Source organism: Gadus macrocephalus, chromosome 8, assembly GCF_031168955.1.
Source record: "Gadus macrocephalus chromosome 8, ASM3116895v1".
Classification (NCBI taxonomy): Eukaryota; Metazoa; Chordata; class Actinopteri; order Gadiformes; family Gadidae; genus Gadus; species Gadus macrocephalus.
This window is the reverse complement of record NC_082389.1, coordinates 21,265,141-21,409,319: the sequence shown is the minus strand read 5'-3', so window position 1 is coordinate 21,409,319 and position 144,179 is coordinate 21,265,141. Positions and strand designations below refer to the sequence as shown.

Below are 144,179 nucleotides of genomic sequence, written 5' to 3'. Positions count from 1 at the left end.
ACAGAGAGCATTTGCCTATCGAGCCCCCTTTTTATGGAATAGGCTGCCATCAGCGATCAGGGAAGCTGACTCTGTGGAGCTATTCAAAGGGAAGCTCAAAACGCACCTCTACAATCTTGCATTTGGAGTGTGAAAACAACAGATGCGTAGTGAAGACTACTCTGTTTGCTTGTGCTTTTCTTATTACATTATACATTCCCACTATGTACTTTTCCGTTCTAATTCAATATTCTGTCAGTTGTAGCGTGCTGCGGGTGCTGGACTGGATGCCTGGACTCTCCTCATGGATAACCGGCCAGAACCCCATCACCATTTTAATATGATGTACATGTATTTACCTGTATGCCATTTGTGGCACCCATTGCACTCCTGACCATCCCTGGAAGAAGGGATCCCCTACACTGCGTTTCTTCTCAAGATTTCTTCCTTGCTGATTCAAGGGAGTTTTTTCTTGCCCGTGTGGGGGCATGGGTAAAGGGGGGTGTCACAAATATTTGGCCTGTTAAGCCCTTTGAGACTGTAATGGTGATTAAGGGCTATACAAATAAAATTGAATTGAATTGAATTGAATTGAAATTGAATTGAATTGAATTGAATTAAAATTGAATTCAACCGAACTATCTCAACTGATAAGCAACATGTATTCAACTAACTGTAAGGTAACTATAAGTTGCACTATTAGTAGATGGTTAGTTGATATTTGACAGAGCTTGTTCAACAGATAAGAAACATGGATTCAACTAACTGTCTGTTAACTATAAGTTGCGCTATTAGTAGATGTTGTTTTGTACACGTAGCATGCATTCAACTAACTGTCAGTTAACTATTAGTTGCATTATTAGTAGATGGTTAGTTGATAATCAACAAAGCTTTCAACAGATAAGAAACAAGCATTCAACTAAGTTAACTACACGTTGCACTGGTGTTTAGTTGATATTCAACAGTGAGTTAGTTGATACTCTACAGAGCTTGTCAACAAATATGTAACATGCATTCAACTAAGTGTTAGTTAACTATAGTATATTTTTATTTCGTTCATTTATTTTTACAAAAACAGTCTGCAACAGACATTGTGCTTTTTACTACATGTTCTTTACAAATATTCAACTATCAGAGTGTCAACTTCTAGTAAGTTGACTATCAACTGCTGTTATTAACCAATTCTCAACTTACGTTTCATATGGATCAACTTTCCTCCACTCACAAGGAACACATCTAATGAATGAACATTCAACCCTCTGTTGATCATATATGTTCATTGTAAAATATAGATGAGAATATTTTATCAATCAATAGGCACCCTGTGTAGGTGACAACCTGTTCATTGTCATATGACTGTCGACAAACTATCAGTCAATATTCAACTAAGCATTAGTAGAGAGGTCTTAGGACTGTCAAATTAAAGTGAAAACAGTTTAGTGTCTACACACTATTAACAGAGCAAAACAGAAAATAGTTGACTATCAGTTGATTCTCAACAAACTATCAGTCGATATTCAATTAAGCATAAGTAGACAGGTCTCAGGACTGTCAAATTAAAGTGAAAACAGTTTAGTGTGTGCAAACTATTAACAGAGCAAAACAGAGAAAATAGTTGATTCTCAACTAACTATCAGTCGATATTCAATTAAGCATTAGTAGACAGGTCTTAGGACTGTCAAATTAAAGTGAAAACAGTTTAGTGTCTACACACTATTAACAGAGCAAAACAGAGAAAATAGTTGACTATCAGTTGATTCTCAACAAACTATCAGTCGATATTCAATTAAGCATTAGTAGACAGGTCTTAGGACTGTCAAATGAAAGTGAAAACTGTTTAGTGTGTGCAAACTATTAACAGATCAAAACAGAGAAAATAGTTGATTCTCAACAAACTATCAGTCGATATTCAACCAAGTATTAGTAGAGAGGTCTTAGGACTGTCAAATTAAAGTGAAAACAGTTGAGAACAGTAGTCTACAGACTAGTAACAGTACAAAATAGAAAAAAAGTTTTACAAAACTAATCAGTAACACTGGATGACCACAAAGTGAAATAAACTAAACATAAGCAGGATATCAGACACGGAAAACAACTTTATTATTTGAAAATAAATAACTAAACGTAATCAGAAATTGTGGTACAAAGGCGAAGAGTTCAAAGGGCAATGTACATTTATAGTAAGTCAAAGAACTTCAACCAGGCTTACTTTGAACTTTTTGAAATGAAAGGATAAATCCGGTGTAAAATGGATCTGGGATATGTTTAACATGATAACGAAATGGGATGTTCATTTGGGAGCAAAAAAGTGAATGTAGACGCATTCTTAAGTTGGCTGTTTTTAGCCGATTCTACCAAAACGCTATAAACTTGGAACGATGGGGGCATGTCTCGTGGTAAAAACGAAATTGCTATTTTAAACCACTTAAAAGGATAGAAGTAGCCCGACACTTCTTTGGTAGTATAATAAGGGTCTTAAAATATAAAACGAGGCATTGATAACTTTGTAAGTGTACAGAATGTTTATTAAAAATGATATTTTATGCACACAATACCATCAGAAGTTCACCCATCGACACCATCTTGTATTTAAGACTTGATAAGTAGAATGGCGAACACAGAGCTTAGCTTGCGTGTTCTTCCCGGAGGTCACAATCTCTGTATTTGTCAATGTACTTATATCGAGTCTTAAATACAAAATGGCGTCGACAGGTGAACAACTGATGGCATTGTGTGTATAAAATGTAATTTGTAATAAACAATCTGTACACTTACAAAGTTATCAATGCCTCGTTTTATATTTTAAGACCCTTACAATACTACCAAAGAAGTGTCGGGCTACTTCTAGCCTTTTAAACTGCTTAAAATAGCGATTTTGTTTTTACCACGAGACATCGTTCCAAGCATATAGCGTTTTGGTAGAATCGGCTAAAAACAGCCAACTTAAGAATGCGTCTGCATGTGCTTTTTTGCTCTCTCCTTTCACCCCTGTCCCTTTAACCCTTTTTGGAGAATGGTATGAGTTTTTTTTTCCTCTTCAGCTCTTCAATTTTAAGGGCAAGTTCTACAACAATTTTGGACTGGCAGAGCTTTGCTAAATGAAGGAGCCTCTGTTCGCCTTTGATTCCATCCAGGACACTCCTCTCTGCAATGTAGAGCTCCGCGATTGCTGCGGTGTCTTTAACTGCGTTTCTAGAAACACGTGCCTTCAGGAATGCCCTCGACATCTTGCGTCCTTTTTGAATTAGTTTAAGGACCCGGCGGTACCTTTTAACAACATCCGATATTGTTGTCACTGAAAATGGAAAATAAATTAACAACAATAAAACACTAATATAAATACAGTTTACTTCTCCCCAAAGATTGTTGTGATTAGTCTTAGTTGCAGGGTAAGGGTTAGTATGTACTTTTAGAAAAATGAAATTTTCATAGGGGTGCTAATAATTCTGCCCTAAGCTGTATCCACTATATGTAATGTCCAAACCTAAAGAAATACAGCACAACTCTATAGTTTACTTTACCTCGAAGTCCTTTGTTCTTTGAAGCCTTTTTGCTCTTCTTTTTGTTTTTCTTTTTGTGCTTCCTCTTTTTCTTGCGGCCATCAGAGGAGGAAGAGCTTGTATCACTGCTCCTGGAATCGGTGGAGTCAGTGCTGGAGTTGGAACTCGAGTCAGTGTCTGACTCTGGGTCGGTGGCAGTGTTGTCCATTTTCTCACCTGAGAAATGACAAAAAGCAGAAAAATACAACTTAAAACAACCTTAAAGTACAACTTTACCCCCTGTCTCAGCATAACTTCTCCCACTGCACAATTTCGAAAAATACGTTCTGATCAAGGTTCTGACGGCTGATAGTCGGGAAGGGGGTGGCTGTAAAGGAGGTGGGGTTAAGCTAGCTTCCACTCAGGAAGATCTGAATGACATGATTTCCTTGAAAAACGGAGTGAGACAAAGTCTAAAGGTACTGTCGCTACACGATGTGAGCTCATATGCTCATATGTCTATCAGACGTTGTGACATAGAGTGACCCTCATACGATGGGTGAACCCCAATATTGTTGTGGTATATTGTTGTAAAATTCTAGTGAAGCCACATTCATTCTTGAAAGTCCTTAAGTAAAACTTTACTCCAGCTTTACTAACCTTGATTTGCTGAAGGCCTTTGCTCAAGCTGCTGCTTGAGCAAAGCATTCTCCTCCTCCAGCTCATTGATTCGGGACTGCAGCTCTTCCGACCTTTTCTTCCATTGCACTTTATGTGGTTGAATATTTTCGATATTACTAACTGCAAAATAGGATAAAAAATAGAATAAACAAGTCAAACCTTGTAGGAAAATTTAACATGTTAACTTTTGTACAATGGTATGAACTATACATGTATTACCCAGTTTTGGCATACTACTATCCTTTGTCATAGGTGAATTATCAGGACACACAACGGAAAATGATGGTTACTGACAGAAGTTGATGCATCAAAATTAATGCACCAGATGGCTATATTAATGTTATTGGTGTCCAAAATCACACAAGAAAATGTTGGTTATAAACAATACATTTAGCATTGTTAAACAGCAAATGAAGTGCATGTTATAAATAAAGACATTTAGAGACAGGACAAAAGGGCATTATCACTGTGGAATCACTTTCACACATTTTTAAAGGCTTTCACACATTAAAGGCCTTAGCCTATAGTACAAGCTTTTATACATTCATATTTTGATTATTTATATGTGTATGTTTTAAAGTGAGATATACAGGTTTTAAAACTATCAATTCTCACATTTTCCTTGAAAACCAAGCCAGTACAATCATAATTCCTTTTTATATATAGCACGGTAAATCGCAATATTGGTCACCATAATCACATCGCACAAATTCTCCAAATCTTCGCCACACTAATAGGGTGCACCGCTGGCGCAACAGGCACCTCTGGAGGGACGACTCTTACCAGTCAGACGTTACGTTACATATTAGTGGTATTAGATCAGTGTCATTGGGAGGGTTTATACAAAGATTCTTGAGTGACCTTTTTTAATACCTTCACAATATTTTTTAATACCAGCACGACTTCAAGCTGCAACTGTAGCAGCGTGAAGTAAAGTGATGAACAGTAACAGTAAGGCTACAACACTTTGCCCTTCACAAGCCATGTGACTGTGGGTCAATGTTAGTCACAATGGTGGTACAGTACTTGAAGAGCCAAATATTTTCTGAGGGAGTACTCATTGTTAAAAAGTTTGAAAACCACTGGCTACCTCACTTTCTCTGTCACTCATACACTTGAATGAATAAACATTTGTCAACATTGAAACTACACCCAGGGGTAGGCAACCTTTATATTTTTGTCCAGAGCCACAAAACGCCTTATAAGTTAGGGGTGTAACGATTCATGCGATAAATCGATGAATCGATTGTCAGTCCTACCGATTCAACTAAATCGATCTGCTAAAATAAATAAATAGAATGAATCGCTTTGGCTTCACCAATAATCGATATAAATGCTTTAAAACGTATGAATCGATCATGATTAATGTTTTAAGACTTAGTTTACACGTTTATTTTGTGAAGTGCAGCTCGGTAATCCGTAACTCTGTCATCAGCTAGTCAGCTTGCAAGGAAGTCCCACAAGTTTTTTTTCTCCCTCACCCTCTAATGGTGCATTTCAAACATGGCAGAGAGCGGCAGCGAGATTGTTAATGCACCAGCAAACTTGAAATCCAAAAGTGTGGAAGCATTTTGGCTTCGCAAAGAATAGTGGTAAAATTGACAAGGGGTGTCACATTATTGCATGTTTATTTCACAGATATAGAATTTTGGTTAAAAGTTACTGAATCGAATCGTGGTTTACAGAATCGAATCGAATCGTTCCAAAATATAATAATTGTCCTTGAATCGAATCGCCTACTGAATCGTTAATCAAATCGAATCGTCTGAAGCCAAAGATTCACACCCCTATTATAAGTGGAGAAGCCTGTACAAATTTTGAAAAGTATGCTGTTGTGTTTCTGTTGGAGAACCTAAAAATTCATTCAGGCTCACACACACACACACACACACACACACACACACACACACACCTTCCCGTGAGGATGGACACTGGGGTTTCAACAGCCTTCAGTGTGCATATTGTATACATTTCTCTGCAAACCTATGTCGGCATCATGCCTTCAGTGTCTTGAACAACCACAAAGGTTGCACATATTATATTCATATTTTATCGTATTTGTCTAAACGCATACTAGACTGTAGATAGATTTGAGTGAAGTTACCAACACAATAGATTGCTGAGTTTTAGTAACCCATGTATTGATTTAACATAAATAACATGAATACCTTGTGCATGTGTATATTTATTGCACCTATCTGTTCTGTTTAATGATAATTTCATATGAAAACACATGGTAATAATTGCATGAATAAATCTCTGTACAGGGTGGGGATTTCAACATGCAGCCTTTCTTGATGTATATTTGTAAAGGGAAATCTTGTGCCTATTTTAGAACATTATTCTATTTTTCTTAGAACCTAACAATTATTCGTAAGTATGTAATGTCATACCTACATCTCTGACGTTTATAATAAACCAAGCCGTTTGAAAATCTGTTGAAAGTTGAGCAAGTTATGGTTATTTAAAAAGTACATGTACCACTACCAACACAATGTTACGGGTGAGCAGCTTATTGTGGTAAGTGGTGACGTTCAACTCCATTGGCCAGCAGCGCGGACGAGACATCTAGAAACAGTTTGAGTATTACAATAACTTTACAAATGTGTCAACCCAACTTACCAGCAGTAGGCATATTGGAGCTTTCTCCTTCATTCCCCCGCTGTCCTTTTGCCCGGGTAGAGCGCTCAGGCCTTTCCATCATATTTCCAGGCGACGCCGAACTTAACTGATGGAAAATCATATGCTGGTACTGAAACAAGAGATAGGCCTAACATAAGTGGTTCACACATACAAGTAATGGCGCCTGCTTTCGAAATAAAACAATAACTGTTGAGAGAGGGTTGATACTTACCATAGCGACAAGATCCAATTTATTTTGCGCGGACTAATAGCTTCTTTCAACGGCACAGAGTTGGCGGTGCGGCTTAGCCAATCGGACGGTAGAAGCGCTTGATTATTATGATTGAGTCAGGCATCAACCAGGGAATCAGCCCAACCTTTGCGGTGGGAGGTGTTTAGATGTAAAAATCAAGCGTACCTCCACATATTGAACTAATAACAGAAAAGTGCGCCAGATTTTCAAATCAGTGCCAGTAACATCAGTTATTTCCTCTGCCCACCGGTGCTATGGCTTCGCTTGTGGGAACACTTTTGAGAAAAGTGAATGTCAAGGAGTAAAAAAAACCATCATTCAAGTTGATAACATGGTTGCAAAAGAAAAGGTTGCTGCAAAGAAAAGTGAAATGCAAAAAGTGCAGACACAAAATGAAGATGGTCTACTACAGACAGTCCACAGACCTCCACATCTGGTAAGTGTGCTAATGTTATTAATTATTGTTAACTCATGGGCCCATCAGTTGTTTGGCAATCGGCACAACAATTTAGGTTGGAATATGATATTATTGCGAGTTTCCGCGCCTCCACCGCGCAGCAGCTCGTCGCCTCCCTTCATTTCAAAGAGGGAACGTGGCAGAGGGGAGGCGGTTGCCCTACCGCTCAGCTTTCCCAAACTGTTCTCTCGACTTTATTATTGGTAAAAGCTCATACAGAGACTATTACACCGGTATACATGTTTTAAAAGAGAAATACATGTGATGAATTTCTGGTCAAGCTATCCCAACGAGGATGATTTTTTAAAAAGTCACTTTTCGTTTTTCGTGTTTTGATTTCCAAACGGATATGGATTGAACGGAAGATACACAGATTTTGGGGCCATAGCATTTGGTGCTGTCACGTTAAAAATTGTAACGGGGGCGAAAATTGTACCGGCCTACGTCATCCATAGTAATCCATTCCAAACCTGCCTGGCAACAGACGATCGCAACGGGGGATCCCGTCGAATGACGTGGAAGCAGGGACGTGCACAGGGGGGTTGCTCAGGTTGCTTGGGCAACTGCCCATATGCCCTCCTCGACTCAGGTTGCCCTTCCTTTTTTTTTTTATTATCATTTAATGGATGCAGAATTTCATGTAGGCCTAGATAAAAAATATCGCCACTCGAAACATTTCATAAAGTAAGCGTAGCCTCATTCAATTCCGTTCGGGCACTGAGAGTGAAAGTCAGTAGGGGGAGGGCAAACTCTGCCGCGCGGCAACAGCCGCTTTTGCCGCCTCCCCTCTGCCGCTCTTCCCTCATTGAAATGAATGGAGGCGGCGAGTCGCGGCGTGTGAAAGCTGCTTTACGTAGCTGCAGCGCTGCACGCGACCGGAACACCGGCACCTGTGAGACGACTGCCTTGATGTTGTCGGAAAAGTTGAATTTGAGATGCATAACAAACAAACAATCATCATCACGTTTTATGAAATTAATTACAATCTTCATAAATCCAGGCTCAGTTTGCCACGTAACGTTTAGCCTAAATAATCAGACAGCTAGCTAGCTTGCAGACAAGCAGCCCGTCTACACATTTTTTGGTAGGCAAACTCAGCTACATGTCTGCTTATAGTTAGTTTCTAACATTTCGTTTTAACAAGAAGAATAAAAGATGGAAGTAATGCATCACATGAATTCTTTCATTCAAAATGGTTCATGCCTAAATCTTATCACTATTTTGGGTATTGTTTGTTATTGTTAAGTGAAGCCGAAATGCCCAGTGAAAAGAGGAGGATTCAGGAGAGAGAGAGACAACTAAAGGAGGCAGCAAAGAGGAGCACATCACTACAGGGTAGTGATGTGCTCCGAAATCAGTGTGGTCAAGAGCTGCTGTCTGACCTCCTCCTGCTGTCCATAGAGAAGGACATACCAATCGACAAAGAAGAGGTTCTGAAGGCTTCTCTTTTGAAGCTTTGCATTTTTAATATGTCAATTTGGAGAAACTTATCAGTGACTTGATAGGATGTTGTTTAATTATGTTTGTGTTCATGTTATGTTCTTCTTCAAGTCATGTTTTTCTGCATTATCGTTAGTAGTAGTTATTTCAGTGTTTTACTTATTTGTATTAATATATTAATAAAGACCCTTTTATTCTCAGTCCTTCATATAGTCAGTTTTTATTTTTTTTTGGGGGGGGGTGTGCCCTTTTTTCAGGTCAGAGCAACTGCCCCTCAAAATTCCTGTGCACGTCCCTGCGTGGAAGGTTCTTGAACATTCGCGAACTCGTTCATTGAGCGCGACAAGACAGATAACACTTATTTTACAAATTACATTTATTAGTGTTCCTAACTTTATATTTGTATTGTATTGCATTGTATTTATCTATTTCCCTACACAGTAAAAGCTAAATGTTATGGGGATAACGTGAATAATAATAATAAAAAACAGTTAGTAAATGCCTGCTCACCTATCTACCTATCTATCTATCTATTATCTATCTATTACCTATAATCTATTCTCTAAATTAAATTAAGGAAATTAAATTAACACAAGCTAGCTAGACTATGAACACATTAAACACTCAGTTTACTAGCTAAATTCGATTAAACAATTAAATGCAATACAAATATAAAGTAAAAACAAGTGTTATCTAGCGCGATCCGTTATCTGTATTATATTATTTCGTCTTCGGCACCATGAGCGCAATTGAAACCTGCCTGGCAACTGACAACCCCTTACGTAATCTGTTGTGATGACGTTGGCCGGTACAATTTTCGCCCCCGGTACAATTTTAACGTGACACCGCCCCAAAAAAACAAATGCTAATATTGAAATATTTGTATGGTAGCCCTTATTAACAATTCCCATTTGAATGTAATATATGTAAGTAATGAATCAAATGCTAATGAATGGTTTGATTGATTCAATGTTATTATTTCAGACATATAAAAAAAAAATGAAAAGCATGAAAATACAATAGACAAAAATTATGTTCAAATCAATTCACAAAAATAAAAAAAAATAAAAAATTAGATATATTTAATTGATATGCCTGAAACAAGTAGGAAGAACTATACACTTAATCCTACCCCTTTGTAATGCATGATTGAAATGATGAATAAGCTTGTACACAGCGAATAGCCGGAAGCATGTAGCTTGATATGTAGTATCAAGCTAGTTTAAGTTTTAAGATATCTATTTGATCAAGTTATAATTTATGACATGATCATCAATAAGGGTTATTTACATTGCCACAATGTTTTAGGCTGAGCAGTTGGTAGACAATGTATGTATGTATATGTCAAACTTATAGACATCATTTAAATTTCATTGCCGTCGTAAAAGATGTGGACGTTTGAGGAGAAGTGTAAGGACCAAGTCTCTTTTCTCAAACTCACACTGTAGTCTCTTCACATGGATGAAGTACATTCACAGGTAATTATTTTAGGTTTTCTCCAACTCCAGTATTTCACAGATTACAGCTCTAGGTTCAGAGTGTGAAATGTTTGTACAATTTAAGCTGAAACTATAGTTGCAAGTTGCAACAGTAGTTTTTCAGTAGAAAAAGCTTTGTGACAAAAGTAGACTTACGGATTGATCAAACAAGCACATATTTTCTTTGTTTATGTAAACAGTTCTGATTAAATCTTTGTTTTCTTTGTAGATTTGCACAGGGTTTGCAGCTACGGCAGGTAGACATGTTTCAGGATGGCATCACTAAAAGCACTGCAACACTCTCAATGATGTCTAAAAAACTGCGAAGTTTTAAAAAGTCGTTTGACTGTAGGGTATTATTTATTTTATAACATTTATATTGTGTTTTGGCAGTACGGAAGAGGGCGCTTCGGGAACAGCTGGAGGAGAAAAAGGACATGGGTCTTTGGAATGCTCCAAATCAAACGGTCTGACAGGCGTCCTATTCTTCGCCTCGTGCAGAGACGAAATAAGGAGACCCTTGTTCCTATCATCAAAAAGCATGTGAAGCGTCACAGTCTCGTCGTAAGTGATGAGTGGAGAGCGTATGCCGGTCTCGTTACAGAGGGCTACAGGCATGTCAGGGTGAACCACAGCCAACATTATGTTGACCCTCAGACAGGACTCCATACTCAGAACCTCGAGAGAGCGTGGCAGACCTATAAAAAAGAAATTTGGAGAATGCGGGGGAATCGGTCGGAGAAGGCCTTGAAAGAGCAGCTCTGCTTTATTGAGTGGACCTACTGGTTAGCGAGGAAAAATTCAGAAGGTGTCCTTGGCAGGCTTGTCAAGGACATAAGGCACTCCTATCAGACATAGGAAGCAGAGCTTGGCATTGATCAAAATAAGCTGAAATGGACAGAGGAGAAAGGGGAGTGTTTTAATTTATTTTTAAAAGAAAAGTTTTTGTTGTATATGTTCAAACGGTTTATAGTATTCTTGGTTCTTTTGACTCTTCAAACTCTTCCTTTGTAAAAAGAGTTCTGTTAAAGTTTAGGTTTTTTTTTTAATAATAAAGTTGTTTATTTCACTTTGCGGTCATCCAGTGTTACTGATCAGTTGAGCAAAACTTGTCTCTATTTTGTACAGTTACTAGTTTGTAGTTTGTCTACTGTTCTCATCTGTTTTCACTTTAATTTGACAGTCCTAAGACCTCTCTACTAATACTTGGTTGAATATCGACTGATAGTTTGTTGAGAATCAACTATTTTCTCTGTTTTGCTCTGTTAATAGTTTGCACACACTAAACTGTTTTCACTTTAATTTGACAGTCCTAAGACCTGTCTACTAATGCTTAATTGAATATCGACTGATAGTTTGTTGAGAATCAACTGATAGTCAACTATTTTCTCTGTTTTGCTCTGTTAATAGTGCGTAGACACTAAACTGTTTTCACTTTAATTTGACAGTCCTAAGACCTCTCTACTAATACTTAGTTGAATATTGACTGATAGTTTGTCGACAGTCATATGACAATGAACAGATTGTCACCTACACAGGGTGCCTATTGATTGATAAAATATTCTCATCTTTATTTTACAATGAACATATATGATCAACAGAGGGTTGAATGTTCATTCATTAGATGAGTTCCTTGTGAGTGGAGGAAAGTTGATCCATATGAAACGTAAGTTGAGAATTGGTTAATAACAGCAGTTGATAGTCAACTTACTAGAAGTTGACACTCAACTGATAGTTGAATATTTGTAAAGAACATGTAGTAAAAAGCACAATGTCTGTTGCAGACTGTTTTTGTAAAAATAAATGAACGAAATAAAAATATACTATAGTTAACTAACACTTAGTTGAATGCATGTTACATATTTGTTGATAAGCTCTGTAGAGTATCAACTAACTCACTGTTGAATATCAACTAAACATCAGCTAATAGTGCAACGTGTAGTTAACTTAGTTAGTTGAATGCTTGTTTCTTATCTGTTGAAAGCTTTGTTGATTATCAACTAACCATCTACTAATAATGCAACTAATAGTTAACTGACAGTTAGTTGAATGCATGCTACGTGTACAAAACAACATCTACTAATAGCGCAACTTATAGTTAACAGACAGTTAGTTGAATCCATGTTTCTTATCTGTTGAACAAGCTCTGTCAAATATCAACTAACCATCTACTAATAGTGCAACTTATAGTTACCTTACAGTTAGTTGAATACATGTTGCTTATCAGTTGAGATAGTTCGGTTGAATGTCAACTCATTCACAGTTGACATGCAACTGAATATCTACTGATGGCTTGTTGAGTGTCAACAGTGGACTATCAAACTAAAGTGTTACCGGGATAAATTCTGGTATTTTACCTAGATACAAAGTAGTAAAAGAGTAGTCTCATTTAATTCCCATCATCTTACATATTTCATTAGTTACTTCCCTCCAATATGGTTGAATTCTTTGACAAGCCCAAAAGACATGAAAATGGTTGGCCATGATGGCTCCACATTGTCTCCAACAAAGCCCCGGACTCTGAGAGCCTGATTGCAAAGCCGTTATTTTAGGAGTGATAAAAAACCTCACAACATTCTTCCAACCAAACTCTCTTAATGATCTTGAGTTTGCAGTGGTTGCTTGTGTCTCACATATCTCCATCCAAGACTCATCTGATATTTCTGTACCAGACTCCTTTTCCCATTTTTGTTTGATGTATAACGTAGAGTGATTTTTGGAGGTTTGTATACTTTCATATATTCGTGAGATCAGTTTTTTAATGTTGTTTTTTTCATATGCTTCATGGAATATAGAGATCAGGTTATATTCTTTCCCCGTTTTGATTTGTGATATTTTATTAAAGTAGTCTCTAGCTTGTAGGTATCTAAAAAAAATTGCATTTTTCCAATCCAAATGAGTCAGAAATTGCCTTATAACTCTGAAATTTACCGTTAGAAGTGAGTGAACAAAAGGATGTGATGCCTCTCCTAATCCACTGTTTAAAGCTCCCGTCCAGTCTCGCAGGTTCAAATTCTGGACCCTGGCCTGTTTCTCTAGCTGCAATTTCCTCAACACCTTAAACCACAGTTTAACCGTGAATAGGGTCCATTGATTCAAGCTGTCATAATTCTTTTCTGCTTGGCTTTTGTTTCCTAATATTGATTGTATTGGAATATCTGTCTGTGTAATTTCCAAAGACTTCCATTTAGATTCATAATTTGGTGTACACCAGTATACTAAGTGTTTCAATTGTGCAGCATGATAATAGGCCTGTAAGCATGGTAGAGCTCTCCCTCCCCTCTCCTTCTTCAACTGCAGTGTCTTGAACTGTACCCTCGGTCTTTTACCGTTCCAAATAAACCTTGAAATCCACCCGTCCCATTCATGAAATTGTTTGGGTGGTATCTCCAGGGGTAAGGACTGGAAGAGATAAAGAAATCGTGGCAACACATTCATTTTGATTATTTCTATTCTATTGCTCATATCCAGCGGGAGCATCGTCCATCTAGAGATGTCTGATTTTACCGCTTTGTTGATGGGGCCATAATTAATTTCAGAAAGCTTCGACATATCTTTTGGTAGATTTATTCCTAGATATTTTATTGTGGAAGAGTCCCATTTAAAGTTGTACTTCTTTTTTATATCTGGACGGGGAGTATAATTAAATGTAAGGGTTTGAGTTTTTTGAATATTTAGCTTGTATCCAGAGTATGAGCTGTAAGTCTTTATTAGTCACATCAATCTGGGGATGCTCGAGTCAGGGGTTGTGATAAAGAGCAGGACATCATCCGCAAACATACAAATTTTATGTTCCTCTCCTCTAATAGTTATCCCCTTTATCTCAGGGTCCTCTCTAATTGCTTGGGCCAAATGTTCAATAAATAAGGCAAACAAGGTCGGACTCAGGGGACATCCCTGGCGTGTCCCTCTTTCTAGGCGAATAGTTTGTGACAGGTGTCCATTTATCCTAATCCTGGCTGTTGGAGAGGAGTATAACGATTTAATACATGTAATGAAGCAGTCCTTAAAGCCAAATCTTGCAAGTACCCTATACAAATATTCCCAACCTACTGAGTCGAAAGCCTTTTCGGCATCTAGACTAACCAACATTGCACCAATTTTGGTCGAAGTAACATGACTCATCACTTGTAATGTTCTCCTTAAATTATCCTGTGTCTGTCTATTTAGTACAAAGCCTGTTTGGTCCAAATCTATTAGCTCCGGGATAATAGCTTCCAGCCTTTTAGATAGGACTGAGGCAAATAGTTTATAGTCTACATTGAGTACTGATATTGGTCTATATGAGCTGCATTCCTTTTTATCTTTACCTTCTTTTGGGATGACAGAAATGACTGCTTCCTTCCATGACTGCGGGGCTTCTCCTGTTCTCAAGGTGTGGTTAAAGCAGTTAAGCAGCATAGGTGTTATTTGTGTTCTAAATGTTTTGTACCATTCAGACGAATATCCATCTGCACCAGGAGCTTTATTAGCTTTCAATCTTGAGATGGCTTTATTCAGTTCTTCTAGCTTTATCTCAGCCATAATTTCTTTATTCTGTTTGTCTCCTATGGATGGTAGGTCCAGCGAACTTAGAAACGTCTCTATTATTGTGGTATCGGCTCTGGTTGGTTGAGTATACAAGTCCTTATAATATAGTTCAAAAGAGCGTTGGATGTCTTCTAGATTACCGCTCATATTTTTTGTCATAGGGTTCCTAATTTTATATATTGTATTCTTTTCCTGTTGTTTTCGTATCCTCCAAGAAAGGAGTTTCATAGCCCTCGATCCTGTCTCATAGTACTTTTGTTTGGTAAATTTAAGTTGTTTTTCAATTTCCTCATCATATATACCATTTATATCTTGTTTGATTTTATTTATTTTAATTAATATTTGAGGATCTTTTTGTTCTGTATGTCTAATCTCTAGTGACTTAAGTTCCTCTTGTAATTCGTTAAGTCTTTTCTGTTTTTCTTTTTTCCGTGAGGCCGTAAGGGCAATTATTTTACCTCGAATTACAGCCTTTGCTGCATCCCACAAAGTATTAGGAGACACTTCTCCATTATCATTATACTGTAGGTATGTTTCAAATTCCTGCTGGATCTGTTTCTGTACTGCTTTGTCATTTAAAATGCTTGTGTTAAGCCTCCAAAGTGTATTTTTCCGTTGGCTGTTTAAATATAAGGTTAAATATACGCCTGAATGATCAGATACGTCTCTAATCCCTATCTCACAATCTCTGACCCTATGCCAGTCTGATTTATACATAAATAAGTAATCAATCCGCGAGTAAACAGAGTGACAAGGGGAGTAATATGTAAATTGTTTTTCTATGGGATGGGACTCTCTCCACACATCAATCAGGCCCAGTTGTGTAAGCATTCGCTGAACCAAGATGGCATTTGGGCTTTTCTTTTGGCGTTGGTTAGATGTATCTAATTTTGGTTGAAGTTGGATGTTAAAGTCACCACCAAGAATCAGGGTTCCCTGTGTTTCCTTTACCATCAATTCGAATATTTTCTTAAAAAAAGATTTGTTACTCCCTGGGGGAGCATACACATTAAATAAAGTTACTGCTTCATTATCTAATTTGCCTTTTACTAAGACAAATCTCCCTTCATTGTCTTTCACCTGAGAAATAAACTCAAAATTTACTGTATTGGGGATCAGTATGGCCACACCTCTCCTCCGGCCTGATTTATGAAATGAATAATAGGTATTTTGAAACCCTAGCTTTTTTAATTTTTCATGTTCAGAAGAAGAGAGATGTGTCTCCTGCCAATATATTATCTGCTGCTTTTCTCGCTTCATTTTTGCAATAATTTTACTCCTTTTTATCGGATTATGCAGCCCATTGACGTTGAGTGTGACTACTTTATACTCCTGACGATGCATATCTTTTTCCAAACTGTGTAAACTTGTGTGACATTACCCATGATAACAAGAACAACGGACAGTGAACAATGAACAAGAAAAACAGAAACCAAAGACTTCCAAGTCCGAAGTTCAAATAAAGCTTCAAAGTGAGAGGAAATCCTCGCGTCCATCGAGGGCCTCTCTGTGTCAGAGATGGTACTCTGCACCGGTAACATTTAAAACAGCTCCCAAAAACCGGTAAAAAGTTCAAACCTGTCCAGCTCTGTGAGAAACGATAGTCAGTGTCTTAGTAGCTCACCCACAGACGCTTCACTCTGCAGCGTCAGATGTTCCCGGAGAGGCGCGCTGAAGCTCCGTAGTTTCTCCCTGACCCGTCCGCGATCCACCGCCCGTCCGGATCGATTTGCACCCGCTTTCTCCCACGTTGATAATCTCCGTTGTTTCTCCACGGTCGGGTCTGGCTCTGTCACATTTTCCAGAGTGATTCCTCTCTTCTTCAGGTCCTTTGCAGCCTCCGCCGCGCTCTCGTAGATCCGGGTGCCGCTGTCAAAAAACACCTTCAATTTAGCTGGATGTGGCGTCTGGAAGCGGATACCCTTGGCTTTGAGCTCTCTCAGCATTCCCGCATATGCCTTTCTCTTTTTCAAGATCTCGGGAGGGTAATCTTGGTCGAAATAGATCCTTTTCCCCTCATATCGAACGACTTTTTTCTTCCATGCTGTGTGCAGCACCTGCTCTTTCACTCTGAACTCGAGGAAGCAAATCACCAGTGATCTTGGCGGAGCGCCTTGGGGAGGTTTTGGAGCCAGTGCCCGGTGGCAGCGCTGTATGCCGAGGTCCATGTCCGCTACCGGCATGCCGACTTCTGATTTTATTAGCTTGGTCACAAACGCCGACAGATCAGGCCCCTCAGACTCTTCCGGTATTCCGTGTATACGGAGGTTGTTTCGGTGTGAGCGTGCTTCTAATTCGGTTAATTTAGCCTGCAAAGTGTCTTGGGTCTCTAATGCCTGGATGAGAGCCTCCCTCGCAGCTTCATCCCTGTCTTCGATATCAGATATACGTTGTTCTGCCTCCGCAACTCTAACTACAGTAGCATTTAGCTCGCTAGTAGCTTCTTCAAGTTTCTGGTTGATTTCTCCTTTAAACTCGTTCAGTTCCTTCTTCATGTCGTTGCGAAAAGAGCGTCGGAATTCACTCATTTCACTTTTTAGGTCTGACCTGAGTGCCCGAATCTCGTTGTAGATAGCCTGCATGTTCGGGTTAGCTACTTCTTTATCAGCGCCGCCATTGTCCTCATTGCCGTCTTCGTCTTCATATGTTTCGTCGGATGTCGCTGTTTTATCACGTTTTGAGCTTGGTTTAAGTTTAGTCTTTTTTTGCTTCTCCCTTTCCATGGTTAATATCAGTACGTTGTTTTTATCAGTAAGGTTTTTCTAAGGGGATTATATCACACCGGGTGGGAGCGAGATTTTCAAGCAGCCATTAGGTTCAGCGCCACCGGAAGTCCCTACAGGTTTTTTTTTAACAGTGTAGCTCAGCCATTATGCCAACCACATCACCTCCTGCTGTGTAATGAGCTGCATTGAAACCAAGAAGATCTATTGAGAACACCAAATCCATATTTCCTGTTATTTTGGTGAAAGTAATGTAAAAGTAGTGTAATGCCTTACAATTCAAAGAAAGTGATGTTGTAATGTCACTAATTACTTTGAAATGACAGTAACAAGTAATAAATAATGCATTACGCTTTTGAAGTAACTTGCCCAACACTGATGGTATATAGGCTATGCTACTACGACAACTTGATAAAACACGTGTGAAAAAATTTATGAATGTCTAGCCATAGTGTCATGTGTCAGTGCCACCCCCCGGTAGATATAGGGACCTGCCTCTGTAGTCAGACTATAGCTCTAAATCTCTGTTCTATTTCATCCTTACTGACCGGTGCTTTAAGCACTGGATTTATCCGTCTTGCGCATGCGGAGTTCGAGTACCTAATATCAACAAAGTCACCTGTGACCCCTGATGAGCTCCGGACAGCCTATATCTTCCGGTGACATCAGAGGATCTGTTCCTTTTCATCTTCTCGCTTCGCAGGTATCGTATCACCTTGCTAGCTAAAAGCTAATTGGATATTATTATCATTGATCGTTCGTTGCTGGTGGCCTTGCGACATATTGTCGGAGCCGTGAGCTGCTCACCCTCCAAAGGCCGCAACGGACCCGCCGAGAGGTTCGGATTGCGTGGAACGCATCTCCCTCGGCTGGATAAGTTTACTTTGTTATAATTTCGTGTTTCGGTGAAGGCAGTGTACCCGCTCCCTCTCCCGGCGTTTGTACTGCGCTTATCATTTAATTTCTCCCGGCGTTTGTATTGCGCTTATCACTTAATTTTCAAGTTGTGTATCGTTGCTATTGGTGACGGCAGTGTGTGCGCTCCCACTCCCGGCTTAGGTACATTTTACCTCGGTGCCAACTCGGTTGTGCCCGCTTTGTGTTAACTGGTGAAGGCAGTGTTTTCGCTCCCGCTCCCAGCATTTATAGTTATACTATAAACTCAATGGGAGCCATCATTCGTATGGCCCTGGCCAGTCTGCAGCTAGACGTGCCACAAGCGCAGCCGGCTCCGGCCAGTGCTTTCTTCAGGCGTGGCCCAGCCCCCGCCAGCTTTACCGTGCCTCCATCGGAGGAGTATCTGAGGGAATTGCATGCATGCTGGAGGGATCCTAGAGCCCACTCTCATGCAACATCCGACGGTCGGTCACTGGCAGCCATGCAGGATGCACCCAAGTTTGGCTTGGACCGCATGCCAGCAGTTGAGCCAACCATAGCCGCTCTAATTGTCTCACCTGATGAGGCTCTAAGACCGGATGCGGGGTGTCCTCGTCCCCAGTGTCGGGTTACGGATGACTTGCTCTCCAAAGCCTATGACGCAGCGGCACGCATGGGACGCATAGGCAATTCTATGTCCCACCTGATGCTCGCTCTGTCAGCATCCCTGCAGGAGGTTGCAGTGGGTGCTCCGGCCCACGATTTCAGTGACGCTTCTTTGCAGGCGTTCGCACTGATGTCCAGAGAGTTGGGGCGGGTGATGTCCACTCTTGTCCAGGCTCGCCGCCAGGTTTGGTTGGCACAGTCTCCTCTTTCTGAGGCGTGCAGGAGAACCCTCCGCAGTGTTCCAGTTGAACCTGGGGAGCTGTTTGGCTCTGCAGCTCTAGAGGCGCTTGAGCGAAGAGTCCAGGCCAGGAAGACTCGCGAGCATCTATCTGTGCTTCAAAGGAGTGTGCCTCCTCCTAGCAGGCCTAGAGGTTCTTCAGCTGCCCCACAGCGCAGCTATCACCCACAGGCTCACCCCAGTGGCTACCTTAGGTCTCAGCGCCCACGTCCACAGCCTGCTCAGCAGCAGGCACAGGCCTTTCGGGCCCCTGAGCGGCTGCCCTCGGGGCAGCCTCAGGTCCCATATGCTGCCCGTCGTTCCCCCAGGACCTTTAGAGGTCGGGGGACCCGGCGCTGAGGGTCAGGGGCCAGTCGTCGTGTTTTTCCCAGCAGCAACTCAGCTATTGGGCTGCTTCCACCAGGGACCCGTGGGTGCTTTCCACCTTGACCCATGGGTACAAACTTCAGTTCCGACGCCGGCCCCCAGCCTATGGCCGGGTCAAGATGACCATCATACACGACCCGGCCAAAGCCCAAGCCCTCACCCAGGAGCTTTCCGCCCTCCTGGACAAGGGTGCCATCGAGCCAGTAGATCCCCTGTTGCAACCCGGGGGGTTCTACTCGACTTATTTTCTGGTAGCAAAGAAAGACGGCGGACTCCGTCCTATCCTCGACTTGAGGGGCCTAAACAGGTTCCTGAAGATCCTGAGGTTCCACATGCTAAGCACCGCAGAGGTTCTGCGTACTGTTGCCAGGGGGGAGTGGTTTACATTAGTAGACCTGAAGGATGCCTACTTTCACGTTCCCATAGCACCGCACCACAGACAGTTTCTGCGGTTTGCTTTCCAGGGGCGTCGTTTTCAGTTCAGGGTGCTCCCGTTTGGCCTCTCCCTTTCCCCACGGGTGTTCACCAGGTGTGTGGCAGCAGCCCTCTCACCCCTACAGTCACGGGGCATGAAGATCCTGGACGACTGGCTCATCTGTGCACCATCCCAGTCTCAGGTGGCCCTGGACACGACACTTCTTCTCTCCCATGTGGCCCGCCTGGGTCTCCGGGTGAATCTCACGAAGAGTTGCCTGGTGCCATCGCAGAGCATAGTCTTTCTCGGTGTGTCTCTCGACGCAGTCGCCATGAAGGCCTGTCCGTCGCCACAGCGGGTGGACGGCATCCTCCGCCTCCTTCTCCTGTTTCGGGAAGGCAGGCTGTTGCGCTATGTGGAGTTTTTGCGCCTCCTAGGGAAACTGACGGCTGCCGCTACAGTGGTTCCTCTAGGACTGCTGTCGCTACGCCCCCTCCAGAGGTGGCTGCACAGCTTTCATCTGGATGTCAGGTGGCATCGGCACAGGGGACTCAAGGTGTCACGCTGCTGCCTACTTGCTCTGGCTCCGTGGAGGGACAGATCGTTTCTTCTCCAGGGCATGCCCATGGGTTCCATTGCATCCCGTCGGGAAACCGTCACAACAGATGCCTCCCTCTCGGGGTGGGGTGCTGTGTGGCAGAACCGGACAGCAGGAGCTGTGGCCTGTTCAGGTCCGCTCAGAGCATATCAATGTTCTGGAGCTGCGGGCTGTGCACAGGGCACTGCAGTCATTTCTTCCCTTCCTGGGCGGCCGGCATGTGCTCGTGCGGTCGGACAATGTCTCGGCCGTCTCTCACATAAACCACCAGGGAGGCACCAGGTCTGCACGGCTGTTGCAGGCATCCCGGGACCTCCTGTTGTGGGCAGCACCACGCCTGGCCAGCAGGCGTGTATTTGAGAGCAATGTATTTGCCTGGGGTACAGAATCAGGCTGCAGACTCACTCTCCCGTTGCAAGCCGCCGCCGGGGGAGTGGCGGCTTCATCCGGAGGTCATCCTCAACATCTGGGACGTCTTTGGCAGGGCAGAGGTGGATCTCTTTGCCACAAAGGAGTCGACCCATTGCCCCCTGTGGTTCTCCTGGACAGAGGAGAGCAGCCCTCTGGGTCAGGATGCTCTCGCCCACGATTGGCCAGAGGGTCCCCTCTATGCCTTTCCACCAATCCCTCTGATTTTTCCGACGCTACAGAGGGTCCTCCAGCAGGGTCACAGACTGCTGTTGGTAGCCCCCTTCTGGCCAGGGAGAACATGGTTTCCACTGCTGCGCAGGCTCTGCAGCAGTTCACCACAGCGCCTTCCCGACAGGAAGGACCTCCTGTCACAGTTACAGGGCAAGATCTGGCATCCCGACCCTCGTTGCCTACAGCTATGGGTCTGGCCGCTGCAGGGCCCAACCCGCTGCTGACGGAGTGCTCAGACGATGTCTACAATACCATACTGAACGGCAGGGCGCCTTCTACCCGGGCGCAGTATGAGAATAGGTGGCAGCTATTTACGGCATGGTGTTCAGACAGGGCTGAGGACCCTGTGCATTGTTCAGTTCCAATGATTTTGGAGTTCCTCCAGTCACTCCTGGATGGCGGCCGAGCCCCAGCTACTCTGAGGGTATACGTGGCAGCCATCTCCTCGAGACATGCTCGGGTAGACAATGACACAGTGGGGGGCCACAGATTGGTGTCCCTTTTTTTATTTATTTTTTTGAAGGGGGCGTTGCGGTTACGACCCCCACGAGCACAGCGTGCCCCAGCATGGGATCTGCACCTGGTGCTCGATGCTTTATGCTTGCCTCCTTTTGAACCCCTGGCTCAGGTGGAGCTGAAGTGGGTCTCCACTAAAACTGCCTTTCTCCTCGCCATCGCGTCAGCGAAGCGCGTCGGGGAGCTTCATGCTCTGTCCGTGAGTGACTCATGTCTGAGGTGGAACTCGGATGGCTCAGGGGTTATCCTGTGGCCGAATCCAGCTTTCCTCCCGAAGGTTCTGTCATCGTCGAACCTCAACCGACCTGTCCGCCTGGCACAATTTGTCGCCTCGGAAGGGGAGGACAGGTTCAAACTGCTGTGTCCTGTGCGAGCTCTGAGAGCGTACGTAGCTGCGACCGCAGGCATTAGATGCTCGGACCAGCTCTTCCTCTGCTATGGTGGTCCTAGGAGGGGCTGTGCTCTCTCCAAGCAGCGATTGTCTCATTGGGTTGTGGACGTCATCACCCATGCCTATAAAGGAGGTGGTCACCCCCTGCCATCCGGGGTCAGGTGCCACTCTACCAGGGCTGTCTCAACGTCATGGGCTGCCCTGCGGGGCGTGCCCCTGGAAGACATCTGTGATGCAGCATCATGGACATCACCATGTACCTTTTCCAGGTTCTACCGGGTGAACGTTGCCACTCCCCATCCGTTGGCCGTGGTCCTGTTGCCCGACTCTGCTGTTCCCTCTCAATGAGGTAGGTGTTGGAGTTCCTCGTGACCTTGTTGGTATGAGCCATCCAGTGCTTAAAGCACCGCCTCTGGCGGTCAGTAAGGATGAAATAGAACGATAGTTACGTATGTAACTACGGTTCTATGAATCCTGGATGACCGCCAGAGCGCTCTGTCACTCAGAATCCTTGTGTACTCGCGAGAAGATTCTGCAGGAACAGATCCTCTGTCACCGGAAGATATAGGCTGTCCGGAGCTCATCAGGGGTCACAGGTGACTTTGTTGATATTAGGTACTCGAACTGCGCATGCGCGAGACGGATAAATCCAGTGCTTAAAGCACCGCCTCTGGCGGTCATCCAGGATTCATAGAACCGTAGTTACATACGTAACCATCGTTATCGATTAGTCAGACCTGTTTAGGTGGCTTGGCTAACAACCGTCACCGGAGCAAGTCCGGTTGTTTTCCAAAGCATCTGTCATTTCAGAAGCGACAACAAACAGGTCGCACATATCCTAACAACAGAACAGACAAGAGAAACGTATAAATCCCTTTATTTACGGCGTGATGTTGTGATAAAGACCAAATATATATAGCTTGTCGCGTTTTTTGAAGAAAGTAGTCCAATCCTTGGTCGCTTTTAACTCAATTTATTTGTTCAAGTATTTCGGTATGGTGACTATGAAGCAAAAGGGAGGGAATTGTATCTAACACACGTGGAGAGCTATATCGAAGAGCTACTTCAAGCCCCGGGCTTACGCCTCATGCCCACTGCACCGTAAGTCAAAGGACGTGGGAAGGCGTGGCTGACGGATGGGGGAGTAGTCTTTGCAGAGGCATCCGTCAGCCAATCAAATCGCTTCCCGCTAACAACAACAAAGCCAGGTTCTTCCCGCTTCTTCCTGCTTGTTGTGTTGTCACTGCAAGATGGATCCCGTTGTAGCAAGGAGGGTGTTTGTTCAAGTTGCTGGTGCTTTGGTCCACAGACGTGGAAAGCAAGTGCATCGGCGTTGGTGGGTTCACCCCATTCTCCGGACACGCAACCAGAGAGGGGAGTATCACGCACTTGTGCAGGATTTGCGTCTGGATGCTCTCCCATTCCATCAGTATTTTCGGATGCCTCCGGACCACTTCGACGAGTTGCTTGGCAAGGTGGGTCCTCTCATTACCATGGCAGACACAAGGTTTTCGTTCTGCAATTGGCCCTGCCGAGCGAATCGCCATTTGCCTACGGTAAGGATACTTTTCTTTTTAATGATCACACAACTAGCGTTTCCATACAGCTCATTGGTGTGCACATACTGCTAGGCTATAGAAAAGGTGCCCATTTCCATCCACAGCGTTTGCATAAAATTACCTAATTACCATCACTAGCACCGTGCAGGCATACACCCATCTGGCACAACCCGGACTTCCGTCTGCACAATACACCGATCTATCTCCCCAAATGGCAGCAAAAGGGCATTACCCACTTCCATCACGTTTTTGAAAATCACGAATTTATGTCATTCAAAGCAATAATCCAAAAATGTGGGATTGGGACGGACCAATTTCTCCACTACCAACAGTTTAAAGCCCTACAACCTTCCAAAACCAGCGAACAGTTACTGGACATTAGGGATGGGCAAAATGATTCTTTTCCGGGAACTAGTTCTTTCAGTTCAGTTTACTATAACGATTCGTTTATTTGATTCGGTCGTTTTGATTCGTTCGTTACGTCAGATTACATCTTAAAAAAAAATTATATATATATATATTTTTTTATAATTTTTTAATTGGTCATGGGTCCGGATAGGACCGTCAAGACCGCAGTCCGCCGTTTGGAGATACCTGCTATTTAGTATATCGAACGTCCCACCAATATTTATACCACTTGCTTACTCTTCTATATTTCATTCATGGTTTTACATTTATAATTTTATTTTACTTTACATTTAATTCTTCATTGTTCAGGCATTACAGAACTTGCATGGTCATAAATAAAAAATACGAACTGCAGTTTAATTTCTTTGTTTGTTCTTAAATTGATGTAGAATGGAGCAAAGACTCCTGGGATTGGGAAATGCGTTTATCCAATAAACAGATGGAGGGTTAGGCAGACAGAGAAAGCGCGCATATTCGACGGTACCGCCTTGTCATTGGTTTACCCAGGTGCCATTCCAACACCATTGCTACCTCTCATTGGCTGAATCTTTGAGCACGTTGTAGACTCAATCAATATAAGTCGCGGGGAGACGGAGCTCTGTTCGTTTGTATATTTTATTTTCGTGACCATATGTTTGGTTTATGTTAAAAAAAAAGAATCAAAGAACCAGTTCTTCTTGTTTTGGGGAACCAGTTCTTGTCGTTCACGTTCGGGATTCGTTCGTTGTAACGAATCAGTCGCGACCGACACATCCCTACTGGACATACTCAACAACCCCAAAAAACGTATATCAAAACTCTACAGAATCATCGCCTCATCTAACCCCACAATAACGCTTCCGAAAAACAAATGGGAGGGCGACTTAACTCTGTTTCTGGACCCAAATCTGCAGAAACGTCTTCACTATGACCACCAACACTAACTTACAACTCATACAATATAAAACTATCCACAGAACACACATCACTCAGAGTAAAATGTTTAAAATGGGATTATCTGACACAGACACTTGCTCACTGTGCACTTCGGGGAGCATTGACACCTATTTCCATGCAACTTGGCTCTGTCAACCTGTTCACTCTCTCTGGACCACAGTAACAAACACACTATCTTCGGTCCTGGACTGCAGAGTCCCACTGTCTCCAGCACTCTGTCTTCTAGGAGACACCTCAGATTCCCCCTTCCCCTCAAAATACAAAACCCCAGTCCTTGTCTCTCTAGCTATCACCAAGAAAATAGTCTTTCAAAACTGGAAATCTAAATCATCTTGCCACTTCAACCATTGGACCAACTTAATCACAGAATTCATCCTGACAGAAGAAACTGCTGCATATAAAAAGAACAATATCTCCGCCTTTAAAGAAATCTGGAATCCCCTCATAACATTTCTACAAATTCAACAGTTAAGGTAAGCCATGTACATTCGAAGCCCCCCCCCCTCACCCCCCCTCTTCCCCTCCTAACTCTCTCTAGTTCCCCCCCCACACACACACGTTCCCTTTCCCCAAACAACACCTTATAGCTACACACTTGCATATACCTACCCTACACACATAGCACCATACTCCTCCTTTCAGACCACATCTACCACTCCACATTTCTCCACCATTTGTCTCTGTCTGCCTGTCTGACTGTGCGTCCCTGTGTCTGTCTGTCAGTATGTATGTTAAAGCTTGTTTCTGAGTTTTTCTTTCTTTGTGTCTGTTATTTTACTTTTTTTGTGTGTGTGTGTCTTGCGCACTTGGGTATATGGGTTCGGAGCCACTTCAATCTCCTTTTTATTTTCTTTTTCATTATTATCATTATTATTATTCTCTCCTATTTCTTACTTTTGTAAATCAAATTTTGTTGAATAAAAATAAAGTTGTCCTCCGAAGAGGGGGACAACTAGAATGGAGTTGTCCCCCATTCTAGTTGTGGGGGACAACTAGAATGGGGGTGGTGGATAAAAAATAAATAAAAAATAAGTACATTCTTTACTGCTTTCTTTGTTAGGTATCTGGCCACTGGTGATTCCTTTCATACGATTGGCTTCAGCTATCGTGTGGGCACTTCGTCAGTGTGTAGGATAGTGCGGGAGGTAGCCAGTGCCATCTGGACTGCTTTGGTGGAGGAGGAGATGTCTGTTCCCACGAGGGCGGACTGGAGCACCATGGCCGAGCAGTTTGAGTGGCGCTGGAACTTCCCCAACTGCATCGGAGCAATTGATGGGAAGCATGTAGTGATACAAGCTCCAGGTAACTCTGGCACCTTGTATCACAACTACAAGGGTACCTTCTCCCTGGTCCTCCTCGCTCGTAGTGGACGCCGACTACCTGTTCCGGGTTGTGGATGTTGGAGGCTACGGCAGGACGAGTGACAGCGGCTCCCTCCGTAACTCTGCGTTTGGGGAAGCTCTTCGTGATGGCACCCTTGACCTCCCTCCCGCCCGTGTCATCTCCGGAGCAGAGCAGCGGGGGCCACTTCCTCACGTGTTTGTGGGGGATGAGGCGGTCCCACTCATGACCCACCTGCTGCGGCCATTCCCTGGACAACATCACACTCTGGAGAAGCGTGTTTAACTACCGCCTCAGCCGGGCTCGTCTGGTAGTGGAATGTGCCTTCGGGATCTTGGCATCTAGGTGGCGCATGTACCGGCGCGTGATTGGTACCAGTCCTGAGGTAGCTGAGGTGTGTGTGAGGGCCACCTGTGTGCTGCCCAACTTTCTCGAGAGGAAGAAGCTGCAGGGGGGAAGACGCGGGGTGGAACCGAACATCGAGCCATAAACTGATCCTGAAGCCCTGTGTGATGCACCCAGGATGGGCTCCAACAACGCCACCAGACTGACCATCCAGATGCGGGAGGCCTACTGTGCGTTCTTCAATGAGGAGGGTGCAGTGCCAAGAGCCTAGCAACACAAAGGCTCTTCAACCAAACAGCTTTTTAAGAGCTACCCATATCTTCAGAAAATAAGCATATTCCAACTACACCTGCACCTTCCTATAGCTGCGTATATATTGTACATTTGCTGAAGGTTAAGTTTTAAAAGTAAATGTAATAATGATTGATAATGATTTGGTTTTGTTTTTTCACAGATGACCCGAGCCAGCTTTCAAGAAACCCTATTGTCTTTCTTCTGCAAGTGTACTGAATAATTAATATTAATATAACATAATTCTAGTTCCAAATTATAATGTATTATAAATTAATTATAAAAGGAACACAGCACAAAGTATTATTTTTTTTATTAAGAACACACAGAACAACAAAACGACAGAATCACCATAACAAATATAACCTCACGCAGTCAGTCAGTCACTCACTCACTCACTGTCATTCTCCCGAACCTCCCTAACCTGTAGCGCCGCCATATCCGCCCTGGAAACAATTTGGTATACCTCGTACCGCACCATGGCTCTACTGGGACTGGAGAGCCTTCTCATAGCGGGGAGGAGTGACCTAAAAAAAATCTCGTCCTCGGAGGGGGGCTGTGGCTGCGGCTGCGGCTGCGAGGCAAGTGTAGCCAGTGGCTTCATTAACGCAAGCATGCCCTGCTCAAAAGAGGACATCTCAGGCCTACGTCTCTTTCTACCCCTGCCCTCTTCTGGGGGCTGCACACGCCACTGGCTCCTACCCACAGGTCCACTGTCCGCTGCTGGGGCCGTGGCTGGGGCCGTGGCTGGGGCTGTGGCTGCCTCATCTGCCATTGCTGCTGCTAGTGCTGGGGGTGACAGCGGACCTGCCTCTTCATGTGAACCACCTCCATGCTCCTCTGTCACCGCCACCACCGACACCGGGGATGGGTTCCGATGCTGGAGGTGGTCCCTCTATCTTGGAGGAATGGCGCTAGGAAGCCCATCACCGCCATGTACCTCCATACAGGCTGCTTCTCACTGGCCCCTGCCCCACTCCTATGGGCTTCCTTCTCCTTCATCCTCTCCCTCCGATATCTGTCCCTGAGGGATCTCCACCTCTTCACACATTCAGGCACTATAAATAAATATATATGAAATAAAATTATTGATCACATTACAATCTACTTCATTCTTTTCATTATTATTTTCTGTAAAGACTTGAACATTTATGTCTCTGTACTCTTTATAATCTATGTAGCAGTAGCTATGCTGTAGCTGCTATGTTACGTTTTTGGATTCTGCATGCACGGTCCAAATCGAATGAATAAATACAGGGATATTGTTTCCAAAACGCATATGTATACAGAAAGTGCATGCTTAAACATGTGTCAGCAATTGCAACTATACATTCTAGGTAGCAGTTAATTAGATATTTTGGACGATGCTAATGCTGGACCATGCATGCTGTATTGCTAGCAGTCATTCAACACTGATTCAATTTGAGAAGTACATACATACATCGAAAATAATCAGAAAAAAAATACATATGACCTGTTTCCCCCACCTCCAATGACACATGCCCGATCTTTGAGTGTGGTGTCCCTGTAGGTGTACATGGACTGGTCGTATAAAATGGGGCGAGAACAAACGGCGATTATTAGTTTGTCCTCCATCTTTTAATTAACTTCCCCGCCGCTTTCCCGCTTTCCAGTATCGTCAGAGCCCGAGTCGCGTCACAGTGCTTAAATTTGCATACGCGATCTGATTGGATGAAGGATCCGTCGCTGCCGAAAAAGTTGAAATTATTTCAACTTTTTGACGGAGCCGTAGGCTCCAACGGAACGAACGGATCCACAATGCATTGTGCGTCCGTCCCCATTCAAAGTCAATGGGGATCAGTCAACGGACGGAGGTAGTGGACACGAGGCGTTAGGCCCGGGTCTCTGTGCGGGTCCGTCTATCTCTCTGGACTCCAATCTCACTGCCGCGCTGGTTAGGGTCAAGTGGGTGTGGCCGGTGTGACGTATTGGCTCCGCCCTCCTCACCTATCTAAAGGTGCTGCCATCTGTGGCTAGAGTAGTTAATGCAGCTTATGTGTTCGATCCTGCTTCCTAGTGGCTATGTGGGGTCAGCTTATGTGCTTAAAATACGTAACAAGCTTTACATATGCGGCAATACTTATATTATAGTGAGGAGGCCGGCAGTGGCGCCTCCAGAAAATTATTCCAGGGGTGGCCAGTGGGGGCCACAGCAAATCTTAGGGTGGCATACAAAAAAAAAAAAAAAACATAACCCAATTTAATAATCTACTATTTATTCTAATAAATCTATGTAATATGGTGTATACAGACATATTTTGATCTCTTGACTGTTAATGGCAACTCTCAAACAAGCAATCTTGTTTTACATGTGTACATGTGAACATTTTCACACCGAGTAATACACTCGTCTCAACACCGGTATTACCGAGTATAAACGGTATAAACTTTGAAACTAGGTCAACCGCCACACAAGCATCGGTTTTTAGACCCTTCTCGTCCTTCAGTTGCCGCCAACGTTCGAAAGCAGTGCCTAGGATTATTCTTGATTTCAGTTTTTCTCTTTCAGCGTTTTTATTATCAATTACTCTCGTCTTGTCTGCCATGGAAATTGTCTTCTACTGCTAGGTCCAAATGTGGATTAACTAGTTCCAGTAGCTACCGCAGGATAACAACAAACAGGAGCTTGCTCTGGGTCACAAGAGTTTTTCGAGCCCTGCCCGTTCCACAGATGATTGACTTGTTTAATTTTCATGTCAGTACTTCTAACTCAGTGGCTGTAAGCGGGTTATGATAAGGATTTCAAGTAATTTTGCAAAAATGGCCAAAAAAGCGAATTCCATACCCAACCTTTAATCTTACCAAAAACTTGTGTCATTGTCAGAAGGAGGGCAATGAACTGAAGATCTATTTGTGCCAACAGACCTCTTGCTTCAGTAGCCCTGTCACCATTTCTCTCTTCAGAGAGTCTTTTCAGTAGGCACATGATAGCCGGCAGTTTATCCTTAACCGTTTTGCATGCATTGTACCGACATGCCCACCGTGTCTCTATCAGTCTTTGTAATTCTCTTGGTGCCCCCTGATACATTTCTCTCTGTACCTCTAGCCACTTTTGATGTACATGGGACCCTAACACAAAAACATAGAGCCTCTGCAAAAGAGAAAAAAAACAATCTGCTTCATTGAGGCATTTCACACTGTCAACTAATACCAAATTTAAGCAGTGTGCATTGCAGTGCACATAGAAGGCTAATGGGGCCTCTGCCTTAATCCGTGCCTGGACACCTGTGTTTTTCCCACTCATGACAGAGGCCCCATCATAACCCTGTCCTACTAAGTGATTTCTGTAATCAAGTCCATACTTTTGCATTAATTGTATAATTTTCGAGAGGGGTCTGGCTGCAGACATCCACCCACACGCTCCAAACATCCACCCACAGGCACTTCCGCTGCAGACAGAAACATCCACCCACACGCCGGAAATTGCGTGCTGGTGGATGTCTGGAGCGCGATTTGCACATTATTCAACAGCGCCCCCTCGGGTCACACTTTTCGGTGGGTCGCAGAATTCGGTGTAACAACGGGACTCACTGCTCGTTTGGATGGAGGCCTACACCACAAACAATGACCCCAGGGTTATTCCCGACTACTTCGTGTCATCCGCTGAACGCTTGGGAGGATGCCCGGAGCGTCTGCGTGCTGACAGAGGAACGGAAAATGGACACGTCGAGATTAAAGTCGATATGATGTTTCAACTTGATTCTCGACGTTTTGAGTTTAATGTCGACATGTGGACATTAAAGTCGACGTGTCGATTTTAATCTCGTCACGGCAAAAATATTTTTTTTCTTCACGTGTGGCCCTAATACTCGTCGTAACAGAGTTAAGTTGTAATAAAATAATTACCACGAATTGAATTGACGCCGCTCGTTTCGCTTTAACTAGAGTTGCACCTATCAGCTGTTCATCTCCGCAGCGGTGGATGAGAAGTGTGATATCATTCTATAGACAAAATTGATTGTTAAATATTCGATCTGCCTGTTTAGTTCATACAATCGGTTTATAACTAAGAGATCATAGCACTTAGTTCAGTTAAAAGGGGTAAAAGAGATAAAAAATTTAATAAAACGGATAAAAGTTAATGAATTACTGTTATGTAATAGCCTACTATCCTGTCTCAGATTCTAAATGTTCAATGTCCCCCAGTCAATAGGGTGCTGGGGCTCAGACAGTTCATAAAACATATAATGAGAGAGAAACAGATGTAAAGTTCAGTATGAGGTAGAAATATATCTCATCATTAATTATATGCCAATAATAGTTAAAGTTGATGCTCTGATGGGACTAATTTGTCTAGACTACAACCACTACTGAATTACCGCCCTTTAAATAGTTTGCTGTGCTGTGAGAATTTATCGTCTTTGATCATAATTTTTTCTACAATTAAAACATAAATTGTAACATTTTTTTTCTGTCTTTTGTAGATGCATCACTCGATTTTTACGGATGATTCAAAGCCAGAAGCCAAACGCTGCACAACTTGCTGCACACTTTTCCACTGCCCCCTATGCCCAACTTTCAAACCAACCATCAACACGAAGCTTCAGTGCCACCTGGAATCCCACATAAAACATTCCATTACATTTAAAGGTGATATATGTATGTGTGTAGAAAGAATATAAGAATATATGTGTATATGTCTGTAGACAATATTTATGAATGTGTGTCTGCTTACTTTTATAAGTCACTGACTCATTTTCCTCTATCTTTTGCCTGCTTTGATCTTAGACAAAAAGATATGCAGGTGCAACCTCAGCTGCAGGGATGGGGGACATTATCATTGCCCCCTTTGTGGCAAAACGATCATCAGGAAGTCGGTTATGAATCTACACCTGAAGTCCTGCACAAACACGCAAGACAGTCCCTCCACCTCCGCTGCCGTCCATACATCCAACCAAAACCCCATCACAGTCAAGACAGGCACCACCTCTCCAGCCCCGACTGCTCCTTCTCCCCAAGCTTCAACTGTTGTCTCTTCCTCTGCCGTCTCTGCTGCCCAGAGTAAAAGTACAACCGGTTTGAAAAAAGGAAAATGCCCGCACTGTAAATTAACTTTCTATAAGAAAAACATAGAAAAACATATCCAGAGGACACACAACAAAAAACGAAAGGACATAACAGTTCATGACCATTTAAAGGGCGTCTGTGTGGATGCTACAAATGGCATATCTGCTGTCCAAAGAGCAAGGCATGGCTTCTCTGTGCCAGTACATGTCCAAAATAAAACCTGGGGTCATCTCCATAAAGTACAGTGCGAGTTGGAGGAATGTAGGCAATATCATTTAATGGCAGTAAGAAGTGGGCTTACATTTAGGCACTGTGAACACATCCGCTCACTGCAGTACTGCACAGATACAGCTGAAGAAGAACATCTCCAAGAAGAAATCCTATCCCAAATGGTGCAACTGCAATTTTTTGGTGATGCAAAAAAGGCAACTTGTCTGAAAAGGCAAAGAAATGCTCAGGCGTGTCACGTGCCTCTGTGTGTTGATGTCACACTTGAAGAACCCCAGATGCAGTTGTGTTTCTCTGTCCATGAGCCGACGGTAAACTACTATAGTCGCCTTGGCAGGATCATGGTGACATACAACTCCAAAGAAAACACGTGGCATTGTCCTTGTGCCAAACCCAGGATCTCTTGTGTTCACAAAAACATAAGTAAATGGCATTTATTTCAAATGAACCGTGACATCTTTAAAACCGAGACAGAGACAGCCTGTTTAAGTACACTTCATCAGCACCAGGGCACTGTCTACCCACCATTGGATGGAGAGTTGAAGAGGCTTGTGCAATACATATATACATTTAAAAAGCTACCAGCAGACCTACCTGGTGACCTGGTGAAGCCAAAGGTCTTGACTGATTATGTGACTGAGTTGCATCCAACAGAGACGATCTGTACCTTCTGTCCAGGGTCAGTACATCTTGACAAGTCAGCAAGAATCTCCAGCAATGCCAAGATAATCACCATGAATGGTGTAATTAAGAGTAAGTTATTGTTTACTTATTTTTATGATAGTTTGCAATTTTTGAACATGACACCTAAATAGTTACTCACTTTCTTTTTACCAGATGTTTCCACCTATTTCCGGCGATGTCCACAGTGCCAAATGTCCTATAGATACCAAGAGTGGACAGACGGACTCCATAACTTTGACGACCACATTGTATTGAGCCTTGAATTATGTATTTTTTTAAGACACAACTTGCAGGTAGGTACAATGGAATATTTAGGCTGATGAAAAATGCTCAAATATATTGTGTGTGTGTGTTGTTAATAACTTATTTGTTCATCTAGAATATGCAATGTTTTAAAACAAATGTTTTACTGTTATATCTCTTTCAGAACAACGTCTCTGTGTCCAAGGTGATACACTCACTGGAAAGCCTTAGGAATGAAACATTTCCTGCTAGAGACACAATCCTCCATGCCTACTACCACTTTGAGGCATTGATGAACCACGATTATTCCTTTTCCTGTGTTTGCTGTGGCTACTACCCGCCAATAGTTGTGATGGATCTGCACAAAAAAGGCGTCTTCAACTTACCTGGTTAGCTACAATGTCTAGTGTGGTTTTAGAGTGTTTAAATGTGTGTGTGCGCACACATACATTCATGCGTACTTATGTGTGTTAACGAAAACATTTTATTTCCTACTAGTGACTGACATGAAAGAAGCCTCTGACGACTTCACTGGTGGCGTGAACATCGAAGAGTTCTGGGATTCTGTTCAACTGGAGATGATTGCACAGGGATTTTTCAAAAGTATTAACATGCTTTCAAATGTCTCCTAATTTGTAACAACATTCATTCAATCACTTAACAAACACATCATTAATGTATTGTTTGGTTTGTTATCTCCTAGGTCAAGCAAAAAACACCTTTGCTGTTCATCCTAATTTTGAGCACTGGGCCCCTTGGATTGGGAAGAATACACGTAAATCCCAGACAGTGTTAAACACAGAGTTTGAAAAACGTTCATCTTCAAAGTCCTCCACTGAAGCAGAAGTCAGTATGGTGTCGGAGGACCGGCTTGTTGATGAACTCATGAAGCAGAAGGTAAAGTTGTATGTATGTATTTATGTACTCATGTTTGATTTGCCTTATGCAGCTTTTTTTTTAAATTGCTCTCAATGAGAAGAGAGCTTATGCCATACCCAGGGGCAAGCTACTGCACCCAGCATCTTTCCATATCTTTTACAGGAGTGCCAGGCTTTTTTTTTAGAGGGACGGTGCTTTTCTGCCAAATAAACACTATATGTAGACAGAGCCTTCGTAATTCTTTCATTCTCTGTATTTTTAAAAGGTTTCAACAGTGCGCAAGCTCTGTAAGGCCTGCAATTTGGATTCGAAGGGATCGCGGATGGATCTTGTTGTCAGACTGAGGGAGGAAATGAAGACACGTCATTCATATGATAAAATATTCCAGAAAATCTGGGGAGCATCTGGTAATGGACATCGCACATAGAGCATCAGAACTATGAGAGTAATTATTTGAATATTTTATAATAACTGTTTTTCAACCTTTTGTTATAGGTGGGTGGTCAGTGATCCTGTGCCCTCATGGTGTGGTGTACAGTTTGAAGTTCAACCTAAGGGCCGAGTCTCCAAGAGATTATGCCGATCTTCTATTGTCTTGGATGCACATGCCAAATGTGTCTGCTTACGATTTTGCTCGGGGCTTGGCAACTCATGCCAACCTCCGATCCCCAACCTCCCTGCCTTTCCAGCCACATGAAGGGAGACTGGCTGCATCTACCCAAGAGAACATCACAGCAGCACAGCAGAAAAAACTCAGTGTCCCTCTACCATGGCTTACTGAAAAGTTACAAAGACCCGATGAAGATGGACATCCTGTCACTGGTTCCTCAGACCACTATGTTTTATATGACAGATTCCACGAGGCCAACACAAACGATCCAAAGGAAGTCTTAAGAAGGCTCAATCTGGTCCCTGAACTGCAGGGTTCTTTTAATAGCCAGGTGGCTGAGCAGCTGTTTTCTAGCATGCAGAAAAACAACTACTTTCTGAACAACTTGGCACCATCGACACACATTTTTTTGATGAGAAACCTTGTTCATCATAAAAACAGCAACACAAATGCAAAACTTTTGGAGCAGCAGCTACAGAGAGGACATGAAACACATCAGGTGCAGGACATCTTCCTAAACAGCGTTGGACAAGCAGTTCTTGGTAAATATGAGGTCAAAGAAAAGTATTTTTTTTCCAATTGTAATTTGTGAAACTGCTTTTATTGAATAATTATGATTTACCCCTCTGCAGCCAAAAAGGCTTCTCACTGACCCAAACTTGAACAATGGTGGTTAGTAGGTTTTCAAAATAACTATTATGTTAATTTGTTTGTTAGTATTTTGTTAACTTCAGTTCTCCTTGATGATAGACATGGTCCCATGTGGAGCACACTGTGAGTCCATCACAAAATGTGACCAAGTCGGACCATGCCGAGCGTCATGGACACTGCAAAGTCATCCTGTCCAGGAGCAACTGGTATGTATTAGGTCGCTGTGAAATTTGAAAGGAGCCGTTTGTCCTCTTGACCGAGCCACCCATGAAATTCCTTTGGAAAATATTACAATTTTAGGAAGATATTTTTTATGTGTAATAATTTCTAATGACACACACACAAATCTATCTCATCAGCTTGCGTACATCTTGGATATTGAGAGGCCAGGGACGGAGTTGATTGTCAAAACCCAGAGGGGTTGCTGCCTGACACGTGCTGACTTTCAGACCCTTGGCCTGAATAACGAAATGGAATCAACCGTAAGTTAACAGCTGATGGATCTCTTTATGTTTAGAGGAAATTAAGTATGCAGTCAAGTTAAACTTTTTTCTGTTTTCTGCAGATAGGAAATGCATGTTTTGAGCTCATCCAACAAATTGCTCAGTCAAAGGTAGAATATTTACAAATCTTTTTCTGAACATACTTTTTTGTTTCTGATGTCTCTGCTCATGATTTCAATTTATTACACAGGGGAAGAGCATATTTGTGGCTGATCTCTATGCTGTTCCGACTTGGCGATATCCAACAGCATGTGACCCACTTTCAAGTTTACCTGTAAGTCTATTATGCCCTACTGGTTTCAATTTAAATTATAAACTCAGGGAACTTAAAACCATACCCATTTACAATAAATGCATAAATCAGAACAATCGGGAAGAGAAGTTGCAGGACAATAAGTTGTTATTCTAAAAATTCTGTCTATATATTCTTCCTGTATTTTCACAGTTTATTTTCAACTTTTCTCATTATTATTAGGATGATGTTTACTTCAGAGACGCTGTTGTAATTCCTGTTTGGAAACCTGGACATTTCTTGTTATCTGTAAGTAGCGATACTAACTATGACATGTGACTTTCATTACGCAAATTATGAAATTACGAAAATAGACCAAACTACCACTTGCACACCGAGTGTACTCCAAATTGTACTTATTTAATGCACCTTGTGGTATCGTTTTTTCTAAACTTTCATTTAATGTTCTGAGAAATAATCAGTATTCCATATTAGACTGTTCAGTGATTGAGTTGGTATTGTGTTGTGTTGTCTTGTCATCTCACGCAATGTTATGTAATTGTCATTAACTGCAATCATAGGTTTTGAACACAGGCCAGAGAGAGATATTCTTTCTGGATTCCAAATGTGAACATGCACAGTTTGGATTTGGCGATCTAGAAATGAGAGAACTGTTGAGGTCACTAACACAAACTTGCATGATGGTTCTTATTGATGTTCCTGATTGATGCAGTTTCAATGCCATTCTGTTTGTTCCAAAATGTTTGTTCTCCAGATCATGTTCTGATCTGTATAGCAGCCATTTTATGGTGCTGTTTATATATAACATGAATATTGGATATCAACTTAACCTTAGAATTTAACTAGAAATGTCCACATACTGTGAACTCCTAAACTTACAATAAATTGAAACCACTAAGTGAGTTTATATAATGGTACCATAAAAGGCCTGCTGAAATGGTGTGTGTGACTGCATGAAGATCTTGTTCCTGACTAAATAGATTGCGTCATGGGTGCGGTACATGAAAAAGGGCCATATTTTGCATGATTGATATGCTCTAAATGCTGCTGTCTGTTCCATTTTAGAAACCTTTGTCAGTCTCTCAGCCCTGGGCCATGGAAAGAGACGACTGGTTTGGACATCGAGGTAAATATATTGTTGTTTAATGATACTGTGCAACTAGAAGTACAAATACTAACTCATTTCTGACATGATAGGGCTTTCCACAGCAAAAGTATGGCATCGACTGTGGCATCTTCATGTTGATTGTAGGTGTGACTATTGGTCGGATTTATTTACTCTTTGTGCTTAAAAAATATTGACATAAAATTATTGTTTTATTTACAGTATGCCCTTTACAAAGTCATGGATGCACCCTTTGACTTCACTGTTGTAAGTTCCCTTGCTTATTCAAAGCTATCAAAAAAGTTATTTTATATTATGGCTGATATATATTTTTTCTATTTTATTAGACTGATATGCCATCGTTGAGAAAATGGTGGTGTATCATGCTGATTGAAAATCTTGACCTTGGAAGGTAAGGCCAAATTATGTTCACCTTTGTTTGACTAAGAAATGATTACACATGAGTGTCTCTATTGTATTTGTAGTGTATTCATTTCTCTTTCTTCCTTTAATTCTTAATATTTGAGCCATGGCAAACCCTTTGCCCACTGGACTGACACATCTAAGGCTCTTCTGCGGGGTGAGGTGCCACCAGTTTTTAAACTGAAGAAGAGAAGGCGAGATGAAATTCATGAGGTACGTTTTTATTTATATAGTTTTAATGCTGTTAATGTTAAGTTGCATTTGTTAGTTATTTTTTTGTTCATTTACTCCTACAACAATCTTTAATTTCCCTGAATCTTCCACCATTCAGTCATGACAATAATCTTTTGTAAAGAATGTGCCATCCTCCTAGGTGTGATGGTCTTTCATTATTTGAAGTATTTAAAGAGGACAAAATTATTCTGGTGTTCAACTCACTCAGTGTTCAACAGTTTCAGGTCCTCGTCTCTGTAGACAGACTTACCCCCTCCAGTTATGTTTCCCACCACAGTGCCGTTGTTGTCTAATTTGATGTGTTATTATCTGGATGGGCTTGTCTGCAGTCCGGGGTGTAGAACCTTACAGTTCCAAGTCTTAGTTTAAGTAACTAACTGGTTGCAAAAATAATATAATTGAATATAAAATTATTCCAACTTGGTGGCATTTAATTTTCTATTAAACAGGGGCCACTTTACAACATTGTGGCTGGAGTTGCCTGGCTGCGTAAGAATGCAGGTTTGCTCAAGGGGAAGGTGGTCGAGCCTGCATTTCCGAACATGGACGCAAAAGAACAGCAGGAGCTCCTGGAAAGGATACGTTCTTCAAGTGATGAAGAAGAAAAGTACCCCCTGCCCTTCACATTCGACTTTCAGGAAGACATGGAGGTCTTCCTAAACATGGCAGCTGAGGAGGATCTTCGGGTCAACGCCATGTTTCTGGGTCGCTGGGTGGACAGCCAGTGACATTGCTGTGTGTGTGTGTGTGTGTGTGTGTGTGTGTGTGTGTGTGTGTGTGTGTGTCTGTGTCTGTGTCTGTGTCTGTGTGTGTGTTGAGGTTCTGAGTTCAGTTATCTGTTGAGTGTTCTTAATAAAGTGTTATAACGTTTACAATGTATTGATTTTTTGTATGACTTTACTTATTAAATTTGGTTACACACAGAGCTAAGTTAAAACACAGACTTGAGTTTGTCGGATTTAAATATGGGCAAATAAGGTGGTCCAGCAGCACAAGGTAAGACAATATTATAGACAATTAGAGCCAGATATTAAATGAATGATGGTTCAGAGTAAGAATTTAGGAATGCAAAAGTGCTAATAACATATGATAAATTATGTTGGAATGCAGTCGAACCTTATGATATTAAGACAACAGAATGTAACATAGCTAGACCTAATATAAATATGTCAGAAAAGGTGAAGCTAAAGGGGAATTGTTCTAACTATTCCTGTCCACTCATACATAGTATTTAAAATAATTATTAGCCTCAATCTCTGATGCCCTTCAGCTTTACAATACGAGTATCAGTTTGTGTCCGATCAAATATTAAATTGAGATGATTGCAGTATAACACAGAGGGAATCTGAATAAGGTGTGTGTATTTACAGAAAGAGAAGAGCCATAAACTCCAGCTTAAAGTAAACAGCGAGTGTCAGGTCTTCTGTCCAAAACCGGAAGTGTTTATCCGATTTTATAACTTAATTTATTTCGTTCATTTATGTAAACACATTACTTAACGCCCTTTTATTTATGTAAACACATCGTAACGCCCGATTTTTATTTTATTTTCCGATTTTTATTTTTTATTATCCGATTTCCGGCGTGTGGGTGGATGTTTCTGTCTGCAGCGGAAGTGCCTGTGGGTGGATGTCCGGAGCGTGTGGGTGGATGTCTGCAGCTAGACTCTCTTGAGCGAAGCTGTGCATCGTGGTGCATGGTGGGAGTTGTTGTCTTCAATCCACAAGCGCCAAAAAGTCACTTTCTGCCTTTTCTCGGTCAAGACGGCACCAAATTAGAATTTTATTTTATTATTCGACTACACATAGGACCCAATTTCAATACATATTCATGCCTCCACCGGTGAAATGCTCCTTTAAAGACATGCTTGTGCGGGTGCACTGCGCGCGTTCATGAATGCGCGTTCAAGTTTGCCTCCCTGGTGAGCTTGGCCAGGAACCGCTACTGGAGGAGACACCAGTCGGGTGTCCGTACCTCAGACAGCGCAGGATCCCGTGAACCTGAGCCGCCACACGGTGGAGCCCAGCCCACCCAAACTCTGATTTCTTCCATTGATGGCTTTCCAAACACATCAACACAGAACAGGAAAAAGTCCTCCTGTTCCTCACTTTAAAACACAGCTTTACATCGTTGTTTTATTTTGATCCCACCACCGCTATAGAGTGAACTATTTATCTCCTCAGTCTCGCAGGTACTTATTGTCTACTTATAAGGCTTATCTTCTTAAAGTTATCGGCCACATTACATCGTAAAGACTCTGCGCGAGCGGCAGCCTGCTACCTCCACGCTCCCGCGCGCTGACTGAGCGGGAAAAGCACAGGCTCGTGATGATCGCGTCCAACGCGAGCCTGAGCGGCTGCGCGGGGAGCGACGGTGCGGGCGGCGCGCTGTGCGCTCAGTTGGAGAACACGAGGGCGTACCGGACCAGCCTCACTCCGACCGGGCACCGGGTGGTGGCGGTGTGCCTGGGCGTCACTGGCACGCTTGGGCTGCTCACCAACCTCCTGGTGCTCGTGCTGTTCTGCCGCCACAAGCTGCTGCGCTCTCCCATCAACATGCTGCTGGTTAACATCGCACTCAGCGACCTGCTGGTGTGCCTGCTCGGGACGCCCTTCAGCTTCGCCGCAAGCACGCAGGGCCGCTGGCTGATCGGCGGGGCAGGCTGCGTGTGGTACGGCTTCGCCAACTCCCTGTTCGGTAGGTCGCAAAAGTTTGGTTTGGGGTGTGAGGGTGTATTTATACTGGGATGCACTGGGTTCTTGTGAGGTGGTTTGTATACTGGGATGCACTGGGTTGTTGTGAGGTGTTTGGTCTACTGTGTTGCACTGGGTTGTTGTGGGGTGGTTTGTATAATGGGATGCACTGGGTTGTTGTGGGTTGGTTTGCGAAGGATGAGAGATGGTCGTTGCGGTGGGTGCAGACTGGGTCTTGGTTTCCCAGGTTGTGCCTGTGGATGGATATTATTGTTCGTTTTCTCTATTTAAAGTTTAAACGTTCAAGGGTAGAACAGCACATTGGAAGTTGTGTTGATTGTTTGTCATTAATATATAATATATTCCTCATGTTGCATATGCCTCAACATTTTCAACAGATTTTAACTTATGGATGCTTATTTTGCCTTATATGGGCATGTGCATAGTGTGAGGTCGGGGACAATATCTTAGTGCCCCGTGAGTGTGGAGATCCCCGTGGTCCCACAGAATCACTGCTTTACTGCTCCTCACTGGTAGCATTATCACCGCATGATCACATCGACCGATACGAGCACGATGAATTTCGTTTGTATCCACAAACACCAGAAGCAGTATTTATAGGCATACGGGGTTGCGGAGAAGAGCAAGCTCTTTTGTAGCATACTTTTTTAATAATAATAATAATTTTTATTTATAATGCACTTTATATTCAAGAATCTCAAAGTGCTTCAGAGAAAAAAAAAATAAAAAAAAAATATTAAAAGGGGAACCTCAAAGAAAGTTTAGCTAAATGCTCTTTTAAAGAGATGGGTTTTGACTCAGGTTCCGTTTAAAAAGAGCTGTAGTCTGTGGAGCCCTCAGGTGGTCAGGGAGGGCGTTCCATAGTCTAGGGGCAGCAGCGTGGATCCTGAACGGAGTGGATCCTGAACGGAGTGTACGTGAGTTTGTCGGGGGGGTGAGGAGTTCCTGAAGGTAGAGGGGGGCAAGTCCGTGAAGGCACTGGTGGGTGAGGAGGGAGACCTTGTACTCAATTCTTTTAACTGCAAGACGGTAAGACATGTTTTTATTATGGAGCGGCCGGCTCTGTTGATCTATTCATCTTTTATGCATATGGGATGTGCATTGATATGTCCATGTTTTGGTGCAGTTGTTTAACACATTTAAAGTTTAAGTTCACCTCACTGTAGCTATCAAAAGTGCGTTTTTTTCCCCCCTGCGTGAAAAGTTGTATCTGCAAGTTGCGCGCGCTGGTGGGTGCAAATGCCAGGTCCGTCACTGCCTAAAGGCTCCTCAGGGGGGTTACCTTCATCAAAGGCGTAGCGCCCCTCGCTCGGACCCTCTCTGTTGATGCAAAGCTTCGATGAGACCCCTCAATGTTCGAGGCTTTACGCTGATATGCAGCAGGCTCATCTACTTAGGATTAAATACTCAGAGTTATAATAAGAGTATTTAGTCCTGATAACGTCCGGAGTCGTCTCTCCACTGCTGTGGAGTTCATGTCATAACCGCCCCAATGATTATTTTTATTTTTTTTACCTCAACCAAAAAAATATTTTCATGTTTCTTAAGTCATTAATCACTCACCTTGCTTTGGCTGCTCTATCAATCAATCTACCGATGTATCGATGTATCTATCTACTTACCTGACCCAAATTATTTTATGAGCTTTATATAAAAAAAAAATAATAATAATAATAATAATTTTTTGATGCAAACTATAATTACGTTTTGGTACAGCACCTTCTGTACAAGGATGAGCGAATTTTCTCGTTTTTAAATGAAAACAACCTACCTATCATTCGCTGCCGCTGGAAAAAATAAAATAAAAAAATAAAATAAATTCCCTACCTACCCATGACCTCAACTGACAACCAACAGGAACCAATTATTTATTTTTTTTGGCCCCAGGATACGGTCAAAAGACTATGAGCCAAGTTTGGTTTGGATGCATGAAGGCCTTGCAGAGAAATTAGCTCACTTCGTGTTTGACGTCCCCCTAAGGTCAAAGGTCAACAAATTGTTTGGATGTCCCCAGAATGATGTCATGAGTCTATGTACCAAGTTTGGCTATGATATGTTAAAGAGATGCTGAGAACAGGCATACTTCCTGTTTGGCGTCTTTGCCGTCAAGTTTGATTGGCTGTCACGGCCAAACGGTTTTGAATCTGAAAAAGCTGTGTAGCACATTTGTTCAGCTTGGTCTGAATATCATATATGGCAAGTTTCATGATGATTGGACATCATTTGTGTCCTGTGGATATGTACTATTGATTTTGACAACTTTCAACATGGCGGCCAAATTCTGATGTTGGAAATATTTTAATAGCTACATGGGGTGGTCTGATAGTATCACCAGACATTGGAAATTTGATTGAAATATACTCATGTGAAGAGAGAAGAGTTAACACACATCTTTGTTAATTACAGCGCCCCCTAGAGGTTCACGGCCGCTAAGTTTGGTTATGATATGTCAAAGGGCTGCTGAGATATTGGCTTACTTCCTGTTTGGCGGCTTCGCGGATGAATTTGATTGGCTATAGTTGCACTCGGCTTGGATCAAGGAATTCAATGATACCTTGTTTGTGAATATCGGATGAATGGGTTGAAAGTTATAAACATGAATGCATGTCCAACTAGAGCTGATGAGCTAGCGACCTCAAATTTGCTTCATGGGCTGATGGGACTGTCCTGAACCAGTGTACTAAATTTCACAACTTATCACCAAGGCGTTCTATGGGCTGCCATAGACTCCCATGGAGGTAAAATAATAATAAAAGGAATTCATACGAAACAATAGGTTGTCTCGCAGCTTCGCTGCTTGATCCCCAGTAATTCGATGCTCTAATGTCGCCCAGCTGGTGGGGAGGCGATGACGTCATCATTTGTGTTTCAGGCGACCACACTAATCCTAACATGAAGACATGAACCACGAAAACACATGGGTCAGTTTTAACTTCTCCACCCTGGGACCTGGCACCCTCGTGCGCAGAAAAACGTCCGAGAATTTATCGATTCATGCGTTTTTTCATTGAATGTAAAAAATACACCAATAAACGAAAATTTCTAGTTTTGATTAAATAATTTGCAATTTTCTGCCAAAAAAACATTGTCAGCACTTTAGAAGAACCTTGCATCAGGGACCTCTGGCCGGGCCTCGTCCCTCAAGCCAATATTAGCTGGTCACTCTTCTAGAGCCAGAAGGTAGTCTGGTTAAAGGACCTGATCACTCTTCTAACAGAAGATAATCTGGTTGAAGGACCTGTTCACTCTTCTAACAGAAGACAGTCTGGTTAAAGGACCTGTTCACTCTTCTAACAGAAGGTAGACTGGTTAAAGGACCTGTTCACTCTTCTAACAGAAGGTAGTCTGGTTAACGGACCTGTTCACTCTTCTAGCAGAAGGTAGTCTGGTTACATGTCCCAGTTGCCTAAATGTCATTTGCTTGTTTTCCTTTCTGACCGATCGAAGCCAAGACCGCATATCAACAGACAATATATACATATATTGTAGCTCCCTGCATACTTTATGCAGGGAGTATGCAATAATACAAATTACTCTAAAGAGGTCTAGGCTCCGTGCGCAGCCCCGCCTTTTCCAGTGGACCAAGAAAGCCCGCGCCGTGACGACCGGGGGTTCGTCACGGCGCGGGCAAACTTGAGATAAGAAGGTGAAATCGCCGGGCGTGCCAAGCTGCAACCGAACCGGCTTGGAAGCGTAAAAAGGCCTAGGCCTAATCAATTGCGTTTTAATGTCTTTAGCATTCAAATTATTGCAGTCTTTCTTTTCGTAGGCTACTCTGCTGTTGGCCTTGATGGGGAGATATTTGAATGCTTTTTAACCCCATTTTCCTGCTCCATTCCTGCGTCTCCCTCAGTACGGAGCCCATTTCAGCACCATGTCAGTAGACAGTTACAATCCTACGAACGTCGTGAGTGCAGTGAACGCGCGTTCATGTTAAGAGGAGTTCCGGGAAACGCTCCAAAGAAATTCACGATGGTTCGCAAGATCCATCATGAGAATGATCGTACGAGCTAAGATCCATCGTTATCGGGAAACGAGGCCCTGGTCATACCAAACAGGATATTTTTTAAATGAATTCAGAATAACTGCGTGTGTAGCGCCACGTTTTCTCACCCTTTCAGATGGCTTGGTAACCCAATGGAGGAGCATCGGAAAAATAGGTAGGCTTAGCACGTTTATTTCGGTACACTACACTACAATAAAAGTGAACAGGGCCGCACTGTACCTCAACGAACAGTAGCGCACCGCCCGTTGGAAGCAAAGCAAACGACTGAGCGGTGTCGTTGGTTCTCGTAGCCTGTTCTGGTTCTCGTTGATTAATAGTGCTGCCAGGGTTCCTACTTATTGGTTCATAGCGCAGCCAGGATTCCTTTTTATTGGTTTAGTGTAGCCAGAGCTCCAGCCTATTCGTGAATAGTAGTTGGCGCGATTCAGATCCCTTAGCTAGTCACACCCTATCAGAGGCCTGTCTCCCATTGAACCCCCTGTTATTCACCTGCAGCCAGCACTGCCGTGAATGGGAGTCAATGGAGGCTGAGGGATGAACGTCCTCCAGCAGGAATTTTCAATAGGCGATAGGGGGTGCTAATGTCCCTTTACCCAGGGAAACAAACATTACATATACAAAGGTATAAAAGTAGTCATATTTAAGGGCATTCATTCATTACAGTAGTCTGGGCATCCTACATTCTTTTCTTTTAACAATGTTAAGGAGGATCTTCTTCCCTCTCCTCACTGGAGTAGCCTCCACTGGTAGCAACAGACACAAAGTGTGAGGCCCTGGTCTAGAGGTACACAGAGGCCTGCTCCCTGGAGACAACTGGTGGTACCGCACACAGAGAGACATGCTGACTTCCACACAGTGGAGCAGTGCTCATGGTGGTTTACCATCACCAGGGCCCACGCAAGGGTGAGCGTACACAAACAGAAAGACAGACAGACAGACAGACAGACAGACAGACAGACAGACAGACAGACAGACAGACAGACACTGCCTCTCTCTAATCTCTAATCTCCTTCTATCTCTTGTCGTTTTTACACTGCCAAATATGCCCGTCTCATACCTGCTTTTTTCCCGTCATGGTATCGCGTTTCCACTGACCAAGGTAATTACCAACTTGATTTCGCACCCCAATTTACCCTCTCGTTCCTTACACATATTGGGGGTTTCATTTTCATGTAAATGCGATTAGACGGATCCAGGGGCGGGACTTGGGAAGAGGTGTTGCTGGGTTGTCTCTACAACAGCGACATTAACATGAGTATTTCTATTCTAACTGAAGAGACTGTGAAAATCCGTGAGCTAGTGACCATCATAGGAGAGAAGACGATAAAGTCGCATTTAACGAGGACTTTGAAAGATGGTGCGATCTATGAGAAAGCAGCAGAGGGTCTTTCCTTACGAGGCTTTCGTCGGGATAAAAAAGTCAGCTAATTAACGAATATGTTGCAATTTTTGTACTGATAGTTATAATGTAGCCTACACTGATATTTAGTCTACTCATTCTTGAATTCGAGTGGCTTGATTAAAAAAATAATAAAACATTCTGAGTATGCAAATTATTCTAAAGAGGTCTATTCTCTGTGCGTGGTCCCTCCTGCTCCAATGAGCCAAGAAAGCCAGCTCCTTGACGAAGGGGGAATATACCCCTGCGGTTTTACACAGGGAAGAAAGTGAAACTGCAGGGTGTGCCAAGCCGTGACCGTACCAGCTTGGCAGTGTAAAAATGGCATCTGATTCTCCCACGCTGTAGGCGGACATCGATGGTGTGTCGGTAGGTGCCTCTTGTCTTGAGACAAAAACAAGTTGGCTGTTTACAACCAGATGACAACCCCTTGTTTTTAATATGAAGCCAGGTTTGATTTGGATATGCAGCAGTTGGACGTAGTAGGCTGTGGGATAGGGTTAGGGCAGGCGAGTGTTGTGGTTAACATACCCCTCCTACTTATTTGATGTTGTTCGTCGTGGCACTTAATGTACACACTTATTCTCTGTCGCACTTAGTTATAGTACCTGGGTAGCAGCTAAACCTAGCTATCTTTGTTGTGTACGGGGAATGGGTTATCAAGGGTGGTTAGTCCTTTGCACTTGGTTCTATTAACATCCTTACTGTACCGACAGCGATATATTGTTTCACCTTCTTATGACAAATTGTTGTCAAGTGTTAATGTAAATACCTGCTCCTTAATGGCTAGGATGACAGAATGAGAGACATGGAAACATAGGCAAATAGATGAAGGGGGAAATGGAAAGAGAGTGATCATGAAATGACAAAGAGAGCGGGAGAGACCCTTGAAGAGAGAGAGAGAGAATAAGGGTGGATTTTAGGGAGTGGTGAGCAAGAAGTGAACAAAAGGGAAAAATAAATAATAAATGTGGTTGAGGAGAGGAAAAACAGACAAACCTCTTTGAAACTCCTCAGAAGCTTTCGCCTTTTCATTTCATATTGCATTTCAGAGGCGCCTGTCATCCACGTTGAGTGGATCTGTAACTCATAACGCCGTTCTGCGAGGCTCTTTACAAACCACCTACCAGATCACTTATTTTGATTTCCTTTTTCCCCTCTGCAGTTATTGAGAAAATAAGATGTGGAAGCTATAAACCACAAAACTCAAGCCGGCTGTACGTGGGATAGAGAGAGAGAGAGAGAGAGAGAGAGATTAACACAATGTAATTTCAATGACAACCACATAAGAAATGTGCTCCTCAGGCATCGCGTCTTTGACCTTACCTCCCTCTGCTCCCTCTTCTCCGGCATCGTGTCTATGACCTCACCTCTCCACCCTCTGCTCCTTCTCTCTCCTCAGGCATGTAATTTCAATGACAACCACATAAGAAATGTGCCCCTCAGGCGTCGCGTCTTTGACCTTACCTCCCTCTGCTCCCTCTTCTCCGGCATCGTGTCTGTGACCTCACCTCTCCACCCTCTGCTCCTTCTCTCTCCTCAGGCATTGTGTCTCTGATCTCTCTGGCCGTGCTCTCCTACGAGCGCTACAGCACCATGATGGGCCCCACTGAGGCCGACGCATCCAACTACCGCAAGGTGTCCCTGGGCATCGGCCTGTCCTGGGCCTACTCCCTGCTCTGGACCCTCCCCCCGCTCTTCGGTTGGAGCCGGTACGGCCCCGAGGGGCCCGGGACCACCTGCTCGGTGGACTGGACGGCCAAGACCACCAACAACATCTCCTACATCGTGTGCCTTTTTGTGGCCTGCCTGGTGCTTCCCTTCATGGTCATAGTGTACTGCTACGGCCAGCTGTTCCGTGCCATCAAGCAGGTACGTGAGGAGAGTGATCACGTGACATGGATTGAGGAGATTTTAAGGGACGCTGAAAAAAGCAGAACAACAAACGGCCTCAAGTGGTATTTTTGCGGGGGTTCCTCTGTATGCTTCAGTGCCATTGTGTTCCTCTATTCATAGCTTTTATCTTTGGGATGGAGGTACCTGGCTTTTGAAAGCAGTTATTTGAGTTCTATATACATTTCACTGTGCATCAAGTTGAAAACTGGCAACCGTAAAAGTGTCAAAGGTTAAAAACAGCGCTGATGGTTGCCATACTGTGATGTGGGGCTCGGCGTGAAGTGGAGGAGGTAGGAGTTTACTTTTACAACGAGCACCAAAATAATGATATTGACGGGAACATCAGAGTGTTGTGTCGGGCCCCTTTTTCAGATGACTCGGTGAAAGCCTAGAAATGTAATGTATTGCAGCAGGGATGGATGTATCGTACAACATTATTTTCATACATTTTACAAATTCCTTTCATCACTGAAGAATAACAGGAATGTGCCGTTCTGCTATGTTTTGCACATTTAATAAATGCCTAAAATATAAATCAAGCTAATTTTAAAATCACTTAATACTCAGGACAACATTCACAATTTTTACAGTTTATTTGTTATTATTTGCCAGTTGAGCTTATTTTCTTGGAGTATAAACACGTTGTGTGTGTATGTAGGCGTATGTCGCTGAAAGTGGAAGCAGCTGAACCAGAGGGTGAAATGTAAGCTATACATTTTAAGTGAAAGATTTACAGCATTTCATTTGAAGTAGTGAGTGCACTTTGCAATAGACTTTAAGAAACGCCATGCAAAATCAGAAAGTTTCTGCATGCCTCCTAGTTTTTCCCTGGCGTCGACCATGGCAAACACTGTCTGAACTTTACCTTCCCCTGAATTGTAAGGGGCCGTCCTGGGACTGAATCAAAATCAAACCCTATAACCAAACATAAGCCTACCTAAAACCAAACCCTATAACTTAAACTAAACTCTAGAACCAAACCCTATAACTTAAACTAAACTCTAAAACCAAACAATTTAACCATCCTCTACCTCACCCTTAAACCAAACCCTAAAACCAATCAAACTCTTGAACCAAATCCTAAACCTCAAACCACGTTGATTGTTGTACTGAAATGCTACCGTGGTGAAGTCTGAAATCAGAGGATTACACCGGTTTAACCCCCGGCAGTCCAAACAGCGACCGGTGTCCAACATACAGTGTTGGGAAGGATATTTTAAAATTTATCCAGTTGCAGAATACAGAATACATGCCCAAAAATGTAATTTGTAACGTGTTACGTTACATTACTCAATCTGAGTATTGTATTCTGAATACTTGGATTGCTTCCAAGTAAGTGTAGGAATGCGGCATCAAATCCTTCTTACTAAACAGACCTATTCTGGTGTGTTCTTCTGTTCCAACTGGCTGAATGTGTTAGGCCAAAGCCTCTCTGAAAGTGCACTATATTATATTATTTTCTGTTGAGGAACAAAGACTATAAGGGTATGTTTATGCAATAGATATGACCAACAGAAAAATTATAATTTTCTTTATTTACTCAATAATTAAAAGTAAAATAGAAAAACATGTAATAATCTGTTTCTGTACAGAGTTTGCTACTACGTCTATCTATATATATATTAGTCCTGTCAAGCGATTAAAATATTTAATCACGATTAATCGCATTAATGTCATAGTTAACTCACGAGTAATCGCGATTAATCACAATTCTTTTTTCTATGCTATATCCCTTGATTTCTTTGTCTCATTTGAATGCTCTTATCAACATGGAGAAGTGCATCGGCTTGCCTTGTGCAAATGTTTTTTTATTGATAACAACATAGGCATATACTGATCAAAACAGGACGATACAAAAAAAAAGCCTATCGTGTAATTAAACGATGAACATACAAACATACTGCCTTGAACATAGCAGTCAGGCTACTGCTTCTTTTTTTTGAGCCAAAGATTTTATTTATTAATAAACAAATTGCGTTAATCGCGCGATAAAAATATTAGCGCCTTTAAAATTGGTTTGTGTCAACGCCGTTAATAACGCGTTTAACTGACAGCAGAGAGAGAGAGAGAGAGAGAGAGAGAGAGAGAGAGAGAGAGAGAGAGAGAGAGAGAGACCCTATAAGGGCGTATTAACACCAGGATAGTCCTTTAATTCGCTCTCTTTGGTCAAGACTAAAGCACAATGTTTATTCTTTGGTTTGGTGCGGTTCCTTTTTACATTGCAATTTTCTTTGTCAACAACGCAAATGTGTGCAAAGATCGTTAAATCATTGGATAAAAATTTCGGGGGCGGGGTACAGCAGTGAAGAAAAAGGGGGGGAAAAGCGCCAGTGAAAGCAAATAATCATGGATATCCAGCGGGCTGCACTCGTGCTGATATTGATTTGTTTCATACAGATGCGGACCGGTAGAACTACTTCTCCCTCATCCTGGTGCTGATTGTGTTAAATGCATCAGCGTTTTTATGTTTGTTTACCAGCATAAGTTTTATGGGTGTCTGTCCAAATATCCAATGTACATTCCGTCTCCTGTCGCTCCTGCTGCTCCATGTCGAGCCACGACTCATTTTCACCCAACGTACCGACAATGTGATGCTAATCTCGGATAATCAAACAATAATTAGATAGTTACTTATGTAACTACGGTTCTATGAATCCTGGATGACGGTGCTTCAAGCACTGAACGATCCAACTCGCGCATGCTCAGGTCGAGTGTTAATACCAACAAAGTCACCTGGGACCCCTGATGAGCTCCCGACAGCCTATATCTTCCGGTGACATCAGAGGATCGGTTCCTGCAGAATCTTCTCGCGAGTACACAAGGATTCTGAGTGACGGAGCACTCTGGCGGTCATCCAGGATTCATAGAACCGTAGTTACATACGTAACTATCGTATTTCATTCTTACTAACCGGTGCTTCAAGCACTGGATGACTCATACCAACAAGGTCACGAGGAACTCCAACACATACCTCATTGAGAGGAAACAGCAGAGTCGGGCAACAGGACCACGGCCAACGGATGGGGAGTGGCAATGGCCTACCGGTGAAACCTGGAAAAGGTACATGGTGATGTCCATGATTCTGCATCACAGATGTCTTCCATGGGCATGCCCCGCAGGGCAGCCCATGATGTTGAGACAGCCCTGGTAGAGTGGCACCTGACCCCTTATGGCAGGGTGTGACCACCTCCTTTATATGCATGGGTGATGACGTCCACAACCCAATGAGACAATCGCTGCTTGGAGAGAGCACAGCCCCTCCTAGGACCACCAGAGCAGAGGAAGAGCTGGTCCGACCTTCTAATGCCTGCGGTCGCAGCTACATACGCTCTCAGAGCCCGCACTGGACACAGCAGTTTTTACCTCCGGGGAGATACATTGTGCCAGGCGGACAGGTTGGTTGAGGTTTGACGATGACAGTACCTTCGGGAGAATTCGGCCACAGGGCCACAGGGTAAACCCTGTCTGAGTTCCACCTCAGACATGAGTCACTCACGGACAGAGCCTGAAGCTCCCGACGCGCTTCGCTGACGTGATGGCGAGGAGAAAGGAAGTTTTAGTAGAGACCCACTTCAGCTCCGCCTGAGCCAGGGGTTCAAAAGGAGGCAAGGACAAAGCATTCAGAACAAGGGACACCAATCTGTGGCCCCCACTGTGTCATTATCCACCCGAGCATGTCTTGAGGAGATGGCTGCCACGTTTACCCTCGGAGTAGCTGGGGGCCGGCCACCATTCAGGAGTGCCTGGAGGAACTCCAAAATCGTTGGAACTGAGCAATGCACAGGGTCCTCAGCCCTGTCTGAGCACCATGCCGTAAACAGCTGCCACCTATTGTCATACTGCGCCCGGGTAGAAGGCGCCCTGGCGTTCAGTATGGTGTTGCAGACATTGTCTGAACACTCTGTCAGCATCGGATTGGGCCCTGCAGCGGCCAGAACCATAGCTGCTGGCAACAAGGGTTGGGATGCCAGATCTGGCCCTGCAACTGAGACAGGAGATCCTGCTTGTCGGGAAGGCGCTGTGGTAAACTGCTGAAGAGCCTGTGCAGCAGTGGAAACCATGTTCTCCCTGGCCAGAAAGGGGCTACCAACAGCAGTCTGTGGGGAACACTCTGTAGTGTCGGAAAAATCTGAGACTGTGACTGGGATTGCGAACAGATATGGCAGGATCTTCATGCCCCGCGACTGCCGGGGTGAGAAGGCTGCCGCCACACACCTGGTGAACACCCGTGTGGAAAGGGAGAGGCCGAATGGGAGCACCTCAACTGAAAACGACGCCCTTGGAAAGCAAACCGCAGAAACTGTCAGCACCTGGTCCCCCAGCCTCTAAAAGCTCTGGGGGAACGACGGGCAGCATATGAGACCTGAGGTTGCCCCGAGGGCTGTCGCTCAGGGGCCCGAAAGGCCTGTGCCTGCTGCTGAGCAGGCTGTGGATGTGGGCGCTGAGACCTGAGGTAGCCATAAGGCGTGAGAGCTGTGCTGTGGGGCAGCTGAAGAACCTCTCGGCCTGCTAGGTGGAGGCACACTCCTTTGAAGCACGGATAGCTGCTGGCGAGTCTTTCTGGCTTGGACTGTTCGCTCAAGCGCCTCTATAGCTGCAGATCCAAACAGCTTTTCCAAGTTCCACTGGAACACTGCGGAGGGTTCTCCTGCACGCCTCAGTGGGAGGACACTGTGCCAACCAAACCTGGTGGCGAGCCTGGACGAGAGTGGACATCTACCGCCCCAACTCTCTGGACATCAGCGCGAATGCCTGCAGAGAAGCGTCACTGAAATCATGGGCCGGAGAATCCACTGCAACCTCCTTCAGGGATGCTGACAGAGCGAGCTTCTGGTGGGACATAGAATTGCTTATGCGTCCCATGCGTGCCGCTGCGTCATAGGCTTTGGAGAGCAGGTCTTCCGTAACCCGACACTGGGGACGAGGACACTTCACATCCGGTCTTAGAGCCTCATCAGTCTGCTCAACTGCTGGCATGCAGTCCAAGCCAAACTTGTGTGCATCCTGCATGGCTGCCAGGGTCGGACCGTAGGATATTGCATGATTATTAGAATAACTCCAGCATGCATGCAACTCCCTCAGATACTCCTCCGATGGAGGCACGGCTGGTGGGGGCTGGGCCACGCCTGAAGAAAGCGCTGGCCGGAGCTGGCTGCGCTTGTGGCACGTCTAGCTGCAGACGGGCCATGGCCATACGAATGATGGCTCCCATTGAGTTGTCCTCAGAAGCACCAGTAGAGTTGCGTGTCGAAGGAAGGGAGCACGCATGTGAGTCTACATCCGTTGGGACCTCATCCGGGTCATACTCAGCAAACTCGGCTGCTGACGTTGCCATAGAAAGCACATCTTCCTCCGGCTCCAAGGCGGCTGCAGGAGGAGCAAGAGCACCTGGCTCCCCTGCACCAGTCCCAGCCTGACAGGCCAGGAAGAGGAACTTCATGTTTTGGTCCACCTTGGCGGCAAGCCCGGACTCCCCAACTCTCCGCAGCCCGACATTTAGAGCGACCATCCTGAGCTGGATTACGTCGCTGGGCTGGGGGCAACCGTTTGGGTAACGAAACAAGTCCCAACCGATGTCCCACCTCAGCCAGTCTAGCAACTCCCACTGCCTGAGGCATAAAGCTGCAGTTCATGCAGGGATCATCCGAAAGACCCTCCTTCAGATGCCCGAGGCCAAGGCATGAGGGACACAAATCATGGCCATCCTCACGCTGCAGGGAAGTCATACAGGCCGAGCATGAGTGGTCGCCAACCAAGTTGACAACAAAATCACGCAAAAAAACACAACCTTCGCCAACGAATGTCTGAAAATAACACCAGATAAGTTAGCCTCAGCGGGAACACTGCTACCAACTACAAGTCACACCTCTGCTGGGAGCAGGAGCGAGAGCACTGCCTTCACCAGTTGAGGGTAAGCGGTAGGGTTGAGCACCGAAACTCGGTTCCAGTAGGGAACCGGTTCCGACGTAAACGGTTGTAACGAGATCGAATAAGAACGCACATTTCGGTTCCTCATAACGGTGCCTGGCGTTTTTTAACGCCCCCTGCCCCGCCCCCATGGTGTTGCGGCGTCAACTTGCGTTAGTGCTGGGCGCTATACCGGTTCAGACTGAATAACGGTGTGTATTTTCGTTAGGATATGATTTTTTTATATACCGCCATACCGGTGTATTTGATTACACAACGTTCGGAACGCAGCGCTGCGCGACACTGTTTCAGACGGGACCCTTTTCAATGTTGCGCTAAACACGCATGGTACGACTACGACTTTCTTTATAGGTCCATGACTGCGAGGCGTGGTATTTCAGGCCAACTGGTAAAAGAGTGTGTCACGGCTTTCAAACATATAAACCATAAAGCCTATGGGCTCCTCGAGACTCGGGACGGACTTGTCAACGCGCTGCGGCATCGCAGCGCGTTGACGATCGGCAGGTTGTAGTGATCGGCAGGTTGTAGTGGGTGAACGTGAATGAACGTGTGTGTGTGTGTGTGTGTGTTGTGAGCGAATGTAATTTTAAATTAACAAACAAACAAACAAACAAACTCAAAGCCGATGCATGCATCCAAAACTTTCTGTTCAAAACCAAATAAACAGAAAGTTTCAATCAAAAACAGTCGTTATTCGCTTCAAATACTTTTACTCTTTAAAAGTTGGGAATTAATACAGCACGGTACCGAGCGGTTGAAAACAATGTTGGCGTCTCCTGTGGCTGCCTTGCGCACCTGATGTTACTTAATATGACTTTGGCAATAATGTTGCGCCATGATGCGTGCCTGCCTGCTTTCAGCAAGTAATTAATATTATTATTATTATTATTACTCATAACAAGTCGTGCATGTATGCAAGTGTGTGCAGTTTCATTTTTTTAAGTACCGGTTCGAGAACCGTTTTAGCACCGGAACCGTTTGAAAAGTACCGAGTAGGCACCGGTATCGGATAAAACCCAAACGATACCCATCCCTAGTAAGCGGTCAGAACGAAATGAGATAATAAGTGCAGTATAAATGCCGGGAGAGGGAGCGAAAGCACAGCCTTCGCTGACAAATGTTGCAGGAATAACAGCCTAGACAGTTAGCCTCAGCGGGAACAATGCTACCAACTACAAAGCTAACTATAACTATAAATGCTGAGAGTGGGAGCGAAAACACTGCCTTCACCAGTTAAGGGTAGTTGCTAGTACGCAAAGTGGGCACAACCGAGTTGGCACCAAAGTAAAACGTACCTAAGGCGGGAGAGGGAGCGCAGACACTGCCGTCACCAATAACAACGAAAAAAGGGTACACCGAAATTAAATGATAAGCTTAGTACAAACGCCGGGAAAGGGAGCGGGTACACTGCCTTCACCGAAACACGAAAATATAACCCACAAAGTAAACTTATCCAGTCGAGGATGATGCGTTCGACGGCAATTCAAAGCTCTCGGCGGGTCCGTTAAGGCCTTTGGAGGGCGAGCAGCTCACAGCTCCGACAAGATGTCGCAAGGCCACCAGCAACGAACAATCAAAATAATAATAGCCACTTAGCTTTAGCTAGCGCGGTGATACATAGATACCTGCGAAGCGAGAAGATGAAAAGGAACAGATCCTCTGATATCACCGGAAGATATAGGCTGTCCGGAGCTCATCAGGGGATACAGGTGACTTTGTTGGTATTAACACTCATCCTGCGCATGCGCGAGATGGATCATTCAGTGCTTGAAGCACCACCTCTGGCGGTCAGTAAGGATGAAATAGAACCCATAATGCACGCAGCTGAGCGGGTGCCTGTTACGTCCATGGAGGCGTATACTTTTCAGAACTGGATCTGACCGAGGTGCGTTCGCTTTGACATCTCAAGCGAACCGCACCAGGGTTCATTTGTAAGCGAACCGAGACTACCTCAGGGAGGTCTCGGCCGGCTGATTTGATGCGCATCAAAGTGGGGTGGTTGCATTGACACCAACAAATGTACCGAACCAATGGACACAACTTGTTTAGTGCGTACTAAATGCTATTTGTGTGAAAGCACCCCTGATTAAACGTGAAACAATCGTGAAACAGAGAAGCATCGTCATGTAATCCATTGATAAATGGAATTATAATTTGTATTCTGAATGCGTAACGCTGGTACATGTATTTCGTTACCCCCCAACACTGCCCACATAGAGGTCTCCAGGGGGAAAGGGATTAATGGTTGGACCATTCACAAGTAAACTTTCACAATATTCCCAATAAACAATATCTTGTTTTCAAAATAATGTCGCAGGTAAGTAAAGGGCTGAAAGAAGTAAGCATCCCATCAGAAACAGAAAAACTGATGGCCTGGAAGAGCCTTATCATTTCTCTTTCTTGTCTTTAACAATAGCCTTCCCTTAAAAGATTAACTTCAGTGTTAATTATATTACAGCTATATAAACCTATAAATCCTAAGCCATATTTCCATAACAATGACCATTGGAGCAATTACTGTGTGCACAGCCCTTTACCATGTCCCTCTTCCCTCGCTCAAGTGGGATTATCTCCCCCAACCTCACTTATTACACTGTCATCTTACCCGCTTGTTTGGAAACAATGTTGATTGCTTTTATTTATTTTTGCGGCATTTAAAGTTGCTTGATGATCGGTTGTTGTGTGGTCCGTTGGAGCCCTGCTGTGATTCGATGAGGGATGTTGGCCGGAAGGGGTGGCGAGGAGAGGGGTGCTTAGGAGGGGGTAATGTTGGGGAGGATAGGGCCTTTTTCTTGTACTTTATTGCGCGTGAAGTGGGCTGTGGGGTAACTGATGTGCAGCTTTTCACACTCACTTCCAAGATGACCGGCGGCCGGACGGAAATAGTTCTGAGGAGACTTAAGGAAAGGTTAAACTGTCTCTTCAGGGGAACACACACACACACACACACACACACACACACACACACACACACACACACACACACACACACACACACACACACACACACACACGGAGACAAAAAGCTCATGTTGACCTACACAGAGACGCACAGACACAAATAAATACAGACACATACAACACACATACTCCCACACACACACACAAACACGCACACATACACAGAGACTCACACAAATACAGACACACACACACATGCACACATATTCACACACAAACACATGCAGACACACGCACAGACACACAGACACGCACAAACACGCTGACCCATGAACACACATACATACACACACGCACACAAACAATGTCAAATAAATCAAATGTAAACACACACACGCACGCACAAGTACTTGCACACGCACACACATAAAATGACAAACAAAATAAACACAGTTTGCAAGAACAAATCCCAAAGCGATTCTTCCAGGAATACAGATCACTCAAAGCCTGAAAGCCCCCGGCCAGCTCAGATAAACAACGATCTCTTTGAGCCCACATGCCTCTGTCTATTTGTGTTCTTTCATTCAGTTTATTAGAAATAAACACCTCTGTTCCAGAAAAATCACACTAACTAAAATCTCTTTTTTTTATATACATATTTATTATTTTTTTACAAAGGACATTCCTCACCACTTCTCTGTATTGTGCATTCCCTGTTTCCACTGTGCTTTTCTCATGTGTCAGTGCTCTTTTCAATTTCCCCCAGTCCCCATTCCACAACTGCTCCTGATCCGAGATTTTCTCGTCCTTTTTATCTGGATGTAACTCCATCTTTACGTTTTTGTCTCCTATCACTCCCCCCCTCCCGATCTCGCTTTTGAGGGAGACACTTTGGGTGGCCGTTAGATGAAAACGTTGAAGACTCTTAAAAATCTCTTCTCTCTCCATTCAAATCCTCTGCTTGTTTAGTCTCTAGGATGTTTTCTTTAGTACCAGCTGTCTCTCTCTCCATTTGTCTCTCATCCCTCTGGTAATCCTTGTCTTTCTCTCCCTCCAATTTGCTCATTGTTAAATGTTCCTCTGATTCAAACCTCTAGCTCTGTTACTCTCATTCTTGATCTCTTCGACATATTCTCTATCATCACTTTCCATTTCTGAGTGTCTGTTCCTCTCATCACTTTCTCTATCGTTACCCTCTATCTTAACCTTCATCCCTCCGTCCCCTTTCCTTATCCTCTCTCTCTTGTTCTTTCTTGTTCTCTCTATCTCTCTCCTTCCCTAACCTTCTTGTCTCTCTCTCTCTCTCCTTCCCTAACCTTCTTGTCTCTCTCTCTCTCTCTCTCTCTCTCTCTCTCTCTCTCTCTCTCTCTCTCTCTCTCTCTCTCCTTCCCTAACCCTCTTGTCCTCTCTTGTCTCTCTCTCTCTCTCTGTACACAAGAGCTCTTCTGCTCACTCATGGACATTTGCCTGCTAACTTATCTTTGCTACTGATGCCAGCAGCCAGACCTGCCCCCCCCCCCCACCCACCCACTCGATGCAGGTGTAAAGCACCTGCTCTGTATTTAATGGTGTAGGGAGGGTGTGTGTGTGAGATTGTGTTGGGAGGGGGGGGGGGGGTAATTGACTCCTGGTGACACATTCATAGAACACACCGTTTCAATAAAGGCAGTGCATAGCTGCCAGCTGAATTCCCTGAGCTAATAAGATGGCTTTTCGAAACCAACGGGCCTCGTGGGATTGAGCCAATCAATTCCTCATTTATCTCCTGCGGTGTGCAAGGCCTGTACCGATTGATGGGAGGCATCCACTTTGCTCACAGCGCGTCGGTGGATGTCAGATCATTTAGAGACAGACGGGGGGACAACCTGACCGAAAGAAAACATGACGAGGCGACCAAAATGTTTCAGTAAAGTAGGCGTAACACAGAAGGACTCTAGGCCAATTAAAGGTTTAAGACACATAGACACACAGGCACTTCAACACACACACACACACACACACACACACACACACACACACACACACACACACACACACACACACACACACACACACACACACACACAGACAGACTAAGCAGACAGATAAACAGACTAAGCAGACAGATAAACAGACAGACAGACAGACAACCATACAACAGCGGCAGGAAGAATTCCGACAGGAAGTTCCACGCATGATGACTCCTCATGTGACAGCTGCAATCAGGGTTCGTACGGTCATGAAAAACCTGGAAAAGTCATGGAATTTTAAAATGGTTATTTCCAGGCCTGGAAAAGTGCTTGAAAAAAAATAAAGTCCCAAAAGTTTTGGAAAAGTCATGGAAATTTTTTTTATTCATATTTTCTTGTCGTTCATTTACGCTGAGTTTTAAATCATGAATATGCCTTTAAATGAAATACGCTCAAAGTATAAACAGGCACGCGCTGAAACTAAAACATACGCAACTGAAACATTTGTTGGCCATAGCAACAGTATCTGAGGGAAGCCAAAATTATTCAAAATGCCAGGGAAGTGTAGGTGCAGCAATGCTTGGTTGCGAAATGAGAAATATATGTCATGGGTTTCATCCGACAAAGACCCGGGCCGAGCTAAATGTAGGTTATGTGGTGACAAAACGTTTGACATATCTAACATGGGAGAGGCGGCATTAACGAGCCATGCGAAAGGCACTAAACACCAGAGCGCTGCTGCTAGCGGAGCTAAGTCAAACCCCATCACCGGCTTTCTCACCACCACAGCCAGGGCAACTGCTACGGCAAACAGCACGTCTCTCTCTTTGGCCAAGCAGTCGTCAATAACCGATGCTGTCACAAAAAAGGAAATCTTAACTGCGGAGGTAATGTGGGCACTGAAGGTGGCTAATTCGCATTATTCGTTTAAGTCATCTGAAGATGCTAGCCTGCTCTTTCAAAGAATGAAAGACGGAGATCGGAGTGTATTTGAGTGTGAGAGAGAGTGAGTGTGTGTGTTAGTGTGTATGTGAGTGTGAGAGAGAGTGAGTGTGTGTGTGTGTGTGTGTGTTTATATATGTGTGTATGCGTGTGACCCCCCTTATCTGTGATGTTGTTTTATAAAGCTGTTTAAATGTGAAATTGTTTTGGTTGATTAATGGTCAAAGAGTTAGTTGCCAACTGTTCTGTTACATTTTGCACTAGAAAAGGGAAATCAATGTTTGCACTAGCTGGATGCTTCTGCATACTAAAGCTCTTATTGATGTCAGTGCTGTGAATGCAACCAGAGTATATTTATAAATGTTCATTCTTTAAATCAAACTATTGTCTCTCAATCATTTGTGTCATTTAATGTATACAGTATGCCTCCGAATTCCCATTGTTAGTTTTAATACTACATTTTATCACTTTTGCACGTTAACACTGAGATTTCACAAAATGTTTGGTCATGGAAATTTGGTTTAAAGTCATGGAAAAGTCATGGAAAAGTCATGGAAATCCATTGGTCCAAAAGTGTATGAACCCTGTGCAATGCTGTCGCCGTCTCTCCGTGTTCGCTGTGATTTTTCTTTTTAGTTTAATGGAATACCAGGGGCTGTCTGGGCCCTGGTGCTTCTCTGAAGCTAGCTGCAGGCATTAACATGTCCTTAACATGACATTTTCTTTCCATATTTTTTGCCTATTTCGTAATCGTATTCACCTATTCAACAACCTACTCAATTGTGATTTTGCTTCCAAATATAATGCACCTAAAAGTTGACTTTTGACAGTAACTTGCGGAGAGGAGCTTAGCTTTTGACCGATAATCTCCCCAAATATATATCCCATCCTATCATATCTGATCTGCAAGCGTACCGATTGAATGCAAGCCAATCCACTCCAGAGGGACCAGGCTCTGCTTAAAAGGACAAGGTCTGAGTCATCACTAGTTTCTCTCGTTTCATGCTACTCGTGTTTCTCTCTCTGGCCACCTTCCGATGTCAAAACTTGACAGAGTCTGTCTTGTCAAACTACTGTCTACGTTATTTTGGTCTGTATTATTGTTATACGTTCCTCTACACTCCAACCTGCACCGATGTCTACTTTCCAAGATGTTGCTGACCACAGGTATCCCTTAAAGGGTACATATTCTGAAAACAACAATTTTTCTGCGATTTAGGGTGTTCTTTTGGTTCTCTGGTCCGCCAAAACGCATACAAACTTTGAAATAAGTCTGTACATGATTTCCCCCATCCCCATCCCCCTCCCATCAGAGCATAAATAAGATTTTGTGGACCAGCGGACGAGCGCTTGGTGGAGATGTTCGTGCATTTCAGAAGCAGGGAAATTCCATAAAAAAATAGTTGTCTAATTTTGCCTTGTCAGTTTGCCGTGCGACTGCCTTGCAGGGAGTCTGGCGGCAGGCCGGCAGCTCAGCTCCGGGAGTACAATCTCTTTCTCCTCCATGTCGCAGTTCAATCTGAACTCCAGAGAGTCAAAGCCTTTCCCCCAATTCTTCTCAACCATGGCCGAGATAACCCCCACTACGAGTCTTTACTTGTTGTGGAAGTACCAGAGACTTCAGACGCAGTCTTTGTGATTCATAATATCATCCGGAGGCGCACATTTTGGCCGTGATATTAGATATTATATAATATATCATAGTAAATATTATAATTATTAGTATTATATAATAATATTATATATTATATAGATATAGAGCTCCGAGAGCCGCAAATGGCAACAATCACTCCTCCATGCTGTGGTTCACTCTGACAACTCATTTGTATGCAATGGGCAGCAGCTAATTTACATTAAAGCTACAGACACCAGAAACAGCGCATTCTGAAGGGACTGAAACAGAGTGGAATAGGCAAGATTTTCTTTCCAGCTTCAAAAACATGTTTCCTGGAACGCATACTATGTTTACTTGTTGGAAAAACATCATAATATGTCACCTTTAACAAAGATTTATTTCATAAAAAACTCATCCAGCAAAGGTGTCACTGTTAATCTGTCCTTCCGCAAGAATTCTTTACAAAAGGTCCAATCTCCCGAGTGGACTAAATGATGATCAAAGCGAGGACAACCCAGACACCTTGACCCGATGTCTGATACCCGCTGTAGGGACCGTCTGCCAGACATGGATGATATGGAAAATACCAATTAGTGAGCTGCAGTGAGCAGGCTGTGGAGGAATGCTCTGTGTCTGGGAGACCAGTGGTGGGCTCTGTTCCCATTCTGTCACTGAGGGGCTGTCCATGAGCTCCTCACCTACTTCTGATGGTTTCTTTCTGTGTGTGTTTGATTTGCTAAATCGCCAACCTCCCCACCCTCCCTTCCTCCCTCCCTCCCTCCCTCCCTCCCTCACTCCCTGTTTGGATGAAGACCTCTTTTGCTTTGTTTTACCTGTTTGGAAGTTGAAGATGGTGTGTGTGTGTGTGTGTGTGTGTGTGTGTGTGTGTGTGTGTGTGTGTGTGTGTGTGTGTGTGTGTGTGTGCCTCTCTCTGTGTGTGTTTTTGTTGTGTGTCTCTCTATCTGTCTCTGTCTGTCACTTAGGGCTCTAAGTAAATTCTGGGCAGTTGGTCGATTGGTTGGTCGATATGCAAATTCTCATTTGTCGGATAATCACTGGTGTTACTCATGAGAAAAAAGCACATATTTTTCATTATGTTCAGGGGCTGGAGGGTAATTTATAGACCGATGTATTCGATGTTTGAATAATAGTCTATATTGTGTTAGAAATAACATTCATTATGGATATGTATATAAACATTGCCAAAGCACAAAAATAAAAAAATATTAATAATAATAAACGTATTATTAAAACAGAATTCAATGAAGTCAATAAAATCGTTTCGATACAATAAAATAGGTGATTTTAATGTGTTCATACAGTGAACAAGTAAGGCTATATTACAGTTTTTCTCTTTTCTATGCACAAAAAATTTAACTATGCACACAATTCTGAAAACTTGAAGCTCATTGAAGAACTACAAGACTCCATTTTTTGCACTCATAGAGAAATTCTAAATCAAATTTTTGCAAAACTCTAAGCACAAATCTAATCATTTAGCACACCTTATTCACCTGGAAAACACTGGACTTCAAAACGCCACACCCAATTACTAATTGGTCTTACTCACTTTTCAGCTGTTCAAACTCAACTGGCAAAGCACTTCAATCGTGTGAGAGCATAAAAGAGGCCTTATGTGAGCTCTACTGTTTTGTAGATGAGCTCCTTTGGCCTCATCAGGATCGGCGGTGGGATACAGACTGATTTATATGTAGCTTAAATGTAGCTCTGTTTCACCGCATTTATATATATATGCGTATGTATGTTATTTTTTTTGGCCTACGAAAAGCTTTCTTGCAGACCGTTTGGCTGAAAATGTTACTGTATTACAGTAACAAAAAAACATCAGCTTTGTTACCTTTTTGTACTTGTTACCAGTTTTTCCCGTTGCTTGAACACGTTTTGAAAAAATTGTCTCATTGTTTCAAAACTCGACACACAAGCAAATAAGACACAACACTGAGAAATATACCATTCACATCTATGTCAAATTTAAACTCTGCTATCCAAACCTAACAATCCAAAATGTCACTCTGATGACAACATTTTACACACTTTATATCATATGAATACACTTTCAGATCAGCAGCAATATAAAATACTTTATATAAAATTTCTTTATATAAAAATCTTTTTATACTTTAAAATAACTGCAGTCTTTTATATTCACTGTTTTTAGTCTAAGCATGTGTCGATAGTGTTCAAGCAATTGGCAAAAACTGTACTGTACTGGGAGTTTTGCCAAAATAGGTAACATTGGTGTATTCTCAGAACTCCAACAATGTTGCAGTATCAAGGTGCATATAGGTGTACAATACAATATCATCCCACTGCAGACACAAATGGGCGTTCTCGTGTGGTGGGAGTTCTCGTTTACGCAGACTGGAACGCTCCCTTCTTCTTCTTCTTCGCCTTTCTTGCTGAACTGTATTAAAATGTCAAAGTATACTACTCCGACTCCTTGATCCAAATCCGTAACTACGGAGACCCCCGTACTCTCGTACTCCGACTCTCATAGTCTCATAGTCTCATAGTCTCATACTCGTAGTGAGGGTTATCTCAGCCATGGTTGAGAAGGAATTTGGGGAAAGGAACTTTGGCTTTGAAGTACATTAACAGCGACATGGAGGAGAAAGGGATTGTCTCCCACTGGAGCCCCGCTGCCCCGCTGCCCACTGGCCACTGCCCGCTGGCCACTGCCCGCTGCCTGCTACCCGCTGCCTGCTGCCGAGGCAGTGGTGCCTCGGCAGCGGGCAGCGGGTAGCGGGGCTCTGGTGGGGGAGACAATCGCGGTCAACAATCTGAAGCAGCCATCCCTTTCTCCTCCATTGCGCGGTTCAGTCTACTTCAGATTGATGTGGAAGTGGAAGGTTATCGCTGCCATGGTTGAGAAGGCATTGAGGAAAAGGAACTTTGACTCCCTGAAGTACATGAATGGCGACATGGAGGAGAAAGGGATTATTGCCCGCCATTGCCTCCCACTGGAGCCTCGCTGCCAAGGCACCCCTGCCGCAAGGCACCCCCGCCGCAAGGCACCCCTGCCGCAAGGCACCACCGCCGCGGGTTGGTGGTGTCTCGGCAGCTGGCAGACAATCGCGGTCAACATCTGTCGGAATGTCGGATACGCAATGCAATTTGCAGACCGGTCGATCTTATATGTTGACTACAAACCATGTAAATAGTGTTGGAAATAAACTTCCAAAGCTTTTGAAATCTTATCTTAATGTTCAAAGTAAACAATGTACAAAGTAAATAAGGTGCAAAGTCAAACCGGAGAAGTGATTCTGGAAATTATTTTGTAAGAGATATATAGATAGATAATAGATAGTTAAAAAATATTGGATGCGCAGGTAAGCTACGGAGAGGGTCTCCGACAGGCTCTCCGGCTACGGAGAGCAAAGTATGCCTTGCGACTATGCTTCGCAGTATGCTTTGCGAAACCCAGTATGCCTTTTGAAACACTTTGTGATTGGTTGATGAAACTCAACCAGGAACGTCTAATGGGCGTTCTTGTGTGATGACGGAAACGCCCAAGCCTGCAGCTGGACCCTTCTCGTGCAATATGACTCTGGGATGCTGGGATTGTGAGTTTAGCCCATTGGAGCTCATTGGGTAGACAAATATGCAAGGTGGACGGATGAATGGATGGACAATTGACTGACAGATGAGTTTGGTATTATGTATTGTTTGCCCAGTGTGTTGCAATGGTGGAATCGCTCAGCACTGTGCAGTAACCCTTGACCTCTGTAAGTGCCAGTTTACAGGATGGATGGAGAGAGTGAAAGACAGCAGTCCATGCAGCCTGGGCCTCAGGCCCAGGTTGCTCACAGACGACTGGGCAGCCATCGGCCCCAAGTAAGAACCGGGGTGGCGGGTTGTTGAAGGAGCTCATTCCGGGGTCCGAGGGCCGATTGGAGGGGTGAGGGGGGCAGAGTTCACCTTTGGCTGAGCGGCCAACGACTTTAGCCTGTGAAGTTGACCTTAAGGGGGACATTTGATTAGCTATTTTATGCGCAACGTTCTCTATGGGCCCATGTGGCCGCATTTCACACCAGCCTTGAGTGGAAAAGTATAGACAGAAAATAAAGAAGTCGACTTGAATTGGGGTGACTTGTAACATTTTATTGAGTTACTGTTCATTTCTATAAAATCGGATGCTTCTCCAAACGAGGATATTGAGAAGCTCAGTAATGCGATTGCATCTGAAGGGATGGAGAGAGGGAGAGAGGAGAGAGAGAGAGAGAGAGAGAGAGAGAGAGAGAGCACGCAACCAAGGCAAAGATGACATCTCCACTCTGTGTGAAGCAATGATTTACATAAACATACACACACACAAGGACACTGTGCAATAATTGTAAAGCACTGTACATCTAATCTATTTATTATTATACTTTGCACTACTGCCTTTTACTCTTACTTACTATTTTTATGTTGTGTGTATACTTGGATGGTGCTACAATTTCGTTGCACACTGTACAATGGCAATACAAGGATATTAAATTATTATATTATATTCAAGGAATGCACACTCTCACATGCCCACACAAATTAAAAAATATGCTTACACACACACACACACACACACACACACACACACACACACACACACACACACACACACACACACACACACACACACACACACACACACACACACGTCACACACACACACACACACACACAGAAATACACACACACAGTGAACCCAAAATTCCCTCCTCATTGACTCCGTGGGTTCCCAGTTTCCGCCCATTTTCTCCACACTATCTGGCTCTCTCGGCCCCGTTACCTCAGGCTCTGTCTGTTCCATTTTTCCTTTATTTCTGCCAGTATTAAACTTCTTGTGATTGCCTGAAAAGCTGTAATTGGAGTCAGCTGACTTGAAGATGGAGGGCTGGAGGCCAGCAATCTGTCCCCTGGGGTCACAAAGCTTTCTTGGCTTCGAAAATATGAGTGTTACAAAATATGTCCCCATGTAGGTGGAGTGGTTGAGTGTGTGTGTGTGTGTGTTTGTGTGTCGCCGGGTCCCAGAGCACCCGATATAAGACGAGAGTTGGAACTTCATGGATGCCCATGTTTCTCTAACAACTGCAGTGGCTAGTTGTGTCCAAGCTTCAGCTCATCCCAGTGGCCATACATGAGAGGGCTGTGTTTTCGTGATTGGCCATCTCTTAGTTAGGAAAATAGGTCCCTTTGGTCCATTTGCAACATGGTCTCACGGGAATCTGTGAAATGACTACGGTCGGACGCTTAACTCGAAATCCGTGGCCACATCACGGAAACAGGCCGATATCCGTGTGTGAGCCACGGAATAACAGTGTCATTTACTTGCATTGGAGCAAATTCCGTGGCCACATCACGGACAATTGAAGTGATTCCGTCAGACCACCACGGATTTTGAGTTAAGCCCCCGCTGTGGTCAAATGTGGCACACACACAGATTGAAACGGGAGCACACACACAGATTGAAACGGGAATCTGTGTGTGTGCCACGGATTATCATTGTCATTTACTTGCATTGGAGCAACTTCCGTGGACACAACAAGGACAATTTAAGTGTTTCAGTGAGACCACCCCGGGTTTTGAGTTAAGCCCCCGTGGTCGACTCGCTCGTTGAAACGGGGATCCGTGTGTGAGCCACGGAACATCAGCGTCATTAACTTGCATTGGAGCGAATTCCGTGGCCACATCACGGAAATCTGCGTGTTTCCGTGTTGTGTCCACGGATTTCGAGTTATTCGTCCGTAGTCATTTCACGGATTCCTGTGAGACCAGGTTGTCCATTTGACGTTTAGAAGCTATCAAAGATTGTCATCATTTTTTCTCTCTCCCACTCTCTCCCACTCTCTCTCTCTCTTTCTCTCTCTCTCTTTCTTTACTCTCTCCCACTCTCTCCCACTCTCTCTCTCTCTCCCTCTCCCTCTCCCTCTCCCTCTCTCTCTCTCACCTCGCTTTACCAGAGCATGAATATTTCTGATATTTGTCCTCAATACCATTTGTCCTGATAAATTGAATAGTACACTTCTGGTTCTCTGCGGTCTGTTATGTGTCAATCTACCGTCCCCTTGCTCATATTTTATAATGACATGCTTCATTTGCTAAATCCCCAAATCTCTCAGACTCATTTTCAGTTATGAAGTTTGACGATTCAAGCGGCCGAGAGAGCTCCGTCTCCATTCACCGTAGGAGGGACTTGTGTAATTGAATGATGGACTGTTTAATATCATCCGATGTTAAGCGGACTTCCTCTGACAGACATGTTTATCTCATTATATCTCTGTCTTTCATTTCATTCCATTATAAGCCAACAGAATCAATTGGATAATATATGTAATCATCTTTCTTTTGTTGTAAATTAGCATTACAGAAGCCCTGATAATCAACATAAAAAAACACATGCATTTATGTAGAAAAAATAAATGCAGATTAATATAAATCCTATGGTCTGGATCCTTCTGTATCTTGTAGTGTCATCAGAGAGGCTCATAGACCGACCTGGCGGCATATCGTATCTATATTCAGACATGCAAACGGCACGCTTTTTGGCGCGAGTCGCTTTTTTATCATACATTTTGGGGACCTGTGTGGTTCGTGCAGATCCGAAGAGTTTTTTTTTGGGGGGGGGGGGGGGTCGATCGGTGTGCGCGTACAGGTGTCAATATTCCGTAATCTGACTGACTGAGACCCCCCGTGCCTTCGAAGTAAAGAAAAGTGATTCCGGAAATGATTTTGTTATGGGACCAATCACAGCCCTTGCCGTCGCGTTGAAATATTGGATGCGCATGCGCACGGTAGAGCTTAGATCGGGCTCAGAAAATCAAGCCCGACCCCGACCCTCTGCACGTTCTGTCCTGACACATTAACTGTAATTATGAGCCCTAGCCCGATTTCAACCCGACATTTATTTTAACACATTTTAACACAACTTTGTACACATTTGTTACTAGGCCTACACAGCTAAATACATATGTAAGGGATAATGTATAGAACGCCGGTCATTATCGGGAAAATAAGCCCCGACAGGGCGAACAGTACACCGACGCGCAGCGAAGGCGTCTTGCTTCGCCCTGAAGGGGCTTATTTTTCGAAAATGACCGGCGACGTTCTATACATGATCCCGCTTATTACACGGCTACTTGCCAAAACTAAAAAAATAACTTTACATGGTGCGACTTTTTACAATTTATTCGTTACCAGCATTCATTCATCATTTTTTCACAATGTCTTGTTTTTAAAAGATTTATGATGACTTTATGCTCTGTAAGGTGACCTTGGGTGGCTTGAAAGGCGCCTCTAAATTAAATGTATTATTATTATTATTATTCGTAGTGTTGATCAGCAGAGCAATAATAAATTGTCCGCAAAGACGGTGACGTCGCTTAGCAACAGAAGACACTGGGGTTAACAAGTCACCGGACTAGCTACCAAAGTGAACGGAGTGTTCCACGGCATTGAGAAGACCTGTGTAATAAAGGCCTATTATATTTCTGTTTATGGCATAGATTTCTCCTCAGATTAGGCCAATAAACCAATGATAAAAATAAAAATAAAAATGCTAGATCAGAGGCCCGGCCCGACCCGGCCCGACCCGGCCCGAGGATAGTGGTGGGAAATATCGGAGAAGGATGCACTTATTGTGCAGCAGGACGCAGGGTGCAAGTGCAGTTGGAAGTGGTCATGTCTAAAATTAGAAGCCACGACTGAGGTGAATACAGTGAAGCATAACTTTCCACTGTCTGACTTTTTCAAATAAATTGAGAAAAGAGGATGTGCTAAATGCACACACTGCATTAAAGAAATGCCCTGTATGCACACTGTAAGGCAGACATTCATCGGAGGAAAGTGACAACAACAATAACTACACAAAGTGTTGCACAGCTTCTCCGAAACCCTCTTCCAGAAACCCCCTAAGCAGCAGATAAGATCAGGGACAGTGCCAGGCCTATACTGCCAGTACCTGTACCTGTGATCGCATATCCAATGCAGAGGTGTGTGTTTGTGTGTGTGTGAAAATAAATTAACTTAGTTTAAAAAGGCACTTTAACCGAGTAACTAATATATTTTTTATCTTTCTAGGCATATAGCATATAGCATAGGCCTTCTCATGATAATAGGATATCATGCCGTCATATTTTTTCAGACTTCGGGTAGCTCTCTCTTTTTTTTTGTCATACATGTGTTTGCATCCCTGTATATTATGTGTGGTATTTGTGGTTGTGTTTCTCCTTTCACCGAACAGAGGCTACTATGTTCTGCAGTATATATATAAAGGTTAAATATATAAATAAGGTTAAATATATGAAGGTTGTTCTTCATAGATCCTTCGTTGATAACAGTCTGTAGAAGCCGATATCCCATTTTGTTTCCCAGTACATGTGTCGCCCCCTAAAGATTTGGAGGCCTGGCCATGAGAGCCAGCTGCACCTGATTGGAGCAAAGAGAGAAGGCCAAGTAAACGGCCAGGAGAGGTAAACGGCTGGTAAAAGGCGTCTGAAATGTAACATGTGAAACAAACCACGCCAAGGAGTTATCCACAAACAGAACAAGGATAATATGCCCAGCCCATGGACAGAGCAGTTCAGCAGATGGAGCTACATGCAGATAACCTGTCATCTTCCCAAACTTGCACTGTGCGCGTTCCATTGTTCCTGTCCAAATAAAAAGCAGCAAGAGTGACAAGATCATGAAGACTAACGCCTTTCTCGAGTGATTAATGACAACCTTGAACATCAAAGGCAGAAGGACGAACATTATGTCACGTACTTTGAACCAAGAGAAGCATGTAGCATTTCACCTCGTCCCAGGTCTTCAAGTCTCTGGATTGGATAGCTCTGATTTCATTGCTTTACCTGAACTTTACACATGGAAGGAAATGCGAGTTACCAAAGATAACTTTATTTACAAATAGCCGAGATTCTGATTGGAACAAATGCGCAAAAAGTCATGGAACCAAGGGAGGTAATTATCAGCCATTGAGAACACTGCTGGGATGGTTGTCAATGGACCCCTTGGACGCCATGATGGAACTGACATAACAAGCCATCAAATCGTCCAATGCCATAGAATCTCAATTGCCATGTTAGAGCAGCTCTTGTTCGGTCAATACAACCAAGACTTCATTGAGATAGCATCTGACAACAAGCTGGAGAGGACCTTTGAAGACATGAAGGCATGTATAAATGGTATTGTAACACTAAAAGACAGACATTATAATCTGGATTTGCCTTTCAGGAGAGATGACTGATCATGCAGAATAAGATAAGATAAAGATATACTTTATTAATCTCAGCAGAGCAATGTAGGTGTTCCAGCAGCCAGCATTCATACACAAAACACAACACATGCATACATACATATCCCACCTATATAAAAACCATGAGCACACAATACCTAGCCTAGAAAAAAAATAAGTGGAATGGATGGCCCATGTGCATAAGTATAAGTAGCTGTGACTCAGTCACAGCTACAGTACAAAATGTGTGCAAATATACAGGTATGCAAATATAACGGTGTGCAATAAACAGGTGCAATAATACAGTTTGATATATATAAGCAGCTCAAGCTAAAGTTTAAATGACTATTCTTCTGTCCTTACTAAAAAGGGGAGGTATTATAAAGTGCAATTGCAGTAGGTAAAAAAGCATTCTTATATCAGTCCTTTCTGCAGCTTAGCTGTCGTAGCCTCCCACTCTTTTGTTTACTCACTAGATTGTGCAAGGGATGCGTGAAATTGTCCATAGTACTCAACAATTTCTGTACCATCCTTCTCTCCATCACCATCTCCAGGGACTCAACAGCAGTCCCCTGCACAGAGCCAGCCCTCCTAATCAGCTTGTTAAGCTTTTTAGAGTCACAAGCCCTGATGCCACTGCCTCAACTGATGGCTCCAAAGAAAATGGCACTTGCCACAACAGACTGTAAAACATACTGTGCATAACATTTTGCTACACACAGTCCCCTGCGGCACTCCTGTGCCACTGATAAAAAATCAGACCTCCCCAGCCTCACAAACTGGGGTCTGTCATTCAGGTGGGTCCAGATAGCTGGTCACCTGTGGTGTCAGGCGGGCCAAGACCCGCCTCTCAAGTACCTTTGTGATGTGCGATGTTAGGGCAACTGGTCTGTAGTCATTGAGGACAGAGGGAGAGGGTTTCTTGGGGACTGGAACAAGGCATGATGTTTTCCACATCACTGGCACCCTGCCTTGGCTGAGGCTGAGGTTGAAAAGATACTGTAAAATGCCACATAGTTGACGTGCCGGGTTTATTGTTTGCAAAGCACCTCACTTTCCTAGCAGGTACCACATCATAGACACAGAAGGAGATGTCTTGTGATACATTCCGTCATCGAGTCAATGTTATTACCATGTGGTTCGCAGAGCACATCCAAGTCTGTAACCTCAAAACACCCTTGCAGGAGCTCATTGGTTTCCTGAGACCACCTCCTGACTGACCGTTTGCTGCTGAATAATGGGTGTGTAGGTTGGACTAAGCAGAACCAGGTTATGGTCTGACCTGCCATGGGGAAGAAGGGCTGTGGATCTCTATGCATCCTGTGTGTTTGCATACAGTAAATCCAGTGTTTCATTGTCTCTGGTACGGCACATGACGAATTGGTGAAAAGTGGGGAGTGATGTAGAGAGAGAGGCATGATTAAAATCCCAAGAGATTGCAACGAATGCATTTCGATGTTGTGTGAGTATTTTAGCAGTGACTGAGTTGATGACGTCACATGCTGTTCCGCCATCGGCTGACGGCGGTATGAAACAACAATGTCAACAGCACAGGTAAATTCCCTCGGGAGATAGTATGGACGCAGACTAACTATGAAGGTATTATTGTAGTAAAAGTCTTTAGCACTTGTAACTGCAGATTTTGTATGCGTACACTGAAGTCACAAATGTGTAACAGTAAATTTGAAGTCATAAATATTTATTTTGCATGTGTACTCTAAAGTCACAAATGTTTAACAGTACATTTGATGTCGTAAACATTTTTACGACATTGTACCATTGTAAAGACTAAATAAGGTCTATGAGTTCACAAGTCAGTGTTACTGGTGCACAAATCCTATCCTGTGCATCACAACTTCAAAGAGTTATGCACTTGACACTTTTGCTACAATCATTGCAGCGCAGTTGGTGCAAAACACATTCACACACCCGTGTTTCATAATCTGAGAACATGCCCAAAATTTGTGCATTCGTGAACCCAAATGTGAAATTTGGGTTCACGAAATGTAAAATATTTCCTCACAAATGAAATTATATAGATCGTTATGTTCAATGAGCATTTTAATAAGCGAGCAGAAGTCCATCGGTTATACAACTGCTCGAATCTGCTGGTACGAGTCTCAGCTGTTTTTCTTGCAGATACTTTTGCAACACGTCTATGTGGTACAAGTGTAGCAAAAGGGATTTGTATCCGTATTAAGCAGATCGTCCGTGGGCGGGACAAAATTGCAGCATTAACCAATGAAAGTCGCCGGCAGGGGGTGCATTTTTCAAACTACACTGTGACCATCCAAGCAAACTCTTACTTTCTGGAGAGGGCTTTTTCAAGAGGGCATCCTACACGACATAGTTGGGTATCTTACACTATGGCAAATTAAATACTGAGTTCAACTGAATTCCCCCCAAATTATTGCATTAACTTGCCGCAATTGTCCTTCAATATATTTGAATGGTCTGCTTGGATGGTCCAAGTGTAGTTTGAAAAATGCACCCCCTGCCCGCGACTTTCATTGGTTACTGCCGCAATTTTGTCCCGCCCACGGACGCTCTGCCTCATACGGATACAAATCACTTTTGCCTCACATGTACCACCTAGATGTGACTTAGCGTTCTATATATTTTTATTTGTGAGGACATTTTTCACGGGTGCAACTTCTGATGCAATAGTTCACATTTTGGTGAACCAAAATCTGCAGTTACAGGTGGTAAAGACTTTTGCTGAATAATACCTTCATAACTAACGGCTAACAGTTCGATGTTAGGGGTGCAGATGCACTCCTTTACCGTAATGTGAGAAGGATGACACCATCGGTTATTCACAAGCAGAGCAAGCCCCCCTCCTCTCTTCTTACCGCTCAGCCTGTGATCCCGGTCAGCTCGCACAGTCATAAATCCATTCATAGTTGTGTTTGCATCGAGAATATATAAATATTATATATATATAATATTCTCCTGCATCCATGTCTCGGTGAACACATTAGACTGCATTCTCGATATTCACGCTGTGATCTTATGAGTGCTCAGAGTTCGTCCACCTTGTTCACCAACAACCTCACATTCCCCATGACAATCGAGGGGATGCAGGGCCTTCTCCTCCTTGCTTTCCTCATTACACCGGCTCTACATCTTCTGTTTCTTCTCCTTAGCTTTTCTGGGATTTGGTATCTCCTTCCCGTAAAAGTAAAAGGTGGTGGTTTGGAGAGCGCTAACAGCTCGTCGCACGTGTAAACAATACCGCCAGCGTTTGCATACTGTCCTGAAACGAGAAACATTATAAAACGGTATAAACTAAAAAACGAATAAAAACTCAACTAATCCACTTAGTGTCCATCTCGATTAACTCGTACGCTAAATCAAGTGACTTGACACGATACAAAACACTTAAAAACTTTAAAACACTTAAAACGCAACTGGTGCTGCTGCAACAGGCTGCCACTAGTGTGGCGCCATAGCAACCAAGGAATAGCCTCTCAGTTGCAGAGCAACTGCATCTTGCCAAAAATCACTCAACTCTGAGCTGCTAAAATGGCCTGATTTGACAAACGGCTCAGTCTGAGTGCTTCCAAGATTCAACAGGAGCCAGTGGCTGTGATGGCTGATATTCCATCGATGTTCCAACAAGGCTGTCAGCAAAATACATAGACTTGAAGATTCCTCTTGTGGCCCAATGTTGATGTCAACAAAAGTCCAGTTGAACATCGAAATGTAAATGTAAACATTGCATGCATGTTCACCTAGTCAGAGCAGCATCTTCTCCCAGCATTTTTGCAAAACTGCATTCAAAATAACAGCAATGACAACAAAGACCGCTTTCACTCAGAGGTAGACACCATCAACAACAGCTTCTATGTGGATGATTGTCACGGGATGCTCTACGACGGGTCAAGGACCTGTCACTTGGGAGGATTTCACTTCACAAAGCCAAAGACAAAGCCAAATTAATGTTGGATCTGGACAAGGATGAACTGCCCATGGAAAGGGCACTGGGACTACATTGGAGTGTTTAGGGTCATTCATTCATGTTTAAGATCACAGTGAAGGCAAGACCACTCACTCCAAGAGGAATACGAGGAATATGTGGTAAACTCAGTGTATAATCCACTTTAGTCCCACTCACTCTCCCTGTGAAGACTATGATCTCATTGCCGTGCAAACAGAAGTTTATAAATAATACAGTATAATATGCAGAAGGGGAGAGATTACACAGCTTCCATACTTGAGTAAAAATACAGATACCCCTTGCTAAATTTTACTCAAGTGCAAGTAAAAGTACTACAGTCAGATGTCTACTTAAGTAGAAGTACTGAAGTACTTGTTTTTAAAAGAACTTGAGTATCAAGAGTACAAGAGTACATTTTCTAAATATTACATTACTACTGCCACAGTGCTTACATTTATGTATAGAAACGTCCTACATGGAGTGATGAAAAATTGTAATACCTTGGAGAATGTAAGTAAAATCAAGTCATTTTCATCTTCATTCTTTTTACCATGTTTCTTTATTTAACATTTCTCACTTGCCCACAAGGCAATCGCACAATAGTTTACAGTATAACAGTATTCTCAAGAACATAAAAACAATTGCTCAGCTTACATAAATATGTAATATCAGAAAAGATTGTATGTATGTGTGAGTTTCTGTTTTTTCATCAATCAAATCAACAATCGTCTCTCATCTAAATCTGACCATGGAGTTGACTTTGGCGGAAAGCGAAGGTGATTGCTGATAGGCTGAAGGCTGTCCTAATCAGTGGACCCTGCATAATCCAATCACGTTTGAGAGGGAAACAACAAATTGAGGGTTTCCGAGATTTTTCTTTTCTCCTTTAATTTTTCAGAAGAATCAACGGGTACTCACGGTCATGGATAGAAATGTAGCGGAGTAACGAGTACAATATTTGCCTCCCAAATTTACTTGAGTAAAGGCATGAGTACTCCCCAAAAATGATACTCGAGTAAAGTACAGATCCCTCAAAATTGTACTTAAGTACTGTACTCAAGTAAATGTACTCTGTTACTGTCCGGCTCTGATAATATGAGATAATAGTAACTAAACTGTGACAGTATCAATGCACTACGAGTTGCACAGCTCCTGATACTCTACATCAGGGGTCGGCAACTGGCGGCCATAACTGGCCCGCCAGATATAATATCTGGCCCGCCAGATTATTCTGAAGTTATGTTTTTTTTTATTTTTTATATCGATTAATGAATATATCTATTAGCTTAACTGTAAAGGGCCGGATACAGTGAACTTTTTTTTCTTTCACAATCGTTTTTTAATTGAATTGTATCAAATCCTGCTACTACTCCCGGAAGGTTAGAGACAAACTTGTCATGGTCACGTGTAAGCTTCGAGGGGCTGAGCGGGAGTTATTGGAAACTATGCAATATTAAATGAGACAAACCCCCCGTCTATAGGCCTATATACAACAATCTTAGCAACCCAACATTACGTATTTTTGTGTGATGTTGCACGTAGAGAAAGGCAGGAGCTGTTGACTAAAATCCACAAAAGATTTAAAACGCCAAGCTCTGAGACTTTGCTGTTGAACGCAAGTAGAGTCTCTGATGAGGTTACTTCGCCTTCAGCTCTTTTTTTGATTTTGATTTTTATCTGTGTGTTCATAATTGTATTTAGGCTAGGAACAGAGGTTTGTGTTTGTGCGCAGTCAGTCAGCACCCGCCATGGTGTGTGTATATGTGCGTGTGCGTGTTTGTACGCACACGCACACGCACATATACACGCACACATATTTAAGAGTGGTAGGCTGCTTTTTTATGTGCGCACTACTGCCCTCTCTCCAGCATAAGACCTTTCTACACTGCCAAGCCGGTTCGGTTGAGGCTTGGCACGCCTGGCGATTTCACCGTCTTATCTCAAGTTTCTTTGACCACTTTTGGGCTAGGGACGGGTTAGGGTTTTTTATCCAGACAAAAGCCTTGTAAGGGCAGTTCCTTTGCGTCTCTCTCGTACCATCTTTCAACGTCTTTGTTTAATATGACTGCATCACCTTTTCTCACATGATCAGCAGCTAGTGGATGTCACTTTCTCTCCAGTTAGAACTGCTCATGATGATATCGCTGCGTTGTCTCTGTGGAGACAGTGCAGCAACACCTCTACCCAACGTGATCAGGCATGACATTTTCGTGATTAGGGCATACACTTGTTTATATGTAAGTCTTTTAAGAGTAATCTAGTGCTTGGTAGGCATATGACTAAGCCAGCTGACGGGCCTGCGTCACAGTTCCAGATGCACTTTCATTAATCAATTCCTTGAACTAGCCTTTGATAATGTTCTGGCCTGGAAAAGAAATTGACCCGAGGCCAAACTTAGTTGCCGACCCCTGCTCTACACTGTAGTGCCTCTCCCCTGCTGTGTGTGGCCCTTGTCAGTGCGGACTGACGTCTACATGGATATTTGTGATTCTTCGGGGCATGGATAATAATAAGATGGCTGACATAATATATATATATATATATATTTATATATATATATATATATATATATATATATATATTGTGTGTGTGCGTGTGCGTGTGTGTGTGTGGGGGGGTTGTTGGGTGAAAATCTTTGTTAAAGTACTTTGGATGACATTTGTATTTGATTCATAATGTAGGCCCCTGGGAACACACCAGTGAATGTATCAATCAATCATGCTACACTATGTTATGACATTGCATGTGATTACTGCCTACACACAGCTCATTACAAAGTTGTTTTAAACTGAACATGACAGCATAAGGAAAAATGGTGCTCAATTCAATAACTTTATTTGGAATGTTGAGCTTCAAATGCCAGCTTCTAGAAAATTTCCAGAAGAACATTTAAAAGCAAAAACGTATTTGGAAAGTCAATTTATGAATATGAACGGTAAAAAAAATAGATAAAGAAAGCAACAAACTTTTGTCGATAAATAAAGAAATTTATGGGTTTGACTGTCTTGTTCTTTCATTTTAGAATTGTATTTTCGTTGAAAGTAAGTTGGGTTTATTATTTCTCGCAATTTGAATATTAGAAGTTTAATAAAAGATTTCCATTGGCTGGTAGTAGGATTTACTAACAAATTTCAGGAGTTGTGTATGCCCTTACGTCACACCACAGAACGGTACTATGTCAGACAATATTTCCGCAGACCAGGGTTACACCGTATTCTGTTATTCTATTCTGGGGTTGTGCTCGGCTCAGGAACGCATCAGCAGATGTCACAGATGATGGACACAAAGTCACAAGTCTCTACTGAATTAAGCATTTACTGATCTCAGAGAAGTTCTCAATTGGTTGATTTTGCATACAGTTGGATTTAGTTTGTAATATTTTTTTTATCTTGATGAAAAAAATGAACGAGGTTCGGACCTTTGTGACCTCATATCTGGCTACGGGGGTGCACAGCATATCACACTATTTGATGATCAAAGAGAAAGTGCGGTGTTACCAAAATGTAAGATCGAATTATGTCATATGTATAGTATAGCCTTGTCACATGAAGCTGAAGCGTATAAAAACAACGAGCAGGAATGTATTTATCCAAAGCGACTTACAATAAGTACATATGTTATAAGAAAGTGAAACAATATATCGCTGCCGTTACAGTAAATATGTTCTTAGAACCAATTGCCAAGCACTAACAATCACTAGGTTATCACATTCCCCATATACAGCAATTATAGCTATCTGATGCAGATGCTACACAATTAAGAACTATGAATAAATACAACATACAGTAGGTGCGTACATTCATTGCCTACATTAAAGGGTAATTCCGGTGTAAAATGGATTTGGGATATCATTGTATGATTACAGTTGAAACGTTCATTTTGGAGCACAAAAAACGCATATAGACGCTTTCTTCTGTTGGCTGTTTTTTTGTAGATTGGCGAACACAGAGCTTGCGTGTTGCTGACGGATGTCACAATCTCTGTGTTCGTCAATCTACCTATCGAGTCTTAAACAAAATGGCGTCGACGGGTGATCTACTGATGGTATTGTGTGTATAAAATGTACTTTTTAATAAACAATCTGTACACTTCCAAAGTTCTCAATGCCTCGTTTTATATGTTAAGACCCTAATTATACTACCAAAGAAGTGTCGGGCTACTTTTAGCCTTTTAAGTGGTTTAAATAGCGATTAAGTTTTTACCATAACCACTGCCCCCATTGTTCCAAGTTTATAGCGTTTTGATAGAATCTGCTAAAAACAGCCAACTGAAGAAAGCGTCTATATGCGTTTTTTGTGCTCCAAAACGAACGTTTCAACTCGTTATCATACAAAACATATCCCAAATCCAATGTGTTTATAGAGTGGCGAAGTCACGCACCTTCCGGTAGTGCCCATGGGACCTATGAGAGGGTTTTGTCCAGCACGGGCGAGCGCGTTCACGTGGATTTGCAGCGCGACACTTGCACTTGAGTTGAGATATTTAAACTTTGCCGCGACATTCGCATGATGACAGCCAAACGGCGTTCAACAGCGTGGCCACTGAGTGACGTTCGTAACGTAACAGCCAATCAGCGTTCAACCGGCCAACCGTTCCCTGCAGTGCAGCCGGGGTGAACCGCAGCATGGAGGAGAAAGTGATTTTGGCCGTTTGCGACTCCCGTAGCTCTATATAGTATAATAGTATATAATATAATATAATTGTATATATATAACGGCCAACAGCTCTGTGTGCCTCCGGATGGCCGTAGCACGGGGAGCTCTCGTAGGGATTGGGCTTCGCTGGGTTTGTTTACCGGCGTTGCTATGGTTACTGGTCTTGTGTGTTCCAACGGTTTATTAGGTATCTAATAAATCGCTGTCTAATCAATACTTCATTCACAGCCTCTTCCGTGGTCACTACAAGATTATGAATAGACTGCGTCGGGTTCTCCGACGTCTCTCCCTCTTCCACAACAGGTAAAGCAGTCCATCCAGAAAAATACAGCGTTTTTTTGTGATTTATGCGGCCAAAAATCCTTGATTATGCGGCACGTTTTCTTAAAAAATGCGATGAAATATGCGGCATATTTATGCAATTTTATGCGATGAAATTGCGGGAACTTGCGAAATAATGCGGGAACTTGCGAAAATTGCGGTTTGAAAAAGAGGGGAAAAAAGTGATACCCCCAACACCCTGTTCTCACTAGGCTACTACCTTAATGTAAAGAGTCATTTCTTTTTACTTTCTATGATAAACAAGCATACTACATCACAGAAAGAGCTGGGAATATTTACAATTTGACCTGACGAGCTGGCTGTCGCCTTGCATGGTTGACTCTGCCGTCGGTGTGTCAATGTGTGTATTAAACGATGTAAGTCGCTTTGGATAAAAGCGTCTGCTAAATGCCCTAATTGTAAATTGGAATATTTAGGTTCTAATCTTGTTTTATTTGAGACCTTAAAACATGGCTCAAACTTACAAAACATTGAGTACAACTTCTGTAGCTTTACAAAAAGAATCTGCTACAACTTCTGTAAAAATGAATGAATAAAATCAAAAAACAGAGGAAGCTTTTCAAAAGAGTAACAAAAAAGTGCAATCTTACAACTGTAAAATTGCATCAACTCATTGATTGAAACAGTCCACTGTGAAAATGAAAACGAACTGCGTAGCCTCTAACACTAGCCAATCATTCCTCATACTCATCCTCCATCCCCTCTCCCTCAACGTCCATCTCTTTAACCCTCCTTGCATGTGGTTTTCCAGCGTTGACCTCCGCCTGTGATCCGTTTTTTTTTTTTTTTGTAAATAAAATATTTGCGTTAATCGCGCGATAATTTTTTTAACGCCGTTAAAATTGGTTTGCGTTAACGCCGTTAATAACGCGTTTAACTGACAGCTCTAATATAAACACAGATAAATAAACGCTTAGATAAATAATAAGTTAACAAAAATAAAATAAAAAAAAGTAGGTACATTCCAATTATCCTCTGCGTGTACTACATGACCTCTAAAGCAGAGGTTGTACTTATCCCTCCTCCACTTCATCAAGCATTTGAGGAGATCCTTGTCCCTATGTAATTTATGAATGGGCCCCATATTACTTGCAACTTCTCTTGTTTGTCCCTGAGTGTATGGGTAATCTTTTCTAAAGGCAGACATAACAACATTTCTTTGAACCACTGTCTAATACTTGGTCTCCCATTGCTTTTCCATGTTATTGCAATCAATCTTTTGGCCTGTAGCATGCACGTGTTTGCAAAATTCTGTTTTCCAGTACTTATATTGTGTTTCTTTGGATAGATGTCTAGAATAAAAAGTTTAGGTTAGAGATTCCTAGTTGTGGCTGAGCCAGCCAGCCAGCCCCTGGACCCATCTGTCAGTATAGTTAGAGCGCACGACAACGAGAGCACAAGGCAGTGAGGGCGCACTGTAGTAGTGAGGGCGCACGGTAGGTAACGGGGGGTACGGTGGTGCTGTGATATAAATGCTGAACCACAGCCACGGCGGCTCCATGACAGGTGCCCCCCTCTGAGGCGCAACAGACGCCAGAGGGAGTTTATTTTTGGTCGCTCTCTTTCTCCGCTACCCTCACCCCCCAGCCGTCTCCCTTACCTGAGGACGTAAATCTAACAGACTCTCTAGTGAAATGTTTGTTGAAGAGAGGCAGCGATGGAGCCCCACTGACGCTGGGATTGGGTTCCACCTGACCTGATTTTCGTGGCGTGGTTGATTTGCAGTCTCTGACCACCTCGGTCACAGCAGACTTACCATGTCAACCGGCTGAGAGCCACCCTGTCCTCTCCCTCAGGAACCTGTCTGTTGTTATACTGTTAGCCCTTTGTTTGTGCTCCCATCCGACACAAACGTTCATCTTCATATCCTGTGTTCTAAATTTCCTTTGCTCCTCATTCTTTATCACTTCCTCCTTTTCCTCCTCCTCAGCATCCTCGACCTCCCCTTTCTTCTCATCTTCCTTCTTCCTCATCATCTCTCTCCTCCTCCTCATCTACCTTCTCCTAACAAATATCCATCAATTTAGTTTTGCCCCCCGTCTCCTCACTCTCAGTCTTCCTCCTCCTGCAGTGTTCAGCAAACACATTACCGTTTTAATAATGCACCCCGTCCTGGTCTGAGGGCCTCTGCCCTCACTCTGTTTCACCAGGTTGCCTCATCCTCCCCATGACGTCAGGCTGGGGCCTGGGCCAGCTAGGTGGGCCGGGGGATGGGACCTCAAATAGCAAGTGGGGTGACCTTGTGTCCAACTAGACTGGGAGGGGTGGGTGAATTGGGAGGGGGAGATGTGGGTTCTTGAAGGAGGGGGTGGGGGAGACAGACCAATCAGACTAGGTTTCCTTTGCTGGAGTCTCAGAGCCCATTGTTTGTTCACGCACACACATCCTTCACACACACACACACACATAACTCAAAAAGGTTAATTTTGTCTAACTTGATAGAACTTGTTTGTTCATGTAAACAGATAAGCATCACAGCAACAGCTGACGCTTCTGAAGAAGACTGCAGGTAGTTGAAACATGTCATGGTACAAACTAATGAATACTAGTCTGTTTACGTTGAACGAGGAAGATTTCAAATGAACTAAACTATGCCAAGTCAGAAAACTGGAAATCCTTACATCAACAGGAAAAAAAGGACACAAGGACACTCCAACTAGAGAGAAATGGGTCTGTAACCAATCACAACGCACCTTAACAGTGTTTCAAGTTTGCCATAACCCCAAAAAGAATACCACATGAAGATTTCATTTAGCAACGGAATTAGCATGTCAAAAAACACAAGAACAGGGACAAAAAAGCCGAACTATGAAATGAGGTAGCGGGTATTTTAAAAACGGCAAAGCTACCAGCCGCTAGCATGACAAAGGAGGAATGGAAGGCTGTGCAGTCAATAGCAAAAGATAAATCCATAAATATTTTACCAGCAGATAAAGGAAGAACCACAGTGGTTATGGACACGGAACAATGTAAAAAACAAATGGAAAACATTCTGGAGGATGCTAACACATATGAAGCCATAAAAAAGGATCCAACAGAAGTACTAAAACCCTTACCACACGAAACGAAACGAAACGAAACAAAATATTTATATCCCGCCCATATGCAACAATAGACTTACGATAAAATAGACCGAATATTGCCCATGTCAGGGCGGCTCTACACTCCTAACTTTAACAAAAACATATGGTAGAAGCAAATATATAGCACTCCATGGAAGACAGATAAAACTGTTTCAAGTGAAAGCATGAAAGTACGCCTACAGATGTTCAAAAATATTTTTTTTCAATTGGCCCTTGAAAATGCTGATATTATCAATCTTTCTCAATCTAGATGGAAGTGAGTTCCAGGCTTCTGGTGCATAGTTACTGAAGCGCCTGTTTGTTGCTTTCAGCTTGGAGATCTTTGGTAGCTTCATCTGAACGACATCAGCCGGACGAAGTCTTGACTCCCTCAAGGTCGGATCATTACTACTCATTGTGACAAGCTCCTGGAGATACACTGGGGCAACCCCATTCACTACTTTAAAGCAGAGAAGACATACTTTGAAAAATATCCGTTGTTCAATTGGGAGGATGTGAGCCTTCTTGTAGTAAGGAGTGAGGTCAACGTTCATATCTGTGATGTCATAGATGAAACGTACACCTGTGTTCAACGCTGATTTGAGTTTCCTAAGCCTTGTCTTCGTGAGATTCATGTACAGAGCGTTACAGTAATCAAGCTTAGAGATGATTAGCTGCTTGATCAGCATGAGTTTCACCTTCTCATCAAGGTACCGTCTGATGGTTCTGAGGTTTGTCATATCCCAGCTGCACTTCTGCTTGACATTGTTGACTTGTCTCTCCATGTTCAGTGATGCATCCAAGAGAACACCCAGGCTTTTCCAGCTGTCTCCTTTACAGATAGTTGGTGTGATGATAGTGTCACCAAACTGTATCTTTACTTCAAGGTTGTGTTTCTTGAGAACAAGCGGCTTACCCATCACGAGCAGCTCCGTCTTGCTTTCATTGAGTTTCATGAAGTTCTCAATCATCCAGCTTTTTATCTCTGACAGACAGTTGTTGATCCTTGCTGTAATATCACAGAGTTCAGTAGGTCTCATTGGGTGGAATGATATATACAACTGGGAATCATCCGCATAGAGTTGTATACTGAGACCGTATTTCTCTGCTATCTTCTGTAACTGTTTGATGTATAGAATGAACAGGATGGGTCCTAGAAGTGAGCCTTGGGGAACTCCAAATAGTAGACACAGCAGGTTAGAGATGGATACATCAATCTTCACACCAAAGGACCTGTCCTTGAGATATGACTTGAACCAGTTCAGGGCAGAACCTGTTATACCGAAATCATTCTCCAGCTTCTTTAGAAGTCTCTTATGATCGATGGTATCAAAGGCCGCTGATAAATCCAGCAGGACAACAATAACAATATTATCTGCATGAATTTCCCTAAAGATATCATCAGTCAACTTCACAAGCAGCGTCTCACAGCTGTGATTTGGTCTGTACCCAGACTGAACTGGGCAGTGGAGGTTGTTGGTCTGCAGGTGGCTGTTCAGCTGGTCTAGGACTATCCGCTCAAGAAGCTTAGAGGCAACAGGAAGGTTTGAGACTGGTCTATAGTTCTTCAAGCAGTCTGGATCTGCATCCTTCTTCTTTAGGGTCGGTTTGACAACCGCCTTCTTCAACTCACTAGGAAACTCACCCTGCATCATCGAGATGTTAACAATGTGCAGTAGAATGGGCACAAGCTCGTTTGAGCACTTCTTCAGGAGGAATGTTGGTATAGGGTCTAAGCAGCAGAACTTGCTGGACAGTTTAGAGATGTACTTCAACAGAGAAACTTTGCTGATGCGATCAAATGCTTCACACTTCATTCCCACAGGGTACTTAAAATCATCATCTACTGGTTTCCTCTGGTTTTCTTCTTCAGCTTGAGCTTCAATACTGGATCTGATGGTATTCACCTTATCTGCAAAGAACTCCTTAAAGTCTTCAGCAAGTTTCTTTGTATCTTTACTAGACGGCAGGACTTGGGATTGTTTACCAGTCAGCTTGTAAACTTTCTTATACAAAGATTTCGTGTCACTTGCAGAAGCTAATAGAGACTTTCTGGTAAAGGCGATCCTCTTCTTCTCTAAACCACAGAAACCGTTCCTGAGCCTGACGTAATCATCGTGTGTTCCTTTTCCCTTCCTCCATGCTGTCTCTGCAGCCCTTCTTTTCCTCTGCAATACACTTAGCTCCTCATCCATCCATCCATCCGATCTTTTCCCTTGACAGTCTTGTTGATAACCGGACAGTGCTTGTCCATGAGTTCCAGCAGTACTTTGTTGTAGAGAGAGACAGATTCCTCAAGGCTCTCAGAGCACCACTTGCTCCAGCGACACAGATCCGATTGTAGGATATCCTCCCTGAAATCATCAATAACAATCTCGTTAAAGTCCCTGTAACTGATTTTCCTAGCATCATCAACAAGATGTGAGACACTAGCAGAAACTTCTGCTCTCACCAAAGAATGGTCCGATGATGTTCCCGAGTCTACAACACTAATAGAGTGCACACAGTCTCTAAACCCATCTGTTGTGATAATAAGGTCAAGTGTCCCTCCAAGATCGTGCATTGGCACCAGTGGCACACACTGTTGAAGTCCATGTTGGCAAAGTAGTGTCAAAAACTTCTCAGGGTAGTGGTCACCAGGTCGCTCAACGTGTATGTTGAAGTCGCCGGCCATAACTGGAGTTCCTGGCTTATTGGAGAGGTCAGAGAGGTAATCACTAAATTCCTCAAGGAAAAAACACTCAGTATACCGAGCCTTCTTCGTGTACGGTGGCCTGTAGATATTTACCAGACGTAGCATCGCACTCTCGGTCTCGATAACAGTCTCCATTACTTGATAGGATTTGTATTTCTTAACATTAGTATTGGACTTCAGCTTGAGGTTTTTGTTGTAGATAACAGCAATACCCCCTCCAGAACGGTTCTCTTCATTTCACATGAAGAGAAAATATATATATACAACAAACTAGTACCCACAGCAAATATTACCCCCCGGATCTATGGCAAACCCAAAAAACACAAGACAGGCACACCATTGCGCCCTATAGTGCACAGTATATTAGTCTAACTAATAAAACCTCTCCAGGGCCAGACAACATTGCAAAAACTCAAAACAACTGGCAAAAGACCTAAGCAGTTTAAAAGTGGAAACAGATGAAATCTTCATATCACAAGATGTAGTTTCTTTGTTCAAAAAGCCCTATACAGGCAACACTAAACATAGTAGAAAAACAGACTTAGAGCAGACCGGACACTACAGAAATGCACAAATCTAACAGTGAAAGACTTATCAAGTCTGCTAGAATTTGTGGCTACATCCACATATTTTCAGTTCAAAGGGAAACTGTATAGACAGAAAGAGAGGTTTGCAATGGGTGATCCACCTTCAGCCATCACAAGTGGTTTCTTAATGGAAGACCTGGAGTCCAAGACCATAGCTACAAAACCAGACCATTTCGGCCTCAATTTCTGGAAGAGGTACGTGGACGAAATATTAGAAAAGGGAAAATAGGACACACACAGGCACTCATGGATCATTTGAACTCCATAGATGATATGCGAAACATAAAATACATGCACAAGGAAGGAACCAACCGATCCGTTGCTTTCCTGGACATGAAAATTCAACACAGGGACGATGGCAGTATAAAAATATAAATATCTAGGGAACCAACACATACAGACCAATATTTGTTATGGTCATCAGAGCACCCGACAGCTCACAAAATGGCAGTAGTGCGAACAATATATGACCGCACCAGCATGATCACAGGTGAGAAGGACAGACAGGAAGAGGAAAACCCCATCAGGAAAGCACTCACACACTGGCAATATCCAGGATGTGCCATCAACAAAGGGAAGCAAGCAGTCGGGAAAAAAGAAAACAAAGAGGAAACGAGAAGAAAAGCCAAGAAAGAAACGTACATCGTGGCATGGTGACACTGCCTTACATCAGGGACGTCACAGAAAAGGTCCAACGGGCGATGAAAAAACACCTCATCAGCACGCCAGTTAAACCCCACCTCAAGCTGCGGCAGGTGTTTGTACACCCCAAGGACAGAATACAACCGGAGAAGAAATGTGACGTAATACATGAAATCCAATGCTTGTCATGCAACAAAACATGCATAGGAGAAACTGGTAGGGCGTTCGGCACACGTAAAAAAAATAATGTGAAAAAGGAAACATCTGGAGCGCTCACACGTGCCCTAAAGCAGAAAGCGGAGCAGGGGAATCTAAAATCAGCCATCTCGGATCACTGCAAGAGGGACCACATCATGGACTGGGAAGGGGCAAGGTCATAGGGACAGAGAACAAAAAATTCCAACGTTGGATCAGAGAGGCGGTGGAGATCAGGAAACGGGCCCAGTGGGCAGTAAACCGGGACGATGGGGCATACATGCTGTCCCACACCTGGGATGCAGTTTTCCATAAAACAGATGGACAGCAGAGGACCGGCCGTCCTGCCTCTTCTGACGGGACGGTCGGTCCTCTATAACCTCAGCTGACACAACGCACGTCACAGCAACAGCTGATGCTTCTGAAGAAGACTGCAGGAAGTTGCCGAAACATTTCAAGGTACAAACTAATGAATGCTATTCTAGACATGAAAATACAAGTTAATTATCACACACACACACACACGGGCACATGTGCAAACACATAGTTACATTTACATTTAGGGCATTTTTCAGACTAAAGAGAAACAACAATATATCACTATCGGTACAGTTACAATGTTTGTAGAACAAGTGCAAAGCACTTCCAATTGCTACGTTAACCTCCATGTGTAAAAATAGCTTCGTTAGATTAATGGGGCTGCTGGGTGTTAAGTGCAATGCTAACAGAGCAAGCAAAAAATAAGAGATTTAAAACAAATGATAGCAACCAGTGGATGTGTCCTGAGGGAGCCCTTCCCAGGGCTATTTGGCTGTTGTCAGATCAGATGTTCAGGCAGACACTAAAGCAGCTTGGTATAACAGTGCCACCGTACCAGGACAGGTCATTGTTAGTATGGCATGAAGAATGTCTGGGAGTATGTTTACCACGTTAAGTTGTTATTTATGTGTGTGTACTTCCTAGTAAAGTAGTCAACCAATTGTTAGAAACACCTCCTCTATTACCCATCAATTCAAGTTACAATGTAATTATCCAATGTTTATGTTGGTAACAGCCCAAGTTTAATTATGTACTATCTAGAAATTAAAATAGTACTTTCCAATAAATAACTTTTTTTTTTTTTTTTTTTTTGAATTGTTCAAAGCAACACCCATTTATAATGACTTCATTTGATTAACTTTAGAAACTATGGAATTGTTTTTATTGAAGTTTAAAAATTACAGCAATAGTTACCTGGTAACAACCTCCGCAGGAACAGTTTTCATCTAGTGTCAAGGTGCATCATCTTAAATACTGGGTACGAAGCCTTGTTTATTTCCATGGTATTACCATGGTATTACCTTTGCACATATCCTTACAAAGGATATGTTTTGCCATGTCCTCTGCCTGGAACTCTGGTGCAGGCTCGTAGAGAGTGTGACGGTTATCCTGGGAGCGGTACACACATTGTGTGGAAAGTGTTTGACTGCAAAAAATAGAAAGGAGAAAGAATTAAAAAGAAAAAGCACTCGAGGAGGATGCAGCGATATGCTTGAAAATAACGGATATATTCCGATTCCGAGCATCGAGTAAAGACACTGCAGGTGAAATGCTAGGAGTTTGAGAAGGGAGGTTGGAGTTTAGCATTAGTTGCCATGCAAAGTGTCATTACATCACATTTAAAATAAAAGCTTTATTTTATCACTAGCTGGCCAGCTTGCCCATCGCGCTTTAACGAATAAATTGGGAGAAGGCAATGAAATAAAAATGTTAACTAGCTAACCATCAGTATCAGTATGATCTATCAGTACAAATGTTGCATGGTGGTAGCATGTGTGTAGCCACAGAAGGTTTTTATTTTTGCAGCCATAGAACTGAGTCAGCCCAGTGATGCTGATGAGAAGGGCTAGGAGGTAGCAGAGAAAACAGAGCTACAGGTCGCAAACTGCACAATGTTATGAGTGCAACAGAGGATAGGATGCAGTTTCTAGGAACAAGTTGGAATATCGCAGGAAATTAGAGGACAAATGTTATGATTCCAACATATGGAGAAATATAGGGAAAGATACGCTATAATCTATTGGCTCTTTCGTTTTTTTGCTTTTAGTTTAGATTTTTCAATGTGAGTAAATGAATGTTTTGTTGGTTTGGCGGCACGAAGTAGCTGTGTCCAGTACAGGGTTTCATTGTTCAATGGCTTGTAATAGTAAAAGCACCCCCAGTTGGGTTGGGGCTGACTGCATAATGTTAACTCCTGGGCTGAAAGTGAGCCCCACTCCGTCCCTGCACACACACATAACGATTGAGAACCAAAGATATCGGATAGATGGATAATTAGATATGGATGATTGCAGATAGAAAGACAGAGAAACAGATGGATGGATATAGAGAGAGATAGAGAGATAAAGACGGTAAATAGCAGATAGGCCAGAGGCATTGCAACACTTAGGGTGGGTTGCACCAACATGGATTAAATTAATCCTGGTTTAGGGTTAATCTAGGGTTAGTAAATCTAGGTTTAAACTGGTTTATAATTAATCCGAGATGCGTTGCACATTTTAGTTTTAACTCTGGATTAGTTAACCTAGTTTAAACAAGGATTAAAATAGGATTAGTTTGTGTTCAGTCTGCCATGATGGATCCCGGCGAAATGTGAACAAATTGCACTATATAATCCACAATTTTATATCTTTTTTCTAGCCTACATCGTGAAAAAAAACAACGGTTCACGAGAGAGGGCTCGTGAATATATTCACGAGCTCACTTTTTGAATAAAGTTAACCGTTAAATTACCTTAACTGTTACAGTTGACACTGACACTTGACACTGACAGGGAACACTTGTTACATTTATTAAGAGATGGCACGTCAAAGAGGATCGAACTTTTCAACATTTGAAAAGATGTTGCTGTCGGAATTGATGGAGGACTTTGGGATTATAATTGAGGATAAAAGGACTGACAGCGTTACGCTGGAAAAAAAAGGAGGAAACCTGGGTCATGTTAGCGGAGCGCTTCAATGGCTCAACTGGCATTAAGGAGGCGAGGGACAAGTCACAACTGAAAGCCTGCTGGAAGAATTTAAAGGCAAAGGCAAAAAGGATGCGGCAGAAGAGAGGAGGGGGATGTTTAAAACTGGCGGAGGACCACCACCAATGATTACGGACCCTCTATCGAAAAAAATCATTAATATGATCCCGCAGCAGATTTCCCCCCTCCCTAACCCATACGACGATGACGGCGCAGTAGAGAGGAATACAGCGACAGAAATTGAAAGTAAGTACCGTTAACTAGTTACCGTTAAATAATTTCCCTCTGGGATTATTAAAGTATTTATCTATCTATCTATCTATCTATCTATCTATCTATCTATCTATCTATCTATCTATCTATCTAGTAACCATAGCTTGTTAACTACATTTTATAACCGTTTTTATAATATTATTAATAACGTAACTTAGCAGGTTACAATAATGTGTCACCCCCTCTGTCCAACGCCATTAATCGCAGCAATGAAAGCCTAACGTAAAAAAAAAAAAAACTTAAAATAGTAACGTTTGTCTTTAGCTGTGGGTATCCTTCTATTAATTTGTTTCATGTCTTCTGTGTTTTTGATTGTTTAGCTGAGACTTTCATTGTGCTCGACCTGATTGAGCCACTGGAGCCGGATGATGGAAACCTGAGAGAAGAAGCAGCATCACCAGTGAATGCCCCTGCTGAAAAGCGCTCTAAGCTTGGCTGTCACCGGGAACTTCTGAGATTGGAGACAGAAAGATGCATGCTTGACATCGAAAATGCCCATTTAAAAAAAGAAGTCCTTTTGCTTCAGAAAGAGGTCCTATCGCTTCAGAAGCAAAAGCTACTCGACATATGCGAGCCGAACTATAATTTGTAATTAATGAAGTAGCCTAGTAATTAAGTAGTGAATGAATTCTGAAACTATGATATCATTAACGTATTTCTTTTTGAATAAGCAATTACCTTCCCCCCTGTATTGTGTTATATTTGTATGATAAAATGTTTCTTTCAATTCAATTGCCAGTCTCCTTGTCTTGATTTTCTTGTGAGTTCTTCCTGGAGGAGAAAGTAAGAAGCCTATAAATTAGTAAGTATGGGTTAAGGTAGTCTAATGTAGAAGTGCCCTTAGTATCCATCAACATATACAATTATGTCAATACTGACCTGAATTATGCTGCAAAGTGATTTTCAATCAGTGTTCTCCTGACAGCATTGCCATTTGGGTTTGCAGCATTCTGCACTTGAGCATCTTCCAGGTCGTTCTGAAGTGGGTCCTCATCCACCTCTGGTAGCTCGTCTCCTACTCTCTTCCCAAAGTTATACAGCACAGCTACTGCAACGATGACGGTCAGGGTAGTGTCCACTTTTGTGCGGAGTCCCTCTTTTATACATGGAAATCTCCGCTTCCACACACCAAATACTCTCTCTATTATTCCTCTGGTTTGAATGTGGGAGTAATTGTAATTTTTCTCTGCCTGGGTCTGAGGTTTCAGAAGAGGTGTCATCAGGTAGGGGCGACATGCATAGCCATTGTCACCCACTAGGTGTCCATGGATGTCCCCTTCTTCCAGCAGCGCACAAAGTTGACTGTTGTCGAAGATACGGCTGTCATGTGTGGATCCTGGCCATCTTGCAACAACGTTTGTGATCCTGGCCTGGTCATCGCACACAACCTGGACATTAATCGAGCAGTAGCCCTTTCGATTGCGAAACAGTTCCCCATTCTCACCACCTGGATTGGTAATGGGAACGTGGGTGCAGTCAATAGCCCCAATTACTCCTGGAAAACCTGCTCTCCGATAGAATCCAGCTGTTGTCTCTCTCCTCGGTTCAAACCGTATATACTGACCCTTCAATCTGGCAATTGCCTTTGACACTCTTCTGACAATCCTGCAGACTGTGGATTTATGAACTCCAAAAAGATCCCCGTCAACCAACTGAAAACAGCCGGTAGTGTAAAATCGCAATGCTATTAAAAGCTGTTGAAGTGGTGGCACAGCAAAGTTCCTCTCAATTTGATGCTTGATAGCTGGTCCAACCTTCCCATTGAGGCATATGACAGATTCTTTGGTGAATCTATATCGCTGTGAAAACATTTTCACAGCGATATCTATTTTCATAAAATTCCATTGGGTTTAATCAATCTCTAATTTTCCTGCGAGGAACTCTTTCCTCTAACGCCATCCAGCGAAGATATGCAGCCATGTTGTCGAAAACAGCGATAAACCTAACATAAACCTCCTCCAGAGGTGGTTGAAATATAACTGTTAAACCAGGATTAAACTAGGTTTGAAATTGCTGGTGCAACAGATTTAAATTTAATCTCAGTTTAAATGGAGTTTAAACTGAGATTACCAAAGGGTTAAATATAACCAGGATTATAATTAAACTATGTTTAAACCCGGTTTAAAGTTTGGTGCAACACGGTTAACAGTTAAACCTTGAATTAATCCAGTTTAAGAGTTAATCCATGTTGGTGCAACTCACCCTTACTGTATAACTGCCAATGCCGTGACAGCGGGAAATCAGTGACAGATTTTCTGACTCTCTCTCTCTCTCTGTCTTGGCTGCTGGTTTTGCGTGGGCGAGAAGCAGAAGGTGTAGGAAAATGTGATCAGATTGGCATGGACGCAGCGACTTATTTCCGGGGCGCCTTGCGTTAGATATCGATGTTATTCTTAAATCATTCAACACCCTGGATTTCAAAGCACCGCTATTGGCGCTGTGTGTGTGTGTGTGTGTGTGTGTGTGTGTGTGTGTGTGTGTGTGTGTGTGTGTGTGTGTGTGTGTGTGTGTGTGTGTGTGTGTGTGTGCTACGTACAAAGTTGATCACACTGACATCTGTGATTGTGCGTTGCTTCTTCCGGGTGTCTGATGTCAGTGTGGAGCCTGGAACCAAAATGAGTCACATTTACGCTTCAAATTTTCGATGCGTTCGAGAACATCACCCCCCCATCCCCCAGTTTATAAATATTATTATATATTTTTGCAACGAGAAGAATGCTTTATTCATGTTTTGTACTTTTCCGTGTTGGTTTTGTAGTTTTCTTGGGGTGCTCTGCCTGCTTGTCAAAATGCTTGTTAGAGCAGCGTTACAAGGACTGCGGCAACTGCAAATCTTTCAACGGCTCCGATGTCATTATTAACAATTTGTCTCGGAGAACACAGTCATTGAAGGAAAAACCTGCCAAATAGGGTCTGTTCTGCTTCCACTGGTCATGGCGCGTCCCAATGCCAAACACGGGAACAGGGCTGCTGGTCACCGTGGCGACGGACCTACCAGGCCGTCCAGGAGGCCAGAGGAAGCAGTGCTGGTATTGATGACATTCTGTGTTTGGACGAAAAGATTTCGTCTCGCCACTGCTGATCTAATCAGAGCGTCCGTTATTGGTACGGTAAACTGATGGAAGGCTGGCACAAACATGTTTCAAGTGTTTCAATTCCCTCTTTCTCTCCTTCTCACTCTCTGTCTTTCAAACTCCATCTCCCTTTGCTCTCTCTCTCTCTCTCTCTCTCTCTCTCTCTCTCTCTCTCTCTCTCTCTCTCTCTCTCTCTCTCTCTCTCTCTCTCTCTCCCCTGTCCTCTTCTCTGCTACTGTGTGTAACGCACTTCTTGCTTACACTGCCACCTCCCCTCCCCACCAACACCAACACCACCTCCTCCAGTGTTTGCGTATGGATGGATCTGTGTTTCAGTTATTGTTTGTGTAGGTGTGTGCGTGTGCGTGTGTGTGTGTGTGTGTAGGTGTGTTTTTGTGGGTCTGTGGATGGATGAATTGATGATTGTGTGGATGGGTGGATGAAGGTTGCAGAGCAACCTTCATCAACATGGTCTCACAGGAATCCGTGAAATGACTACGGACGCTTAACTCGAAATCCGTGGCCACATCACGGAAACACGCCGATATCCGTGTGTGAGCCACGGAATAACAGTGTCATTTACTTGCATTGGAGCAAATCCTTGGCCACATCACGGACAATTGAAGTGATTCCGTCAGACCACCACAGATTTTGAGTTAAGCCCCCGCTGTGGTCAACTGTGGCACACACACAGATTTAAACGGGAATCTGTGTGTGTGCCACGGAATATCAGTGTCATTTACTTGCATTGGAGCAACTTCCGTGGACACATCAAGGACAATTTAAGTGTTTCAGTGAGACCACCACGGGTTTTGAGTTAAGCCCCCGTGGTCGACTCGCTCGTTGAAACGGGGATCCGTGTGTGAGCCACGGAACATCAGTGTCATTAACTTGCATTGGAGCGAATTTCGTGGCCACATCACGGAAATCGGCGTGTTTCCGTGATGTGTCCACGGATTTCGAGTCATTCGTCCGTAGTCATTTCACGGATTCCTGTGAGACCAGGTTGTGCAGAGACAGCCATGGGAAGCAGGAGGGGCTGTCGGATGCCTTCTCTCTCACCCCCGCCGAGGGGATGTTTGTTCCTTCTCCTGATCCCAGGTGGGGGGGTCGGGCAGGAGGATGGGGAGGCGGAGCAGCAGTGAGGACCTCTTATGGCCATGGAACCGTAGAGTAGAGTGTGGAGCCAAGTTGAATGATTATGGGTATTAAACTTGATTTTGTGTGTGTTTGTATGAGTGTGTGTGTGTGTGCATTGTTGAATAGATTCAGAGGGAGGTTGAAAGAAAAAGAGGGTTGGAGCGAGAGAATGGGACAGAGAGAGCGAGAGAGGACAGGTTCAACTTTATATTGACAATACACAATGTCTAAAGGCTGGTGAGAAGAGCAGAGGAGAAAGTTAGGATGCTACTTTATTTATACATAGTGACTAGCATTTTTCTTACAGCTAAGTATATCAGATAGAAGATGGTAGATTTAACCATGCACATGCACACAGGTCAGAGAGCTGTGCTTACAAATCTTATCTTACTTTGGGAGGAGAAGTCGGGGGCTGAGTTGAGCAGGAGGAGAACGGTGGAACCAAGACTTCTCCTTAACGGAACTTGGTAAGGCACCAAACCAAAACACACTGGATCAGTCAAAAGGTATAATTATTGTTGTTTTTTTCTGTTTGGGTCCTTTCCATAATGTTGCAATATGATCTGAGCCTTTGGCAGAAACAGGGATTACACTGCCGTACTATGATAATAACCATACTAATTCTCTCAGTAGTGGACACTGAGAGTGAACCTCCGTCAAGGAAGGACGGAATTGTAAGTTGCAATTGTAAGGAATCATAAAAAATTTTAACATTGAAGAATTTGAATAGATTTGATAGCAAAGGGTCGGCGTTAGAAAATGTGGCCACCCTCCCGACTGAGGGGTCTCACCAACCCTTGGTTGATAGGACTTCATGTGAAGGATGGTTTTTCAGACACTTTGAAAACCATTTGCATCTGTTGATCTTTTGATGTTTTTTAATCATATCTACTTCTTTATTAGAAACACGACTCATACGGGTGTCCTGCTGAACTCTCTGACAGCTTAGAGAGTTCAACCTATCAGAGCCAAGTGATTACTGACCCCAGATGGTCAACCAATTACAGCCGGCCCTACTGTCCCCCTCCCGGCAGCAGGACTGCCAGTCCATCAAACTAATTTAACGTTGTCTACTCATATTTAATTTCCAAACTGCTTAATTTCTAAACTGCTGTGTGTGATATAAAATATATAAAACACTGAGGAAACAAATACACAGATAGCTCTCACTTTCCTTCCAACAACATTATTTGAGCGACACAGCTCCGGTGGGAGAATAGAAGAGATTAACCTTGAAAGGTGAATGCTCTTTACGACCATCTCACGGGCCGCCTGTGTGCGTCGTACGGAGCACCGTACGCCGTGGTCAGGGCCCACTGCCCTCCTTCCTGTGGGCGGCATGATATAATTAAGGTAAATAGAGAACATCATCACAAAATAACCGCCTTCAGACTGACAGATCCACACACTGGATTTGACCACAGCTATCAGCGGGGTGTCAGACGTCTTCAGGGAACGACTGCTAGACATCATGAAAGGAACAAAGCACAGGGGGACATGTTCATCATCAGGCCCAATGCTTTTCATTTCAGTCTGAGATGGGCTAAACCATAGTCTCTTCTTCTGTGGTAATAAGGCGTTCTGTAGACCTGTTCATTGTCCTGTGTCTTCGTTTATTTACCATCTCCATCCCTTTCCTTTTATTTTATTATCGCTAGTCATGAGAAAACTCTGCTGGGTGTTTGTCCAAAGGTTCTGGGTTCAATCCCCAATGGCTTTCTATTTAATGGGCAGCCATGAGCAAGTATCTGAATTCACTGCAAAGAAATAGCATTGGACGACCCAGGGCTGTGTCAGGGGTCAACCTACGACCCAGGGCTGGGTCAGGGGTCAACCTACGACCCAGGGCTGGGGTCACCTACGACCAAGGGCTGGGTCAGGGGTCAACCTACGACCCAGGGCTGGGGTCAGGGATCAATCTTCGACCCCAGAGCTGGGGTCAACTTGCGACCCCAGGGCTGGGGTCAGGGATTAACCTACGACCCCAGGGCTGGGATCTGGGGTCAACCTACGACCCACGCTGGGGTCAGGGATCAACCTATGACCCCAGGGCTTGGGTCAGCGGTCAACTTACGACCCCAGGGCTGGGATCCGGGGTCAACCTACAACCCCAAACCTGGGGTCATGGATTCATTTCCATTCAACTTTATTTGTGTAGCCCTTAATCACCATTACAGTCTCAAAGGGCTTAACACGCCAAATATTTATATCACCCCCCTGACACAAGGGCAAGAAAATACTCCCTTAATCAGCAAGGAAGGAATCTTGAAAAGAAACACAGAGTGGGGGATCCCTCCTTCCAGGGATGGTCAGGAGTGCAGTGGGTGCCATAATTGATATAGATACATACAGGCCAGGGGCGCAGATGGGAACTCCTGGGGGGTTGAACTGGGGGGGACCAAGCTGTCAGCAAATGATTTCAACTCAATTACTTATTTTTATGTAATTTGGGCTTTAACTAGCGCTCAAGTAGTTACTTTCGTAATAGCCTATGGGCTAATGGTTTGCACTAAAAAGCCAGAAAATCTCAAAATGAATCCCCTCGAACCATTGGCCAGGAATTCTGGCCAATGGTTCGAGGGGATTCATTTTGAGATTTTCTGTCTCTCTCAGAAGTTAGAGACGGAGAGAAAACCTGCAGCTGCTGTGCCCCCCTGGTTTCACGACAACCAAAGCCTGCCGTTCACATACACATACACGCACACACATAGCTAGCTACAGAGGAGTATTTAATGTATTAATAAGCTACCACTAGCTGGCTAGGTAGCTAAAGAGAATGACAAGGTATTAATATGCTAGCGCTAGCTAAAGAGAATGACATGTGCCGTGTTCCAATACCCGTACTTCCATGAGTATACTTAAAGGAAGTATACTATCCGTACTAATTTTTCAGATGTGAGTGCTGTTACAAATCGAGTACTCCGTGGTGCACTAACCGGAAATTACGATCACGACTGCCGCCGTGGCTCCTCCCCCGCAATAAACATCCCGCTTTGAACGGTGAACTCTTTACGCCTAGCAGCTATGAAAAGCTATAAAAACTATAAAAACTACTAAATGAATCTAATTAATGCAGGCTATGTGGAAAATGCGCCGACTTTGGCTCAGCCTGGCTCCGCCTCTTCCGCTACGTAGCTTAGATGGCTGCCGTTGAGTACGGAAAGTGTCCTTCGATCCACACTTCACGATTAGCCCGTTTTGAGTACGACATCCGGGTCCTTGAAGTTTACTTCTTTTCGCCAGATCTGAATTGGAACGTACTACGGACTTAAAATTTGTCTAGTAAGTATGGACAGTAGGGGTATTGGAACACGGCAAAGGTATTAATATGCTAGCGCTAGGTAGTTAGCTAAAGAGAATGAAAAGGTATTAATAGATGGGCCAGAGCCAGGTAGACTCAACATTTCTTTAGGAATTTTATAGTTAAAATAAGATTATACATAAAAATGAAAAAACATTAAAGCCTTTCACCTACGGCCTAAACATACTTTTATTTTACATTAAAATATACGGTAAGTACTTTTTCCCCTCCAATAGTGAATTGAAGGGGAAAAAGTACATGTAATGGAAATGTATACTGCTACTAATTTAGTCACTGCATTAACAAAATCAAGAACAAACACCCAACGGTCTTTACATCACATCTGTATCGTTTTTGCACCCCTATGTTTAAAACGCAAGGCTGTAGAGGTGCGTTTTAATTTTTGCTTTGAATAGCTCGACAGTCAGCTTCCCTGATTAGGTGGCAGACTATTCTATAGGAAGGGGGCTCGATGGCGAACGCCCTCTGTCCAGCTGATTTATTTTTCACCTTGGGTAGCAAAAGAAGGCCAGCTTTCGAAGGCCGGAGGGACCAAGAAGGACTATAAGGAATGATGAGGTCCTTCAGGTAGGATGGAGCTAGTCCATGCAAGGCTTTATAGGTTAGCAGTAGCACCTTAAAATCGGATTTGGAAGTTATTTGTAGCCAGTACAAAGAGGCGAGAATAGGAGTGATGTGATCAAACTTTCTCATTCTAGTCAGCAGTCTAGCTGCAGCATTCTGTACAAGGTGTAGACTTCTGGTGGTAGTTAGGTAGACCAGAGAACCAGGAATTACAATAATCCAGTCTTAATGATATGAATGCGTGAATCAATGTTCCTCAGATGGAATAATGCAATTCTGGTTATACTTCTAACATGTCGGTCAAAGCACAGCAGAGGGACACCAACATTTCTGACACATGCACTTTTTGGGATGGCCAAGCCATCCAACCACAATGAGACTGTTCCAATTTACTCAGGTCCCGTTTTTAGCCAATAATTATCATCTCTGTCTTCCCAGTGTTAAGCTGCAGGAAGTTCTGTGACATCCAACTCTTCACTGCAGCAAGACAGGACTCCTGGATCTGGGCTGATTCCCCTGATCCTACAGGAATAAAGAGTTGGGTGTCATCCGAATAGCAGTGGAAGCTAATTCCAAAGCTGCGGATAATGTTGGCAAAGGGAAGCATGTAGATTGCGAAAAGCCATGGACAAAGGACCGACCCTTGTGGTACACCAAGGCATAGTTTGCAGTGCTTCGATTCTGAACTCTCATAGAGCACAAATTGTCTTCTATCTGTGAGGTAGGAATCAAGCGTGCAAAAAGCCATACCACCGAAGCCAACATAGTGCTCAAGACGGTTAAGAAGAATCATGTAGTCGATTGTGTCGAACGCAGTACTAAGGTCAGGCAACACAAGTATCGAGCTCGCATTTGTATCCAAAGCAAGAAGGATATAATCTACCACTCAAGTTCAGTGGACTGAAAAGGTTTGAAGAGTTTGTTCATGATCAGATAGTGATGATTTGCTACAATCCTTTCCTGTATCTTTGACAGGAAAGGAAGGTTCGATATAGGCCGAGTTCAATATATTTGCAGAGTTTCGGATTAATTCAGGCTCTAGGCCTGGCATTTTGAGTAGCTGTTTTATCACTGCAGCCTTGAAACTAGAGGGAAACTTGGAAGGGAGAGGATCCAACATACACAAGTTTGGCTTCAATGCCTCTATTAACTTTTCAAGTTCAACCAGAGTTTTTGTCTTGAACTCCAGGAGAGTTGCCTCTGAGTTCCCAATCCTACAGTGCAAGACCCCATCCTGCCCTGCAAGATGTGGAGGACAAGAAGCACGGCAAGCATACATTTCCTCTCTAATCTATTGAGTCTTGTTTTCAAAGAAATCCATGAATTGACCTCATAAGAGGGTGGAGCCTATACTCTGAATCTGTTTTTGAGTCAGACTCTTCACCGGGACAAAAATAAACTTGGGTTTGTTTCTATTCCTGTTGATGATACTGGAAAAGTAGGCGTTCCTGGCAGTAGTGAGCGCACCCTTATAGGTGAGCAGACTGTTATGCCACGGAAGACAAAAGACCTCAAGGTTAGTCAAGCGCCATTTGCGTTCAAGGATTCTGCATCCTCGCTTCAGGATGCGAGTTTCTACATTAAACCAGGTAGCTGTTTTTTTCAATGATCGCTTACGCTGAGCAACAGAATCGATGGCAGAAGACAAGGCATTGTTGAAGTCATCAGTAAGGCACTCAATAGAACCCCTATAGTTACAGAGGGGAGCAAGTGAAAGGGGTAACTTATCTGCCCTAGTTGTAGTGGTAGCAGGGGTGATTTGACGACAGCTGAAAGTAGCCTGTTGATCGTCGCAGGGGCAGGATACCCCCTTTTTATTGGACTTCGCGGAGGCAACCGTCCTCCACTGCGCGTCGGACGGTTCTAAGGCCTCCTTGTCGTCCATTAATTCCTGAAAATGGACACCTCGTCGGGCATTATCCCTTACTTATATACAGTCTACCCTAAGTCAGTTAAATCTGTATTATATACAGTCCATGTTAAGTTAGTTTACCCTGTATTATATACAGTCTATGTTATGTTATGCTATGTTGTCAGTAACACAGTTTTATACTCGCTTTTTTACTGTTGTAGAGCTAGCAAACAGAAATGTTAACCCACTGAGTCAATACCCCTCCGTTAAATCCATTCAAAGGCATTATCAGGTAATGGCCCACAGTAACACACACACACACACACACACACACACACACACACACACACACACACACACACACACACACACACACACACACACACACACACACACACACACACACACACACACACACACACAGAAACAGCTAATAACTGCCTCTCACACACACACACACACACACACACACGCACAATGAATAAATGTCACACACAGGCACGTGTGTGTGTAGGGAGTTATCTTAATAAGGTGATTCCTACATGACCCTACCAGCAGCATGGTGGTCCTGACAGCCAAGACCAGGCGGACCGGAAGGGTCCTCCACTGTTTGGTCTCCGGCAGTGTGGGACATCAATTTGACAGATTATGTGTATGAACCCTGATCAAATCAACACTTTAAACCACTCTTGGATGATCGGGAAACAAGCAATAACATTTCAACACAGGGTGAGATGTGTTCAGGAGAGAAAAAGTAAGAGTTACAAAACTTTGATTATAAGAGATGAATATGGATCTCTACCCGCAAAGCATTTTTCACTTCTTGATTATCATCTGCATTGTCACGTGACTTCAAATGTATTCATTCAAATGTCTTCATTCAAATGTCCGCATTCAACATTTTTGAATTCAGCATGTCTGAGTACGCTCCACAGAAACATTAATCAGTTTATACATGTAAACACTTTGATTTGTGAATGCTGAGCAGAATATATGCCTCCCCGACAGCGTTTACCGACTGGAGAGTGTTCTGGAGACGTCCCAACGCCAGGCCTGTCACTAAGAAACACTCTCAAAGAAGCTCCTAATACCCACACTTAGTCACACTTGTTGACTAGTTGTCATTGTGTCCATGGTGCTACACGCACACACCAACTGGCCATCAGGTGTCACGCCTGAGTGCTTACCTGGTTGTATGTTTTGTCAAATGAGAGAGTGTGGTGACAGCAGTGGAGCCTGGAGGCGAGCAGTGAGCAGTCTGCTGGGAGGAGGCTAGCTCTACAGCCACGGGCAGTAGAGCAGGGCCAACCCTGGAGGGGTAACGCACGCACACACGCACGCACGCACGCACGCACGCACGCACGCACGCACACACACACTTACAATTACATACATACATACATACATACATACATACATACATACATACATACATACATAAATACATACATACTTTACACACACCACATTGTATAATGTACATTATACAGTTTGTGGAATGAAGGGGTAGTTTGGATGTTGGGTAATGTATGCAAGAGAGATAAGGATGGGGAAATAGAGACGAGAACATAAACATTGTGAGGGACAGGGGGAGAGAGAGATGCAGAGAGAGTGGCAGAAAGAGACAGAGAGAGGAGTAAGAGTGAGAGATGTATCTTCATGTTGAACCATCACATGGGAGATGTTTGCCCTCACGGACCTGTGAAATTTCCCCTTAATGTTTTAGTCATGTCGTTTATCCATCAAATCTGCATTCACATGTTTTTCATGCGTTTCTGCACGTTTCAGTTTCAACATGGTTTTGTATGTGTGTGTTTGTGTGTGTGTCTGTCCATGTCTGAGAAGTCCCGTTGTGTGTTTGCATTTATATGTGTATGCATTTATGTGTGCATGCAGTTATACAGTTATACAGCTATATTGATGCGTGTGCAGGATCACTGCATATCTCTGCCCCCAAAGGTCTCGAGTATGTTGGCTTGCTATGTGCATTGGTGTATGTGTGTTTCTGTAAGATATTGTTTTTGTTAGTATGCATGTAAAGTATGTGTGTATGTATCAGTGGAGGCTTCTCCAGTGAGGAGAGGGAGGAAGATCCTCCTTAACATTGTTGAGAATAAAACATGTAGATTGTCCAGACTACTTTAATGAACTAATGCCCTTAAATAGGACTTTGTATATGTTATGTTCGTTTCCCTGGGTAAAGGGACATTAGCACCCCCTATTGCCTATTGACAATTACTTCAGAGAGGACGTTCCTCCCTCAGCCTCCATTGACTCCCATTCATTTCCCCGACGGTGTTGGCGGCCGGTGAATAACATGGGGTTCAATGGGAGAGAGGAGAAAAGTCCTCCTCTGAGTGGGTGTGACTAGCTAAGGGATCTGGATCCCGCCTAAGTCTATTCACGAATAGGCTGGAGCCCTGGCTGCGCTATGAACCAATAAGCAGGAGTCCTGGCTGTGGAGCAGCCCGGAGGGAGGGGTTATCTCCTCAAGTCAATGTTACGAGAACCAACGAACCCGCTCAGTAGTGGTGGATTTAATGATTTGTTTCCGTGACCCAGTTCGCGTGATTCAGTTCGCCAAGAGGAGTCGTTCGCGAATCGTTCGTTTGTTCAGTCGAGTTTCCGGTAGCACTAACTCCACTGAGTCTGACTGACTCAGCTGAGAACCGTGCAATGGCGTCCATTCCATGATGCAATTTACCGCTACCGGAAACCAGGCTGAACGTACAAACGATTCGCGAACGACTCCTCCCAGTTCAGTCGAGTTTCCGGTGGATCGATTCACCGGAAACTCGGTGGAGGAGTCGTTCGCGAATCAGCCTAGTTTCCGGTAGCAGTGAATCGCATCATGGAATGCACGCCATTGCACGGTTCTCAGCTGAGTCAGTCAGACTCAGTGGAGTTAGTGCTACCGGAAACTAGTTCGTTCGTTCAGTCAAGTTTCTGGTGATTCGAATAGTGAACAAGACGAACGAACGAACGAACGAGAGAAACGAACCGGTTCGGTTCGTTCGTCCTAAAGACTCGTTCATTCGAACCGGTTCGCGAATGAATGAGCCAACACTACCGCTCAGTCGAATGCCTCGTTGGCACTGAGTAGTGCGCTACTGTTTGTTGCGGTACAGTGCAGCTCCGTTCGCTTATATGGATGTTTCCGTAGCCCGCGGCCGAGCTGCGGAGCCCGCGGCCGGGCAGGGCTGCCGCGGCCGAGCGGTGGAGCCCGCGAGGAGGGTGACTTGATCTATAAATGAAGTCCCTCATCTTAATTGGCTTAAGACCATGACCAACATTCTGAAACATCCATTAACATCCGCATTAGCCTCAAACAATGTTAGGCTTACTGTGTATGTAAATAGTTGTGAAATAATGTTCTTGTTGTTTGTTTAATTGTTTGTTACTCTGACCGTTCTGTTTGATATTGTGGAAAGGATGGTAGTGAATGATTATGAGCATGATGCCTTTTAAATGGCATCACTTTTGGCCTTGTGTCTTTATTTCTCCTAAAACAATTGTAGCTGAAAATAAACATAGCCAAATTACAACCAATGATAGGCCCGGATTGGCCGGATTGGCGGTGAGGCCCGCCTTCCGCAGCTCCCCCAGCACGGCCCGCAGCCGCCTGACGTGGACGTCCCAGCTGTCGCTGTGGATAATGATATCGTCAATGTAGGCCGCAGTGTAGGCCTGGTGGGGTCGCAGGAGCTGGTCCATCATCCTCTGGAAGGTGGCCGGCGCCCCGTGAACGCCGAAGGGGAGGACGGTGTACTGATAGAGGCCCCCTGGTGTCGCGAACGCCGTCTTCTCCCGGGCGGTCCGGGTCAATGGCACCTGCCAGTACCCCTTGGTCAGGTCCAGGGTATGGGGTAGGCGTTGAAGTCGGACACCTCTTTCAGCTTCCTGAAGTCGTTACAAAACCTGAACGTCCCGTCAGGCTTGGGAACGAGGATGACCGGGCTGGACCAGGCGCTGCGCGACTCCTCGATGACCCGAAGTTGGAGCATTCGGCTCACCTCCTCCTGGATGGCGTTCCGCCGGGCCTCCGGCACCCTGTAGGGAGGGACTCTCACCTTAACCCCCGGCGCCGTCCGGATGTCGTGGTGGGCGGCCGTCGTTCGCCCGGGGAGCTCCGAAAACACGTCCCGGTGCTGCATTACGATGTCCTCCAGGTCGTGCTTTGGGCCGGGCTGAGGTCCTCCCCCATCGGTACCGCCGGGATCCCGCCTCGTGCCGCCAACGCCATGGATGCCGGTGCCGGTTCTGGGTGGTCCGCTCCCCCCTCCACTGCTTCAAGATGTTCACGTGTTACAGCTGGGTGGGCTTACGTCTTCCCGGTTGACGTACCCGGTAGTTCACCTCGCCAACCCGCTCGACCACCTCGTGCCACTTGGCTAGGACCACCCCTGCCACTTGGCTAGGAATTTGCACTCTGCCGTCGGTACCAGGACCAGTACCAGGTCCCCTGGTCTGAAGACACGCAGCTGGGCTCCCCTGTTGTACACCCTCGCCTGGGCCTGCTGGGCTCGCTGAAGATGGTCCCGGACGATGGGCCACACTTGGGCCATCCGGTCCCTCACCTGCTCCACGTGATCCAGCGTGGTGCGGTGGGGCGACGGCTGGCTCTCCCACGCCTCCTTGGCGATGTCCAGGATCCCCCGTGGTCTTCTCCCGTAAAGGAGCTTGAACGGGGAAAACCCGGTGGAAGCCTGGGGTACCTCCCGTATCGCGAACAGCACGTGGGGCAGCAGCTGGTCCCAGTTCTTCCCGTCCGTGCTCATGGCCTTCTTCAGCATCTGCTTCAGCGTCTTGTTGAACCGCTCCACGAGGCCGTCCGTCTGGGGGTGGTATACCGCCGTCCGGAGCTGCGTGACCTGGAGGAGACTGAGCAGCTCTTTCAGCACCCGGGACATGAAATATGACCCCTGATCGGTCAGCACCTCCCTGGCGATTCCCACCCTGCTGAACAGAAGCATCAGCTCCCTAGCTACCGCCTTGGCGGTGGCTGCTCGTAGGGGCAGGGCCTCTGGGTACCTGGTGGCGTAGTCCACGAGCACCAGGATGTACCTGTGTCCCCGGCTGGTTTTGGGAAGGGGACCCACAATGTCTAGGGCTATGCGATCAAAGGGAGTCTCGATGATGGGCATAGGGATAAGGGGGTTCCTGACTGTGGACCTAGGGGCCACCCGCTGAAACTCGGGGCACCCCTGGCAGTGACGCTCCACGTCCCTCTTCACCCCTGGCCAGTAAAATCTGGCTAAGACCCTGTCACGGGTTTTGTCCATCCCGAGGTGCGCCCCTAGAAGATGCGTGTGTGCCATGTACAACACCTTGCTGACGTATGGTCGCGGGACCACTAGCTGTTCCGTCACCTCCCCCTCCTTCTCCACTACCCTATAGAGCAGGCCCCCTCTGGTGCTGAAATGTGGGTGCGGTGCGCAACTCACCGAGTCCCGGGTCTGTCCGTCATGCACGAGGACGTGGCTCCAGGCGTGCTTCAACGCGTCGTCCCGCAGCTGCGCAGTGGCGAATTGGCCCGGCCGTGTAGTTCCCTCTCCCCCTGTTGGTCGGAAATCCGAAAACTCGGTGAGCGGGGAGCTCTCGGGCGGTGCCTGGTGGGGACCCCTGCGATCCGCGTTGGACGGACGACCTTGCGGCGTGGACCGGGGAGCCTGGGGGGGAGGGTCCGTTCCCGTCGGAGGCCTGGTCCTCGGCTGACGTCTCCACCGGGGACGCCGGGCGCTGCGTGGCCCCGAAAGCTGGTCGAACACCCCCTCCGGCTCGGCGGGGAGGCTCTCTTCGGGTTCGGGACCCCCGTTCCGGATTCCACAGCCTGTTGAAAACCAGCTGACGAATGAGGTCATCCACTGAGTCCGGATGGTGGTGCGCTGGGACCCTGCGCGCGTCGGGCGGCAGCTGGCGGATGGTGCTGTCAATCACCACGCGGTCGAGGGCGCTGGGTCCCTCCCCGGTCGCTAGCCACCTCCTCGCCAGACGTCCGTGCTGTGAGATCTCCGTGCTGTGCGTCGAAGCACCAGTCGTGGAACCGGCAAGCCCTCGCCGCGAGGTTGTGCCCGTAGTATGCCAGTATGGCCTGCTTGAGGGCGGGGTCCTGGCCCGCCTGCTGTGCCGGACCGGTGAGGAAGGGCGACAGAATGTGCGCCCACTGGTCCTCCGGCCAATTCTCCCTCCGGGCGGTCCGCTCAAAGACCTCCAGGTAGGCCTCCACGTCATCCTCCGGACCTAGCTTGGTGAGCCGGCTGGTCGGGGCTGCGATCGGTGAGTCGCGAACAGCATGCTGCGTTAGGCGTAGCACCGCTTCGCGGAGCAGAGCCAGGCTCTCCGCCGAGTCTCGCTGTGCTGCGGCCACCTGCCCCTGGATCTGCTGTTGGCGCTGCAGAGCGGCGGCGGTTCCCTCTGCGTTCTGCATGGCTGTGCCTACTTCCCCGTGGGTCGCGGTGGAAACCGAGTGCCTGCCTTCTCCACCATATGTGGCACCCCGGCTGGCTGAGAGGCTGGTTCACGCAGGAAGTAGGCACGGTTGAAGCGGGTATAAAGCCGTTCTCGGCGTTTATTGAACATTCGCGAGTATAACAATCGAGGGTCTGGGCTAGGGTCTCCGTGAGCCACGTAGCCGTTGCGGGGTTGTGCGTCTCCTACTCCTTCTCCGGGGGGTCACTCTCCTGCCATCAGTCCTCCGCTCTGCCTTATACTCTCTGCCCTTTCCACGTGCCGGCTGGTTCCCATCCAGCTGATTGCGATCAGCTGGAGAACGTTCCCCGTGCCGGGCACGTGGGTGGCGCCGGTACACGCCCTCTACAACCCCGCCCCTGGAGGGGGACGGGTTGCCACAGTGTGTGTGTGTGTGTGTGTGTGTGTGTGTGTGTGTGTGTGTGTGTGTGTGTGTGTGTGTGCGCGCATGTATGTATCCATGTATATGTATGTCCTATGAAACGTCCTACAACACAACATATCCCGTGTGGTCTTTTCCGACCAGTCAGATCTTCATAACAAAGGGTCACTGTAACAAAAGGATATCTATACAGCGCACTTACAAAACACTGTTTAATAGTTCAGCAGAAGGTCTGTTATCTCCTAGTGGATATCTTCTCAAAATCTCCAACAGCAAATGTCTCATCGGAGCGTGTTTCTGGATTGATTAAAAGTTGAACCCACGGCATCTCACGGTTTATCAAAGCTGTTCCCGACCGGCAGAGCATGAGGGGCAGTGAAACCCTCAGCTTTTACAAGGTTTGGATTTTGTTGTTGGCTGGAAAATGTATCTGAAATAAATCCTTTCCCACTGCTTTTCATTCCCCACTCCCACCACCCCACCCCGCTATCCCCTACCCCCGCAGCGATGTCAACTCCCCCCCCCCCTTTACAATCCACCAATTTTCCACCCCCCCCCCATCACCATCCACCTTCTCCACCAAACAAACCCACCCATCGCCCTTCACAACAATCCTATCCATCCAATACCCAAACACCACCATCCCCCATTGATGGGCTCACCACCCACCCCCCCCCCCCTCCTTCTCCCTCCCCCCATGCAGGTGAGTGGCATCCATACGGCGATGAGCCGCAGGCGGGAACAGCGTGTGCTGCTGATGGTGGTGATCATGGTGGTGTGCTACCTGCTGTGTTGGCTTCCCTACGGCGTCACCGCCCTGCTGGCCACCTTCGGACCCCTGGGCCTGGTCACGCCCGAGGCCAGCATCGTGCCCTCGCTGCTGGCCAAGACCAGCACCTTCATCAACCCCATCATCTACATCTTCATGAACAAGCAGGTAAGGGAGGTCTCCCCGTAGGTCTGAAGGTTGCTCTTCCATTCTCTGCTCCTCCACCGGAAGGCGGAGCAGAGAGAGATGCTGCTTCTCGCATAACTTCCTCCTCCCGTGGGGATGTGTGGCAAGGGGATTGCAGTCATACTTGTTTCCGTGGGGATATGATTTGATGACATGGTTGAATCTTTCGTGTGTTAAATGGCAGGCTAGGCACTCAAGGGTCTCGGGGTCTCCTGCTCAGCCCAGAGGTAGTCAGTCCGCACCCCTCTCCTAAAAGGACCCACACGGCAGGCAGTTACAGGAGGAGTTATGTACGACCAGCTTAGTTATGATGGAATCACTGAGAAGGATCACATGGAAGTCCTTTCATGCATTTTAAACAACCCCAAATTTCACTGAATTAGTTTCTTTAGCAAATGTCGGCGGCCTTCTCTCAGAGTCGCTCCAAAACGACCTATCGCTCGTACTCCACAGAGGTAGAATCGTCCCTGTGTTTGACAGTACATCCTCTGTAAAATATCCACATGTGTGTTGGCATTGTTCCCATGAATAAGACATTAGCTCTCCATGCATCCAAAGCATCCAAAAGATCTGTGATTTGTTTCCTCAAATCATTCACCTTGTTTTTATATTTCCGAGGGCACCACCCCCAAACATTTGAATCACTGGACTATCCCATCTAGATAGTTAACTTGATTTAATAGCAATGAAATGCGTACGCTGGATTGTTTGTTTTGTTGTAAAAACAAGAGGTAAACAAACCATGCCACAACACAAGCTCTATTCATTTGCTCTGCATGAGAGAGGAGACAGAAGACAGGGCCTTTGTCCCTCTATCTCCTTCTCTATTTAGATCTCTTCAGATCAGGGTGCATTCATTTAATGATGCCAAAGAAGAAGATGGAGCCGTAATTGTTTGGCAGGTCCCGTGATCTATACGTATTTGAGGGACCTTGTTCGAAATTTCAGTGGATACCGTTGCTGCTATTGCAGTCCTGGGAACAACAGTTGGTAAAACATAGGAAGGAAAACCGTGGTTGTGTATTTGCTCCCAACCAGAAAGGTTATGGGTTTGATTCTAAATGTCTGAAGCCTACCCTGTAGACAATGACCACATTAAGCAAGATTCCTAAGTTTCCTAACCTATATCTGCTCCCCGAATACATTTGAATCCAATTTCACTTTGGACAAAAGAGTCTCCTCAATGACTATGAAGAAATGTCAACATAATAAATGGCTGAATAATATGCTCCCATTACCAACCCAGTAGCTCCAGTAAGGGCAGAGACTAGGGGTAGAACGCCTTCAAATAAAACATCCACACCGTGGGGTTCGCAGGTCACGATTTGTGGTTTATGGTTTGTACGGTTCGTTTGGTAGTCTCTGTCCCGGCCGGGCTCAAGACTGACATTCTCGACTAACTTTTTCATTTCATGGCACCCTAAGGAATTGGGTCCCAGCTATGTAGTATTGTCAAATATTGTAGACTCTGCCGTAAGCGAGTCAGATTCTGACCAAGAGTGGATCCGAAAGCCGCTTACTTGCAGTTTTGCTTTGAATTGTTATCCAATAAAACATGTTTTAACCAATTAGACCGTTTAAAAATGTAAGATGATTGCGCAGCGACACTTTTTGTTGTGTCGGGAGAACCCTACACTATGCCCGGCCTATACTATACTATATATATAAGTAAGTGCTGTCAAGCGATTAAAATATTTAATCTCGATTAATCGCATTAATGGCATAGTTAACTCGCGATTAATTGCAATTTTTTTTCTATTGTAAATATCCCCTGATTTCGTGCTGCTAGCCTTTTAGTGAGATCAGAGAGTGTTGAGAAGGACAGTAACGCCTCGTGCCAACTGCCTCCGTCCGTTGACTGATCCTCATTGACTTTGAATGGGGACGGACGCACAATGCATTATGGATCCGTGCGCTGAAGGCTCCGTCAAAAAGTTGAAACATGGTCAACTTTTTCGGCAGCGACGGATCCGTCATCCAATCAGATCACGTATGCAAATTTAAGCACTCTGACACTACTCGGGCTCTGACGACCCTGGAAACCTCCCCCATCCGTCAGCCACGCCTTCTGAGTCCTTTGACTGACAGTGGGCACGAGGCGTAACGGTTGTTGCCCACTGCATCCGTCCGTTGACGGATCTCATTGACTTTGCATGGGGCGATCCCGAACTGCATTGTGGGTCCGTCTGTTCCGTCAGCTCCGTCTCCTGTGTTCAGAAGTTGAGAAAATGTTAACTTTTCAGTCTGCAACGGATCCGTCAGCCATTCAGATCTTGGCTCCGTCGGCAAATACCACTCCCCCATCCGTCAGACACGGCATTCAATGAAAAGGAGATTACATTTCCAAGACCCAAAGTGAATATGGTTGAGTTCATTGTTAAAATAATCAATACTGTTTCCTATTTGAAAGTAAAGAAACAAATTATTAAAAGTAAAGATAGGATATACATATAGGGCCCTATTTTAACGGTCTGAAACGCAAGTGGGAAAGCGCAAAGCGCAAGTAGCTTTGTGGGCGGTTCTACGGCGCTATCGCTATTTTACAGGTGGATAAATGACACTTCCGCCGCGGCGCAAGTGTCAAAAGGGTTGGTCTGAAGCAGCCTAATTACCCGTAGGTGTGGTTTGGGCGTAACGTGCAATGAACCAATCAGAGCGTTTTCTCGCATCCCCTTTAAGAACGATCGGCGCATGTTCCATGGCGGATTGCTATTATGATGGCGGGTTTGCCAGGCGCACGCAACGAAAGGTTCACCACAGAAGATACCGATGTGCTTGTCAGAGCAGTCAAAGAACGCGAGTTGGCTTTATATGGGGATGGGAGAAACCCACCCAAAATTGCTTCCGTGAAAGCGGCTTGGGAGGAAATCGCCGTAATTGTTTCAGCAGCTGGACAAAATAGGACATCTCTCCATTGCCGTAAGCGATACAACGACGTCAGGAGAAGAGGCAAGGCCAAGCTTGCGGCCAACTTGAAAGCACGTCAAAAGACTGGAGGAGGATCTGGCAGTTACCAGGACCTCACGCCAGCAGAGGATATCGCTGCGTCAACACTGACCGCTGAAAGTGTTGAGGGTTTTGGGGGCTTAGAGGTCGGCACCCAACCCGATGCACCAGCTGTCCAACCCCAAGGTACATAAATAAAGTTCACATAAATAGAGATGTCTCGTGAAAATCTTTTTAATCATTTTTGACATTTAATAAATGTAACACAGCCATAAAATAAATCAAAACAATGTCACGTAGCTTCTCAGGAAGAAGACCCTGGCCTCGGGACCAGTGCGCACGGGGCAGCTGAGGGAGCCGCGCGGCGCCCTCAAGCAAGACGCCGTGGCAGCAGCAGCAGCATGAGACCGCAGGACCACCCGTTCCTGCAGCTCCAGCAAACCGGGTTCGACATGCTGGAGCGGGAGCTGGCCGGGATGCGGCGAAACACCAACACCCGTCTGGACCGGGTGGCGATGTTGCTGCGGCCTCTCGGGCGCATCGCCTCAAGTTTGGACCGGATTGCGACAGCAATGGAACGTGCATGGCCCCCAAACGACCCACCTCCTCCCCCTGTTGTGCCCCTTCCTCCCCTGTTGTGCCCCTTCCTCCCCCTGTTGTGCCCCTTCCTCCCCCTGTTGTGCCCCTTCCTCCCCCTGTTGTGCCCCTTCCTCCCCCTGTTGTGCCCCTTCCTCCCCCCATTCCATCTCCGTCCACCCGCTCCACCAGGAGCACATCCAGCGTCGCCACTCCCGGACCCTCATTTGTTGGATCCTGCCGAGGCAGGTGTAAAAGGCCTTACAGAGGAGGGAGAAAATAAATCTTTTTTCCTTCAAATCTTTGCAACTTTTCATTTTTCGTTTTGTATTATTTTTTTTCATTTACGCCTAACATTTGGACAAGCCGAATAAAAAATGTCTCAAGGACATACTATACTTTCCGATGTTTTGGGCTCACTTTCTCTGACTCACAAGGTTATGAATGCATGGTAATATTTGTACAATGCTAAACAATAGAGCGGAGATGTCATTAGTTTGCTTACCTCACTATATACGATGCAGCTCCTCTGACAGATGAGCTCTCCTCTCCCGTGCTGCTGCTGGGGCATTTGGACGTAATGGCATCGGCACATGCAGTTCAGCATCACGTCTCATTAAGTCCTCTAATCTATCCTCATTAATGTCAGACACATCCATGATTCATGGCAATGTTGTGTAAAACACAACATGCCACAAAGAATGCTGCGACTTTTTGAGGACCATACTGTAAAGTACCACCTGACCTATCCAAACACCTGAAGCGCATTTTCAGAATTCCGAAAGTACGTTCAATTACACTGCGTGTTTGTGTGTGTTTTCTGTTGAATGCCATTTCGCGCACTGTTGCAGGCATAAGAAATGGGGTCATGAGCCATGTCTTCAACGGTCCCCCAACAGCCACCCATCCAAGGGAGGATTCCCCTCGAATATGGCAGGAATGGTCGAGTTTGCCAATATGAAGGAGTCATGGCTTGAGCCAGGGTAATTGGCAAAGACATGATTTATTCGACAATAACTAACTGCATGTATAGCCGAACTTACTGCCGATTGTGAAATGCGTCCAATACAACTAAGGGGATGCTGGAACGACCCAGATGCATAGAAATGCAGTGCCGCTGTAATTTTCACTGCAACGGGGAGGGCATAGGGACAGCGTGCATCAGTCCCCAGCTCATCTGCCAGGAGATGACAGATGTCGGTGACAGCCTGACGGGTCAGGCGTAGCTTACGCCTGCATTCCTCCTCACTCAGGGAGAGATAGGTGTGTCTGGGCCGGTAGACCCTCTCCCTTTGGCGTCTGATCCTCTGTCCCAAGACGTATTCCATTCCACTGTGCAATAGAAAAATTATGAGTAACCTCAACTTAACTGGTAAGTTGCAGAGTAAGGTTTTAAATGGACTTACAGAAGGTGATTTCGCAGTCTTCAGAATTGTGGTTCCTGATTCTTGACGGACAACCCACTTTGACAGGTGTCCATTCCTTATATACATGTGTCTCTTGCCACTATTGGTCAACCAGGTTAATTTGATCCGTCATTACGCCTGCTGACTATGCGCGTGAATAATTTGGGTAAATGTGTACGCTAGATTTATGCCTATTTATTTTATCTTTATGGACACCACAATAATTTTCCTTGTGTGGTAATATTTTATTTTCCTTGTAATTATGTATGGTTTGCAAAAATGGGAACTGCTGTCTGTGTAGATGAGAGAAGCAAAGTGTATGCGCGAGGTGCATAAGCAATCCGTATGCATCGCATGCGCATGTATGCATCGCATGCGCATGTATGCATGCGCCCTTAAAATAGCATCTGAACAACGCGCCACTGACTTTAAACCAGGTATTTCCTGGTCAGTAGCGCAATGGTTTTCAGAAACGGCAAAATACCGTTTGCGCCAGAACACGCCTCCTCCTTCCGCCGAACCGCCCCTTGGGGCGCAAGATCATTCCCTAATTTACCGGCGAGTGGCGCTGGTGGCAAAAGAACGCTCTGCGCCAGTTCTAAACTAGCAACGACACATGCGCCAGTGACTAAGTCACTTGCGCCGGATGCAAGATAGGGCCCATAGTGTTTTTGACTACAAAAGAGGTATATTACCATATTTCCATTTCAGGAAAAAATTGACCTTTTTAAAAAAAAGTTATCCTATATTCAGGGCAATCTTCCCCATCCCACATGGTTCTGCTCAACAAATCAAAGAAAACGCTGCATAGGGAAAATGTTCACAATGTAAACGCTCCAACAAATTCTATAGCGTACAGAGGGAACAAGAGTTAAAACTGCAAGAATTTTCTTTCCATACAGTTTGTGTATTGTATCTACAAGATTGCCATAGATTGTATTTTCATAAGATCTTATGCAGTATCATTTGTGCTTGTCATGTTGAGTATGTTTGATGTTCGCTACCTTGGGATCTGACAATGGAAAGTAACTTACAGGAAGATATTTCACACTATATCAGGGGGTGGGGTTTTGTTTTAAGAAGGATCACCTTACTGTTTTACTACTTGAGGACACCAACAGACAGACCAAAGAATCACTCAGGCATAACTCAATGATTGCAGTAATATGAAATAACTCACTGCATCACTGATGACCCAGTGAACAGACATAACATTTCCTCCTCCCGGCAGGATTTCAAGATGAAATGTTGTTTCCAGGGCTCGAACGTGTGCAGGCAGGGGGACATAAAGCTGAGGCAGCTGAGGAGTGTCTCCTGCCATGCTGACGGTATGGCTCGGGATGTGTGTGGCGGAGGTGGCTCCTTTGGGAGATGGTGAGTGCCATTGTTGAGAAGGTAGTTGGCTGGGATCCAGTTGATGGTTGACTTGTAAGGAGAGGACCAGTATGACGCCATTTTATTGTCCCGGTGGGTCCTAGGGACACTCCCCCAGTCTGAGGTGGCGAAATCTGGCACCCTGGCTGGTTTTGACTTGTGAAATGGTTGCTTCATCTGCTTCTGTTGGCTGAGGCTCTAACCCCAGAGGAACAAGCCTGTCGAGGTGCCGGTAGAGGTCCCGTCCCAGCATGAGAGAGGCTGGGAAGACCCCTGGGGTACATGGATTTTGACGGATGGCCTGTGTGAAGGAGCATCCTTGGACGAGGTATCGAAACGGTGTCAAACACTGCAGTGGGCATGGGATTGAGAATACACAGGTTGAACATGATGGATGCTTATAAGGCGTGTAGAGAATTTGGCAGAGACTTTGAGGGCCGTTATCTGTGGTGATATTCTTGGTGAGAGAAGAGAGACCCAGTAGAGGACAGGGTCCCGCTCAGAGGCTGCCTTTAGCTCCTGCAGAGACAGTGGCCAGGATGGTGGTGTGTTACATCTGAACAGTGTCCTGTTACACTGTTCAATCAACCTTTCCAAGCAGGGAGGTCAAAAATGGCACCTAACGGGTGTTGTTAAACTTTGTTTCTGACAAGGTCCATATCTAAGAGCCAGATTTCCCTTGCTATTTGGATATGCACAAGCCGAATGCAGCCTATTATCCAAATACACCTCTCCTCTCCCCTCTCTCCCCTCCCCCATCCTGAATTGGAAAGCCGAGTGTAGCATGTGAACCGCCATGCGGTCTGGCAGTTAGGACGACTATTAAATAATCGGCACAGCCCTAGCGTCAACTAGCTCAATGACGCCAGCTTCGAGCAGTTGCTGCTCAGCTGAGACCCAAACAATGAGATACAGCAGGCGCAGTGGCTTGATGACAGAGTAACAGAAGAGTTGTGGTGAGGCTGGTGGGCGACGGCAGAGAGGAAGCCAAGACCTCAAACGGTGATGGCTACAATTGCTGCCGTGGCGTGACAACAGTCAGGAATGCCGACCCCATCCCTCATACTAATTCCAGTTAGAGTGTCATGCACCCTCACGTTATGGGTGTGTTCAATCAACTGGATCATCTAGAATGAAAGCTAGCCAGGCCCCGCGGGTTAGCCTGTGCTGGTGTACAGGCTCACCTGGCAGTTGATCGCTGTGGAAGAGAATGGCAGTAGAGGGAGTTCCCGGGGTATCCCAGTCTCGCCATGCAATGACAGGAAGGGGGTAAGTGGTGGTAGAGAAATATCTGCCATCCGCATTGCAAAATATTGCGTTTGAAATGACATGCACAAAACCTGTTTCACTGCCTCACACAAGGCACCGATAGACAGACCAAGACAAGACTCAGGGCTCAGGCATAAAACTCAAGCTTGCTGCCTATGTCGCATCGTTGTACACCAGCAGCATTCAGAACCGGCTGACCCCAAACGATCACTTTTGACCCGTTTGCCGCCACCGCCAATGCGGCTGTCACCATCCACATGCCTGAGGTACAGCAGTGGAGAGAGAGAGAGAGAGAGAGATAGAGAGAGACCAAATGTCCTGCATGTCATTTTCAGTCTTCAATTCCTCCCAGCCCGTCGCTATGGAAACTGTGAGTTGAGGCGAATTGAAGACTAAAAATGCTGTCCAGATACAAGTAGCAGCTGGTGGTGTCGTAGCGTTGGTTCGCCGACCGGCCTGGTCTGCCCGCGGGAACAGGAAGTAAACAGAATGTATGGTTTATGCTGTGTGGATGTAAAATGCATTCCATTGCTGTCAACGGTTCTCCCATGGGAAGCAACATCAAGGGCTGCTTGAAAAGACTGAAAAACCTTTAAAACAAAGAAAACATATTTAAGAGAGAGGATAAAATAAATGCAAATGCAGTGAAACATTAATCACTATGGAACAACAACCTATCAACTCCAAAACATAAACTACAAACCATTTTTCTGTTTTAAGTGCTTTCAAAATGTCATAATTGCTTGTTGCTTCAGTCCTAGGCTTCTCTTATTTACAGCGCATACGTTTTGACAGAGGATCTCCTTTGCATAATTTAACTTGACAATATGCAATATGAAAGATTTAATTTCTCTAGCAATAGTATTAGAGCAAAATTGATGATGATGGTTTGATGAAATTAACAGCGTACATTAAAGGCATTGCACTACAAACATTTTGAAAACATACTTTATAGTGTACCTAAGGGGTATTCCATCAACTAGGTTAAACGCAAAGCCGGGCAAATTTCGCTAAGCCTCGCTACTTTCATTTAGAGTTCCGTTCCATTAACGTCACTTAAGGGACTCTCCACTAAGTAACCATAAGAATTTATCAGACTAAACTAACCTGGGGCCTCTACAGATTCTCTTTTTTGCATATCTATCTATCTATATAAATTTTTTTGCATTCCTTTCCGATGGAGATGACCCGGAAGTACTTGGAGAAAAGGTGGTTCGTATTCTAAAAATGGTTAGGAAAGGTGCCTTGATGCATTCTTTAACCTTCCTTTAGCATAGGTTACTCCTGACCAACCTTTACACAAGGAAAGGAAATTGTTTGAATATCTAATGTGATTAAGCGATTGATTGTGTAGGGAAATATATTATGCATTATTCTAATGAAAAAAACAAAAATGTTTACATGACTACGAACATAAAGGTTTTCACCTTTGCGAAAGCATATAAGTAAAGAAAACATGGTTTTGCCGGTGTACCGAAAATACATAAAGTACAAGCCAAGCTTAAATATTCATGAGCTTTGACCCTCCGCTTCCTGCCATTATCCAGTACCCTTGGCACATCGCTCCGCTCTGAATGCAAACATCAGAACTCTCTCCAACAGCTCTCCCATGACCCTTCTCGGCCGCGTCCAGCCTTCCTCTACATAATAGCCTTTAAGGATCTGCTTATTCTCCGCTTCCATCTCCTTGTCACACTCCATCCGTTTGTCTGTCAGTCTCCCACCTCTGTACTGACCCAAGGTGCCATGCCTTCTCCAGAGGCTCAACAAACTTTCCCTCTCTGCATATGAGAAGCACTCACTGTCCATCTCTCTCTCTGTAACTCATCATCGCTGCATCTCTGTCTGCACCTCCTCTACCTGACTCCATCCATTCCCTTGCCCTGCCCCCAATCCAACCCTCCATCTATCAATGTCTGGACTTTGTTGCTAGGCTGGAGTTGGGTAGTAGTTTGACTGCTTCGGCCTATCTGACAGCTCCCCACTGCAGGGCGGTATGGAAAGACTTGTTAATCAACAGCTTACTAATCTATCTATCTCTCTATCTCTCTATCTCTCTATCTATCTATCTATCTATCTATCTATCTATATGACAACGTGAACCCTGTTCAAAACTGAATTCTTCTGAGATGTGTTCAATCTTTCCCCGTCTATGGAAGGCCAGGGCGGGCGAGAGGTGACGTGGACTCGTCATGCAGGTATTTGCATCTCTTGAGAAAATGTAGTAGACTATAAGTATACATGAAAATGCAGGGAGTATACTAAGTACACTATGTTTAATCAAGGGACGCCACTTCAGAGGGAGACGTGTGCGTTGCTGCGTACATCTCCACCTCCTCACACTCCACCTCACACCTCCGACCCCTCAGGTGCATGCCCACATCAATAATGCAGCATGTGTCCGTCTGTCTATCAACAAGATTGGATACCTTGGAGTACAGAGTCTGAGGCTTGGCATTAAGGAAAGAATCTGCACATCATCATGATACAAACATCCAGGCGGACCTGTGTATCCGGTTTATGGCATGGTGTGAAGTAAATAGAGCAGGCCATTCACTATTTATCGGGTTCTGACAGCTGGGTTACCTTCTCCTTCCTGTCTGAGGGCACCTGTCCGCTCGTATGGTACTCTGTTTGATTCACTTGGAAATAGTTAGTATTGTTAACTATACTGGGATATAACTTGTGCTATTCATGGACTTAGCAGCTCTTGCAATGTGTTTCAAATCTGAGATGACTTAAGTATGTAGATTGTTTAGTAGACTAGCCTCTCATTGAATAACATTTTACAAGGATTATTAATACAAAATGTGTGCATTTTAGATAAAGGCAGTGAAAGGAAGGAAATATACACACACAAACAGACAAGAAAATAATGAGGTGATAATCCAGGTGTATAGCACATGGAGGAGAGGAGTGTGGTGGAGTGGTGTGAAGGAGGCGGGAGGCAGGAGATAGGGATCAGGAGAGAGAGAGAGAGAGAGAGAGAGAGAGAGAGAGAGAGAGAGAGAGAGAGAGAGAGAGAGAGAGAGAGAGAGAGAGAGAGAGAGAGAGAGAGATGGGATCGGGAGATAGGAGAGAGAGGGATCAGGAGGAGAGAGACAGAGAGATGGGGAGGGAGAGAGAGAGACAAAGAGAGAGAGAGAGGGATAAGGAGGAGAGAGAAAGAGAGACAGAGAGTTGGGAGAGGGAGAGAGAGAGAGAGAGAGAGAGACTTTGACTTTTAAAATACTTTTATTTCATCAATCCGACATGTGATACATCATAAAAGAACGTACCTCATCTTTCCTTTCTGTTAAATCAAAAGAACAAAAGATAAAAAATAAAAACTATTGCAGCTAAAACCGGAAAGGGATTCCATCAGTGGAGTCCACTGAACATATAGCACCACCAATGCACCACCGCTGATTGAAAAACAAAAGCTCATCAGTCATTTTAAGGCAGGGGTTCTCAAAGTTTTGACAGCTGAGGGCCAATTTAGGAACCCAGAATTTGACTAAGGGCCGCCAAAGGAAAAATAATTGGCGGGAAACGCCGTCATCATCCCAGTGGTGAAAAAAAACATTGCACCGTGGACCTCTGGGAGTGAGGTCAAGTGAGGTCTAAATCAAGAAACTGAGGTTCATCCTTTCAAAGTAATGTACAGTCGGATTAAAACTAACAAATATAACAGGATTTAATTAGCTAGAGAGAGTCGACTTTTCTCTTTATATTTATTTATTTTGTTCAAATTAATATTAATATACATTTTTTAACTTACATCTGTATGTCTTTGCGGGCCGCCAGGAATGTTTCTGCGGGCCGCCATTGGCCCGCGGGCCGCACTTTGAGAACCAATGTTTTGAGGTATGCAAAATCAGCTGCCACCCTGGTCCTGACCATCGTTTTAAACACCCCCACCAAGTCCTTCCCATTGCCCTCCTCCATCTCAGTCTTGTGGGTTTTATAGATGGCCAGCTTTGCCTGCCCAAATAGGAAATTTGCCAGTGTGCATTCCCCTTTCTCCCCTTAGTGTACCTCACTGAGGAAACAAACAGATTGTGGTTAAAAAGCATTCAGTGAAAAAATTAAAAACCGTGTCCGGGGCCGGGCAGAAAGGGCAGGTTGGCATGACGTCATGGTTGAACCTAGAGACAAAGCGATTAGTTGGGATGGCCAAGTGAAGGACGCGCCACTGCAAATCCCCCACAGCAACCGCCATGTGGGAGAAAAGTCTGGTGGAAACTGTCCGTGTTCCCGCCACTTGGTGTCTGGACTACTGACCAGCTGATTGAAAAACAAGGATATGCTGCATATGTTATTAAGTGACTTTCGTTCAACTGAGGCTAAACTTAAATCAGTAAGAGCATTAAAAGTCAACAGGTGTCCCCCTCCTCTCGATGCCCACCTGGGAGATATCCGAAGATCAGAGAAAGCCACCTATTCTGGTGTTCCAGCTACAACGCTGTTTGCTGCAGCACAGACTGGTCGGGAGGGAGACTCTGAGCCTACCCAACAGGTCAGCCACCAGGTGCAGAGACCTCAGTCCAGTCTGGGCACTAACCGCCAGTGCCAACTTCCACCTCCCATTCTCATGGTCCAGTAGGTCTCCCAGCTTGGCAAGATCAGGCTATCCCCGACTCTCTCCTGAGTGGGCATGAGAGGATTAAAAAAAAGGGGCTCTTTTGTACCCTAGTTTTGATCCGGAGTTCTAGACACAGTTAGTATATTCCATGCTTCCAAAACAGATTTATAGAAAAAAGGTAGATGAAACCCTTGTATCCATTGAAAATTCTCCATCAGAAAGAAATGTCTGTCCAGTGAAAAAGCCCTGATGCCATACATCACTGACCTTGCAAAGGAAACCCAAAGCACATTGTCCGGCGCATAGAGGAGACATTGAGCTGTCTGTAGTCTCATGGAGGCAACCTTGCTTGCCAGGTGAATCAATCCCTGCCCTCCTTCAGCCACTGGCAGACACAAAACCCCCGGGGCCAGCCAATGATAGCCATCCCAGATAAATTTACAAAAGCCTTTTGGAGACTACAGAGGATTGAGACAGGGGGTCAAGTACAAACGCTTTGTGCCACAACATTGATGCCACCAGGTTATTGACCACCAGCACCCGCCCTCTATATGAGAGCTGCGGTAAAGTCCACCTCCAGCGTTGCAACCGACCTGTTATCTTCTCCTCCATCCCCTCCCAGTTCTTACTCATATATCCAACCGTTCCCAGATATACCCCCAAAAAAAAGAACCCCTCCAAATTCCAGGCACAACGTTGTGGCAGAACCGGTGGCATCAACCCTATGTAGGCGTCCTGCTATTATGCTTACATGAGACAAACCTTGCCAAGGTAGACCAGGAGAGAGAAGAGTAGCTACTCCAGCACTAACACTAAAACCATGACTCAAAAACACTGGTCCCTTCCATTCCATTTCCCACTGAGGCTGGTTATCTTGGTCGGAGTGACACTCTTGTAAAAAGATAACAGAGGACTGTTTAAGATGAATGTATTCCAGTAGTGCCGCTCTTTTCTTAGCATTTCTACAGCCATTGATGTTTAGGGTCCCAAGAATAATAGTGGCCATGAAGATGGTAAGAAAAACCAACCGTAAAAACAAGTTATGAACACTAATTGGGAGGTACTGTGGATTTGGCCTGACTACTTAATTCAGCCCTTACTGTACTCTGCAGTTTCTTGATGCGGAAACGCTTCTGTATGGTAAGCTCTGTCATGGTGGCATTCCTTAAAGCCGCAGTAGAGGAGAAGAGAAACAAATTATAGTCAGGAAAGAAAGATGCAAGGCTTATCTTACGCTGACCCTTTGTGTCGTCTAGAAATTTGTTGCTTACTCTTCCGAACAAACTTCCCTGAAAACTCCACACTTTCCCCCTGTACCGGCTGCTGCACATTCTCCATGGTCACTTCCTGGTACTCGTTAAAATCAATTTCTGATTCATTCCCAGCGCGTTCTGCGCCCAGTTTTCGCCCCCGCCTGGCTCACACGGCTCTTCGCTTTACGCTTGCCGCTGCTCCGTTCTGGTTGACTGGCCGGTTTCAGCTGCTGCAAACCCGCCGTTCGGTGCGTGTCCTCCTCAGCGGCATCCTCCAGCGACGCGGCGATCTCTGCGTCGTCCTCAGCGGCGTCCTCCAGCGACGCGGCGATCTTTGCGTCCTCCAGCGACGCTGCGATCTCTGCGCCCTCCTCCGTGGCGTCCTCCAGCGATGCGGCGATCCCTGGGTCCTCATCAGCTTCGCTGGTCGGTGGGCGCTGAGGTGTCAGAAAAAACGTTTCTCCCGCCAGTTGAACGTCCCCTGTGCTCCAGCACCAGAAGGACCAGGGATCTGGGAGTCCACAACCGGTCCCGGTGCCAAAGGTGCGGGATCAGGTGTCGGTAAATCCGCAATACGTCTCGTTGGTAATGGTGCGGGACCGGGTGTCTCCGCAACAGGTACCGTTGGTGTTGGTGCGGGACCGGGCATGCGTTCACCCTGCGCCGGATCCCCAGACTCGCCGTCGCTGCATCTGTACCTGCAGTGTTCTTGGCCCCAGATGGCCGTCCCCCCTGCTCTGTACCCGGGCATGATCCCCTGAAATGTCTGTGTTCTCCACAAGTGAAACATTTCATGGAGTTTGAGGAAATGTATATAACATAGTCCTTTCCTCCCTGCGTCAGCTTAACAGCCACGTCCAGGTCCCGATGCTGTTCACTCAAAATCATGAACGTTTGCAATCTGAAGCTCTCCACATGAAATAAAGTCTGCTTTTTAAAGCCGACTAGAACCGGCCTTATCGGTGCCGTTTGTTTCCCGTATCTGGAGAGGATCCTCTCCAAAATCTCATCTTCAAAATAAGGGGGTACATTAGAGAGAACAACCCTCTTGGCAGGGGACGATAGAGGTAAAACTTGAACAAAAAAGTCCTTAATAACAAGCCCTCCCCCATCAATTTATCCACCAAAGCGGTTTCCGATAAAAAAACCACAATGGCTTTATTCATACGGGAGGCAGATCTGATTTTCTTTCCACCACCAATTACCTCGCACATTGCCAACAAAAACATCCTCCACCGTAACCGAGGCGTCCAGCACGCACCTTCAGCCATGCCTGGGAGCGAGTACGAGATGGGGCTTCGCGGAACCACCTGTCGTGACCATTCTACCAAATGTTTGTTTGCAGTAAAACTGCGGCTGGCAAAGTGCCAAGCCGGTCAAACGCGACCTTTTTAGACAAAGTTACACTTGCCTTTAGAAAGCTACTTGTTAGAAAATAAATAAATAAAAAAGACGCCAACATTGGCACAAAAAACAGAAAACGATTACGCACTGCTATCAACACGACCAGCTCCGTCAGAGAGAGAGAGAGAGAGAGAGAGAGAGAGAGAGAGAGAGAGAGAGAGAGAGAGAGAGAGAGAGTTAGGGATCAGGAGAGAGAGAGAGAGAGAGAGAGAGAGAGAGAGAGAGAGAGAGAGAGAGAGAGAGAGAGAGAGAGAGTTAGGGATCAGGAGAGAGAGGGGGGAGAGAGAGAAAGGGATGATAGAGTTTGGGATCAGGAGACACTACACTTTGCCTCTAGTAGTAAATTTGGTGTAGGGAAATAAATTTAAGAACATCTCAGAGAGGGCCATCTCCTCCAAGCTGGGACCCTTATGTGATATGTGAGAGGAGGGGGGCTCCAATCTGCTGCCGTAATTATGAATCATTATCCACACACAGAATTAGAGAGAGAGACTCAGAACAAGATAGAGAGGGGTAGAGGACAGGAGGAGAGAGTGTGGGAGATAATGGAGTGGTACAGATAAAGAAAGAGAGGGGGAGAGATGTGAAGAATCTAGAGAGCGTGAGAGCTAGACTGAGGAAGGAAGGATGAGAATGCTGGAGGGGGTGCGAAAGGGAGAGAGCAGAGGACAGATTGAAGGGTTAATTAAGGGATACAGAAATAGGCTACATTATGTGGCAATTAATAATAATAATAATAATACATTTAATTTAGAGGCGCCTTTCAAGACACCCAAGGTCACCTTACAGAGCATATAGTCATCATTCAAAACTATGTAAAACAGACTAGGAATAAAAGGAAAACAGAGGTTAAACATGAAGAAGAAGAATAATTAATAACACTCAAAGACGCCTAAAGTGAAGGGGGGACCTCACTAACCACCACCAATTGCTATTGAAGGGTCTATTTGGAAGACCCAAATCAATTTGTGTTGTTTTAGTCTGCATCCAACTGTGTGTGAATGTGTATGTATGTGTGTGTGTGTGTTTGCATGTGCGTGTGTGTGTGTGTAGATCTTTGTGTTCTTGTGTGAATTGTGTGTATGTTCCTGTTTGTGCGGTTGTGTGTATCTTCTTATGTACATGGGTCATTGCCCGACCATGCGGTGTGAGAGTTAAATAAGGATGAGTCCTTGTGTAGAAAGAATCCAGGAGGTTTATTCTCACATGGCAGTAGATTTATCAATCCCAGATAACAGCATGTACGCCTCTAGCCTGCTATCAACCTACTAGCCGAAATACGACAGTTAAACCAACTAACCAAACAATACCCAGATAGTAAGACTAATATCTACCTATATCTGAATGAAGTAACTAATTATGTAAACATCCTGACTTATTCATGTTGCAGTACAGAATATTCTTCACCTCTCCTGTCCCTTCCAGTATTTCCCCCCCCGAAACTTTAAAAAATGCTCAACAGACTGGGTAAGTAAACAATTGACAAACACTTTATTACAAATCATTATTCATATTGATATTGTATCCCCATGTATACTGTATGTATCACTGCTCATCGCATTTTGTGAGCACCAATTCATATTATATTTCTGTACAGGGACTGTGATCGCAGATACCCCGACTCTGCAACAAAGCAACAGATCAATAAACAGATATGAACGATCTTATCTTGTTTCCTTATTGTGAAAATATTAATAATGTGTTGTGAGTACATTCATAACGATAAATAAATAGTATACAACTAATCACAATTAACCACGTGGCCTTGGTAACAAACCTCCATCACAGGTGTTCATCTCTATGTGTGTGTCTTCTTGTAGCATGGGTCAATAAGTGTGGTCCTGTGTGCAGCGTTTGTTCGTTTTTTGATTGTGTGTGTGTGTCCGTGTGTGTCTTCTTGTGGAATTGTATGTGTTCTTATATGCTTGGGTTTGTGTGTGCATGTGTTCTTGAGTATACATGTGTGTGTGTGTGTGTGTGTGTGCACATACTGTGTTTGTTTGTGTGTGTGCGTGCCCCAGTTCTACAGGTGTTTCCAGGCACTGCTGCGCTGCCAGACCCCCAAGCGAGGGTCCAGCATCAAGAGCACCTCCAAGGTGGTCACCAAGGCCGTGAGGGCCGGCGCCGTCGTCGCGGGCAACGGCGCAGGCAACAACACTTGGGTCACCGAATGCATCGGTGCGGGCGACCACAACATGGCCGTCATGGTGGCCTCCCTAGACCAGCCGCCCGACGGTGCGGATGGCTGATGACCCCATCCCCCTCAAGCACACACCAACTCACAGACATAGACACACACAGACACACACACACACCCCACCCCCATCGCACCCAAACCCCTCCAAGATCAAACACACACACACCCATCCAGACGTCTAACCCCAGGACCCCCCACACAGCAGAGGGCGCCGTGGAGAGACCCTGTGGCGGGCGGCGGGCCCAGAGGAGGGTGGCCAGGCAGACTCATTGTACTTGATGCTGCTCTGTTGCATCAGCCTGCATCCGTTAACAGGGGGGGGGGGGGGGGGGGGGTTGTCTGTCCTTCCGGACTACGGTTTAGCAGCAGGGGAAGGGTGTTAACGTTTTTCTTTGCACTTAGGTGGGAACCACACACAAACAAGGCACTGAGGAAGGGCATAAGGATTGCTTGGGAATTCTCCCCAGATGTTTTCCCTGCATTGTTTTTTATTTGGCCCGTCTTCCATTATATTGCTCCGACAATGAGATGAATATGAACCTACTCGGCACAAGGAGAATGTAATGATCATATCTATTTATCCCCCCTGCCTCATGTTTCCCTTTCATACTAAAGGCAGCCACTGTCGGTTGGCCGTTAATAATCTGTAGCATTGGTAGCATGCACAGCTTGAGTAGATACATGGTATGTAAATATGCGCAAGAATAAGAAAAAAGGATTTGAAAAAACAGGATTTATGTTATTTTAATATAACAGCTTTTGGCAAGAACATTTAGAATATAAGAATTAATAGAAATACATTTATAGAATAATGAACTTATTGTTAAAAAAATTATACCAAAATGGTGCCTGACTTTTATCGACTGCCTGACAATAAAGGACACACTTAATTTTAGAACCGTGTTGAATACAGGCCATCTGAGCCCTGCGGCCCGCTGGACGTTCCACACACATTTTTAACATACAAGCACAGCACGACATGTATCTCCTCCTGTCCTTACCGATACGTCAGGCTCAAGGGAGGTCATGTTGCCAACATAATGTGAAGCTCATAAATGCCAGTGTCCACGACCTCCTTCCAACCCAGAATGTCAGAGGAGGTAACATCGGACATTATGCACTCGTCAAAGCAGAGTCAGCGCGATACGTACCGCTCTGGGTCGGCTGGAAACTGAAGAACATGGCCGTCTTGTTCAATTGTTTGAACATAGGAACACAATGAAAACAATGCAAAATATGTGCTATAGGCCTATTCGAAAGGAAAATCGTTTTGTCGTATTTTTTTTCCAACATCTTATAAATACCTTATATTTTATGTTGATAAGTATTTTGTTAATATTTTGAAGAAGGATATATAATGTCCAAAATAAATTCTTCTCCATGGTATATTGATGTGAGACTAGGGTTACTTATGATCCCGCTTACCAGGAACGTCACGATGCTAACATTATAGCATCGTACAGCTACTTTGGCGGTGTATTGAAATAATACACCCTTCTCTCAATAGCAGATTGTGTTGTTTGAACTTATTGGATAACATATTTATGCTTGGAAATACTGCGATATGACACAGACCATCACCAGACCAGTCTGGAACCTCTCCGTTCATTCTCCATTTCCAAAGGGTGTCACCAACGGCCGCAGACAAAAGAACTCTCGACGCCATTGGATAGGCCTACAACCAATCTGAGCAAATAAACGGGCAACACAATACTGAGCAACGAAACAACATCTTTCTTTTTCATTATTTTTTTAAGTGCAGTTGTCTATTCTTTTAGTTTGTTTAATACTATCTGATAGTGAATCAACAGACTGTTCTACAGCAGCCGTCTCTGTTGTTGTTGAAAAGCCTTTGCGGTGCTCTGCGCGCCGTGGTAGTACGATACCCGAGTTTTCGGGTATTTCTTGCATCCCGAGTATGTAGTACAGTTTGTGATGTGTTTGATGTTACGCTCCCTTTTCTATGAGTTTGGAGGTTTGCAGATTGCCATGCGTTTTGGTCGTGCTACATGAATAAAGAAGCAGTTCTTCAAATAAATGTTTCTATCATCATAAATGTCAACGTTGTTTTTGAAACTCATAGTGTATCGGTCTCGTCTTATATGCAGAGGAAACCAAAGCGGAGGAAGTTTAAATATTGTAAATATTGTTTTTTAATAAAAACTTTTTTTTCAAAAGCACTATAAACCTTTTTTTGTTGCTCAAAATTTCACTGCGGGTTGCAATACACTTCATCGTTGTGACAATAGTAGTGAAAAACAAAGTAGCGCGGAACAATGAAAAGACTGAATAACGTTATCGATGCTTCTATCTTTGTTTTTAGTTATGATTACGGGATGCCTTTTCATTTGAATGCACACCGGTACGATTGAAACACATTAGGAACCTAGTTAATGGTCCAATCTTGCAAGCTTGTTTCTGTTATAAAGAACATTTTGGAGAATATAACCTCTTCTTTGTTCTCTCTCAACAAAGATTTGTGTTAGAAATCACAATTTCTCCCGACTATTACACAGTCAACAAATTAAAAAGCTATGATACAAATATGCTAAAGTTTTAGTCTATAAACAGAATGTCAGGACCGCAGAACAAGACTCCCTTCGACAAAGTATGCTATAATGTTTAAAATTGTTCAGAGTGTGTATATTCCTTTTGACATATTAAGCCTATTAAAAAGAAAGGCAAGCTCCACTTTGACAAAACAAGAGGGCCCAGTGGCACTGAGTCTTCATGTCTGCTCTGGGATACTTTTCAACACCTTACAGTGGACCAGCGTCCACTGTGTCTCCACTGTAAGATTCAGTTTGTGAAAACACAGGGTTCCCTGTGTTTGACTTCGTCCTTGGGCAGCGGCACTATCGTGATCCGCCTGTGTAATTGGCGCGGCGGTGAGGAGGCGTCCAGGTCGTCCTCGTCAGAACCATTAGTCAACATAAGGTCTCATTAACCCTGTTGAAGGCTGCCAGATATCCTCTCTCCGCCAACTGAGGGGGTCGTTGCCCGGAGGGACACAATCCTGGTGACAGCGCCCCCACACACTATTTTTTCGTAACCACAACTTTGGGGGAAAATCAAATGTTAGTTTGGTATATATCAATAAGTCCTCCTCCCCATCTCGTTATTTCCATCTTCCTCACTATCCTCCTCTCCTTCAAGCACTTAATCATTCTATCCTTTCTTCTGCTCTTTCGCCCATCTCTCATCTCTCATCTCTCATCTCTCGCTCTCTCTCATCTCTCTCTCTCTCTCTCTCTCTATATATATATATATATATATATATATATATTTCTCCTCTTTCTGCTCCTCTCACCTGCACCCTCTCTTTCTCATTCTCTCTTTCCCCCTATTATAGTCTGTATTTCTTCCTGTCCTCCATCTCTCCTCTCCCAATCTGTCCATCTCACTCTCTCCTCTCTCCCCTCCTCTTTGCCTCTCAGGTGTGTAGAATGTGAATGGCTCCTTGACTTGGACCATCGGGAGGAGAACTCATTGAAAAATGAGTTACCTTTGTCTCACGATGATTGTTACCTTTGACCCAACGAGGGACCCCAGGAGAGAGGGAGGAATACTCTACCAAAGATACATTTTTCATTGAACTCATTTGGAGGATGAGTTTAAAGTTTTGCAAAAAAGTTTGAAGTGGATATGAACACAGCGTAGTATTTATAATGGTAAATAATACAACAATTAAGGGTTGAAGGTTGTTTGTGAAATTTTTTGGGTATTATTGGTTTACTAATTTACAATATCTAGAGGTTGCAGATTTCTCAGGATATGACTAACAGTTGCAGTGAACCCAGTGAATGAAATAAAAGTAACACAACATTTAAACGTGGCAATATCTCTTGTATGACAAATCTATAACATTTTATTATCTTAATGAAATAGGACCATAACTTTATTTGTGAATGTTCCCATCCTCTCCAAATGCAGGTAACTGTCTTTTCCGTGACGCCAAATTGCCTTTTAGTATACCTTTCAACTTCACAATAAGGGGCACTGGCAGCGAGGTGTGTGGACGTGTCGAGATGTGTGCAATGAGCAGCGGTTGACTGCGGCGTCTGAGAGAGGGTTACTCTTCTCGGAGGCTGACAGTCTAATGCCACAGTGTTTCTGAATATGTGGAGGTGGGGCACTCACTCTGACAAGCCACACTTTTTGATGCTCATTACCGAAAGAGGGTTATGCTTCCTTGACATTTGTAGCATAACACCAGAATTGCCTAGCCAAGCTTTAAATCTCCATAAACAAATTAAATGAATCACTTTGTTCTGTCCACATTTTTCTCGTCTTTGTTTTCAAATGCCATCCTAAATAAGTTCCCAGACTAACACAATTAAGTACATCTTAAACCCAATCTATCCACCTGGGCAGCTTTTATTAGAACCCATGGGGCCTTACGAATTGAGGCATCAAAATGATGGTCAAAGACAAGGCATAAATTGGGGATGACGTTTTTCTTCACATATATATATATATGCAAATATGTGCATGACTTGACTACTACAACTGTGTCTTTCTCTTTCTCTTAATAATGAAAATAACCGTTTCAAGGTTGAGAATTTATTGTAAAGGACAAGCACAGCATTAGTAAATCTGTTCTTACCGCTTACAAGTATCTGGCTAGTTTCCATGAATGAGGCTAAGATAAGCTATAAAACTCTATGTATACATCAAGTTAGGTTCTGGGTTCAGACCTTAATGCCTCAAGTCAACCTGTTGGCACCCTTTAGCAATATGACTACTTCTACTACTCCTTGATGACAAGTGTCTGAAGATAAGGTGCTTTGGATAAATGTGCCTTATACATCGTTTCCTACTAAATGTGAGAAAAGGTCACTAAGACTCTACTGAGACCTCTACTGTTACGCTGATACTTGGCAGCCACATGATTACCGTTTGATTGCCTACGTCTTCTTTCAAATGAAGTATTTAAAACAGAAATTATGGCATGTTGACTGAATACAATTAATGTTACATAATGCATTTTTTGCATAATACTTAAAGGTTGGGTATGGAATTCGCTTTTTTGGCAATTTTTGCAAAATTACTTGAAATCCTTATCATAACCCACTTACAGCCACTGAGTTAGAAGTACTGACATGAAAATTAAACAAGTCAATCATCTGTGGAACGGGCAGGGCTCGAAAAACTCCAGCCAATGATTTCCAGAGCCACCGAGTTGCATTGGACAGTAAGTACGTCAATCAAACGGTCGTACTGCACTCCCCCTCCCCCGCGCGCGAGCCCTTCGTGCAGTACTCGTGACCCAGAGCTCGTGACCCAGAGCAAGCTCCTGTTTGTTGTTATCCTGCGGTAGCTACTGGAACTAGTTAATCCACATTTGGACCTAGCAGTAGAAGACAATTTCCATGGCAGACAAGACGCCACCATCCCCACCACCACCACCACCACCACCAGCAAATAGAAGGAAAACTCTTTTTCAGAGAGTAATTGATAATAAAAACGCTGAAAGAGAAAAACTGAAATCACGAATAATCCTAGGCGCTGCTTTTGAACGTTGGCGGCAACTGAAGGACGAGAAGGGTCTAAAAACCGATGCTTGTGTGGCATTTTTTCTGCTGGACAGGTAAGAAGCCAATAATTACTGAATTATTACATGTCATGGAGTATTTTTGTCATTTACACGACAGTAAAACCACATGGCTAACGTGTCTTTATGGGATCTAGCCGTTAGCATATGGATCTGGCTTCGCTAACACAAACAATTGCAGTGTTGTGGTCCTGGCGATAGGCTTGTAATCTTTTATTTCTATTTTTACGAAAACCTACGCTAGCCTGGCTCGCTTTCGCACATCTGTGGACCATTTGAGTTGTTTATTTTCAAAATCTGCTGGCGTTTCGCAAATCCCATACCCAACCTTTAAGCCTTCTTTTATAGATTATTGTTAAAACTTTATTATTTACCTCCAAGACTTTCAAACATAGACTGTATAAGTCGCTTTTGAACAAAAAATAATTATACAAGTAGAAACTAAAACATGGACTGTCCTTGAATGTGTATCATATTCATTCAACAGGTTACTATTTTTGTTTTGAATACAATTATATTTTGAAGAAGAAGCTTACCATCAAACAGATACTGGATTACATTAACAACATAATAACAATTGAATGGACATCACATATATGGTGAGTGAACAGGACCAAAATAACGGAAATACCAATGATGAAATATAAAGGGAGGCGTTTAGTTAAAGATCTGAATTCGGCAAGCAAAAGTGACATGATTTCCAGGGTTGGATGAGCAGCCATATAATGGAGGCACGTTATCAGCTGACCAAAATCAGAATTAAGTGAGTTTCATTTTGTACCGGCCATAGATGGTAAATTGCATTAATACAGCTTCTGAAATGTCTACTGAAACAAAACAGTCACACTTTCAAGAAAAACTGATTCATAAACTGCATCAAATGCTTGTGAGCACATTTGTCAATGTGTATTTCGATACACACAAACACCAGCATCACGTCAACTAGTTGAATCTTGGGGCACAGATAATTACAGCGAAGCTCTTCAGCGTAAAACAGGATTAAATAAGCCAATAAAAGCCAAAAAGCCTATCTTACCAAGAGAGGTTAGCAATGAGGCAAAGACTCCTCGGTTTTCACACGCCATAGCTGACTTGTAGGTGTACGAGCGCCACTTGTATATAAAATACTAGGTGTTAGGGGGTATCTATTACTTTTATTAATAGATTACTTTACCAAGGAGCCCTAAAGTAGTAGATCATAAAAATGTATATATTTGTGTGGTAGATCCCATACTTCTTTGTAAATATTGATGTTTCTGATTCGTTTTGATTGATGTTTTGTGATTATTATTTCAATGCCCTTATTATTTTATTCTTCTTATAGTTCAGCAGTGCCTGGAACTGTACCTCCCTGTGGGATCCACTTCTGGTTTCTATCCATCTTAGAATAGATACCAGAAATACTAGAATCGATAAATGGAGCTTAACATCTGGATGTGACTCTCTCTCTCTCGCACACAGGTGTTGACAGGTGTTTGCAGGCGCAGGTTGGGCAGCGGGTTTTCCAGCTGCCAGATGGAATAGCGGCAGACTTCCAGCAGTGATTATGAGTGTGATCATTGGTTGGGAGCCGGCCAGTGTCTGCAGGGTGCAGCAAGCGATCTGCTGATAAACACACATTGCCGTGCAGAGCCCTGATGGCTGGTTGGACCGGTGGTGGGGCGAAAGATAGGTGTGCAGATAGCAGTGTGTATGAGAGATGCATGGCTTTTTCCAGGGGAAGAGGCTAGCACCTTGTAGTGTAGTGTCAGGGGTTTGGACCTCAGCCTGGAAGGGCCTGGGTAGACATCCAACCCCAAACTAAACAATGAGCGTTTCACAATAAGAGTTAGTCTTTCATAAATGCATGTGCACATGCACAGTAAAGTTGTTCACGTCATGTTATACAGATGATACATCATTGGAAATGGACTCATTTCCCTCTGTGCCAAAACTGGCTGTATCAGAGGCTACAAAGAAAAACGAGAATGACAATGACAATTTTGTTGTCGTTGTGATCTGTATCTGATCACTTCAAACCACCATAAACAGATATCCAAGTGTCAGGACCTCATCCAATGTTTATAATATATGTTAAATAGGGTTTAACAGTGAAAGGTGTTGAAATGCCTATCAACATTTTTTTTTGCCATATGGTGCAATTGCAATGTTTTTTTTTTATTATATTAGACTTGACCTTTCAATTGAAGGGCCAAATGCCAAACTTTAGCAATCGTTTTCAAGATATTGTTTATACCTGTTTGTGTGTCAAACAATTCATGCTTGTATTGTCATTTTTTCATTGATTTGTATGAGGTGCATTGTTTTTCTTCATTGGCCTCAGATCTTGACTTGGGTAGTCCTTTGATCTTTTGAGTGTATTTCAGTTAATTTATGCTATGCTCTAGCTTTTGACCTAGCAGCATCTGCATTATTTATTTCACTTCCTCAATCCCACTGCTGTTTTGTTACCATGAAACCGTATTATAACCCTTGTAGTTGTGGATGTATACTCATTCACTTAGGGGAAGTTATTTTGGGCAAAAACTTAAGCCAGAGGCCAACTGATGAAGAGGTTAATGACATGTATCCGAGGTAACTAGAAATGTCTAAATAGCACATAGCTCATAGATGTTATCCTCTGTGTGAGCAACACAGTCTCACTCCGAGAACGTCAAATACCGACTGTTGGCAAAGGCCCTTTAGCGTCGGTGACTGACGTGAAAGGTACCCTTTTTAGTCGGTCGGTGACGGTAAAGGTACCCTTCGGCGTCTTCTGCATACGGAATGGGGGGTGCCTCACTACGTCTCTAATAGACGCTGTGAGCATCTTTCCTATTGGATAGTTTTTTAGGATATTCTTCTGTGAAAATGGCGGACATACTTTTTATCCTGGGTGGAAAATATGATATTTTAGCATAGTTAAACCAATTAAAAGTGTTTATGTGGAAAAAATGTAGCGAGAAATGTGCATTTTACTTTCATAATTGTCGTTCGGCGAATGTGAAGGATGTTTGGTTTGATAGATATGACGAAGAATATTTCATCGGGCGATAATGGCCGGCGTACAGGCATCCCGGGCTCACGAAAATAGGTGACACTGTCACGTTATTTAATCTATTGAAACGTGATCAGGTACACGTATTTTCGTGTCAAAAAGCACAATTTTCAAACTCATGCATATCAATTGGAAGTATTTGTCGTGATTTAAGCACGACTTCCATCTAAGGTTCTGTCCGGGAGCTTTCTCCCTATTGTCCCTTAAGGAGCTCCGTACAGAACATTTATTGTTAAAAATTGTCTGTGATAACTAAGAATATGACAGCTTTTCCAGTCTCACCAATATGCGCACAGATCGCACGGTTTGACACTTTCAAAATGCGTGCAGTACATACGCCAAATGACCATTTCGTGTGCATACGATACACACACACACACACACACACACGCACACGCACACATACACACACACACACACACACACACACACTGCATTTCGCTGCCAAATAAATAAATACTAAGGCAGAATAAAGAATAAATTAATTCATTATCATTCAACTTCAACATGCGTTATTACAGTATAGTGGTGGAGGGATGACGTGTGTTGGCCAACCCGGAAGTGAGCGTCGCCCTGGGTTCCCTTGACAAAAAGCCAACGGGTTTTTCCATTTGATTTTGGATTATTGCAGAAAAATTAGCATCTTTGAAGCACCTCCTCCAAAACTGAAAATAAATAAAAATAACTGTGCTCCAAAGAAAGAAATGTGAACCAATGCATTCCGAATGGGAGTGTTTCTCCGATTTTTCCATGCTACACAGAACGAAATGTAAACCCATGCAAATAAAGACTTCATGGTCATAATCATTTAAATATCATTAATCTCCTGAGGGTGGTATTCTATTTTTTTCAACGGGGCTGAATCCAGTCACTTGACCGTCATGGTTGCTATGGTGGTTGCTATCCACCAGCCCCTCTAATCCTTACATGGCTCTAAAAACCACGCGGCAAATGAGCTGCCGTAAATTGTGTTGTTTTTGTCGTAAACTAGTGTCCGATGGTTAAAAAATAGACGGATATTCCAAGGTATCCTTAAAAGGCAGCTTGGATGTTTTTATTTTCTGCAGTTTAGACTTCTTCTATAACCTATTTTTGAAAGCAAAACACCAAGCTCATTGATTTAACGAGGCAGGGTTATTTGAAACAATTTATTAAATAAATATTTATGAGAGGTCATTCCTTCTCCTGAGTTTTCTTCCTATTTATGTCTAGTGTACAACCCTACTGTCCACAAGCATCACCCCCCGCTCCCCATATGGATTTGGAGAATTGTTGCCACGTCCCAGTGGTGGAGGTATCATATATATGAAAGAGGGCATTCAATTATACTACAATGATCAATTAGGAGGCCGAAGCCCTAAAGGAAGTGATGCAATAGGTGACTGGGTCGACGACATTTAAGTAAGCTTTACTTTGAGGTCTCTTATATATCAAAGGGGGTCTCAAAGGACGCATACGCTTCAACCTGTGGCTCCAGCCCCACAGGAAATGACTCAGCAAGTGCTCCATCTCGTTGCACCTGTACCCAGCGGCTCGCTTGCAAGATTTTGGCCTGAAGTTATTCCCAGACCTACACCGTAGCCATCCAACCTGCATATCTGAGAATCAGGCCTCTCTTTAATAATGACAAAATGTATGAGAGAAATACACATTAACTTTTGACTCATAAGCGGCGTGGTGCCGGCTCCTTTTGACCTTTTGACCCCAGACTTCTGGGGGAATAGCTGAATCAATTCATTAGTCAATCAAAAGCATGTAAATATCTTCCCGGTGGCGTAAGAGGGAGAGCAAGGTGTCCTTCAACATCTACGCTTCCAGGCGATTGCAACGGTGCCACACATGAGCATATTCGAATGTTTAATGGTAGTAATTAGCTGTCGAAATTGGAGGCCTTAATCAATAATGAGCAGCTATTGATTTGCTTCCCGATAGAAATTTGTGACAAATAACATGTTATTTAGCCTCTACACGTTGAGTTGAGTCCAATGACACCAAGCATGACACTCTAGAAAATGGTAACATGTATTTTACATGGTACACCTAGGTCTAGGACATGATCTCGGTGTAGCAAGAGGGCGAGCTTGATCTCATTGGACTCAGCTTAACGTGTAGATGCTAAATAACATGTAATTTGTCAAAAATCTCCATCGGGAAGCAAATCTATAGCTGGTCATTATTGATAAAGGCCTCCAAAATCGACAGCTAATTACTACCCCGAAACATATTCAAATATGATCATGTGTGGCACTGTTGCAATCGCCTCGAAACGTAGATGTCAAAGGACACCTTGTTTGCCCCGTTACGTAACCGGGAAGATATTTTACTTCATATTTTAAGGTTCTCGGAGTGAGACTTTAAGTGTTGAGACGAAAGATGATATCAAGACATTTATAGAATATTCCCATTCACATTATGAATCTTCGTCATAACATCCGACCAAACATCCTTTACAGTCACCAAGCGAGGATTATGAAAGTCCAGGCCCCCCCTTCCGGCACTCGGGGTCCGACTGGGCCAAATTTAGGACAGGAAGGGCCCCCCATTCCGGCCCTCGGGGTCCGACCGGGCCAAGTTTCGGTGCGGGGGTCCCAGTTAGGCCTTAGAATAAGGTATTCAAATTTCAGGGCGGTAGGACCTTCCTATCTCAAAAACTGTTTTTCTAGACATAAATAGGAAGAAAACTCAGGAGAAGGAATGACCTCTCATAAATATTTATTTAATAAATTGTTTCAAATAACCCTGCCTCGTTAAATCAATGAGCTTGGTGTTTTGCTTTCAAAAATAGGTTATAGAAGAAGTCTAAACTGCAGAAAATAAAAACATCCAAGCTGCCTTTTAAGGATACCTTGGAATATCCGTCTATTTTTTAACCATCGGACACTAGTTTACGACAAAAACAACACAATTTACGGCAGCTCATTTGCCGCGTGGTTTTTAGAGCCATGTAAGGATTAGAGGGGCTGGTGGATAGCAACCACCATAGCAACCATGACGGTCAAGTGACTGGATTCAGCCCCGTTGAAAAAAATAGAATACCACCCTCAGGAGATTAATGATATTTAAATGATTATGACCATGCAGTCTTCATTTGCATGGGTTTACATTTCGTTCTGTGTAGCATGGAAAAATCGGAGAAACACTCCCATTCGGAATGCATTGGTTCACATTTCTTTCTTTGGAGCACAGTTATTTTTATTTATTTTCAGTTTTTGAGGAGGTGCTTCAAAGATGCTAATTTTTCTGCAATAATCCAAAATCAAATGGAAAAACCCGTTGGCTTTTTGTCAAGGGAACCCAGGGCGACGCTCACTTCCGGGTTGGCCAACACACGTCATCCCTCCACCACTATACTGTAATAACGCATGTTGAAGTTGAATGATAATGAATTAATTTATTCTTTATTCTGCCTTAGTATTTATTTATTTGGCAGCGAAATGCAGTGTGTGTGTGTGTGTGTGTGTGTGTGTGTGTGTGTGTGTGTGTGTGTGTGTGTGTGTGTGTGTGTGTGTGTGTGTGTGCGTGCGTGTGTGTGTGTGTGTGTATCGTATGCACACGAAATGGTCATTTGGCGTATGTACTGCACGCATTTTGAAAGTGTCAAACCGTGCGATCTGTGCGCATATTGGTGAGACTGGAAAAGCTGTCATATTCTTAGTTATCACAGACAATTTTTAACAATAAATGTTCTGTACGGAGCTCCTTAAGGGACAATAGGGAGAAAGCTCCCGGACAGAACCTTAGATGGAAGTCGTGCTTAAATCACGACAAATACTTCCAATTGATATGCATGAGTTTGAAAATTTTGCTTTTTGACACGAAAATACGTGTACCTGATCACGTTTCAATAGATTAAATAACGTGACAGTGTCACCTATTTTCGTGAGCCCGGGATGCCTGTACGCCGGCCATTATCGCCCGATGAAATATTCTTCGTCATATCTATCAAACCAAACATCCTTCACATTCGCCGAACGACGATTATGAAAGTAAAATGCACATTTCTTGCTACATTTTTTTACATAAACACTTTTAATGGTTTAACTATGCTAAAATATCATATTTTCCACCCAGGATAAAAAGTATGTCCGCCATTTTCACAGAAGAATATCCTAAAAACTATCCAATAGGAAAGATGCTCACAGCGTCTATTAGAGACGTAGTGAGGCACCCCCCATTCCGTATGCAGAAGACGCCGAAGGGTACCTTTACCGTCACCGACCGACTAAAAAGGGTACCTTTCACGTCAGTCACCGACGCTAAAGGGCCTTTGCCAACAGTCGGTATTTGACGTTCTCGGAGTGAGACTGTGTTGGTGTGAGAAGAGGCAGAATGAGGATTGATGATGATTATTGTGCAAGTGTGAAAAAGACAATACTGTACCGTACCATACTATGTAAGGACCGTCTCCCTACACAGTATACCTGCGAGCAGAAAACAAAAATGCAAGCACTTTATGCATCATCCTACGAGGCGGAAACCTCTGGAGCATGACTAATTGCAGTGTTTAACTGATGAATATGGAACCAACCGACTGCTGATAAAGCCTCTGTGTTTATACAACATAAGCATTTTAGTTTTATACACACAATGAAACATTTGGGTAAAGAGACAAAATGTATTGTATTACTAGGCCATGCAACCAGGCAGATGGAAATTGTTTTGATCCACAATGTCCAAAGCCCTGAGTAGGACGCTGTCATAACACCTCCTGAATCCCATCTTCACTGTCCCTTTGAATCACAGCCTCTGAGGAGGAGGATATACTGAGGTTCAGGTCTACTTGAATTTAAAGTTGTACAATGAGCCTTTTGGGATGTATCATGGCGTGATTGTTTTGCAGACCAGAAGTGACCCTGTGATTGTTTGGATCAGCAGCTGTGCCTGAATGAATTCTCCACCTAGCATAGCATACCGTTTACCTCCACAGCTGTAGCAGTTAAACCACCTTAACCCTTCCTAGGCCCTAATCCTTCATGAATATAACTTTGGGAAAAAAAACGAAAATAAATGAGTTACAACCTGATAAGGTGGCGTGGTGGATCCCCAAAATTGGAGGACACTGGACATTAATAAACAGTATTTATATTGGTGCTTTTTGGCTAGTACAGTGCCTCAAAGGGGCTTCTAATATGCATTTCATCAGCTAGGAACTCAGAAACACAGGCTGGAGGTGGAGAGAGGAGCAGTGAGGAGCACCGTCTGGCCGGGTCATCAGGAGCAGATTATGGCTTACAGTTATTGGCTCACACCCACATTGTCCCGGAGGAACCTGGATGTTTATGTTTGTGTGTGCGTGCGTGCGTGGTTGTCAAGTCACGCAGAGCTAAAGCTACAGGCATACATTGGGGAGTTGCTGAAACGCTTCAGAGCTGAAGTTTGGTTTCCGTCGGCACGGCCCTCAATGTATTGTTAGGACAGGTGTTGTTGTGCACATGTATACATACATGTGCACATACACGTGTATGAGAATATGAGAAGTATATGAGAAAAAAAATCCAATTCTCTATTTATGGTTTCATAATGACTGAGTCACCGTTAAAACAAATTGGTTTCAGCTCTAATGCTGTTACTGTCTGTAATATGTTTCTATTTAGATTATTTGTCAGGAGAATTTGTTATTATTGTCCGAGTCTGGTTTTAACTAATGCTGGGCTTACACCAAACGATTTTCACAGTCACAGACTAATAACTGCAAGAGAGGATTTAGCGTTGGATCATGTGTGATATTTAACAAGGGTTTTGTAGTAGATATGGCGGGTGGAGATGCAGCAACCACAGGATGTCTGTTAACTTCCTGTTCGGGTTTCACACCTTTCTTGTCAGCAGCACAAGAAACACAAACTTGAAAAACAAAAAACGGTACTATTATTCGGATATACAGGGTTCTTCCCGTTCGTCTCGTCCCACCCCTAGTGCTAATAATGTAGTGGGCTGGTCTGGAGAGAAAATGCCAGGGCTGAATTTTTCTCCCAGTCCACCCCTGGGGAGGAGGGAAGGATGGGGGAGGAAGGAAGGATGGGGGAGGACGGCGGGAAGAAAGGATTGAGGAGGAAGGAAGGACAGAAGGATAGGGGAGGATGGAAGGATGGAAGGATGGGGGAGGAAGGGAGAATGAGCAAAAAATAAAAAATAAACACCTTGTTCTGTGGTTGAGTGACGGGGCTGTGCTGCATGCGGCAGCAGAAGCAGCTTGCCAGGTCTGTCGTTAGAGGGCCCTCCATATAGTCCTGCTAAGCCTACGTCTTTGCCAGGGACTCCTGGAGCCTGGGGCCCCTGGATCACCTCCCCGCTGTGGGAAAGGGATCTGCCTCATCCCTGGGCTGGGCTCTTCCCAGGACTGCTACCATACACGGTCCTCTTACACAGTCTGCCGTGTTCTCCTCACGGTCATATGCATGTTGATGAGGTCCAGGTCTACCCAGGAGTGTGTGTGTGTGTGTGTGTGTGTGTGTGTGTGTGTGTGTGTGTGTGTGTGTGTGTGTGTGTGTGTGTGTGTGTGTGTGTGTGTGTGTGTGTGTGCTGTTTTATTCAGTGCAGTAGATTTAGCTAACAGCTCCATGGTGAACCTTAGGGGTTTTCTGGTGTGGATCCAGAAATGTTTTCTATTTCTATTCACAGCCTGGATGAAGCAGTTTCTCTCACACACACACACACATATTTGAGTACAGATCTGAAAAGTCGCACTGTTAATGGTATCCACCTAATGATAGCCGTATGGTCAGGGGCGGCCCCAGCACATTTGGCGCTCTAGGCGAGCTTCACTCCTGGCGCTCCCCCCCCCCCTCCGCAAAAATAAATAAATAATAATAAATAAATAGTTTGTTAATTCCCCACGAAAACTGAATTGCAACCTTGAAAAACTGTTTTGCCCTGTAACTGCATTTCTTTCACATAAACACAACAACGATCGCAACGATGAACAAACATTAATTCAAGAATAAAATCCACGGAGGAAATGGCAAGCCTGTGCCCTGCTGAACTACGCTCCGACCACGCCCCCCTGTGAGACGGTTTATGGACACATGCCCCGTTTTGGGAAAGTTCACTTGACTAGTTCAGTTCATAGTTCACACATTTTAAAATGAACGAGTTCAGTTCATAGTTCATTATTCAAAAGTTTGAACTAAGTTCACAGCTCTCAATATGTTGCGAGCTATAATGTTCTACATCTCTATATGTCTGCAATACCGCTCTCGGCATGGCATCTAAGCAATTTCGGCGCTCTCACACTTACCAGCCGTGTTTGTCTTCCTTAAAGGGTGTACTATGCAACGAGTAATATATTTGAAGTGCTGTTGCACTGGCTATGGTCGTTATACAGTGCGCCCCTATTTTAATCATGTCTTTTTTTATATAATGTAGAATAAATGGACACATCATTTTTGATATACCCGCCTCTGTAAAATCTTGAAATAACTATATGACAGGGAGTAGGACAACTTTGATTGAGGTACATATTTTCTTCTTAACTCAACTAAAGTGCCCGAAGCAATTCACGCATTCATCAACCTTTCCTATTTGGAATTCATTATAGGCAAAGAACAGGATTTAAAGATTTACCTTTCTCCTTTGCACGTTTCTCTTCTTCTTCCTTTCTCTTCTTCTTAAATTGCGCCCCGGATGGCTTTTGCCTCTTCATTTTCTTGATTTCGTTCTTGATTCTCGATTCTTGAAAACACTCTAACCAAACGCCTTATAGTACTAGCATGTTCTGACGAAACCAAGGAGGTAGGTTCCCCTTCCGTTTTCGATTTTTGGCTCATTTTACCCTAATGTTAGATTTATTTTTTTTAATGTCAAAATATTGGTTGGAGATATAGAAGGGGAGCAAAAATATGCGCCAGGAGAAAAAAAAAAAAAAAAAAAAAAAAATATATATATATATATAATTGTGTTTTTTTTTGTTTTTTTTCGGGCGCATTATTTTGCGCTCCCCCTCTAGATGGCGCTCTAGGCGGCCGCCTAACCCGCCTGTAGGGAAGGCCGCCCCTGCGTATGGTAGTTAAACAATAACAAAATGGTCAAATAGGCAAAATGGGTTGAGAATGTGGACGTTTGGCTTTTCTATGAAATTGTGGGAAAAGTAAAAATTTTTAGAGCAGAAGACCAGGGTGAAAAAGATGCATCTGATTTTAGAGATTCATATGATTAATATGATGGTTTATGGGTAGTGGGGGGTACTGGTATCCACCTAATAATAGTCGTATGTCTTTTTATACAATAACAAAATGGTCATATAAGAAAATGGGCTAACTGCTCCAACTTTATTGACCAATATTTCTCAAATGGAACTAAATAAAACAAATTCTGTTCGATGATTTTTGTGGGGCTTGGTCTAAAGATTTTATGTTGCGATTTTGGTGCATTTTTTATTATTTGCCTTTGGGTGCAGTACCGAAAATGTGTGTTTATGGGTAGTGGGGGTTATTGCTAACCATACCTGAACATTTCAAGAGTTTTCGACTTACGGTATAGGCTGCAGTATGACTTTTACAGAATTTGAGGGGGAAAAAAACGCTCGGACCCCTAATAAAATGAAAGATATTACTTATTCAACCAAATTTTAAATGAATCAGACAGAATTATGTTCTCCAACCTGCTTTCTTGTCCCTCTTCAATGTCCAAGATTTATATTTGAAAAAGTGTTGAATAACAGGGTAGGGAGATAAACATCAAAAGCTTTGAAGAGTAAGGGTGTTTCGTTAGCGGCAGGACTCCACTTCATCACTCCACAATAATTGTTTTAGTAGCACAGGAGTCACTGTGAGGGACTGGTGCTCATCGTCCTCCCAGAGACATAGACCTTTCCTGGGGGAGAGAAACCTCTGGGCCCACCCCTCGTGGAGCTCAGCGGAGTACAGACCCCATCAGAGCCACGGCCTAGTTCTGTCAGTGCTCTGCATGCTACCCAGCATGCAGAGCACTGCTCCCCAGTTATTGGACTCATTAGGATCTGGCCCCTCATGCAGAGAGTTGAAAGACCTGACAGGAACCACAAGGAAAACAACATGAAGAGATCATTGATCAATTGGCACATGAGGAAAAGAGTCTGCAGTCTGTCGACTATGCACACGCACAAAAACATGACAAAATAACATGCATACACAAATACAAGTGAACAAAAGCATCTACAAAAGCCTCCCCCCCCCCCCCCCCACAAACACATACACGTCACATTGTCTTTAAAATTCCATTAATCAAATATGGGGGTCTCAACATGCATATGACATACATTAATTTGTTAACTAGCATTTAGCTTCTACCAGAAGCAGATAACCAGCCATGTATGAAGAACCTCAAACCATCGCCTCGTTCTCTTAAACAAGAACTCAGACTTCTACAAGTTGTCCACGGTCATGCCAAGTAGAAACACCTCGATGTCCAACATGTGTCTGTGCCTTGAAGTATGTGAGTTTATTTTCGAGTTTAATAATGGCACGAAAGATGGTACCAAAGATGAGACTGAGTCAACGAAGAGTCTCCATTGGGTTCTTCTCTATGAGGCCAAACAACGCCCGATGCTAATCAAGTATATTTCAAATCAATTTATTATTTGAACGCTGATGAAACAAGGACTGCCTTAACAGTTTAAGCTAAACATTGTGTTTCTAGGATAATATTGAGGTTGTAGGCTTTAAATTTTTCGGCTCAAAGAGACAAAGTGAAAATATACGAAGAAGGTATATTATATATATACAGATATATATATATTAGTGCTGTCAGTTAAACGCGTTATTAACAGCGTTAACGCAAACCAATTTTAACGGCGTTCATTTTTTTATCGTGCGATTAACGCAATTTCTTTTTTTCTTTGGCTCAAAACAAAGAAGCAGTAGCCTGACTGCTATGTTCAAGGCAGTATGTTTGTATGTTCATCATTTAATTGCATTATAGGCTTTTTTTTTTGCATCGTCCTGTTTTGATCAGTATATGCCAATGATGTTATCAATAAAAAAACATTTGCACAAGACAAGCCGATGCACTTCTCCATGTTGATAAGAGCATTAAAATGAGAACAATTAATGGGACAAAGAAATCAAGGGATATTTAGCATAGAAAAAAGATTAATTAATCGTTAGTTAATTGTGACATTAATGCGATCAATCACGATTAAATATTTGTATCGCTTTACAGCACTAATATATATATATATATATATATATAACTAAAACTGGTGAATCTCTGGTGAAAGTATAAAGATCAAAAAGTGATGGTTTGTTAAATATTTGAACAAAGTTTAAAGGGGACATTTAAAAGCATTTAGATGTCTGAAGTAGTTGAGGTCTCACAATGACGCTTACTAAGGAGTCCCTTACGGGATCAGCATAGATAAAAAGATAAAAGCGTTATGAAAAAAACAAACTAAAGGGAGATCAGGCGACCCATCGACAGCGATGCCAGCATAGTTTTTGGCTCTGCTCTCAAAGTCTTATTCTTTCAATAATCCTATCATATACCTTGAATACTTCGACATATTTCTCATCATGAATCCTTCCCCAAACAAAGAAGCACGGAAAAGGGAGAATGAACAATCGCCTATAAAGAAGATATTCAGAGATTCGGCCATCTCCAAGGACGATCTTGATTAAGCTAAAGCTAATGGGATAAAGCTAGCCCTCAAAGAACTACAATGTGGTCTAGAAGTGGCGGTAGCCTCCGCTGTCCGGGAATCTGTGGACTCTATCCTGGTCCAGCAATACGTGATTTAGGAACCGAAATCCAAAAGACTAATGAAACTGTGAAGGAGATCAGCAATGAACTTGAGCATGTAGCCAAATCTACTAAAAGGAC

The 144,179-nt window shown here is 44.0% G+C and overlaps 3 protein-coding genes across 3 annotated transcripts; 2 read left to right on the top strand and 1 right to left on the bottom strand.

The window, feature by feature from the left end:
* Positions 1-2,957: 2,957 nt before the first annotated feature.
* Positions 2,958-7,949, bottom strand: LOC132463606 (coiled-coil domain-containing protein 106-like). The gene is made up of 5 exons (XM_060059886.1): positions 6,994-7,949; positions 6,762-6,891; positions 4,119-4,259; positions 3,501-3,695; positions 2,958-3,274 (listed from the first exon to the last, which is right to left on the bottom strand). Exons 1-5 carry the CDS (start codon positions 6,994-6,996, stop codon positions 2,976-2,978), a joined length of 768 nt encoding a protein of 255 aa, XP_059915869.1. The 5' UTR covers positions 6,997-7,949; the 3' UTR covers positions 2,958-2,975.
* A 26,316-nt stretch (positions 7,950-34,265) lies between these two features.
* LOC132463676 (HMG domain-containing protein 3-like) lies at positions 34,266-35,517 on the top strand. Its single transcript, XM_060059974.1, has 2 exons — positions 34,266-34,310; positions 34,745-35,517. The coding sequence occupies exons 1-2, from the start codon at positions 34,266-34,268 to the stop codon at positions 35,492-35,494; spliced, it is 795 nt and encodes a 264-aa protein (XP_059915957.1). The 3' UTR covers positions 35,495-35,517.
* A 4,470-nt stretch (positions 35,518-39,987) lies between these two features.
* LOC132463603 (vertebrate ancient opsin-like) lies at positions 39,988-126,117 on the top strand. Its single transcript, XM_060059884.1, has 4 exons — positions 39,988-40,768; positions 47,734-48,062; positions 107,557-107,790; positions 124,622-126,117. The coding sequence occupies exons 1-4, from the start codon at positions 40,399-40,401 to the stop codon at positions 124,847-124,849; spliced, it is 1,161 nt and encodes a 386-aa protein (XP_059915867.1). The 5' UTR covers positions 39,988-40,398; the 3' UTR covers positions 124,850-126,117.
* Positions 126,118-144,179: the final 18,062 nt, after the last annotated feature.

Coding starts and splice junctions, on each gene's coding strand:
- LOC132463606 (XM_060059886.1), bottom strand. Junction 4,260..6,761: donor CTCCAATATGCCTACTGCTG/GTAAGTTGGGTT, acceptor CCTATTTTGCAG/TTAGTAATATCGAAAATATT. Junction 3,275..3,500: donor AAAGAACAAAGGACTTCGAG/GTAAAGTAAACT, acceptor TTCCATTTTCAG/TGACAACAATATCGGATGTT.
- LOC132463676 (XM_060059974.1), top strand. CDS start 34,266: ATGGTGTCGGAGGACCGGCTTGTTGATGAACTCATGAAGCAGAAG. Junction 34,311..34,744: donor ATGAACTCATGAAGCAGAAG/GTAAAGTTGTAT, acceptor TGAGAGTAATTA/TTTGAATATTTTATAATAAC.
- LOC132463603 (XM_060059884.1), top strand. CDS start 40,399: ATGATCGCGTCCAACGCGAGCCTGAGCGGCTGCGCGGGGAGCGACGGT. Junction 40,769..47,733: donor CTTCGCCAACTCCCTGTTCG/GTAGGTCGCAAA, acceptor CTCTCTCCTCAG/GCATTGTGTCTCTGATCTCT. Junction 48,063..107,556: donor TGTTCCGTGCCATCAAGCAG/GTACGTGAGGAG, acceptor CCCCCCATGCAG/GTGAGTGGCATCCATACGGC.